The sequence below is a fragment of the Bufo gargarizans genome, chromosome 1, assembly GCF_014858855.1.
Source record: "Bufo gargarizans isolate SCDJY-AF-19 chromosome 1, ASM1485885v1, whole genome shotgun sequence".
Taxonomy (NCBI): domain Eukaryota; kingdom Metazoa; phylum Chordata; class Amphibia; order Anura; family Bufonidae; genus Bufo; species Bufo gargarizans.
In genome coordinates this window covers 467,958,112-468,102,290 of record NC_058080.1, presented here as the reverse complement: position 1 = coordinate 468,102,290, position 144,179 = coordinate 467,958,112, and the positions used below count along the sequence as shown (strand labels likewise).

The following is a 144,179-nucleotide window of genomic DNA, read 5'->3' as shown; positions in this document are numbered from 1 at the left end:
CAACATCTGGACATAGCCAGCGGCCGTTTGACGCCCCTGCACTTCATGAAGCTCCATTGTTCCACTGAAGGAAAAAACACCCCAGACCATTATGGCGCCCCCTCCACTGTGGCGCGTAGAAAACATCTCAGGTGGGATCTGCTTGTCATGCCAGTAACGTTGGAAACCATCAGGACCATCAAGGTTTCATTTTTTCTCACCAGAGAATAAAACTTTCTTCTACCTTTAAATGTCCCATGTTTGGTGCTCCAAACGAGCAGTTCTGTGGCGTTCAAGCAGACGAGGTCTTTGAAGAAGTTTTTTGTTTTTGAAGCCCTTCAGTCTCAGATGCACCAGTAAGGGCCTTAATTTGGGTCGAGGATCGTCCAGTGTCTTGACGGACAGTCAATTGGATCCTCCGGCTCAGTGCTGGTGAAATTTTTTTCAGAGTCTTCCACTTGACTTTTTTGTTCCATAACCCTCAGGATCATTTAAGAAATTACAAATGACTGTCTTACTGCGTCCCACCTCAGCAGCAATGGCGCGCTGTGAGAGACCCTGCTTATGCAGTTCAACAACCTGACCACGTTCAAAAAGGGAGAGTTTTTTTGCCTTTGCCATCACAACGTGTGACTACCTGACAGAAAATAACAGTGAATCCACATCTTTGCACAGATTTGGCCTTTCAAAGCCATGTGGTCCTAAAATTTGGATCAGCAGAAAAACAGCCTGTTTCAGTTTAATCGTTATTTTCAATTATTTGAATGCTCAAAAAATGTTTTGTCTCACTCTCATTTCTTCTTGTTGCATGTTGAAGCTCTATTTGGAACCTTGTTAAGATCCAACAATGTAAAATATGATTTTTTGCCATTTTTCAAGTGGTCTTAAACTTTTGATCAGGACTGTATTTCCATTAGAAATCTTGCATGGACCTGCAAATGTTTTTTATTATTATTATCATGGAAAAAAGTTTCCCATTACTAATTCTTTTTATGACCACACTGACTATTCCTTCCTTACCACACAAGGCTGCAATATTAAAATGTGTTGTTTGTCATAGGTAGTTCTCACTGAAATATAAGTGAGGTCTGTTATTTACTTCCATCAGAAAATATAGATGACAAATGTTATCGTAGGAAACCATCAAATTAGTATTCTAATTGAATGCACAGCGGCTCTGATATTTACTGAATGTATCACACACCTACTGTTACAATGAATTATTCATTATTCAAAAAAGAAACTGCCAAAACAATATCAAAGGAATCTGAAGAAACAATGACTAACCTTTAAGTGAGTGGTAGGAGTTTTTAATCGCTCTGAAATGTTCCCTTTAGGAAAACAAGCATTTTACCTCTGGAATTCTCTATGAACTCCGCAGAACCATTGGCATACAATGTTAAAACAGCATGAGTGCCAGTGATTTCTTGAACAATTGACATGCAGGGTACCTTTATGTCATTATATCTTTCTTTATATTTTCTGTCTAGTATAGAATGTTCTCTTACATGATGAAGACTGTGGTTGGTCATGACCAAGCTACTAAAGACCTTAAATAATAGCTTTTTATTAGTCATTTTAGCCATTTAGCCATTTTAGTAATTTTAGCCATCAGTGATAGTGACCGGGGCCATCATAATACAGTGTAAGGTCTCATGCACACGAACGTATCTTCTTTCCGTGTCCATTCCGTTATGTTTTTTTAGGACCATATGCGGAACCATTCATTTCAATGGGTCCGCAAAAAAAGGAAGTTACTCCGTGTGCATTCCGTTTCCGTATTTCCGTTCCGCAAAGAAATTATTATTTTACGGACAGGGATAGTACTGGTCTATAAATGGCCAGCTGTTCCGTTCTGCAAAATACAGAATGCACACGGATGTCATCCGTATTTTTAGCGGATACATTTTTTGCAGACCGCAAAATACATACTGTCGTGTGCTTGAGCCCTTAGACCCAGTACAAAGATTTCCTTGAGGCCTCTTGCACACTGGCTGTTGTGCTCCCGTGGCTATATTGCGGGCCGCATACGGCAGGTTCTGCAATGCACGGAGCACCGGCCGTGTGCATTCCACATCACGGATGCAGACCCATACATTTGAATGGGTAAGCAAATCCGGAGATGCGGTGCAGAGCGGAAGCATGGAACGGAACCCCACGGAAACACTACGGAGTGCTTCCGTGGGGTTCCGATCTGTGCTTCCGTTCCACAAAAAAAAAAAAAGGAACTTGTTTTATCTTTTTGCGGAACGGACGGATCACAGACCCATTCAAGTTGAATGGGTCTGGATCCATTCCGGCCGCCACACAGACGTTGCCCATGCATGGGGGACCACAATTTGCTGTCCCCAATGCACGGAACGGAACCCCAACAGCCGTGTGCAAGAGGTCCGAGTGTGCCCCCTCATGAACATTAATAATTATTTTTACTAAAGCTACAGATTCAATAAAACATTAGAAAAACTGTTCTATTGAGGGGCAATTTTTTAAGACACATTAATGAGAAAGGTTTGGATTTAGGTATTCAGGACCTTATACAGTGAGGAACAGAAGCATTTGAACACCCTGAGATTCTCCCACTTAGAAATCATGGCGGGGTCTGAAATTCACATTGTAGGTGCATTCCCACTCTGAGAGACAGAATAAAATAAAAAAAAATCAGGAAATCACATTCTATGATTGGTAAAGATTTTGTCTTGCACTGCTGAACATAAGTATTTGAACACCTGAGAAAATCTGTGTTAATATTTGGTACAGAAGCCTTTGTTTGCAATTACAGAGGTCAAACGTTTCCTATAGTTCTTGACCAGGTTTGCACACACTGCAATGGGGATTTTGGCTCACTCCCCCACACAGATCTCCCCTAAATCTGCCAGGTTTCGGGGCTGAGCAACACAGAGTTTCAGCTCCCTCCAAAGATGTTCTATTGGATTTAGGTCTGGAGACTGTCTAGGCAACTCCAGAACCTTGATATGCTTCTTACAGAGCCACTCCTTGGTTATCCTGGCTGTGTGCTTTCGGCTTTGTCATGTTGGAAGACCAAGCCACGACCCATCTTAAATGCTCTGACTAAGGGAAGGAGGTTATTGCTCAAAATCTCACAATAAATGGCCCCATTCATCATCTCCTTAATACAGTGCAGTCGTCCCGCACCCAAAGGATGATGTTACCACCCCCATGCTTCACAGTAGGGATGGTGTTCTTGGGATGCAACTGATCCTTCTTTTTCCTCCAAACACGACGAGTGAAGTTTAGACCAAAAATTTCTACTTTAGTCTCATCTGACCACATGACTTTCTCCCATGTCTCCTCTGGATCATCCAGATGGTCATTGGCAAACTTCAGACAGGCCTGGACATGTGATGACTTGATCAGGGAAACCTTCAGTGCAATGCATGATTTGAAACCATGACGGCGTAGTGTTCTATCGTCAGTGACCTTTAAAACTGTGGTCCTAGCTCTCTTCATGTCATTGACCAGCTCCTCCCTTGTAGTTCTGGGTTGATTCCTCACCTTTCTTATTATCAGTGATACCCCACAAGGTGAGATCTTGCATGGAGCCCCAGTCCAATGGAGACTAATAGTTGTCTTTAGCCTCTTCCATTTTCTAACAATTGCTCCAACACTTGATCTATTTTCACCAATCTGCTTGGCAATTGCCCCATAGCCCTTTCCAGCCTTGTGGAGGTCCACAATTTTGTCTCTGGTGTCTTTTGACAGCTCTTTGGTCTTGCCCATGGTAGTAGTTGGCGTCTGACTTTAGGGTGGACAGGTGTCTTTATAGAGCTCAGACAGGTGCTACTAAGTTAGATTAATAAGTGGAGTAGATGTGGACTTTTTAAAGGCACAGTAACAGGTCTTTGAGAGACAGAATTCATGCTGTTTCTCAGGTGTTCAAATACTTATGTTCAGCAGTGCAAGACAAATAAATTATTTAACAATCATGCAATGTGATTTCCAGATTTTATTTTATTTTTTATTGTGTGTCTCAGAGTGAAAATGCACCTAACAAGGTGAATTTCAGACCCCTCCGTGATTTCTAATTGGGAAAACTTGCAAAATTGCAGGGTGTTCAAATACTTCTGTTCCTCACTGTATACAGCTCATGCTGCCCTAGTGCCCGAGGCTGCGTAGAGGTGTATATAACTTGTACTGAGATTAATGTTTGGGTTTTGATTTTCCAGTTTTACCATGCAATATAAATTACATGTTAGCTTTATTATGAAGGTCAGTATGATGACCACAAAACAGCGATTTTTTTTTTTTTACCGCATGACAATACAAAAATGTAATTTTATTATTTATTTCAATAATAAAGAACTTAATTGGGGAAATGGGATTTTTTTGATGTGGTTTGTATTTTTCTAAAACCTTTGACTTTTTTTCTATGGTACCTTGGTTTAATGAGGCATTAAATGTATATGTCTATACATGAGAATAAATTAAGTTTACACATGAATTCCCACTCTGCTGTTAGCAGTTACACCGTGTAATTTGTTCTTCCCCGAGTAAAAATGTTTCTCATAAACTTGTACTGCAGGGTCAGACATCCACCCTAAGAGAAAAATAAATCACACTGCACTGTGCAGACAGTAGTGTTGATCGAATTATAGTATCCAAAGTGGACTTTGATCCAAATTTCAGGAAAAATTTATTCACCACAAAGCCAAATTTACTTGCGCTTTGTGGTAACGAATCAACTTTTACTAAAATGGTGGCTGACAAAAAAAAATATTATACTCACCTCATCCACTTACTCACTTACCGTCCGCTCCTGTCTTGATTGAAGAGAACCCGCCAAATGACCTGTGGCAAGCGTGATGACCTCACCACATGATGGCGCTAGGTGCTTCAGTGACGTCATCAGTCATTGTGCCTGCTCCATACAATGGAAAGCGATTTGTAAAAACTTTTCTCATCTCTAGCAGACAGTCCTGGCAAATTCGATTTTTACCAGACCAAAAATGGGCATGGCTTTTTTTTTCAGAATGCACACTCATCCTGAATCGCCTTAAAAGTAGAGGTTATTCCAATTGGATGTTAGAAAGGGCATTCAACATTGCACGGAGTAAAGACAGAGAAAATCTACAATTTCACAGGGAACATAACAACAACAGGAATAAAATCAAAAATACAAATAATAATACCAATGACCCTGAACGTGCAAGGGGAGGAACCAATGTACCTACACTGGTTCTAACCTACAGCTGTCAATTTGCAGAAATTCAACAGGTAATCAGAAGGTGTCTTCCCATTCTTTATGATGATAGCATCTTATTTGATGTACTAAAACATGGATGCCGTATAGTGTCTAGGAAATCTCTAACTATTGCAAATAGCTTGTCCCCTTCCTTTTTTAAACGCGCACTAACTAATCAGTCTAGTACTTGGCTTGGATTTGTCGGTTTTTCTAAGTGCGGGGTTCATCCCTGCAAGACTTGCGGGTTTGTAACTAAAATGAATTCTTCCCATACGGAGTCATTCGCCATAAAAAATTACATCAACTGTAATACTGTTGGTGTCATTTATATAATCAAGTGCACCACATGTGATTTAATATATGTGGGGAGCAGTGATGGCCAGTTCGCATTGTTCGCCCGCGAACATATGCGGGCTGCCATCTTTTTTCACAAGTCCGGCGAGGCACAGGTAAGCCCTTACCTGTGCCTGTACGAGAGACGGTCTGAAAGCAAGTGCGGTCAGCGGGAGCAGGCAGCTCCAAGAACAGCCACCAGGGGCCTTCATCGGGCTGTTCTCGGAACTGCCTGCTCCCGCTGACCGCACTTGTTTTCAGACCGGCTCGCGCACAGGCACAGGTAAGGGCTTACCTGTGCCTCTCCGGACTTGTAAAAAAAGATTGCAGCCCGCATATGTTCGCGGGCGAACAATGCGAACTGGCCATCACTGGTGGGGAGCACAAGCCGACAGTTTAAGACAAGATTTCGGGAACATCTCAACTATATATCTAATCCACAGGCTACCAGTGTCTCAAGTGTGGTGCAACATTTCATTAAATACATGACCGTAATACTGACAGTTTATCTACATTTGTTTTCGAAAACTGTTCGTTACTGTTCCAGTTAGAGGAGGCAATATTAAAAAGATAATATTATTAAGAGAAGCTTACTGGATCTTCTAAATGAATTCTAGAAGCCCCCACAGACTTAATCTTTAAAAAGAGCTAATGTATCTGTATTAAACCCATTAATATCATTATTCACTCCTAAACTATATTTTCGCACTATTATTATTACCATTTGTGTGGGACGTTATGTTGGAGTTTATAGAGAATGGTCTTTCTTTTCATCTTTGGAAATGTTATCTTCCATTTTTCTACTCCTCCATAGTGTTGCTTTTTTACCTCCTGCTCTGTAACTGCAATAATGTGACATGTGGGGCCCCATGCACACCATGCATTTTTCATGTGGGTTATTTTACTCCACAAATTGTTTCTGCATGGATAGATATGCATGGTATTTTGTGCAGGGGCCCTTGGTGCATGTTTTCTTTTAGGGATTTTATATTATATATGTATTTTCACCTGTGGTATTTTATGTTTATGTTTTTTGAGTAGGAGCTGCCCCAGTCTGAGTCTTTGTTTGATTCCACTCCCGGTCACCTGTGCTCCTTGCACCTGATTGGGGGTGGAGTTTTACAAATATGCTCGGACTCGGGCAGCTTTCAGATCATGACTAAGAGCCTGCCGGCTCGAAACATGTCCGTCTGAAAGGAGATGTTGGGAGTCTGTGTCCACCACACTGTATGTACCTTTTGGATATGAAATAAAGACTGTGCAAGATCACATTCAACTACGTGTTGGAAATCTTTAATCTGATGGCTTATATAAGCCCTACCATACATGTTTGTTCCTGGATGGGTTTAAAGAATGCCTGGTGGCAAGGCTTATATGCTCTGAATTTTTATTTTTTTTTATCAATCTTTATTTAGAAAGATATACACTATATAATTATAAAAACATATATAAATATTTTCCTCTTATATCATTATCCAACCACCTCACCCCCAGATAGCAGATGGAAAAAAAAAAAAAAGTGAATTGCACAATCCAAAATAACTTATAACCCATTTTAATAGTCTTATCAGCAAATATCTCCCATTTACTCAACATCCTATTATGGATATGCAATTTATTTTGCTTAGGGCTACTTTCACACTAGCATTTTAGTTTTCCAGCATTGAGATCTGTCATAGAGGCTCAATACCGGAAAAAAAAACTAGTCAGTTTTGTCCCCATTCATTGTCAATGGGGGCAAAACTAACTGCACAGAACAGAATGCTCAAAAATGTTTAGCTGCGTTCCCATACCAGAGAGCAAACTGCAACATGTTGTAGTTTGCTTTCCGTCCTGGGATGCGGAGCAAGACGGATCCGGCATGACCCCCAATGCAAGTCAATTTTTTCTGCCACAATCTGCTACAATAGAAAATGGATTTGTCCCCCATTGACTTTCAATGGAGTTCATGACAGATCCGTCTTGGCAATGTTAAAGATAATACAACCGGATCCATTCATAACGGATGCAGATGGTTGTATTATCAGTAACGGAAGCATTTTTACTGAACCCTGACGGATTCAGTAAAAACACTAGCGTAAAAGTAGCCTAATATAACCTGCTTTCTCAATAGATCTATTAAGTTAATCATATTTATCCACTCCTTCACAGTGGGCACAGCAGTTCCCAACCACTTTCTGGCAACCAATAAGGGGGCAAAACAAAGGATTTATACAACATGGACACATCTTTTGATAAGTTATAAGGAATTTCACCTAAAACACAAATAAAGATTGATAAAGTTAATTTAAGAATAAAAATATCTCTGATCATTTGAATGAGGTCCTGCCAAAATGGTTGTATCTTAGGGCAACGCCACCACATATGAATAATATCCGCATTGCTATTTTAACATCTTGGACATATATTTGGAGTATTAGTTGAGAATTTATGGGGCCATCTAGGGGTCACATATAACCAATGTAAAATCATAAATTGAGTAACTCTCTGAGAAGAACTTCTCAAAAAAATTACCTGCAAGCCAAAAACTCTTCCACTGTTCCTCATATAATGGGCCTATGTCTCTTTCCCATGCGGCTTTACTATTACACTTAACCTCTTTATTTATTATTTCTCTTAATTTTTTTTATATAAAGTTGAAACAAACCTATAATTACCTTTCCACCCTAAAATACAATTCATCATTTCATGTGAACATAGTGCCATAGATTTCTTATTCTTGACTCCTTTAAAAATTAAAAGTAATTGATTATATCTAAAAAAAAAAATCCCTATCAACTCCTACATTCCCAAATAACTCTTCACTAGATTTTAATTCCCCACCCTTAATAAACCACATTGCTTTTATAATCCAATACTTGGCTCCACCAAAAAAGGTAGATCCCCCCCCCCCCCCCCAATATTCTCAGAATTTTTTTTTTTTTATGTTTTTATTTTTATTAATTCCTTTCATAATACAAAATTAAAATGGAATTTGACAATACAAAAATATGAGTTAATCAATACAAAAATCAAATTCATCAATACACAATCTGCCAAGGCAGTCACAAATGTTATATCATAACAATACAAAAAATGATAAATAGTCTGTTCTAGTTTGGGAAATACCAAGTTCCCCACCAGATTCCACATTGCCTTTACTCAGACCTCCCATTGTCAATTCAAATTATCTTATTCCCCATCTTGAATCAACCAGCCCCCCACCCCCCCCACCTCATGATGGTTATCTCGGCGGGCACCTTGCACGGTCCCCCCCCAAAGGGTATACATTATATTCTTCTCTCTCTCCTCCCCCGCCGCCCCACCCCCGCCCAGGCAGTGGCGCCACCCGTCAGCAACCAATTGAGCTACTTATTGCGTATTCCTCAAACCTCTCAGTCTTTACAAGTAAATTTTTCCACTCAATAATATTGGGTGTTGTTTTAGAGCCCCACTCTCTTGCAATAATAACTCTTGCCACCATAAGACCTCTTATCCAGACCCTTTTTTATTTTTTTTCCCTAATAATACTGGGATGCTACCCAAGACAGCCACTTCTGGTTTTAATGGAAGGGATTTCAAAGACTCTGCACTTAGGAGGCGGAAGACCTCTCTCCAATAGGATTGCACCTTTAGACAACTCCATATCATATGCATACAATCAGCAGCCTCTTCTCCCCATTTCCAGCAGTTTGATTTTCGTTTTTTATAAATCCTACTTAGTAGTACTGGAGTCATATATATTCTATGGATAATGTTAAAATAGATTTTCCTGAAATTACTAGAGATCGTTGCCCATTTTACATTTTTATACAGACGTGGACAAAATTGTTGGTACCCTTTGGTCAATGAAAGAAAAAGTCACAATGGTCACAGAAATAACTTTAATCTGACAAAAGTAATAATAAATTAAAATTCTATAAATGTTAACCAATGAAAGTCAGACATTGTTTTTCAACCATGCTTCAACAGAATTATGTAAAAAAATAAACTCATGAAACAGGCATGGACAAAAATGATGGTACCCCTAGAAAACACAGAACATAATGTGACCAAAGGGACATGTTAATTCAAGGTGTGTCCACTAATTAGCATCACAGGTGTCTACAACCTTGTAATCAGCCATTGGGCCTATATATATGGCTCCAGGTAATCACTGTGTTGTTTGGTGATATGGTGTGTACCACACTCGACATGGACCAGAGGAAGCAAAGGAAAGAGCTGTCTCAAGAGATCAGAAAGAAAATTATAGACAAGCATGTTAAAGGTAAAGGCTATAAGACCATCTCCAAGCAACTAGATGTTCCTGTGAGTACAGTTGCACATATTATTCATAAGTTTAAGATCCATGGGACTGTAGCCAACCTCCCTGGACGTGGCCGCAGGAGGAAAATTGATGACAAATCTAAGAGACGGATAATCCGAATGGTAACAAAAGAGCCTAGAAAGACTTCTAAAGAGATTCAAGGTGAACTTCATGCTCAAGGAACATCAGTGTCAGATCGCACCATCCGTCGTTGTTTGAGCCAAAGTGGACTACATGGGAGACGACCAAGGAGGACACCATTGTTGAAAACGAATCATAAAAAAGCAAGACTGGAATATGCCAAACTACATGTTGACAAGCCACAAAGCTTCTGGGAGAATGTCCTGTGGACAGATGAGACAAAAATCGAAGTTTTTGCCAAGGCACATCAGCTGTATGTTCACAGACGAAAAAATGAAGCATATCAAGAAAAGAACACTGTCCCTACTGTGAAACATGGAGGAGGCTCTGTTATGTTCTGGGGCTGCTTTGCTGCGTCTGGCACAGGGTGTCTTGAATCTGTGCAGGGTACAATGAAATCTCAAGACTATCAAGGAATTCTAGAGAGAAATGTACTAGCCAGTGTCAGAAAGCTTGGTCTCAGTCGCAGGTCATGGGTCTTGCAACAGGACAATGACCCAAAACACACCGCTAAAAACACCCAAGAATGGCTAAGAGGAAAAAATTGGACTATTCTAAAGTGGCCTTCTATGAGCCCTGACCTCAATCCTATTGAGCATCTTTGGAAGGAGCTGAAACATGCAGTCTGGAAAAGGCACCCTTCAAACCGGACACAACTGGAGCAGTTTGCTCATGAGGAGTGGGCCAAAATACCTGCTGAGAGGTGCAGATGTCTCATTGACAGTTACAGGAAGCGTTTGATTGCAGTGATTGCCTCAAAAGGTTGCGCAACAAAATATTAAGTTAGGGGTACCATCATTTTTGTCCATGCCTGTTTCATGAGTTTATTTTTTTACATAATTCTGTTGAAGCATGGTTGAAAAACAATGTCTGACTTTCATTGGTTAACATTTATAGAATTTTAATTTATTATTACTTTTGTCAGATTAAAGTTATTTCTGTGACCATTGTGACTTTTTCTTTCATTGACCAAAGGGTACCAACAATTTTGTCCACGTCTGTATATATTCCCCCAATCTAATGTGTTTAGTCCAATATCCTTTGCCCATTTTTCCTCACTATTAAACTTTATTATTTTGCCCAACCCCTTCCTTATTAACCTATATACTTGAGCAATAGTAACCCTAGTTGTCGTGCGTTGGTGACAAAATCTATAAATTTGTGTTTTGTTATAATAAAATATTCCCTATTTTGTGTGGCTTCAAACGCGTGTTTTAATTGATGGTACCTAAACCGATTCCTTACATCTAAATTTATTCCAGGACATAATTCTTTTAGTGCTCTTATCTCCCCATTCTTAACTAATTGTTATACATAAATTATACCATAATTTTCCCAATATTTATATTCTGAAATTAATTGGAATTCTATCAGATTGCTATTACCCCACAAAGGTGATAAATTTGAAGTGTTCAAAATTCCTAATATATATATATTTTTTCTACAAGTCAAATCAACCATTCGGCATATTGGGTCCTTTTCTCTTTATTTTTGATAAATCCCGTCTCCAGAATACTAAATATATAATATTTTGGGCCATTAAAGTCCTTTTCTAGAAATTCTTTTATATTATTTCAAACTCTGATCTCTTAGATATGGTAACAAAAATTAAGTACGAAATATACACGATATCTGACCACTCTAATAGGGATGAGCGAACCCGAACTGTATAGTTCGGGTTGGTACCGAATTTTGGGGTGTCCGTGAAACGGACCCGAACCCGGACATTTTCGTAAAAGTCTGGGTTCGGGTTCGGTGTTCGTTGCTTTCTTGGCGCTTTTTGAAAGGCTGCAAAGCAGCCAATCAACAAGCGTCATACTACTTGCCCCAAGAGGCCGTCACAGCCATGCCTACTATAGGCATGGCTGTGATTGGCCAGAGCACCATGTGACCCAGCCTCTATTTAAGCTGGAGTCACGTAGCGCCGCACGTCACTCTGCTCTGATCAGCATAGGGAGAGGTTGCAGCCGCGACGTTAGGGCGAGATTAGGCAGTGATTAACTCCTCCAAAAGACTTCATTCAGAGATCGATCTGCAGCTGTGGATGATTGAACTGCTGCTATTGAATTGCTCACTGTTTTTAGGCTGCCCAGAGCGTTTTTCAGTCACTTTTTTCTGGGGTGATCGGCGGCCATTTTGTGTCTTGTGGTGCGCCAGCACAAGCTGCCACCAAGTGCATTTAACCCTCAATGATGTGGTTGTTTTTTGGCTAAAGCCTACATCAGGGTGAAGCTGTCACACCAAGTGCATTTAACCAGCAATAGTGTGGTTATTTTTTGGCCATATACTACATCAGGGGCAAGCTGAGCCTGTCACCAAGTGCATTTAACCCTCAATGGTGTGGTTGTTTTTTGGCTAAATCCTACATCAGGGTCAAGCTGTCACACCAAGTGCATTTAACCATCAATAGTCTGGTTATTTTTTGGCCATATACTACATCAGGGGCAAGCTGTCACCAAGTGCATTTAACCCTCAATGGTGTGGTTGTTTTTTGGCTAAATCCTACATCAGGGTCAAGCTGCCACACCAAGTGCATTTAACCATCAATAGTCTGGTTATTTTTTGGCCATATACTACATCAGGGGCAAGCTGAGCCTGTCACCAAGTGCATTTAACCCTCAATAGTGTGGTTGGTCAAGCTGTCACACCAAGTGCATTTAACCATCAATAGTGTGGTTATTTTTTGGCCATATCCCAGTCTAATTCTGTCAGTAAACGTATACCTGTCACCCAGCGCCTAAATAATAGGCCTCAAATTTATATCCAGCTAAATCTGTCGTTACTGCTGTGGCTGGTCAAGTTATTTATTGTCCGTCAAAGCACATTTTTTGTTCTGGGTTGAAATACAATACCCAATTTAGCAATTTCCTAATTTAGTGGTTTCTGCTGTATCAGAGCTATTTTAAATCTATCCCTAAAAGGGTATATCAGATTCAAGGTGCACATAGGGTCATTCTGAATAACTTCACACACACGCTACTGTGCATTTCCAAGTCTAATTCTGTCAGTAAACCTATACCTGTCACCCAGCGCCTAAATACTAGGCCTCAAATTTATATCCAGCTAAATCTGTCGTTACTGGTGTGGCTGGTCAAGTTATTTAGTGTCCGTCAAAGCACAGTTTTTGTTCTGGGTTGAAATACAATTCCCAATTTAGCAATTTCCTAATTTAGTGGTTTCTGCTGTATCAGGCCTACTTTAAATTTATCCCTAAAAGGGTATATCAGATTCAAGGTGCACATAGGGTCATTCTGAATAACTTCACACACACGCTACTCTGCATTTCCAAGTCTAATTCTGTCAGTAAACCTATACCTGTCACCCAGCGCCTAAATAATAGGCCTCAAATTTATAGTCAGCTAAATCTGTGGTTACTGCTGTGCATGTATTAGTGTAATACGGTACCTAAATAGATAGCCAAATAGTGTTAGTTGTCTTTAAAAAAAGGCCTGAATTTGAATTCAATACATTGGGTCAAATAATATTTTTGTTGTTGTGGTGAACGATAACAATGAGGAAAACATCTAGTAAAGGACGCGGACGCGGACATGGTCGTGGTGGTGTTAGTGGACCCTCTGGTGCTGGGAGAGGACGTGGCCGTTCTGCCACAGCCACACCTCCTAGTGTACCAACTACCTCAGGTCCCAGTAGCCGCCAGAATTTACAGCGCTATTTGGTGGGGCCCAATGCCGTTCTAAGGATGGTAAGGCCTGAGCAGGTACAGGCTTTAGTCAATTGGGTGGCCGACAGTGGATCCAGCACTTTCACATTATCTCCCACCCAGTCTTCTGCAGAAAGCGCACAGATGGCGCCTGAAAACCAAGCCCATCAGTCTGTCACATCACCCCCATGCATACCAGGGAAACTGTCTGAGCCTCAAGTTATGCAGCAGTCTCTTATGCTGTTTGAAGACTCCGCTGGCAGGGTTTCCCAAGGGCATCCACCCAGCCCTTCCCCAGCGGTGGAAGACATAAATGCACTGACGCACAACCACTTATGTTTCCTGATGATGAGGACATGGGAATACCACCTCAGCATGTCTCTGATGATGACGAAACACAGGTGCCAACTGCTGCGTCTTTCTGCAGTGTGCAGACTGAACAGGAGGTCAGGGATCAAGACTGGGTGGAAGACGATGCAGGGGACGATGAGGTCCTAGACCCCACATGGAATGAAGGTCGTGCCACTGACTTTCACAGTTCGGAGGAAGAGGCAGTGGTGAGACCGAGCCAACAGCGTAGCAAAAGAGGGAGCAGTGGGCAAAAGCAGAACACCCGCCGCCAAGAGACTCCGCCTGCTACTGACCGCCGCCATCTGGGACCGAGCACCCCAAAGGCAGCTTCAAGGAGTTCCCTGGCATGGCACTTCTTCAAACAATGTACTGACGACAAGACCCGAGTGGTTTGCACGCTATGCCATCAGAGCCTGAAGCGAGGCATTAACGTTCTGAACCTTAGCACAACCTGCATGACCAGGCACCTGCATGCAAAGCATGAACTGCAGTGGAGTAAACACCTTAAAACCAAGGAAGTCACTCAGGCTCCCCCTGCTACCTCTTCTGCTGCTGCCGCCTCGGCCTCTTCTGCTGCTGCTGCCTCGGCCTCTTCTGCTGCTGCCGCCTCGGCCTCTTCTGCTGCTGCCGCCTCGGCCTCTTCTGCTGCTGCCGCCTCGGCCTCTTCTGCTGCTGCCGCCTCGGCCTCTTCTGCTGCTGCCGCCTTGGCCTCCTCTGCTGCTGCCGCTTCGGCCTCTTCCTCTGGAGGAACGTTGGCACCTGCCGCCCAGCAAACAGGGGATGTACCACCAACACCACCACCACCTCCGTCACCAAGCATCTCAACCATGTCACACGGCAGCGTTCAGCTCTCCATCTCACAAACATTTGAGAGAAAGCGTAAATTCCCACCTAGCCACCCTCGATCCCTGGCCCTGAATGCCAGCATTTCTAAACTACTGGCCTATGAAATGCTGTCATTTAGGCTGGTGGACACAGACAGCTTCAAACAGCTCATGTCGCTTGCTGTCCCACAGTATGTTGTTCCTAGCCGGCACTACTTCTCCAAGAGAGCCGTGCCTTCCCTGCACAACCAAGTATCCGATAAAATCAAATGTGCACTGCGCAACGCCATCTGTGGCAAGGTCCACCTAACCACAGATACGTGGACCAGTAAGCATGGCCTGGGACGCTATATCTCCCTAACTGCACACTGCGTAAATGTAGTGGCAGCTGGGCCCCAGGCGGAGAGCTGTTTGGCGCACGTCCTTCCGCCGCCAAGGATCAGCAGGGCAACATTCTTTGCCTCCTGTTGCCACCTCCTCCTTCTCGGCTTCCTCCTCCTCTTCCTCCACCTGCTCATCCAGTCAGCCACACACCTTCATCACCAACTTCAGCACAGCCCGGGGTAAACGTCTGCAGGCCATTCTGAAACTCATATGTTTGGGGGACAGGCCCCACACCGCACAGGAGTTGTGGCGGGGTATAGAACAACAGACCGACGAGTGGTTGCTGCCGGTGAGCCTCAATCCCGGCCTGGTGGAGTGCGATAATGGGCGAAATCTCGTTGCAGCTCTGGGACTAGCCGGTTTGACGCACATCCCTTGCTTGGCGCATGTGCTGAATTTGGTGGTGCAGAAGTTCATTCACAACTACCCCGACATGTCAGAGCTGCTGCATAAAGTGCGGGCCGTCTGTTCGCGCTTCCGGCGTTCACATCCTGCCGCTGCTCGCCTGTCTGCGCTACAGCGTAACTTCGGCCTTCCCGCTCACCGCCTCATATGCAACGTGCCCACCAGGTGGAACTCCACCTTGCACATGCTGGACAGACTGTGCGAGCAGCAGCAGGCCATAGTAGAGTTTCAGCTGCAGCACGCACGGGTCAGTCGCACTACGGAACAGCACCACTTCACCACCAATGACTGGGCCTCCATGCGAGACCTGTGTGCCCTGTTGCGCTGTTTCGAGTACTCCACCAACATGGCCAGTGGCGATGACGCCGTTATCAGCGTTACAATACCACTTCTATGTCTCCTTGAGAAAACACTTAGGGCGATGATGGAAGAGGAGGTGGCCCAGGAGGAGGAGGAGGAGGAGGAAGTGGGGTCATTTTTAGCACTTTCAGGCCAGTCTCTTCGAAGTGACTCAGAGGGAGGTTTTTTGCAACAGCAGAGGCCAGGTACAAATGTGGCCAGCCAGGGCCCACTACTGGAGGACGAGGAGGACGAGGATGAGGAGGAGATGGAGGAGGATGAGGATGAAGCATGGTCACAGCGGGGTGGCACCCAACGCAGCTCGGGCCCATCACTGGTGCGTGGCTCGGGGAAAGGCAGGATGATGACGATACGCCTCCCACAGAGGACAGCTTGTCCTTACCTCTGGGCAGCCTGGCACACATGAGCGACTACATGCTGCAGTGCCTGCGCAATGACAGCAGAGTTGCCCACATTTTAACGTGTGCGGACTACTGGGTTGCCACCCTGCTGGATCCACGCTACAAAGACAATGTGCCCACCTTACTTCCTGCACTGGAGCGTGATAGGAAGATGCGCGAGTACAAGCGCACTTTGGTAGACGCACTTCTGAGAGCATTCCCAAATGTCACAGGGGAACAAGTGGAAGCCCAAGGCCAAGGCAGAGGAGGAGCAAGAGGTCGCCAAGGCAGCTGTGTCACGGCCAGCTCCTCTGAGGGCAGGGTTAGCATGGCAGAGATGTGGAAAAGTTTTGTCAACACGCCACAGCTAACTGCACCACCACCTGATACGCAACGTGTTAGCAGGAGGCAACATTTCACTAACATGGTGGAACAGTACGTGTGCACACCCCTCCACGTACTGACTGATGGTTTGGCCCCATTCAACTTCTGGGTGAAGCCTTTTATGCCTTGGAGGTGCTGGCCTGCCCGGCGGCCAGCGTTTTGTCTGAACGTGTATTTAGCACGGCAGGAGGCGTCATTACAGACAAACGCAGCCGCCTGTCTACAGCCAATGTGGACAAGCTGACGTTCATAAAAATGAACCAGGCATGGATCCCACAGGACCTGTCCATCCCTTGTGCAGATTAGACATTAACTACCTCCCCTTAACCATATATTATTGTACTCCAGGGCACTTCCTCATTCAATCCTCTTTTTTTTTCTTCATTTTACCATTATATTGCGGGGCAACCCAAAGTTGAATGAACATCTCCTCTGTCTGGGTGCCGGGGCCTAAATATATGCCAATGGACTGTTCCAATGTTGGCTGACGTGAATCCTGATTCTCTGCTATGACATGCAGACTGATTCTCTGCTGACATGAAGCCAGATTCTCTGTTACGGGACCTCTCTCCTCTGGCTGGGTACCTGGGCCTAAATATATGCCAATGGACTGTTGCAGTGGTGGCTGACGTGAAGCCTGATTCTCTTCTATGACATGCAGACTTATTCTCTGCTGACATGAAGCCAGATTCTCTGTTACGGGACCTCTCTCCTCTGCCTGTGTGCTGGGCCTAAATATATGCCAATGGACTGTTGCAGTGGTGGCTGACGTGAAGCCTGATTCTCTGCTATGACATGCAGACTGATTCTCTGCTGACATGAAGCCAGATTCTCTGTTACGGGACCTCTCTCCTCTGCCTGGGTGCCTGGGCCTAAATATATGCCAATGGACTGTTCCAATGTTGGGTGACGTGAAGCCTGATTCTCTGCTATGACATGCAGACTGATTCTCTGCTGACATTGAAGCCAGATTCTCTGTTACGGGACCTCTCTCCTCTGCCTGGGTGCCTGGGCCTAAATATATGACAATGGACTGTTACAGTGGTGGCTGACGTGAAGCCTGATTCTCTGCTATGACATGCAGACTGATTCTCTGCTGACATGAAGCCAGATTCTCTGTTACAGGACCTCTCTCCTCTGCCTGGGTGCCTGGGCCTAAATATATCACAATGGACTGTTGCAGTGGTGGCTGACGTGAAGCCTGATTCTCTTCTATGACATGCAGACTGATTCTCTGCTGACATGAAGCCAGATCCTCTGTTACGGGACCTCTCTCCTCTGCCTGTGTGCTGGGCCTAAATATATGCCAATGGACTGTTGCACTGGTGGCTGACGTGAAGCCTGATTCTCTGCTATGACATGCAGACTGATTCTCTGCTGACATGAAGCCAGATTCTCAGTTACGGGACCTCTCTCCTCTGGCTGGGTGCCTGGGCCTAAATATATGACAATGGACTGTTACAGTGGTGGGTGACGTGAAGCCTGATTCTCTGCTATGACATGCAGACTGATTCTCTGCTGACACGAAGCCAGATTATCTGTTACGGGACCTCTCTCCTCTGCCTGTGTGCTGGGCCTAAATATATGCCAATGGACTGTTGCACTGGTGGCTGACGTGAAGCCTGATTCTCTGCTATGACATGCAGACTGATTCTCTGCTGACATGAAGCCAGATTCTCTGTTACGGGACCTCTCTCCTCTGGCTGGGTACCTGGGCCTAAATATATGCCAATGGACTGTTGCAGTGGTGGCTGATGTGAAGCCTGATTCTCTGCTATGGGACCTCTCTCCAATTGATATTGGTTAATTTTTATTTATTTTATTTTTATTTTTATATTCATTTCCCTATCCACATTTGTTTGCAGGGGATTTGCCTACATGTTGCTGCCTTTTGCAGCCTTCTAGCTCTTTCCTGGGCTGTTTTACAGCCTTTTTAGTGCCGAAAAGTTCGGGTCCCCATTGACTTCAATGGGGTTCGGGTTCGGGACGAAGTTCGGATCGGGTTCGGATCCCGAACCCGAACATTTCCGGGAAGTTCGGCCGAACTTCTCGAACCCGAACATCCAGGTGTCCGCTCAACTCATATATTGACAATTTTTTCTGTATTTTTTGTAATAAACCTGCAAACCAAAAAAGACATCTGGTGTGCCGTGGATTACCTCTATATATATCCGCTCAACTCTAGTCATAACCATGGAAATAAGCCGTGTATAATGTGATGGAAAAATGAAACAAGCCAACCAAGGTAACAATATGGACAATCACAATACATTAGTAAGTGGCTTGTATTAACTTTATCTACTTGATAAATGCCACTTGCTGAAGTGAGACAACCCCCTTAAGACCGCCCCCGGTCAACTATCAGTGACTTAGAGCTATGTACATATGTACACACACTTAGGACTCATGCACACAAAGGTATTTTTGGTTTGCATTTTTTATGGATCAAATGCGGACCCATTCATTTCTATGTAGAGAATGTTAATACAAGCCACTTACTAATGTATTGTGATTATCCATATAGCTTCCTTTGCTGGCTTGATTCATTTTTCATCACATTATACACTGCTCATTTCCAAGGTTACAACCACCCTGCAATCCATCAGAGGTGGCTGTGCTTGCACACTATAAGAAAAAAATGCCTGTGGGAGCCCGTGTAAGCTGGTACTTTTTTCTATAGTGTACAAGCACAGCCATGCTGCTGGACTGCAGTGTGGCCGTAACCATGGAAACCTTCTCTGCATAATAAATACCAGGGGCGTTGCTAGGTTCTCAAAAGATCCGGGGCACAAGCCCCAATAAATATGCCGCCCCCCCCCCCCGCACTATGCTGTGCTTGCTATACAGCGGCACTTACCTGTCACATCCAGGGCCTCCAGGGGACGTCTCCTCTCTGTCATCATCTTCTCCACTTGGTCTGGACAACTTCTCTCAGCCGCCTCATCTCTGCAGAGTGTGACACACAGACATCTTAGCTTCCTCACATTCTATCATTATCCCCCAACTGGAGTCCCCACAGTGTTATCCTGCTGCTTGCTGTGCCAAAACCTCAACCCCCCCTCCCCCAATACCCCCCAAATACTATCCTAAAGAAACATTACTGCCCCCCATAGTAATAGTGCTCCTCATAGTCCCACCAATAGTAATTCCCTTCTAGAATGCCCTCGTTAGTAACACTGCCCCAACCGTGATAATGCTCCTCAACAATGCCCCCATTATTAGAAGAGCTCTCCCACATTAATAATACCCTCACAGAGCCCCCAGTAGAAATAAGGCCCCCTATTGTTCCCCCAGTGGTGATAAAGCTCCCTACAGACCCCTCAGTAGTAATAAGGCCCCCATAGTGCGCTTAGTAGAAATAAGGCAGATCTATAAGACCCTCCTATAGAGCCCCCAGTAGTAATAAGACCGCCTATAATGTCCCCTGGATCTGCAGTGCCCCCTGCAGTTATAATCCTCCCTCCACCATACAGTCCCATGTAAATAACATCACCTCCTCCCCAGCTGCCTCCAACGCACAATCCCATGTAAACATCACCTCCTAAGGCTACTTTCACACTTGCGTTTGTGCAGATCTGTCCTGTACTTGTACAGGACGGATCCGCACCGACATAATACAAACGAATGCATCCGTTCAGGACCGATCCGTTTTGAATTTCTAAGTTCCAATACGGATCCGTCCTGACTTACGTTAAAAGTCAATGGGGGACGGATCCGTTTACAATTGCACCATTTTGTGTCAATGCAAAGAGATCCGTCCCTATTAACTTACATTGTAAGTCAGGACGGATACGCTTGGCTCTGCAAGGACATGCGGACACAAAAATGCTGCTTGCAGCATTTTGGAGTCCGCCTCCAAAATGGAACGGGGGGCCGTACGGAGCCGAACGAATGCATTCTGAATGGATCCACATCCATTCAGAATGCATTGCGGTTAAACTGATGCATTTGGGGCTGATTGTGAGAGACCTGAAACGGATCTCACAAGCAGATCCCCAAACGCAAGTATGAACGTAGCCTAAACATTAAGTCCCATGTACATAACCATCATTCCCCCCCACCATCCACTTTCCACATACAGTCCCATGTAAATAACATCACTCCCTCCCCCAGCCACCTCAAGCACACAGTTCCATGTCAATAACATCCCTCCCTTCAGCCCTAACATACATCCCAGTTAAATAACTACAACTCCCAGCATTGCTCTGCCTCTCCCTTCACTTACCTCTCCTGTACAGACATCAGCATTAGGCTCCTTCTCCTCTTCACTTCGGTCCAGTCCTGCACTGGTCACAGGATGGTGACATCATCCAGGTCATCCTATCACAGCCTGTTTTGCTGATCACATGACCTGTGATGTCACCACAGGTCCTTCGCCTCTTCCCAGTGTAAGATTCAATTGTATTGCCGTTCTGTGTACGGCAATACAGTTGTATCTAGCAGGCAGGCAGGACATTCGGGGCGTGGGACAAAACATCCGGGGCCCAGGCCCCGAATGTTTTAACCTAGCGACGCCCCTGATAAATACTATTTGCTAAAGTGGCAAGACCCCTTTAACTACCTAACTGGGTGGACCTAACTAGTTGGATCTATAGTGGTGTTTTTTGCCCACTAACGAGTGTGAACTCTCATTTTCCACTGGTTCCATCTACAATTGCTTTTTCCCAAACTGGTAGTATTTTGTGCAGTCTTCTGCATGCCTATGATGAATGTCTCCCTTCACATAATAGCTTTCTCGTGTCTTTCTACTATTATGCGGCACCAGTGATTACTTGCATATAGTGTAGTAATCCTACAGTGTTTCCAGTAAGTCACAGCCACAAGAGGTATTAATGACTTCTCTCAGTCTATAACTGACTGTAAATGACAGTTTAATCTCATCAATGTCTGCTCGTTGTCCATCTGTAATAAAACCACTGGATATGCGGCCAAATATTAATAAATGATCTTGGGGTAAGGATAAATGATTTACTTTTATATGTTAAATGGGCACAGATGAGCCATGTAAAATGATACAGCAATTTCCTAAAGAATAACTAGAACACAAACGGACATTAAATGTCTTATGATTCATATTCCTTTTGTGCATATAGCTCAGCCTCATTAAAGGCATTCAAGGTTATAAAATGAAGGCCTTAATCCTGCATATGAAAAAAAAACCTTCCCTTATATGTGGCCATCTGTCAAACCAGATGTGATAGCAATTCTAAAGTTCCTCATGTGTCTGCATATTGCATGCTCTATAAACTGATACATCATGAGAACAGAACCTTCCACGATTACATATAGTATGGGGGTCATTTATCATTTAAGGTTGTTTTTATGTCAGTTTTAAGCCTGGCTTTGCTTTGTGTGCCTGCCATGCAAATTAACGTGAGATGAGTCCTGTCCCTGAGATGAGTCCTGTCCCTGAGATGAGTCCTGTCCCTGAGATGAGTCCTGTCCCTGAGATGAGTCCTGTCCCTGAGATGAGTCCTGTCCCTGAGATGAGTCCAGTCCCTGAGATGAGTCCAGTCCCTGAGGCTACTTTCACACTAGCGTTCGATCGGATCCGTTCTGAACGGATCCGATCATAATAATGCAGACGGAGGCTCCGTTCAGAACGGATCCGTCTGCATTATTTTAGCATATAACAGCTAAGTGTGAAAATAGCCTCGTACGGATCCGTCCAGACTTTCAATGTAAAGTCAATGGGAGACGGATCCGCCTGAAGATTGAGCCACATTGTGGCATCTTCAAACGGATCCGTCCCCATTGACTTACATTGTAAGTCTGGACGGATCCGCACGCCTCCGCACGGCCAGGCGGACACCCGAACGCTGCAAGCAGCGTTCAGCTGTCCGCCTGTCCGTGCGGAGGCGAGCGGAGCGGAGGCTGAACGCCGCCAGACTGATGCAGTCTGAGCGGATCCGCATCCATTCAGACTGCATCAGGGCTGGACGGCTGCGTTCGGGTCCGCTCATGAGCCCCTTCAAACGGAGCTCACGAGCGGACCGACGAACGCTAGTGTGAAAGTAGCCTGAGATGAGTCAGGGACAGGACTCATCTCAGGTGAATTTGCATATTTATTAAATCGTTTTTTTTTACACAATAAAAGCACACAGAGCTATGGGGACTGGGTATTGTGGATGTGCTAGCGGCCATCTAGCAACCCATGTCCTCAGCTCTATACACAAAATCCCGGTGACAGGTTCCCTTTAAACCTGGACCTCTGTGAAAAGTAGCGAGGATCACGAAATGTCGCAAAAATGTTGCAGTTGCCATAGAAATGTCACAGTTAGGTCATTGTCGGCCGTGAACTGTATTGCGGCCCGCAAACAGCGTTTCCACAATACACGGGCACCGACCGTGTGCTCACCGCATCATGGATGTGGACCCATTGACTTGAATGGGTCCGCAATCCGAAGCTGCGGTGCGGAACAGAGGCACTGAACTCCACGGAAGCACTGTGGAGTGGTTCCGTGGTGTTTCTGTCCGTGAAAATATAGTACTTTTTCGGACGGATCACTGACCTATTGAAATTGAATGGGTCTGGATCAGTTGCGGCAGCTGCATGGATAGGGCCAGTGAACGGCCGGCCAATGGCTGTGTGCAAGAGGCCTTACCATGACTCACAACTTTTTTACTCCACAAAACTGACATATCTGAGTTTATAATTGACCCCTTATATGTCTAACATATTTTTTTACAAGTTGAGTTTGGAGGCTTTCATGAGATTTCAGACGATACAGTGCTTCTTCATATGTGTCAAGATACAGATTGCTACATTGTTATATTGATGTATACAGAGTTTGAGATGAGCGATTGAAGTACAAAATATATTATGGAGAAAAGCTCTGGAGCAGTTCACAAAGAGATAGCTACCTGGCACTGTTTACAGAGCGGGGACCTCTATCTGGTAACTTTTCCTGAAATTGCTGGTTGGCATGACTCATGATAGTAATGCTGTCTAGCACTGTTTATGGAAGAGAAATGTTTGGCACCTTGTATAGGAAAATGCTGGGTGGCACTATTAGAAGCACTCGTGGTTCATTTGTAGACATATTTACATAGATATATACAGTCAGGTCCATAAGTATTGGGACATCAAGACAATTCTAACATTTTTGGCTCTATACACCACCACAATGGATGAAATGAAACAAACAAGATGTGCTTTAACTGCAGACTGTTAGCTTTTATTTGAGGTTATTGACATCGAAATCAGGTGAACGGTGTAGGAATTACAACAGTTTGCATATGTGCCTCCTACTTGTTAAGGAACCAAAAGTAATGGAACAGAGTAATAATCATAAATCAAACTTTCACTTTTTAATACTTGGTTGCAAATCCTTTGTAGAGATGTCACGAGCATAAAATTTTCGCGAACACCTGGACTGTGGCATTCAGAATGCATGGGGATATTCAGATCAGTTCTTTTCCGGTATAGAGCCCCTAGGACAGAACTATGCCGGAAAAGAAACACGCTAGTGTGAAAGTACCCTTAGATAGATAATCTACAGGGAGTGCAGAATTATTAGGCAAATGATTATTTTGACCACATCATCCTCTTTATGCATGTTGTCTTACTCCAAGCTGTATAGGCTCGAAAGCCTACTACCAATTAAGCATATTAGGTGATGTGCATCTCTGTAATGAGAAGGGGTGTGGTCTAGTGACATCAACACCCTATATCAGGTGTGCATAATTATTAGGCAACTTCCTTTCCTTTGGCAAAATGGGTCAAAAGAAGGACTTGACAGGCTCAGAAAAGTCAAAAATAGTGAGATATCTTGCAGAGGGATGCAGCACTCTTAAAATTGCAAAGCTTCTGAAGCGTGATCATCGAACAATCTAGCGTTTCATTCAAAATAGTCAACAGGGTCGCAAGAAGCGTGTGGAAAAACCAAGGCGCAAAATAACTGCCCATGAACTGAGAAAAGTCAAGCGTGCATCTACCAAGATGCCACTTGCCACCAGTTTGGCCATATTTCAGAGCTGCAACATCACTGGAGTGCCCAAAAGCACAAGGTGTGCAATACTCAGAGACATGGCCAAGGTAAGAAAGGCTGAAAGACGACCACCACTGAACAAGACACAAGCTGAAACGTCAAGACTGGGCCAAGAAATATCTCAAGACTGATTTTTCTAAGGTTTTATGGACTGATGAAATGAAAGTGAGTCTTGATGGGCCAGATGGATGGGCCCGTGGCTGGATTGGTAAAGGGCAGAGAGCTCCAGTCCGACTCAGACGCCAGCAAGGTGGAGGTGGAGTACTGGTTTGGGCTGGTATCATCAAAGATGAGCTTGTGGGGCCTTTTCGGGTTGAGGATGGAGTCAAGCTCAACTCCCAGTCCTACTGCCAGTTTCTGGAAGACACCTTCTTCAAGCAGTGGTACAGGAAGAAGTCTGCATCCTTCAAGAAAAACATGATTTTCATGCAGGACAATGCTCCATCACACGCGTCCAAGTACTCCACAGCGTGGCTGGCAAGAAAGGGTATAAAAGAAGAAAATCTAATGACATGGCCTCCTTGTTCACCTGATCTGAACCCCATTGAGAACCTGTGGTCCATCATCAAATGTGAGATTTACAAGGAGGGAAAACAGTACACCTCTCTGAACAGTGTCTGGGAGGCTGTGGTTGCTGCTGCACGCAATGTTGATGGTGAACAGATCAAAACACTGACAGAATCCATGGATGGCAGGCTTTTGAGTGTCCTTGCAAAGAAAGGTGGCTATATTGGTCACTGATTTGTTTTTGTTTTGTTTTTGAATGTCAGAAATGTATATTTGTGAATGTTGAGATGTTATATTGGTTTCACTGGTAAAAATAAATAATTGAAATGAGTATATATTAGTTTTTTGTTAAGTTGCCTAATAATTATGCACAGTAATAGTCACCTGCACACACAGATATCCCCCTAAAATAGCTAAAACTAAAAACAAACTAAAAACTACTTCCAAAAATATTCAGCTTTGATATTAATGAGTTTTTGGGTTCATTGAGAACATGGTTGTTGTTCAATAATAAAATTAATCCTCAAAAATACAACTTGCCTAATAATTCTGCACTCCCTGTATAGATAGATAGATAGAATAAACATGTTAAGCCCACTGATAGTCTTGCACTCATGACGCCCACCATTCATTTCTAACCATAGTGGATGTATCCTGCATGCTGTTAATGCGCTGTGCACTGTATGGCGTGTTCTCCCCTTTGTTATTCCAGCAGTGTCTGAGGGAAAACAAACAGCACATCCATTATGCTTGGAAACAAATTTGAATTTAATAGGGATGACTGCAGTCGGCTCATTTTTCCTGACTGCCAGTGAAAGAGATAGCTGAGACCTGAAAGGTAATCCTGGGCCAGACGCACATTATTTCTTCTTTGCTGATGATGAATCCAAGCATAAAACATGGCATGAGTCACAGACTTTCCTGCCCATAGTATTATCGCTATGGAAACCACAGTTGCCAGGTGAGGAATTTTGTCATAGTTCGTTACAATCACATCTAATTTAACTCATCAAATTGAACAATGTATATCAAATAAATATTATACATGATCTCAATACACAATGAACAGTATGGGTTTTCATTAGTGAGGAAGCATGCCAATAGGGAACAACATTACAACTAACAACATAGGGGCTCATTCCCCCTGGGCTCATTCACATAACCGTAGGCCACCTCTGCCCATGCCGCAGACTGCCAGTTGCGGTCCGCAATGCACAAGCGCCGGCTGTGTGAATCCTTATTGGGACACAGACTCGCTGACTTGAATGGGTCTGCAATCCGCAAGGTACGGCAAAAGATAGGACATGTCCTATATTTTGCAGTGCGGAGACACAGACCCAAAAGCCCCTGGAAGCGCTTTGTAGTTCTTCTGTGGGCTCCCAATCCATGCCTCCGTTCTGCACTGCGCTGTCAATGTTTGCAGTCCGCAATATAGGCATGGACGGCCTACGTAAATATGAGCCTTAGGCCTCATGCACGCGACCGATTTTTTTATTTTTTTTGCGGTCCGCAAAAATGGGTTCCGTAGTTCCGTAATCCGTGTCCGTTTTTCCTTCCGTGGGTCTTCCTTGATTTTGGAGGATCCACGGACATGAAGGAAAAAGTCGTTTTGGTGTCCGCCTGGCCGTGCGGAGCCAAACGGATCCGTCCTGACTTACAATGCAAGTCAATGGGGACGGATCCGTTTGACGTTGACACAATATGGTGCAATTGAAAACGGATCCGTCCCCCATTGACTTTCAATGTAAAGTCAGGAGTCCCTATTATACCATCGGATCAGAGTTTTCTCCAATCCGATGGTATATTTTAACTTGAAGCGTCCCCATCACCATGGGAACGCCTCTATGTTAGAATATACCATCGGATTTGAGTTACATCGTGAAAACTCATATCCGACAGTATATTCTAACACCGAGGCGTTCCCATGGCAGCACCCGATCTCTTACAGGGGGCTGTGATCCGCACAATTAACCCCTCTGTGCCCGCCGGGAGCTCCTCCTACTGGTAAGTGACAGGTCTGTGCGGCGCATTGCTTAATGATCTGTCACTTACCAGTAGGAGGAGCTCCCGGCCGGTCACAGACAGCGCAGCAGGTAAGTATGATGCTTCTAATATTGCTGCAGTAGCATCCTGGTTGCCATGGTTAACGATCGGAGCCCCAGCGATTAAACTGGGACTCCGATCGGAACTCTCCGCTGCCACCAATGATCGGGGGGGGGGGAGGCCGCACACTGGCCACCAATGATATTAATACAATAGAGGGAGGGAGGTGGGGCCGGGGGGCGGCCGCACACTGGCCACCAATGATAATACAATAGAGGGAGGGGGGGGGCCGGGGGGAGGCCGCACACTGGACATCAATGATAATACAATAAAGGGAGAGAGGGGGGGCCGGGGGGGCCGCACTGGCCACCAATGATATTAATACAATAGAGGGAGGGGGGGCCGGGGGGGGCCGCACTGGCCACCAATGAAATTAAAACTGGGGAGGGGGGTCTGCCCCCTGCTGCCTGGCAGCCCCTGATCTCTTACAGGGGGCTATGATACGCACAATTAACCCCTTCAGGTGCTAAGTAACCATGGCAACCAGGACTGCAGTAGCGTCCTGGTTGCCATGGTTACCGATCGGAGCCCCAGCGATTAAACTGGGACTCCGATCGGAACTCTCCGCTGCCACCAATGATCGGGGGGGGGGGGGGGAAGGCCGCACACTGGCCACTAATGATATTAATACAATAGAGGGAGGGAGGTTGGGCCGGGGGGCGGCCGCACACTGGCCACCAATGATAATACAATAGAGGAAGGGAGGGGGGGCCGGGGGGAGGCCGCACACTGGCCACCAATGATAATGCAATAGAGGGAGGGGGGGCCGGGGGGGCCGCACACTGGCCACCAATGATAATACAATAAAGGGAGGGAGGGGGGGCCGGGGGTGCCGCACTGGCCACCAATGATATTAATACAATAGAGGGAGGGGGGGCCGGGGGGGCCGCACTGGCCACCAATGAAATTAAAACTGGGGAGGGGGGTCTGCCCCCTGCTGCCTGGCAGCCCCTGATCTCTTACAGGGGGCTATGATACGCACAATTAACCCCTTCAGGTGCGGCACCTGAGGGGTTAATTGTGCGGATCACAGCCCCTGTAAGAGATCAGGTGCTGCCAGGCAGCAGGGGGCAGTCATGTAAACAGTTTGTAGTATATTCTAACTTGAAGCGTCCCTATCACTATGGGAACGCCTCTGTGTTAGAATATACTGTCGGATCTGAGTTTTCACAAAGTGAAAACTCAGCTCTGAAAAAGCTTTTATGCAGACGGATCTTCGATCCGTCTGTATGAAAGTAGCCTACGGACACGGATCACGGACCGGATGCCAATCTTGTGTGCATCTGTGTTTTTTCACGGACCCATTGCCTTGAATGGGTCCGTGAACCGTTGTCCGGCAAAAAAATAGGACAGGTCATACTTTTTTGACGGACAGGATACATGGATCACGGAGGCGGAAGACAAACGGTGCATTTTCCGAGTTTTCAACGGACCCATTGAAAGTCAATGGGTCCGCAGAAAATCACGGGAAACGGAACAACGGCCACGGATGCACACAACGGTCGTGTGCATGAGGCCTTAAGGTGCATATTTACCAGGTCACCTAACTTCAATGAAGGAAAAAAGCCCAGCAAAGCCAAATAGGGACAATACTCTACTAGAGCCTCTGCCATTTGCTTCTATAGATGAGTGATGATCTAATGATGTGGGTGCTAGGAGCTGGAATAGGGTTCAGGTATAATTTTATGCAATTTTACGGCCTACATTATAATAAATGTGCCTGGTCCGCTTCATTTGCTGCCCACTCCCTATGCCACCCCATGCCGTGTGGCACAAACCCCCTTAAAGGCCATCTGTCAGCAGATTTGTACCTATGAAACTGGCTGACTTGTTGCATGTTCGCTTGGCAGCTGAAGACATCGGTGTTGGTCTCATGTTCATATGTGCCCGCATTACTGAGAAAAATGATTGTTTAATATATGCAAATGAGCCTCTAGGAGTAATGGGGGTGTTACCATTACACCTAGAGGCTCTGCTCTCTCTGCAACTACTGCACCCTCTTCACTTTGATTGACAGGGCCAAACATGATCATGTTTACACTGTCTGGCTCTGTCAAAGTACAGAGGGCGCGACAGCTGCAGAGAGAGCAGAGCCTCTAGGTGTACCAGCACGCCCTCATTGCTCCTAGAGGCTCATTTGCATACATCAAAACATAATTTTTCTCAGCAATGTGGGCACATATGTACATGGGACCAACACAGATGTCTTCAGCTGCCAAGTGCACATATAACAGGTCAGCCAGTTTCATAGGTACAAATCTGCTGACAGATGCCCTTTAAGGGGGTTTGTGCCACACTTCTCACTTTTTTAAACAGGGGGTGGCATAGGGAGTGGGCAGAAAAGGGAGTGGACCAGGCACATTTATTAATTAAATAAATGTGCACCCATGACTAGAGTTATTTTACATCAGATGTAATAAAAACATTTCAGATTGATATTTATTTGCAAATGGTACAGAAGCATTAAAGTGAAATGTATTTATTTAATTTTAAAGGGAATACATCACCAGGGAATTCCCTATATAACTGTTTGCATAGATACATAGCTGTAGTTCACCTGATTAAAAAAAACTGTTCTTCTTTTGTTGATCTGAGTCTCCATTTTCAAGTTATAATTAGAGTTAAGCGAACTTGAACTGTAAAGTTCGGGTTTGTACCGAACTTTAGGATTTTTGGACCCCGGACCCGAACATTTCAGTAAAAGTTTGGATTTGGGTTCGGTGTTCGGCGCTTTTTGAAAGGCTGCAGAGCAGCCAATCAACAAGCGGTTAACTGTCTGACCTTAGAAGCCATCACAGCCATTCCTACTAATGGCATGGCTGTGGTTGGCCAGTGCAGCATGTGACCCAGCCTCTATATAAGCTTGTCACGTAGAGCTGCACATCACTCTGCTGTTACAAGTGTAGGGAGAGGATGCTGCTGGAGAATAGGAGAGAATCTAACTGAGCGATCTACAGAGAAATAGTTGTATGGGTGCAGGGCACAATCATTTTACCCTGCCCTAAGCTCATTGACCAAAAAAAAATAACTTGTATAATTCTGACCATTTTATGCAAGCTTAGTGGACCAGCACTGCATCTGAGCTTTTGGGACATTGCAAATCACCATTTTTGGGGGCAAACTACAACATCTGGATTAGTCAGTGTGCAATTTAATCTAGAAATACACTCATCATTTTCTGGGGTTTTAAAAACACTATTCTTTTTAAAAAAAAACTGTATTTTCCTGATCTGCAAGTGTTAAATTCAAGTTTAATATATACAGCTTTCATATTCTTTAACCAAAAAAACACTTTTTTGGCAATCTACAACATCTGGATTAGTCAGTGTGCAATTTTATCTAGAAATACACTCATCATTTTCTGGGGTTTGAAAAACACACTTTTTTGTCAAATAACAGTATTTTCATGATCTGCAAGCGTTAAATTCAAGTTTAATATATACAGCTTTCATATTCTGCTATCAAAAAACACTTTTTGGGCAATCTACAACATCTGGATTAGTCAGTGTGCAATTTAAGTTCGAAATACACCCATCATTTTCTGGGGTTTGAAAAACACACCTTTTTTTTCCAAAAAACAGTATTTTCCTGATCTGCAAGTGTTACATTAAAGTTTAATATATACAGCTTTCATATTCTGTTACCAAAAAAACACTTTTTTGGCAATCTACAACATCTGAATTAGTCAGTGTGCAATTTAAGCTAGAAATACACCCATCATTTTCAGCGGTTTTAAAAACACACTTTTTTGACAAAAAACACTATTTCCAGGCCTTGCAGCATCAGCACGTGTGAAATTACAGGCTTACATACTGCTGTCAAATTCAGTTGTTAAACAAACACTAGTTTGGGCACAAAAAAATTAGTTGGCAGCCGTTGATGCAGATGTCATTGTGAGATACACCCTTAATACATTTGGGTTAGATTCAGAGATTTTAAATACCGCCATTTGGTGCACCAATATTAAATTCAGGCCTACACTGGTTCAGGCCCTGTGAGATACATCCTCTACATACAGGGGTTTGATTCAGGCATTTGAAATACAGCCATTGGAAATACAGCCATTTGGGGCAAATAAATATTTAATTTAGGCCTACACTGGTTCAGGCCCGGTGAGATACACCCTCTACATACAGGGGTTTGATTCAGGCATTTGAAATAATTTATGGGCCTTTCTTTGTTTAATCCGCTGCATCATGAACTTTGATGCTCTATCACCGTGGGCATAATATTTAGTAGGTAGTATTTGGCTGAGATAGAATTTAGAATCTTTTTTAAGGCTTCCCTTGCAGCTGTTAATTCAGTAAGGTGAGACTCTAGTAATGACTGTTTATGGAGGGTTTCCAGTTTTTGGATTCTATTAAGTAAGGAGTCTACTCGGGCTTGTCTGTCTTTTTTGGCTCTTGCTCCCATTGAAATGAAATGACCTCTTATGAATGCCTTATGGGCATCCCATAAAACCTGGCAGGAACTAACTGAGTTATTGTTCAGAGTAAAGCATTCCTTTACCGCTACTTGTGTCTGGGATAAAGGGTCACCTGGGGCAATTAATTGCTCGTTAAGTCGCCATCTGAATGGGCGAGGTTCCATATTAGGGGCGGACAGTGTCAAAAAGATAAGGGCGTGATCGGATAAATGCATAGTGCCAATGCTGGCCTGGCTGCAGAACTGAAGATGTTCCTTGGATATGAACAAGTAATCTAATCTATGATAAGATCCATGCACGTGGGAAAAGAAAGAGTAATCTCTTTCATTGGGATTAAAAAGCCTCCAAGCATCACAAAGAGACCAATTGTGTAAGGTTTTCTTGAGACGTCTAAGCACTTTGGTAGCTAACGGAAGTTTTTTAGAAGTGGAATCAATGTGGGGTTCAAGTGTTAGATTAAGGTCCCCCAAAAAAACTACCACTCCCTCCTTAAATGGCTCTAATAAGGATAGTACCTCTATAAGCCATGCAGCCTGGCCAACATTGGGGGCATATATATTGATGAAAGTGTAAATCTGGTTAGCTATGGATCCCTTGAGTAGCAGGTATCTACCTTCCTGGTCTTGGGTATGATACAAATAAGTAAATGGAGTATTTTTCCTAAACCCTATGCTTACACCCCTGGAGGCCGATGACCCTGAGCTGCAATGGTACCAGTCCGTAAATATGGAATTCTTAAAGGGACACTGACAGGGCCAATAAGCATATTGAGGTATATATATGGCACTACAGGTCTTATAATGGGTATTACAATCATATAAGTATCCCCCCTGTCCACATTATACATACAGTAAACTTTAAGTTTTATAACCTGCTCCAACGGTCTTCAATCTGCCCAAGGGGCGGCGTTTCACCTCTCTTGCGCCCAGCCAGCCTCCCCCAACTGCCACTTTGAAGCGCCGCCCAGCTCATGAATATTCAGTTTGCTGGGCGGCTTCTGCGGTCCCCGCTCTGAAGCGCTGCACTGAACAGTGCCCTGCGCATGCGCCGGATCTTGTGAAGTCGGGGACAGTAAGCGCCGCCCAGCGAAGTGAATATTGATGAGCTGGGCGGCGCTTACTGTACCAGACTTCACAAGATCCGGCGCATGCGCAGGGCACTGTTAAGCAAAGCGCTTCAGAGCGGGGACCGCAGAAGCCGCCCAGCAAACTGAATATTCATGAGCTGGGCGGCGCTTCAAAGCGGCAGTTGGGGAGGCTGGCTGGGCGCAAGAGAGGTGAAACTGCCACCCCTTGGGCAGATTGAAGACCGTTGGAGCAGGTTATAAAACTTAAAGTTTACTGTATGTATAATGTGGACAGGGGGGATACTTATATGATTGTAATACCCATTATAAGACTTGTAGTGCCATATATATATACCTCAATATGCTTATTGGCCCTGTCAGTGTCCCTTTAAGGTTCGGGTATTTGTCGAATTTGAAGTGGGTCTCTTGAAGAAATAAGATTGAACTTTTTTCTTTTTTTTAAGTATGAGAAGACTTGGCTTCGTTTAGAGGGGGAGTTGAATCCCTTCACGTTGAAGGATGCAATATGAAGGTCATCCATGCTTCAAAGTGAAGGGATGTACGGCAAACATGCTTAATGTGGGAAGCATGAAACATGACAGTGTTAGAAAGGGGGAGCACTCAACCTCCAGGAGCGTAGCATCAGTTTGTCCCAAGAATCTTGGAAAAAGGCATGTGTCCTGTACACAAAGAAAGGTACCTGATTGAAAAGCAAAAACAACAAAGGAAAGAAAAGTTAGATGGCAAACAACTGTAAAGAGAACACAATAAAGTGTATTGAACATATTATGGTAGAGTAATAAAACTCTTATCATCTAGGGGGGAGAGAGAAATATTCATCTCGCTATATCCTTCCCTAGAGCGAAATAATACCAGACCTAGGTTTGCATGTGGAGAGGCAACTATGTATGATCGCAATGTAAAAGCAAGTAGCGCAATTCCCAAGTATCGGGGCTTACGATTTAAGCCTAATCTGCAGGGGAATATCCAAGCGAACAAATGCAACATTCAATTAGAAAATTCGGATGTGAGCATACGCATATTGTATTGTACGTTAATATTACGATACTATTACAGCATGCGAATTGAACTAAGGCTGTAAGGGTATAACTGAGCAGTTAACTGGAATGACGTCAGAAAACAATCGGAAGCTAACACCCGTAATTTGAGTTGTTCACTTATGGGCGAACTCTGTAGTAGATCTGCAATTATATACTTATCAAAAATGTCTTGAAGCACTAATAACGCAATTCCCAAGTTTCCAGTCTTGGGATGTGAGCCTAAGTTGCGAGGGAATATCTAAGCGATCAGCTGAAATAACATAATAGAAAATTCGGATGTGAGCATTCGCATACTGAAACGATCGCTGGCAAAAAGATTCTCATGCAGTCCTGAGAATTTATACTTATTGAGAGTGTCTTTCTCAGCGCATCAAACATAGTGAACCTGAACGAGGTGGACACAGTCATTCCTCTATCTCAAAGCGCCGTTCGTGGCGAATGACTCCTTTCCATCTCTTGGGGCATGCGATTTCAACTTAAGCCGGAAGGGATTAACATAGCAGCTATCTAAAAAGTCGTAGAAAATAATCGGGTGATAGCACCCGCATATTATGGTGTTCACTTGAAGTTATTTCTACAACAGTCCTCCAAATGTATACCTATCAGGAAAAACTGGATTCAGTCGTCGATCAGAGGTCTTCTCGGAGTGGCAGCAGACATTCTTCTACCTCTCTGCGGTTTTGGAGTACGTGGAGGTTCCCAAGGGATGAGAGGCGGTAGGTCCGGCAGAGAGTTTGTGTTTTGGAGCACTTCCCAGTTTTCAATTGGCAACGGCTGAATTTGAAGCTGCGAGTAGATCTTTTCCAGGTCCTTAGGTGAAGAGACGAACAGGCGACGACCGTCATGGGAGAATGAAAGACCGAAAGGGAAGGACCATCGGTACAATATCTTCTGTGAGCGCAGCCAGTCCGTAAGTGGTTTCAGCGCTCTGCTTTTGCGAAGAGTAGTTTGAGCTAGGTCTTGAAAAATCGCGATTTTATTGCTTTCCCACATTAGCTCCGGGTTATTTCTAGCGCTAGAAAGGATCGCTTCTTTGACTGGAAAATATAGGAATCTACATATAATATCTCGTGGAGATTCATTCGGAAGCAGCTTGGGTCTTAAAGCCCTGTGAGCTCTTTCGATTATGACCTCATGCGCTGTATCAGGGCCTAATAACTAGAGGCAGATTTGCATCACTGCTTCTGAAATATCGCCCGAGCCCACAGATTCAGGGATACCCCTAAACCGAAGATTGTTCCTTCGTCCCCTGTTTTCCTGATCCTCCAGCGCCGTGTAGAGCGAATTTATGTGGGCTTGATGTTCAGCCAGGTTAGCAGACACCTCTTTCTGATGCGCCACCATCTTATGCTGAATTTCCTCCAGGGTCTCTACTCTGGATCCAATGTGGCGAATGTCACCCCTTATAGCCGCAAGTTCAGAGCTGAGAGGTTCAAGGGCTTCAGCAAGAGAGTCTTTGAGAAAGCTCCTGGAGATTGGAAGGGCGTCTGGGCTAAGGGAAGACTCCCTGCCTCCTTCAGCACCTAGCGGAGCTTGTTGTTTGCAGCCAGCAGCTTTCGGTGTTCCAGGCGCCATCTTAGCTTCTCTTGCCACATATGAAGCGGCAGCCTTCTTAATGAATTTATCCATTTCTCCGGGCTGAGTCGCCGTTTTGGTAGGACCGGAGTGTTCTGTGTTCTTTTGTCCACTGATTTTGACCATTTTCGGTCTGGTTAGCTAATGATAATAGGCTTTGAAGGATATCTAAGTAGCGGAGCGAAGCTTCACACAGCCATCCACTCTCGATGTCGGCTCCGCCCCCCGATCCCAATTTTTAAAATAAATTTATCTCCCTTAAATTTGGTCTCTTTTTCTCACACTACCTCTCCGGCGTGGAACCCTGATTCGCCGATAACCGTGATCAACATGGTAGGCTCAGAAAAGAACATTGAAAGTTGATAGAGAAGATATCCAAATGGATGGTGGATGTCACTGGGGCACTACTACATAGGTGACAGGAACATAAATAAAAAAAAATAATCGTAAATTACATTGTCAGGTGACATTTTTCTAATTTTGCCGGATAGAAACCCCTGCTCTGCATAGTTGACAGGGAATACAATTTTATAAATTCGTCATTAATTGATGCGCGCTACATCCTTTCTTTCAGTGCTTAAACTTTAAAAAGTTGTCCCACTTTTACGCTTTATTAATTTGTCCCATAAGTCCGCTCTATAATTTTCAATTTGAAAAAATGAATCCTCCCTTGGATGTGGTCTCTCTTTCTCACGCTCCCTCTCCGGCGTGGAACCCTGATCACCATGGTAGGCACACAAATGAACATCGAAAGTTGATAGAGCAGATAAGTGATGGACAAACATCTGCCGGGGCGGTTCGTGAACGCGATCAAATGTTCGCAAACCGCAAGTTTGTGGCAGGTCTCATTCATTTTAATGGCAGGCGAACCCGAAAAGCCTTCAGCTCATATTTGCAGCCAATAAATAATTATAGAAGTGCACAAATAGTCCCACAACATGGACAGTGACATACCAGATGTATTATTTGAATTTGAATCTCCATTCATTTTTGTTTTCAATGCAAAATATCGGCAATCTAATTTTCGCGTACGCGTATGCGCAAATGCACTATACAGTACCCAAATGCACTATAAAGAAAGTATATTGTATATAACACCCCGCCTCAATCTGTTTTTTGGGGGGACGACTGGTATATCACACCAGTAGAAATTATTTGCTCCAATAACGCTTGTCCTTCTATATACCTGCAGTATCGCAGCAGAACTGCACACAACTGCCGCACAATACAAATGCACTATAATATACTTTCTAACATAGAAAGTATATTATAACATTGTACAAGGAAGGCAATCTATTAGAATATACATGAAGATAAAACATAACCTTTAATAATTTTACTATGAGGGTCGAATCGCGAACACGCAAAGTTCGCAGCGAAACAACCGCCGGGCCAACCACAAGGCCATCTCTAGAGCAGATATCAAATTGGATCGTGAACATTACGGGGACGTGCAACATGGTGGGGCAGTAAGTATGCACACGCCTACACGAACTGACTGACAGGGGTCAGCCCCTGCAGCTTCTGAGTCTCCAAATTGGGCACATGGCCTGAGCTTGCCCTTTTCCCCTTGGAGGTGCTGGCCAGCCCTGCAGCCAGTGTATTGTCTGAACGTGTGTTTAGCACGACTGTAGGGGGTTATCACAGGTTATATTTCCCAATGTTTTGGGGTGTACCCTTATTTATAAAAATACATTTAAAACTAAAAGGCAGTGTAGGCTACTTCCTCCTCCACCGCCGCTTCCACCTACACCGCCACATCCACCGCCTCCTCAACCTCCTACTCCATATGGACCTCGTTCTCCTAGATCAAGATTATTATAATTCTTTTTACGTATTTTATGTTATTTAAAGTAATTTCCCTATCCACATTTGTTTGCAGAGCACTTGCCATGCTCTTAACCACATTTCAATGCCATTTGCAGCCCTCTAGCCCTTTCCATGACATTTTTACAGCTATTTTAGTGGTCAAAAATTTGGGTCCCCATTGACTTCAATGAGGCTCGGGTTCAAGTTCTGGTCAAGTTCGGGTCCCGAACTCAAACTTTTTTCTGAAGTTCGGCCGAACCCGTCGAACCCGAACATCCAGGTGTCCGCTCAACTCTACAGGTAACATCTCCCACTTTCCCTGCTTCTTCTACAGTATATTCCTGTGTTCCTCAACTTATAATCTTGCTGCCTGTGCATTATATCACTATCCGCTGGAATTTAGGCAATAATTGTTTGATTAGTGGGGGCCCAGTGCTCTCGCCGATCTTCACACTGAAGGGAGCATGGTGCTCCTGTGAGTTCTGCATCCCCTTTATCCATGTACGTACAAGGCTGTATCTGTGCTTTTTCACTTAAACAGGACAGGATACAGTGTTTGGCATGATCAGTATTGATCGCCTACAACAGGGATCAGCAACCTCTGTCACTCCAGCTATTCTACTCATTCAAGTATTTTTGTGGGGTTTTAGTATATATTTTTTTCATCAACAAATAATACAAACTCATAATAGACATATAATAAGAGTGAACACATACATATTCCTGTGTCCATAAGTACCAAACCATGCAACAAGCATGGATGAGGGCGAATAATCAAATATAAAACATACCTGATTGAGTAACTAAAAAGAAAAAAGAAAGGAAAGGAAACAAAAAGACAGTAGGAGAGGGGGAGAGGTGAAGGGAAAGGGGGGAAGGGGGGTAGGAGGTTGAACGTGTTTGGCTCACAGCTGTAGGTTCCAGAATGTCTCTGAAGAACGGAATGTGTCCCACAGACTCCAGATTTTCAGAAATCACAAGGAGTCTGAGGGGGTTAGGATAATTAGGTCCTCTATCCACGGATACAAAGCGACCTCCTTGAACCATTCCTCTGGTGCGGGTGGGGAGGGGCATTTCCAGTGCCGTGGAATGACTGCTTTTGCTGCCTGAATCATGTACTTAAGAAGTGAGTTCTTATAGGCAGGGATGTTAAGGTCAAGCACAAATAATAGGAGAGATTCAAGGGAGTTTGGTACAGGGATGTCCGTCACCTCTTGGATTGTCTTGTGTATAGAGTCCCAAAAGGGGCTTAGGACAGCACAGTGCCAACAGATATAAATCATCGTACTTTCCTCTGTGTGACATCTCCAACAGCGGTCCGACACTGTGGAGAAGTGCAGGCACCCTATACAATCGGGAGACAATCTTATAACTCGTTTACTGGGCCTTAGTGGAGATCAGCGCTTTATGAGACAGAAGGAAACTCCTGTTCCACTGAGAGGGAGTGAGGTGTATACCCAAGTCACGTTCCCAGACCTGACAGAAGGGAGGGAAGAGTGAAGAGCGCTGATGTAGCAGTAGCTTGTAAATAACTGATATATTTCTAAATATCTCTGACGGGGCCATGCATAACTGTTCGAATATTGAGAGGTTTCGGGTTAGTGTGTGGGTCATGCGTATAGAGGAGTAGAAATGCTAAAGTTGTAGGTATTCAAAAGAGTTTCGTGCCGATGGGTTGAGAGTCTCCAACAGTAGAGATAAATATATCAGGGAGGATCCCGAGAGGACATGACAGAACCTGAGTGGGCAAATTTTTGTGCTTTGGAGAAAAGAAGAGGGGGAGTGCCCTGGGGGGAAACGTGGATGATCAGTAATCGGGACGTGGGGGTCTTTAGGGTCAATGAGAGGGGTGTGACGGCTAATGGATGCTAATATTGCAAAAGTATGGTGGGCCATGAAGGACAACGTGGGAGAGTAAGAGCATGGAGTACCTACCTACCAGGGGTACTGTCAGAGAACAAGAGGAAGAGTCTCGTGCTATGTGTGCCCAGGACTTGTAGATAGCAGTGTGCATCATATCTAAAAGTCTAGCATAGGCAATAGAATGATAGTATAGGCAACAGTCCGGAAGACCAACCACTCCCGCCTCCTTAGGACGGGTCATTATTTCCCACTTGAGTCGTGGTTATTGTTGATCAAGCCCCAAAGTGCTTGGGTGCTCAAGTAGAACACCTACCTACAGAGCACCAGAGAACACTGGAAGTCAATGGGAGAACCCGAGCATTAAACCAGGCAACCTCTGCTCTGAAGAGGGGAGGGTGTCTGGTTCACATGAAAAGGTCAGAAATTGATAGAAACACCACTGAAATGGTTCGTGAACAGCATGGATGCATCTTGGACTCCCAGGTCGATGCTGGGAACAATGTTGTCCGAGTAGTACGGCACTTTTACAGACTGACAATAATACGCACCAAACCGAAGATAAAATCGATTTTAGAGGAAAAAATGTTAGGAAACATTCTTTCCTGTATATTTACTTGTATGAAAAGTGCAACTGCTGCCAAAAATTACAAGGAAGAAGCACTCGAATACAACCTGTATATCACATAAAGGAGGGCCTCATTCACATTGTGGTACAATTGTTCAGGTAGTGGGACTCCTACACTCATAAAGCCTATGCACTAAGTGAAAGGGCTGCCAAAAATTACAAGGAACTGGAACTCCAATCCACCCTTTATTACACATAAAGGAGGGCATCATACACACCCTTGAAAAATTATGATTTATGGCCTGATGGTAACCCTCAAAAACATTAGGAGCAAGGGCCTGCTGGGGACCCTCAAAAACATTAGGAGTGAGGGTCTGCTGCTGATCTGACCATCTAAAAAAATTAGGGGTGAGGGTCTGCTGCTGAGCTGACCATCTAAAAAGTTAGAGGTGAGGGTCTGCTGCTGATCTGACCTTCTAAAACATTAGGGGTGACGGTCTACTGCTGAGCTGACTCTTTAAGGCTACTTTCACACTAGCGTTCGATCGGATCCGTTCTGAACGGATCCGCTCATATTAATGCAGACGGTGGCTCCGTTCAGAACGGATCCGTTTGCATTACCATGAACAAAAAATTTTTTTTTTTTTTGTTCATGATAGTGCAAACGGATCCGTTTTGACTTTACATTGAAAGTCAATGGGGGACGGATCCGTTTGAAAATTGAGCCATACTTTGTCAACATTAAACGGATCCGTCCCCATTGACTTACATTGTAAGTCTGGACGGATCCGTTTGCCTCCGCACAGCCAGGCGGACACCCGAACGCTGCAAGCAGCGTTCAGGTGTCCGCCTGCTGAGCGGAGCGGAGGACAAACGGTGCCAGACTGATGCATTCTGAGGCTACTTTCACACTTGCGCTTGATCGGATCCGTTCTGAACGGATCCGATCATATTAATGCAGACGGAGGCTCCGTTCAGTACGGATCCGTCTGCATTAATAACTTTAAAAAATTTTGCAAGTGCGCAAGTAGCCTGCGCGGATCCGTTCAGACTTTCAATGTAAAGTCAATGGGGGACGGATCCGCTTAAGATTGAGCCATATGGTGACATCTTCAAGCGGATCCGTTCCCATTGACCTTACATTGTAAGTCTGAACGGATCCGCACGCCTCCGCACGGCCAGGCGGACACCCGAACGCTGCAAGCAGCGTTCAGCTGTCCGCCTGTCCGTACGGAGGCGAGCGGAGGCTGAACGCCGCCAGACTGATGCAGTCTGAGCGGATCCGCATCCATTCAGACTGCATCAGGGCTGGACGGAGGCGTTCGGGTCCGCTCGTGAGCTCCTTCAAACGGAGCTCACGAGCGGACCGACGAACGCTAGTGTGAAAGTAGCCTGAGCGGATCCGTATCCACTCAGAATGCATTAGGGCTGGACGGATCCGTTCGGGGACGCTTGTGAGAGCCTTCAAACGGAACTCACAAGCGGAGCCCCGAACGCAAGTGTGAAAGTAGCCTAAGACAATAGGGTCGAGTGCCTGCTGATGATCTGACCATGGACAAAAATTATAGGCAAGGGCCTGCTGCTGAGCTGACCATAGAAAAAATAATGTTTGATGGTCTGCTGCTGAGCTTACGCTCTAAAACATTAGGGACGAGGGCAGCCTAATAAGCATGTTGATATGATGGAGGAGGAGGATGAGAAAAGGAAGATTGAACCATATACCCTTTTTTGTGGTGGAAGGGGTGCATGGGAATACAGTGTATTCATAAAAGCCACATTTAAAGTGTCTTTATGTTCAGCCGCTTTCCTCTGGTGGAATAGAGAAGTCAGAGGAAATCCAGGCCTTGTTCATTTTGATGAGTCCACCGGTCAGCATTTTCAGTTGACAGGCTGATGCGCTTATCAGTTATTATGCCCCCAGCTGGCAATTGCAAGCTCTTCTGCAGTGCTGTCATATCGGCGGCAGCTGTAGATGACTTTCGGAAATGGGCACACACACGGCGCACCTTCACCAGTAGCTCAGGCAATTTGGGACAGGTTTTCAGAAACCGCTGAACCATCAAGTTTAACACGTGGGGTAGACATGATATGTGTGCGAGCCTGCTGAGCTCCAAAGCCGCCACCAAGTTACGGCCATTATCAGAAACAACCATGCTTGGTTGTAGGTTGAGTGTCGAGAGCCACAGTTCAGTCTGGTCCCTTATACCCTGCCACAGCTCTGTGGTGGTGTGCTGTTTGTCACCTAAGAAAATAAATTTCGGCCCATTGCTGCCTACCTACTGCACTGCTACACTGCGTCTAGCTATTAACTGATGGCTGACTGGTGTTGCAAGATGGCAATTCAGAGGTGGAAGTGGAGGAGGAGGTGGAGGAGAAGGGGGGGGGGTTGCAGCCACTAATGTAGGTGGTGGAGGAAATCCTGATGGAAGTAGGGCCCACAATCCTTGGCGTCAGTAGCACCTGTGCCATCACAGGGTACGACTCTCTCCCGGCCTCCACAACGTTCACCCATTGTGCCATCAGAGAAATGTAGCGTCCCTGGCCAAAAGCACTTGTCCATGTGTCGTTACGTGGACCACACCGGGAAAAATAGTGATGGCTGGGGACTGAGTAACGAGGGACCGCCGCTGCCATCAGGCTGCGGAAAATGATGATTACACTTACCGGTAATCTGACTTTCCTGACCCCACGACAGCACCTTAGAGAGATGGCTCCGCCCCAGGACAGCAAACCTGCAGCATCAAAAGGTGGAGCCGCTCTCCCACCTCAGTGAGTTTCCAGAGCATGAGAGGGACTCCCCTTACGTTAGTTTAGTTTTAACATACTTTTTTTTTTTTTTTGCAACACCCGTGAGCACACAGACTTACTGTAACAATACAGCCTGGACCGCAGCGGCTCCCTGTGACGATACGCTGGCTTGCGCTCCAGCGTGGAACGCACCGGCCGTCTGCGATGATACGCTGGCTTGCGTTCCAGCGTGGAATGCAGCGACCGCCTGTGTTGTTACGCTGGCTTGCGCTCCAGCGTGGAACGCAGTGGCCGCCGGGCCTTCTGTGACTCCGCCCACTTACCATTCAGCCCTTAAATTGAAGACAGGTGCTAAGCAGGGTGTTCCACTAATGGAGTGCGCACCCTGCTAGCTCCATGGTATCTGAAGACTCTGTCCACAGATCCAAACCTGGATGCCTAACTACATCGTGAAGGACTGTCTACCTTCTTGCCACTGGCTTTCTAGCCAGGACCAACTAACCGCAAGTATATGCCTGTTACCTGCTCTGATAAATGTCCTGGAACTCAGAGTGAACCTACTGCATAGTGTATACTAAACTGTGGACATGCTATACAAACTCTGAAACTACTGCATAGTATATATCAAACTGTGGACATGCTATACTAATTCTGAACCTACTGCATAGTATATACCAAACTGTGGACATGCTATACAAACTCTGAACCTACTGCATAGTATATACCAAACTGTGGACATGCTATACTAACTCTGAACCTACTGCATAGTGTATACTAAACTATGGACATGCTATATTAACTCTGAACCTATGGCATACTATATACTAAACTGAGGACATGCTATATACTAACCTTGAACCTATGGCATACTATATACTAAACTGAGGACATGCTATATACTAACTCTGAAGCTATTGCATACTAGATGAACGTTGCACAAGCTTATACTAACTCGTGACTCCTGTAATTCTGAGAGTCCCTCCTTACCATCAGTAAAACTAATTAGATGGATAGCGGTAAATGATTTTGTTACCCCAAACTCTCCGCCTAAGACTAAGAGTGACGCCTGGGGTACATACTGAGTAACCGCGAATCCCACAGCCAAACACAAGGGTGGTGGGATAATAGTGGATGTCCATTGCTTCCGCAGTTGAGATCCTAACTGATCAACTAGGTGCGTTACATATTAGTGGAACCAAGATGGATCCAGCGGAGGTTGCAGGTCACCTCGTCACCCTCACTAAGAGGGTGGAGACCCTCAATGTGACTGTACAACATCTCCAGCTAGAAAACCAGGCACTACGGCAACTTGTCACTCAGGGGCCAGGACACCACCGTGATGGACCTGAACCCAAAGTAAGCCCACCTGAGTTATTCTCGGGTGACCGAAGACAGTTCAGGGATTTCCTGAACGCATGCAAATTAATGTTTGAGATGCAGCCCCGGACATACCCAACTGACAGATCAAAAGTACTTACCATGATCTCATACCTCAGGGGGGAGCCCAGAGCATGGGCCAATACTTATTTAGAAAAAGAAGACCCAGTCCTGGAATCCTTTCCTCTGTTCCTTGAAAAAATGGCCCTTCTCTACGAGGACCATAGTAAACAGCTGACCGCTGAGACCGCTATACGCAGCCTTAAACAAGGGAAACGACCTGTAGAAGACTTTATTGCGGAATACACTCGCTGGGCCCGGGAGACTGAATGGAATGATATCACTCTCAGGAATCAGTTCCGTCTAGGTCTTTCTGAGGCCCTGAAGGACGAATTAGCCCGAGGAGAATTACCACTTACACTTAATGCCTTGATGCAGAAGGCCACCACCATTGACAGACGGCTGAGGGAACGCAGAGCCGAGAGAGTCTCAGGCTTCACACCCAACCCAAGACCGTTCTGCAAGGGTCCTGCTGTAGATATGATGGAGATTGGGGCGATCCGAGGACCTCTGACCGAGAGAGAGAAAGCCCGGAGACGTAACCTCAAGCTCTGTCTATACTGTGCGTCTGCTGACCATACCGTTGACGGATGTCCCGCGATACGTAAGAAGTGCGAAGGTAAGAGCGGCACGTCTTGTACCATAGGCAGTACAAAAAATAGTACTGGTGGTTACATTTACACGTCTCTCACCTTACAGTGGGACCAAAACCGGATTACCGTTGAAGCCATGGTGGACACGGGAGCTTCGGGGAATTTTATCGACACGCATCTGGTCGAGCGAAATAAAATTCCCCACATGAGAAAAAACGTTCCGATATCCGTGAGTTTCATTGACGGTACCACTTCTAGTTCTATCCACAGTCAGACTCAACCCCTCATGGTGACATGTGAAAATAACCACACAGAATTCTTATCCCTTGATATCATACACTCTCCATTGTTTCCCGTGATTCTTGGGTTGCCATGGTTGCAAATACACCAGCCAACCCTCCTATGGAAACAGGGGAGAGTTCAGTTCACGTCACCTTACTGTATGGAGACCTGTTTTCCCCTTAAATCTCTCATGCACGTGGGAGTGAACCAGGTCCCCAGCCAATACGCAGACTTTGCTGAGGTGTTCAGCGCAAAGAAGGCGGAGTCTCTTCCGCCCCATAGATCTTACGATTGCCCCATAGACTTGCTGCCGGGTAGTGAGATACCCACGGGTAGAATTTATCCATTGGCACAACCAGAACTTGTTCACCTCAAACAGTACCTAGAAGAGAACTTACGAAAAGGTTTTATTCAGCCTTCAACCTCCCCGGCAGCAGCAGGGATGTTCTTCATGAGAAACAAAGATTCAAGCTTAAGGCCCATTATAGATTACAGAGCCTTGAACAAAGTAACAATCAAAAATCGCTACCCCTTGCCGCTAATATCCGAACTCATAGAAAGATTACAAACAGCAACAATCTACACCAAGCTGGATTTGAGAGGCGCATACAACTTAATTAGGATCAGAAAAGGGGATGAATGGAAGACAGCTTTCCGCACTCGGTATGGACTCTTCGAGTATACAGTGATGCCCCTCGGGTTGTGCAATGCCCCTGCCACATTCCAAAATTTTATTAACGACATCTTTAGGGATCTACTGGACGTATGTGTAATCATCTATCTTGATGATATACTAGTGTATTCTGATAACTTACACGATCACAGGAAACATGTCCGTTGGGTTCTCGCACGGTTAAGTGTTCATCGTTTATACATCAAACAGGAAAAATGTGTATTCGAGACTACCTCTCTTCCCTTTCTCGGATACATAATTTCACCCAAAGGTATCCAGATGGATCCCTCAAAAATCACTTGCATCCAAAATTGGCCGATTCCGGATTCCAGGAAAGCTCTTCAACGGTTCCTGGGGTTCTCAAACTTCTATAGGAAATGTATTAAGGATTTCTCCGCTACCACTAAGCCACTAACCCGTTTAACTAGTGTCAACACGAAGTTTGTTTGGTCCAAGGACGCCCAATCAGCGTTTGAGTTATTAAAGAACAGGTTCACTATGGCACCGATACTGACTCTCCCAAATCCGAATCATCACTACGTGCTGGAAGTATACGCATCCCAGGCAGCCATAGGAGCTGTTCTGTCCCAGCGAAGCTCTTTTTCAACTCCGTTACATCCTATCGGCTTCTACTCCCGGACGCTAAATACCGCCGAATTCAATTACCCCATAGGCAAAAAGGAACTCCTCGCCATAAAATGCTCCCTGGAAAATTGGAGGCATTTACTAGAAGGATCAATACACCCCATCACAATTTATACGGATCACCGTAATCTACAATACCTGAAAACCAATAAAACATTATCAGGCCGTCAAGTACAGTGGAGTTTTTTTTTTTGACAGGTTTAACTTCCAAATTACATACCGACCAGGCTCAAAAAATGGGAAGGCCGACGCCTTGTCACGACTGGCTGAAATTCGCACCTCAGACACGGCCCCCACATGGATCATTCCACCGAAGAAACTTGTCCTTGCCACCATAACGTTGGAAACCCAGCTCAAGGATGCTCTAATTAATGACCATGCTAATACCCCCCCTGGTCTTTCGCAGAATCAACAGGGTCTCCTTTACAAGGACAGCCAACTGTATATACCACCCTCCCTCACCAATCAGGTGATCAAACTTTGCCATGATTTACCCCTCGCGGGACATCCCGGCATTGCTAAAACCACGACCCTGATACGCAGGAACTTCTGGTGGCCAAAGATGACCAAACAAATTGAGGAATACGTTTCCACGTGCGAGACCTGTGCCTCATGTAAAACTGACAGGAACCGACCTTATGGTCTCCTAATGAGTCTTCCCATCGCAAACAGACCCTGGGAATGGGTCTCGATGGATTTCATAGTTGAACTTCCCCTTTCTAGAGGAAACAACACCATCATGGTGGTAGTGGATTTGCTGACTAAAATGGCACACTTCGTGCCCCTCAAGAAGTTACCCTCCTCCAAGGACACGGCCGTGGTATTCCTGTCTAATATTATTAAGTTACATGGAATTCCTAGCCAGGTCATATCAGACAGGGGTTCGCAATTCGTATCCAAATTCTGGAGAGCACTTTGTTCCAGACTTCAAATCGACCACAGAATGTCTACCGCCTATCACCCCCAAACTAATGGGCAGACTGAAAGGGTGAATCAGTGTCTGGAACAGTTTCTCAGATGTCACTGCTCATTTCTCCAGGATGACTGGGAGGGCCTACTTCCTCTCGCTGAATTCGCCTATAATAATTCTACGAATTCCTCCACATTACATACTCCATTCTTTGCTAATTACGGATTTCACCCTAGGTCTCTTCCTCAAACCAGCCTTCCCACAAACGTTCCAGCCACAGACGATTATCTGACCACTTTGCAAACTACCCTTAAGACGCTAAAAGACAACCTTCAATGGGCAAAAGAAAGACAGAAGCGTTACTATGACCGTCATAGGAGAGAAAGTCCTCCCTACCAGGTCGGGGACTCGGTTTGGTTATCAACAAAAAACCTTCGGTTGGGGGTACCTTCCAAGAAATTGGGAAGACAATTCCTGGGTCCTTTTCCTGATAGAAAGGATTATTAACCCCAACACGGTGAGACTCACCCTTCCTCCTCGATTACAGGTACATCCCACATTTCACGTGTCACTACTGAAGCCGTTTAGACCTTCTGCCCCTGCGATCCGGGATCTCGACACCGGTATCTTGCCCCCGACGCCTGTGGGGAATGATCGGACAGGTACCATGCGACGCCGCTGACCCTCCGGCATCTACCGGGACTTCCAGGTCAGGACGACAACTGCAGGCTCCCGTACCAGGACAGGAAACCTCACTGAGGTGGGAGAGCGTCTCCACCTTTTTATGCTGCAGGTTTCCTATCCTGGGGCGGAGCCATCTCTCTAAGGTGCTGTCGTGGGGGAGGGGAAAAGTCTCATTGTCCACAAGCATAAATGGCAACAATTCCAGGGCCAGCAATTTGAAAAGGTGCACATTTAGTGCTATAGCCTGTGAGTGGGTGGCTGGGTATTTGCGTTTTTTTATTCAAAGTCCTGGGGTATGGACATCTGTATGCTGCGCTGAGACACAGAAGTGGATGTGCTAGCGGATGGTGCTTGCGAAGGTCCAGGTGCAGGGCAGGAGGCATCCGGGCCTGCGTCTTGGACAGGGGATTGGCAAGTACGTAACACAGCGGAAGAGGAGTCAGTAGTGTGACCTGCAGACACTGATTGTGGACCCAGGCATTCGGCCCACCTTTTAGGGTGCTTTAAAGCCATGTGGCAGATCATGCTGGTGGTGGTGAGCTTGCTAGTGTTCACGCCCCTGCTCATTTTGGTACAGCACAGGTTGCAAATGACAATTCTTTTATTGTCCGTACTTTCTTTTATTGTCACGCCAGACCGCGGAACACCTACCACTTGGCAAGGGATATTTCTGCAAGGGAGTGCTTCGGGGAACAGTTGCAGGCCTGTTTTGTGTGGCCCGCCTTCTCCCTTTTGCCACCCCACTGCCTCTTCCAGGCTGTTGCGGTGCTGAGGATCCCTCCACCTCTGTACTGCTGTCCTTGCTCGGCTTGCGACCTTCCCAGGTTTGGTCAGTGATTTGTCGTCCACCACCTCCTCTTCCACTTCCTCACTCTGGTCATCCTCCTGACTTGTTAACCTAACAACAACCTGACTTACTGACAACTGTGTATCATCCTCATCATCAACCTCTTGAGACACTAATTGCGGTTGACTTATTGGTAACTGTGTCTCATCATCATCATCCACCTCGTGAAACGCTAATTGCTGTTTCCCATCGCCATCTTCATCTGACTGTGGATGCTTAAGAGTTTGGAAATCAGGGCCAAAGATCTCCTCATGTCCCTCTTCAAGCATGCTTAGCCAGAGGCCCAAATTAAGGAATGGGATTGTGGGATCACTTGTTTGCAAAGACTCTCAATGGTGTGAGGAAGGAGGATCAGGGCAAGGATTCTGTTAACCAGACTCTTGGCTACTGAGACTGGACTTTGTGGAAGATGGGGTGGTGCTTAACCGACTGGAAGCATTATCTGCTTAAATCCAACCGACCACCTGGTCGCACTGGTGTGACGTTGAGAGTGGTGTCCTGCTTCGCCCTGCAAACTGGGACATGAAGCTAGGTTTCGCGGATGAGTGTGTTTCTTGTGCTCTGGTAGCAGGCACAGTTCACCGCACACAGGACCACGGCCTCTGCGTGCACCATCAGCAGCATGGCCACTTCCCTGTCCCTTACTGCTTGTCTTCCGCATGTTCAATGGTATACTGTATATGCTTGAAAGTATGTCACACGTACAGTAGCGCAAGTTTTGTAAGTGTATGCGCAAGTAAATTAGATTGAATGTCACTGATATTTAGGATGGGCAAACGTTATACAGGAGATGCAGCATAGGTAATGGAAGTGTGCACATAGGCGTATGCCAAAGTCACCACCATGGTGACATTGAGCATAGGAGGGTATTTCTTTTTATATGGTGTGTTTCCCCCCACCCCCTTGTTGCTTTCTTCCTGTCTTTTCCCTCCTTTTTTCCTTGTAACACAGGTAATTCATGCTTTACCTGAGGTAAAGCGAAAGAAAACTGCTGATTGGTCCCTGGTTACTTACCTGTTGCCGGGTACCTGCCCAGTTCTGCCCAGTGCTGATTGGACGAGCAAGGCCAGGAGGCGGGAATTTAGACTATTTAAACAGGTGTCCGCAGGTCCAGCGCTTGTCTGCTCTGGAACAGCTGAAGAAGAGAAGACATTGTGGAAGCCCCAGAGTATCGCGGGCACAGCTGCAAAAGAGCTTATTTTTTGAGCCAGCATCTCTGGGCAGAAGCTAAGCAGCGGCGGTAGCGCTGAAGCGGTGCTAAAGTTTATCGGCATTGGCGAAAGAGAAGAAGGATTAGCGGAGGAAGGAAAGGGCGGAAGAGCCGAAGCTGAAGCCGGCGTCCTTACCTGAGGATCCGAAGTGGGAAGAAGAAGTGTTCCGGGCTGAAGCCGCGGCATGGAGGAGCTTCTGAAACAGCTCATTCTGCGAGCCGAGTCAAGCGGTGGAGAGGAGTGGCTCTGGTGCTGCCTGGCTGACAGTGTCCCGACGCAGAGGGAAGAGGTGGGGCCAGCTGACGTCACACTTTGGAGTAACATCGCGGGAGGTTTAGCAGCCTATACCAGCAGAGGGCGCTGCAGGGAATCCAGAGGAGCACGTCAGGGCATCCAGGAGAGCAAAGAGGCCAAGGAGAGCCTTCTCCCCGGCTGAAGATGGAATGAGAAAAAGTGGCAGCAGGCGCTTCTCCCCCGAACGGGCTGTACCGCAGTCTTGGGTACAGAGTAGAGCACCGCAACCAGCTTCCGCCGCGGCCGCATCGATTCCAGTGCAGGGAGCAGGTGAGAGGCCAGGGACATGCACAGACATTTTTAAGGGCAGGAGCTTAAGTAAAAAAAAAAAGGCCACTTGTCATAATTTCAAAAAATGTTTGTACCACGAAGCTTACGTTTCTACTCAATTAATTTTTTTATACTGCAATTGTAAACACGACAGAATCCACAAATATTTTTTGGTTTCACCGTATATATTATGGTAAAATTATGTCATTACAAGACTCTACAGACTCAAAGAGACAAAGCACTACAACCCCCAGTATCCAAAGGGACAACACACTACAACCACAAGTATGCAAAGGGACAAAGCACTACAAATATTGTTCCTTTGCATACTTGTTTTGTTCCTGGACTTTAAATTATATACAATATACAGTCCTGATCAAAAGTTTAAGACCACTTGAAAAATGGCAAAAAATTATATTTAGCATGGCTGGATCTTAACAAGGTTCCAAGTAGAGCTTCAACATGCAACAAGAAGAAATGGGAGTTAGACAAAACATTTTTTGAGCATTTAATTTAATGAAGACAACGAATAAACTGAAACAGGCAGTTTTTTAGCTGATCAAAAGTTTAGGACCACACCTCAAAAAAAAATCTAAACCCCCCCCCAAAACAGAAGTCCAACCTACAAACATGAACTCAGTAATGAGTAGCTCCGCCATTATTTTTATCAGTTCAAAAATTTGTTTCGGCATGCTTGATGCAAGCGTTTCCATGAGGTGAGTGGGAACATTTCTCCAAGTGGTGAAGACGGCCGCACGAAGGCCATCTACTGTCTGGAACTGTTGTCCATTTTTGTAAACTTCCCTTTCCATCCATCCCCAAATGTTGTCAATTGGATTTAGATCAGGGGAACACGCAGGATGGGCCAAAAGAGTGATGTTATTCTCCTGGAAGAAGTCCCTTGTCCTGCGGGCATTGTGTACTGTAGCGTTGTACTGTAGCCGTTTGACGCCCCTGCACTTCCTAATGCTCCATTGTTCCACTGAGGGAAAAAGCACCCCAGACCAGGATCGTCCAGTGTCTTGACAGACAGCCAATTGGATCCTCCGGCTCAGTGCTGATGAAATTTTTTGGGGTCTTCCACTTGACTTTTTTTTCCATAACCCTCAGGATCATTTAAGAAATTACAAATGACTGTCTTACTGCGTCCCACCTCAGCAGCGATGGCGCGCTATGAGAGACCCTGCTTATGCAGTTCAACAAGCCGACCACGTTCAAAAAGGGAGAGTTTTTTTGCCTTTGCCATCACAACGTGTGACTACCTGACAGAAAATTACAATGAATCCACATCTTTGAAACGATTTGGCCTTTTAAAGGCATGTGGTCCTAAACTTTTGATCAGCTGAAAAACAGCCTGTTTCAGTTTATTCGTTGTTTTCATTAAATTGAATGCTCAAAAAATGTTTTGTCTCACCCCCATTTCTTCTTGTTGCATGTTGAAGCTCTACTTGGAACCAGCCATGCTAAATATGAATTGCCATTTTTCAAGTGGTCTTAAACTTTTGATCAGGACAGTATTACCAGGGCAGGCACTGAGAGTAGACAGGCACTAAAGGAACTAAGGCAGCAGATGGCATCACACAGGCCAGCGCTTGCTCCCCTGCATTAATCCCACTGTGGGGGTCACGTGACGTAGCAGACGCTACCCAGGCAGCCCCTGCGCTAGCCTTAAAGGACCCTGTCATCTTGACCCAGCACTAGTGAGTGGGCAGACTGGTGAATAAATTGTATCGGTGAATAAATTGCGCTGCCGCCGGCAGGATGGAGGGCGGGGGGGGGGCATGCAGACTTGCGGAGCAGGGCCATATTTAATATTGATTGGACCCTGGGTGATCATTTACTTGGGCCCCCTGGATCCCGCCTTCCCACACCCTAGCATGCAATCACACCCTTTACCACAACACACACACACAAAAAAATCCACACACCTCGTAGAAGAGTACAGTGAATTACTGTAAATACTTCCAGCTCTGTAGACTCCAGCAGGCTCAGGATCAGTGCTCTGGGCACAGTATGCAGTATAGCACCCTATTGTATACATCACCCCACAGTATGCAATACATAGTATAACACCCCACAGTATTCAGTATAGCATCCTATAGCATACAGTACAGCACCCCACAGTATACAGTATAGCAGTAAAGCACTCCACAATATGCAGTATAGCACCCAGTATATCGCACCCCACAGTATACAGTAGAGCAGTATAGCACCCAGTATACAGCACTCCACAATATACAGCACCACACAGTATACAGTAGAGCAGTATAGCACCCCAGTATACAGCACCCCACAATATACAGCACCCTACAGTATACAGTAGAGCAGAATAGCACCCAGTATACAGCACCCCACAGTATACAGTAGAGCAGTATAGCACCCAGTATACAGCACCCCACAATAAACAGCAACCTACAGTATACAGTAGAGCAGTTTAGCACCCAGTATATAGCACCCCACAGTATACAGTAGAGCAGTATAGCACCCAGTATAAAGCACCCCACAGTATACAGCACCTCACAGTATATAATTTCATATAGCAGCCCCCAGTATATAATCTCATACAGCAGCCCCCCAGTATATAATCCCACAGAGCAGCCCCCCCAGCAGTGGCGTAGGGATCGCCATAGCAACCATAGCAGTGGCTATGGGGCCCTACGCCACTGGGGGCCCGTCCGGACCACATTCTTTTTTTTATTTTTTTATTAACACACAGTAAAAAACACACAGGCAGCCAGGCCAGACCGCCCGTCCAGTGTATTGGGCGGGGCGCGGGCGGTCTGCGGCTCGGGCCTGGCTGGGGGGAAGGCAAGGAGGAGTAGTCAGGTCAGGACTGGAGGCTGAAGCAGGCGGGCCCGGGGCGCACTGCCGCACGAGCAGAAGAAGAGGTAGGCGGTGGAGGGGGCCGGAACGGGGGTGTACCTGAGGGACGGAGGCGGAGCCAGGCACCAGAGCTGCAGCGTAGGAAAGATTTCCTCCTAGTAACTAGAGGGAGGACGAGGCGGACTCAGGCAGTGGAGGGGGCAGGACCAGGCCGTGGCGGGGCCGGGCCGTGGAGGGGGCGGGGTGGGGCCGGGCCGTGGAGGGGGCGGTTACCTGTTGTGAAGGGACTAGGGAGGGAGAGGGAGTGCGGCCGCACTTGCGCCAGTCAGATTCGCGCTATCGCTATCTGAGTCTGACTGCCCAAAACCAGTCGGAGGCTGAGCAGAGCAGAGCAGGCGCAGCTCAGACTCAGAGTGAGAGAGAGGAATCTTACCTCACAGACACAGTCACTAGTCCTACTCACTCCAGTCCAGACCAGTCCTCAGTCAGTTGTCTCCAAAGTCCAGACTCTAGTCTCCGTCCAGTCCAGTCCAGTGACAGTCCTGCCGTGCCAGTGCCACTCTAGTTTGTGCCTGCTGTCTGTGTGACTACAGTGACAGTGACTGTAAAAGTAAGTGATGTGATTCACTTGAATTTAAGGAAGTGAGATTATTGAGAACTTATGATGTCTGAGATAATCTAAATTCTTAAGTTAAAAAGAGCTGCCTGCAGACTCAGAGTGGGGCCCCGAAGTCCTTAGTATTCTCTTGGGGCCCAAGAGAAGCAAGGGGCGCCCTCCTTATCATTGCAGGTCTGCAGGCAGCTCTTTTTAACTTCAGAATTCAGATCATCAGACTCTCACTAATTATTAATTACAGCACACACCCTGCGCCCTGGCCTGTAGTGTCCACCATCAGACAGGGGAGGGAAGAAACCCCAGAACTAGAGTGTGGCCCCCAACACATTGGGGGGCACACTGACACTCTATTTCTGGGGTTTCTTTTCTTCCCTCCCCTGTCTGATGGTGGACACTACAGGGGTGTGTGCTGTAATTAGCTAGTGAGAGTCTGATGATCTGATGTTAAAAAGAGATGCCAGCAGTGATAAGGAGGGCGCCACTTCCTTCTTTTGGGGGGCACACTCTTATATGACAGACATAAAGGTACTTTTACACTTGCGGCAGGACGGATCCGTCAGGGTGTTCACCCTGTCGGATCCGTCCTGCTGCTATTTCGCTGGACCGCTGCTCCGTCCCCATTGACTATAATGGGGATGGGGGCGGAGCTCCGGCGCAGCACGGCACTGCCCAGTGAGAGGCCACCGGATGAAAAAGTCAGAATGGCAGTACTTTTCGGCCGCCAGCCTTTCACCGCACACTGCCGCGCTGCACTGAAGCTCTGTCCCCGTTCCCATTATAGTTAATGGGGATGGAGTGGCAGCAAGGCGAAATAGCGGCAGGACGGATCCAACAGGCTGAACAGCCTGTCGGATCCGTCCTGCCGAAAGTGAAACTGCTCATGGCGGTGGGAGATCTAGGATGGGTGTTTGGGTGGGAGCTCTGGAAGCAGTGGTGGGAGGTCTGATAGATATGTGGGGGCTGCGGGGGGCCTATAATTTTTTTTTTTGCTATGGGGCCCATGCATTTCTAGCTACGCCCCTGCCCCCCAGTATATAATCCCATACAGCAGCCCCCCAGTACCTAATCTCATACTGCAGCCCCCCAGTATATAATTCAACACATTAGCCCCCCAGTATATAATCCCACACAGCAGCCCCCCAGTATATAATCCTACACAGCAGCCCCCCAGTATATAATCCGACACAGCAGCCCCCCTGGCCCAAATATATAATCTCATACAGCAGGCCCCCGCCAGTATATAATCCCACACAGCAGCCCCCCAGTATATGATCCGACACAGCAGTCCCCCCAGTATATTATCCCACACAGCAGCCCCCCAGTATATAATCCCACACAGCAGCCCCCCAGTATATAATCCCACACAGCAGCCCCCCTGGTGTCACGGCTGAGGATGGGGAAAACCCTCAGCCGTGCGGTATCAGAAGGCGGATGGTCAATGCCAGGCCAGGACAGGAATCAGGGAGCAGGTCACCTCCTACACATCCCTAATTCTGACCCTGTCTCCTATCCGTATGAGCCAACCCTGAAGGCAGGAGGGCTCATACTCCGGAACCTGATATTCCTGCTAGCCCTCAGGGTGGCCCTGGACTAGGAGCAGGGTAAGACGACCTGTTCCTCCTAGAAACAGACGAACAGGAGTCTCACTGGCCAAGCTACATAGAAAGGGGAACATGAACAGACATATGGCAATGACAGGTAAGTGAGACTAGTACCACATTTACCTGCCACAGACACACAACCTGGAACCCACGTGCAAGTGCTGCTGTCCACAACAAGCACAAAGGACACAGCACACAACAGACATCACACGGGAACCCAGGAAACCATATGCTGCAATAACAAATAGACCAAACAAACATCTTCTAAACACCATACATGAAATTATGACCACAAGGGTGGCCCCCACTGGCAGATTGAATTACACAGGAGGCTGCTCCAGCTAACCATGGCTAAAGTACCCCTCAGACTGGTGATATACACTGAGGTTTTATAGGCCCAAGTAGCCACACCCACACACCCAGTGTTCACACACACAGAAGGGATTTAACCCTTCCAACACCAGGCAAGGGAAAATGGCCACTTAAAGGGGAAGTACACACATAAACAGACACACTTCACCTGTTGCCGCGGGCAACGGCATGTGTGGCAATCATGTCCTGGGGATCAGCCATAGGGCTGAGACACTCCCATCACATGCACACAACACCACACGTTGCCACGGGCAACCAAGTGAAGGAAAGTGTCACAAAACACACCATAGGCCGTGACACCTGGCCCCAGTATATAGTCTCATACAGCAGCCCCCCAGTATATAATCCCACACAGCAGCCCCCCAGTATATAATCCCACACAGCCTCCCCCAGCATACAATCCTCAGACCCTCCCCAGTAGTTACATCCACCTCTCCAGTGCTGACAGACTCTCTCCCCTCTACAGACGCTGCTGAGCAGCCATCCCTGATCTTCCTACTCTGCAGACAGTCGGCCAGTGCTTGTGATAGCAGAGCACTGCCGACCCACGTGGCCTAACCTTCTCCTGCAGGTTGCAGCAACACTGAGTCCTGGAAGAAAGAAGGGACCTTTGATTACCTCATAGCCATGTGACCAGTAATATCGCTATGATACTGGTCACATGGTGATAATGTCATGTAAGGTCCTTTCTCCCACAGCTCTCACTCTCTCACAGTTCGCTCTGGAGTGTCGGTGTTCTGTCAGAATACTATACCTTACTGGCACGCAGCCAGGCATTGCAGCACCCCCCTGTAGCTGACAGCCTGACACCTGGGGCAGACGGCCCCCTCCCCCGTGGCACTTGATGTAATTGAATTTTTTTTAAAAAAAAAGGGCATTAAAGGGGCAGGGGCAGAAGGGGCCCTTTGAGCTCTATGTGTGCACATCCCTGTGAGAGGCCATGTTGACTCAGCAATGCTGTACCCACCAATGTGAATTGCAATTATAATAATTTTCTTAATAGCTTAGCTAAATTGTTTGCTGATTGGGCTGGAGTTCCAATGCCCAGTCAGGTTGAGGAGCCTGCGGCAGCATGGAGTGATGTTCTGACTGCTGCAGCTGCTTATATTTCAAATACTAATAGTGTATTGAATGTTGGTTCTGGGGTATCTGAAACCTGCTTCAAGGAGGCCTCTCCTTTGGGGTTTCACCTATCCCAAGTAATGAAAGAAAAAATTTGGAGGAGGGAGAATATAGATATTTTGTCTTTCCTTCCGTCCTCCAAAGAACCGTTTAAATTTGATAAGAAAGGTGATGAAAATGAGGAGGATAGTAAAAGGTCTGCACCACGGTCTTTTCATAATTGGTTGCAGGCCTTTTGCATATACTCCTCAGTTTTATGTGCTAAAAACTCGCATCTTGCCATTGGCTTGTTTCAACATATGGACTGTATTCTAGAGGCTTACACATGGCGGCCTCGCATGGTTTGCATATGATGAAGCATTTCATTCAAAAATTGGCGGTTTATGGCAACATTTATTAAGGAGCAAAGGATGTTGGACTTTGGCTTAGTTTGCTAAGCTAGGCCAAATATTTCACTGGCGTCTAGTGCTACTTTGAAAAAAGGCATATGCTTTGCATACAATGAATCGGCATGCAAATGGTTAGCTAATTGCAGGTACCGCCACGAATGTTCATTTTGTGCTAGTGCTCATCCCAGTTTTCGCTGCTTTAAGAAGTCGAATCAATCATCCTTGCAAGGACACAATAGTAGAGAATTTCCAAAAAGGTCAGATGCCGGTAACATTGGAAGAAATGCGACTTTGGCTAGAATTGTTTCCAGACCGGCTGAAGGCGGAGATAATTCATAGTGGTTTTTCGTTTGGTTTTTATGTCCCAAACTTTTTAGGTAAAGGTTGTGTTTGGTTTGATAATTTGCCATCAGTTAAGCGGAACTTGTATATATTTAAACAGAAAATTGATAAAGAAATTAAAGAAGGTAGAGTTGAAGGCCCTTTTTGTTTTTCCCCCTTTTTCGGATTTTAGGATGACACAGTTTCCTTATTAAATTCTGTTGGTGAAGGTTGTTTTTTAGCTAAGGCAGATATTAAGTCAGCTTTCTGTTTGCTGCCAGTTCATCCATAAGGCTTTAATTCTTTGGGGTTTAATTTTAATTTTAATGGTGAGTTTTTCTTTGACAATGGTCTTCCTATGGGTTTGTCTTGGTCTTGTTTTTATTTTGAGACGTTTTCTTCTTTTTTACACTGGGTGACCGTGGGTTTGTCAAGTATGTTACATTATTTAGATGATTTTCAGTTTGTAGGTTCATTTAGTGAGTGTTCAAGTTTGTTGTTTGGTTTTATGCAGATTTTCAAGCAGTTTGGTGTCCCGTTAGCTCAAGAGAAGACGGTTTGGCCTTGTAAAGAAACTGAGTTCTTAGGTATCATTGAAAGGGGTCAGGAGGGAGTTAGTTTGTTCAGATGTTAGAAGACCAATTTCATTCGAATTATTGAAAAGGATTGTGTCAGTTTTCGGGTTTTGTACATATTCGGTTTATGAGGCATCACTATTCAAACTTTTATTTTGGCCTTTTTTGGGGCAACCCGGGTAGCTGAGCTAGTGGCAACAAACAAATATTCTCTAGCTCCATTGAGGGTGGTTGATGTGAGGGTTAAGGACAATTTACTAATTGTCTTTATTAGAAGGTCCAAAACAGATCAACTAGCAAGAGGTGCATCGATTAGGCTAGCATCGTTACCCAGATCCTTTTTATGTCCAGTTCAGTTCAGAGATTAGACCCAGGAAGGAGGGTTCCTTTTTAATTCATGAAAATGAGTTGGCAATGTCTGTTTATCAATTCAATGCAATGTTAAAAAAGTGTTTGCGGTCATTAAATTTAAGTACTGACCATTACTCGTCTCATTCATTTCGCACTGGCGCGGCGACTGAGGCGGTAATTAAAAGAATTGCTTGGTGGGAGTCTAATAGATGCAAATCTTATATCCGGCCTAATTTGTTGTTATGATGTGAATTAATCTCTTTCAGGTTCTAACCAGTTAACCATGTGGATTCTAGGCCATTCTTTTGTCTTTTAGGCTGAAAGAAGGGCTGCGGAGCACAATTACTCGCAGAATTTTTGGTTAGGGTTTAGAGGTTTGAAATGGAGTCAGATTATTCCGATTTTAGGATGTGAGTAGTAGTCTTTACCTCAGCCTGATGTTCTGATTATTCGCTCTGGGGGGAATGATCTGGGGAAAATCAGAAGGATTGAATTAGTAAATCAGATGAAAGCAGATTTGAGTTATATAAGTGCTTTACTGCCTAATGTTACTTAGATTTTTTCTGAAGTTATTCCAAGATTAGTATGGAAAAGTGAGCAATCCATTTTCATTAATAAAATTTGGAAAAGGGTTAATAGAGCTTTGGAAAAATACCTTCCAAGTTTAAATGGTTGGAGTTTTCAAACATTCTGAGCTAGAAGGTTTTGTGTTAGGACTATATCGGGACGACTTGGTTCACTTGTCAGATATATGCCTGGATATTTTTAATATTGGTTTGCAAGAAATAATAGAGAAGGTCGCAGTTTTTAGGGGGGGGACATGCGGGTTAATACACGCATGTCTGGTGGGTTAGTCACCCAGCTTTGCTGGGGGGACAGTAATGGTTTACGGGTTTTTAATAGTTATTTATTGATTGAATGTTTAATTAGTTATTGAATATATATTGGTATGTAGATTTACCCTTAATAAAGGACCGCGGCCATTATTTCACCAAATAAAATTTGTTGTGTGTTTATTTAATTTTTTGGTTTAATGTTTTAAGTGTAAAAGTTATTGGTCATATGGCACCATGGAAGTGGGCACGTAGGCATATGCCGAAATCACCACCATGGTGACATTGAGCATAGGAGGGTATTTCTTTTCTATATGGTGTGTTTCCCCCCAGCCCCCTTGTTGCTTTCTCCCTGTCTTTTCCCTCCTTTTTTCCTTGTAACACAGGTAATTCATGCTCAACCTGAGGTAAAGCGAAAAAAAACTGCTGATTGGTCCCTGGTTACTTACCTGTTGCTGGGTACCTGAGTTCTGCCTAGTACTTATTGCACATGCAAGGCCAGCACGCGGGAATTTGGACTATTTAAACAGGTGTCCGCAGGTCTGGCGCTTGTCTGCCCCGGAACAACTGAATAAGAGTAGATGTTGTCCCACCCACTCGCCCCAAGAAATATATTAGTCGTGGTCCTGAGTTAGAGGGGGGTTAGTCACCCAGCTTTGCTGGGGGGACAGTAATGGTTTACGGGTTTTTAATGGTTATTTATTGATTGAATTTTTGATTATTTTTTAAATATTTATTGGTATGTAGATTAACCCTTAATAAAGGACCGCGGCCATTATTTCACCACATAAAATGTGTTGTGTTTTTATTAAATTTCTTGGTTTAATGTTATAAGTGTAAAAGTTATTGCTCATATGGCACCATGTCACTGCCACCAGCAGTGAAAAAATTACACTGAATGTCACTGATATTTAGGATGGGCAAACGTTATACAAGAGATGTAGCGCAGGTAATGTCGCTGTCACCACAACCTAATAAAAAATTGCACTGAATGAATGTCACTGATATTTAGGATGGGCAAACGTTATACAGGAGATATAGCGCAGGTAATGTCGCTGTCACCAGCAGCGAAAAAACTTACACTTAATTTCACTGATATTTAGGATGGGCAAACGTTATACAGGAGATATAGCACAGGTAATCCCACTAGCAGCAAAAAAATTACGCTGAATGTCACTGATGTTTCAGATGCACGCAATTTAGAGAAGGTTGTGCTAAAAATATATATTGCTGCCATATACAACAATAGTCCTTAAAAGGACTTTTGGGTCTCTACAATAGCACGCAATTTAGCGCAGGTTGCGCTAAAAATATATATTGCTGCAGACACAACAATAATCCTTAAAAGGACTTTGGGTCTCTAACACCAACCCTGCCTAACAAAAAAATAAAATTCAATTCCCTATCCCTACACTATCTGTCCCTTCTACAGCACAGTTCTCCATGACTAAGATTGGCCGAACCACGTGTCATCGGGTGCTTTATAGCACCCAATGACGCGTCCCGGCCAGCCAATCTCTGTAATGCCAGTAACCAACATGGCTACAGCATTACAATGAGTGACAGTATTTACCTGCACATTTATTGGTTGCGTAGCAGCCAACAAACGTGCGGGGAGGAGACTCAAGCTTCGCGTCCGGGCACAAGCGGTATTCGGCCGAACACCGCGATGTGCTGAGCATCGCGATGCTCGAGCCGAACTGGTCAACACTAGTCGTGGTTAACCAGGAGACCATGCACATTTTGTGAATCAGCTACGTATCTGGGACCAGAATATTGATGGTATACGGAGGGGGATGGTCGGCAGGAAATAGAGTAATTTCGGCAGCAGATTCATCTTTAAAATGCTGATTCTGCCAAAGAGAAGTCCCGTCGATGCCAGGACTCTAGGTCTTTCTGGAATTGTTGAAGAAGAGGGGTGAAGTTAAGTCTAAAGAGTTGTGATCGGTCAGCAGTAATTTTGATACCTAAAAGAGGCTTTGAGAGAGGAGACCAGGGATCCACGTAAGGAAAAAATTAAGGCTTTAGACTTAGTCATGTTGATCTTAAAATTGGTCCATTCAGCAAAGCATGAGATCTCACTGAGTAAATATGGTGGAGAAATGTGGGGGTTAGTTATATAGAGCAGGAGATCATCCGCGAAAGCCACGCATTTATACTCATGGCCTCCAATTTTTACTCCTGAGATGTCTGGGTTACTGCGGATGGAGGATATAAGATGTTCCATAACTCCCCAAAAAAGCAGAGGAGACAATGGGCAGCCCTGTCGTGTACCATTATGAATAGGGAAGGAGGGGGAGGGAGTGCAGTTGACTTTGACCTGTGCTGAGGGTTGTTGATATAAGCTAAGAATCTTTGATAGAAATACCAAACCTACGCCTATGAGAGGACGGTGTGGAGAGAATACCAGGAAATACGGTCAAAGGCCTTTTCAGTGTCTAGGGACAGGATCATGAGAGGGGTATTTGTCACGCCGCCGGATAGTAAGGGAGTTGGTGCACCCACTGTCTGCCACCCATGCCTCTGTCCCTACCTACTTGCACTTGCCCGTCCTAGGTAATGGAGCGCAACTGGGCGGCGGTCCCTGACCTTAATAAGTGCGGAGAGACAGAGAGGACAGAGATGGAATAGCGGGCAGAGCAGTGACACAGTAATAGATCAAGCTAGGACAAAAGGGCGGCTGGCAAGCTGGGGTTCCAACACAGCGGTCGAGTCTACACGGAGGAACAGCAAGACGAGTCCGTATGCAAACCAAAGGGTCAAAAACCGTGAGTCAGTACACAGTACAGAATAGACAAGAACAGGTCAGGTCAAAAGCCGAGGGTCAAGCCAAGAGATCACGTCAAGAACTAAGAGCAGGCAGTAGCGGGTAAAAAAACAGGCACGGGTCAATATCCAGATTAGCGCAGGGAACACAATAGCAATAGCCTTAAGACACTTAATCACAGGCAACCTGTAGTCAGCAGGTTGCCTGTTTATATACTGAATGGCAGGGGTCATGTGACGTGGCAAGCGCCACATGGCCTCCCACCATGACTGCAGCCCCCTGACCATCACCATGGGAACAGGGAACGCCGGCCGCACAGAGAGGAAGCATGCGGTCGGGCGCGCTCCGCCCCCTGTTACCCCAGCAACCAAGACGCCGAGTGGCTCCCACAGCAGAACGCGGAGTGCGTACCCGCCTCCATGTCACACCAGGACGCCGGCGGTGCAGGAGAGGCGAAGCTGGTCAGGGTGGATGATCGAGGACAGAAAGACTTTCAGTCTGTTAGCCAGTAATTTGGCATATATTTTAAGGTCTACATTTAGTAGGGAAATAGGACGATAGCTGGCACATGTGTGCAGGTCCTTACCAGGCTTGGGAATAACTTTGATATGAATAATAAATTAGGCTGGCTCACAGTATATTTGCATACACATTTTATTACCCCAATAAATGTATTAATAAAATATTAGAATATTAAAACATGACCTTATTCCATAATAGCATATTCATATATAGATAAATATAATGCGGAGCTCACGCATGTATCTATAAAACTGGAGTACTCCAATATATGTGACCTCTTTGCTTTCAGATGTTATCGATTTTCTCCCATATGCAGAGTAATTCAACAACTGTTAAATCGATACTGTAACAATCGTATAACTAATGTGTGATTTAACCGGTAGTTGGAACCTTTCTGGTTCGAAGGATTATGTCCTTGTTAAGATTTTTCGAAATGGTGGATCATTTGCGGTCAAACAGATAGTGAATCCCTCGCTCTCAGCTAGTGCTTCTCCACTGCCGCCTCATTCCCAATGTTCACTCGTGTCAGTCTACATGGCATCCCACGTGATGGACCAGGGAAAGGATTAGATGACCCAGATAGGTGCAATGAATTACGCGACTCACTGATGTCTGACGTAGCCGGTATAGTGAAGTCCGATTGGCGTGACCGATATAGCAGGGGCCGATGTAGCAGAGTTCGATTTGGTGTAAAATTTGATTCAATGTAGCAGATTCAAAACGGTACATAGAAATTACCAGCACAGTCAGATCGGCTAAGGTGGTATTTTAGACAACCTGTTATCATTTGGTGACGGGGTGAGAGGGGTTGACTTTGTGGCCAAAATGTCCAGACATGAATCAAAGAAGATTTTTGAGTTTGGATCTCTGATGCCTCTGGGACTAAACTGAGAAATGGAAATATTCGGTTTTCTATAGAGAGAGGTGGGATGGATTGCACAGGGAGTCGATGCCAGGCTGTGTATCAGCGCATTGACTCCCTCTGCATCTTCCCCCCCTCCCTTAGACATCTGGAGTTTCTGAGTTTCTGAATTTTTTAATGTTTGTATTTTTGTATTTATATGTTTTATAATATGTAATTTTATTTTATATTCTTTATTTATTATTTTATATTTAAATTAAATGACTGTGTGTGCAATTCGCAATTAGTTTATCATTGTGCGATTTGGAATCCAGTCCATGTATTGCAATATGCCCAAATGGGGTATTTATAGGCATGACCAGAGGTCCCCATTTTAGCATTTTATATCTCACTACTGAGGAAGGAACTTGTGTTCCGAAACGCATCTAGTGTGAATTGACCCAGCTTTCTGTGCGTTTCTCCCAATATTGTTAAAGGACTTTGCGAGTATTTTTATTCTATCGAATTCACACACATCGAGTGTGGCGAGTCCAATACCGTCACCAAGTAATACCAGGTTGGCTAAAATACCACCTTAGCCGATCCGACTGTGCCGGTATTTTCTATGTACTGTTTTGATACTGCTACATCGAATAGAATTTTACACCAAATCGAACTCCGTTACATCAGCCTCTGCTATATCGGTCACGCCAATCGGACTCTGCTATACCGGCTACGTCAGACATCAGTGAGTCGCGTAATTTATTGCACCTATCTGGGTTAGCGAATCCTTTCCCTTTTCCATCACGTGGGACGCCACGTAGACTGATACGAGTGAACATTGGAAACGTGGCGGCAGCGGAGAAGCACTGACTGGGTGCTGTTTGAGCGCGAATTATCCACCTTTCGAAAAATCTTAACAAGGACATAATCCTTCGAATCAGAAAGGTTCCAACTACCAGTAAAATCACACATTAGTTATACGATTGTTACAGTATCGATTTAACAGTTGTTGAATTACTCTGCATACGGGAGAAAATCGATACTATCTGAAAGCAAAGAGGTCACATACATTGGAGTACTCCAGTTTTATAGATACATGCGTGAGCTCCGCATTATATTTATCTATATATGAATATGCTAATATGGAATAAGGTCATGTTTTATTATTTTAATATTTTATTAATACATTTATTGGGGTAATAAAATGTGTATGCAAATATAATGTGAGCCAGCCTAATTTATTATAGATTTATTTTCCATTTTGGTCAGCTGGTAACTGATAGGCTGGGCTCCAGTAGTCTGCTGGTGCAGCTTCTCTAGAATTGTATTCATTTATTTTGTAACTGCGATATGAGCCTCTGTGGCCTGTCCTGGGAAGGGCAGCTCAGGATACTCTGCATTAAAGACCCGGAGCAAGAAGGGGGAAAGAGTGGTTGAGAAAGTTTTATAGAACCTAACTGGTAACCCGTCAGAACCTGGGCTTTTGCCCCCCCCGGTAAAGATTTAAGGACCGTTTGGACTTCATGAATGTAGTTTCTAAACTAGCAGACTCCAGTTCAGATAATCTAAAGGACTGAGGGGGGAGTTCTGGTCCATGTTCTGATAGACCCGAAGCAGAGCGGGGTAGATTGTAAAGTTCAGAAGAGAAGGAGTGAAAGGAGGAGGCAATATCTGCGGAGGTATGGCCCACACAACCCGCAGGATTCTTGATGGCGGGGATGTGACAGGGTAGCCAATTTTCCCCTGAGAGCCCTTGCCAGCAAATGCCCACTCTTGTTGCCGTATTCGTAGAATTTACTGCGGCAGAGTTGGATCATGCGATTATACGACGATTCCAGCAGTCATTTAGCGTCTAGGCGTGCGTTCTGGGGATGCAGTGAGTCGATAGAGAGTGCTCGTTTGTGGGAAAGCTCGAGAGAGGCATCCTTCCGTAGTGCAAGTTTGAGAAAATGTGCCTTATCCTTCTTGAGATAAGAGCCATGTTTAATGAGAACCCTGCGTAGAACACACTTCAGAGATTCCCATTGTGTTCAAAGAGAGGAGGGATCTGTGCGGTTGATGGTGGGGAAATTTTCTACGGTGCTAGTAAGGTCAGCAGCGCATACAGAGTCAAGGAGGAGAGATTCATTCAAACGCCATGTTCACTCCCGTTTGGTAAGGAAAGGAAGGTTTAGAGAGCAGTATTCCGGGACATGGTCCCATCACAAGATATCGCCTATGTGTGTGGAATCCAGCCACGAGATAGCCAGTTGTTGGAGCAGAATGAGGTATATTCGGCTATAAGAAGAGTGTGGGGCGGAGTAAAAAGTGTAATATATGTCTGCAGGGTGTTGAATACGCCACAAGTCATATAATTGTAATTGGAGTAGTGCTTTCCTAACCTTTTTTAATGGCCGAATAGGAAAGGGAAGCGCGCTCCGTAGAGTTGTCAAGCGTGGGGTCTAGGGTGAGGTTAAGGCCACCACAGGGGACAACCGTACCACAGACTAGGGTCAGCGCCATATTGACAAGGTCTAAGAGAAAGGGAACCTGGTTTTGGTTGGGGACGTAAGCATTAAGAAAGGTGAATTCTCGTCCGCCAATCAATAGCGAGAGAATTAAATACCTGGCTTCAGCATCGACAGTGCAGCCCAGCACTTGATGAGGCAAAGATTTGTGGATGGCTATGGCGACCACCTTTGTCTTATTCGCTGGGATGTTTGCAAAGTGCCAGGACGTGTAGTGATGATGCCGAATGCTAGGGGCACTACCCTCTTTGAAATGTATTATCTGAAAACAGATAAGGCTACTTTCACACTGGTGTTTCTAGGTCCGCTTGTGAGATCCGTTTCAGGGCTCTCACCAGTGGCCCAAAACGGATCAGTTCAGCCCCAATGCATTCTGAATGGATAAGGATCCGTTCAGAATGCATAAATTTGGCTGCGTTTGATCTCCGTTGAGTTTTTTAGACGGTCACTAAAACGCAGCTTGCAGTGTTTTGGTGACCGTCTGACTATGCAGAGCTAAACAGATCCATCCTGACTTACAATGTAAGTCAATGGGGACGGATCCGTTTTTCACTGACACAATATGGCACAATAGAAAACGGATCCGTCCCCCATTGACTTTTAATGTGCGTCAAGACGGATCTGTTTTTTTTAATGAATAATGCAAACGGATCCGTTATGAACGGATACAAGTGTTTGCATTATTGGTGCGGATCCGTCTGTGCAGATACAAGATGGATCCGCACCAAATGCGAGTGTGAAAGTAGCCTAACGTACTTTCTGGTGATGAAAATGGTGAAGTACTTGGGCCCTTTTTTCAGGAGTGTTAAGAAATTTTGCGTTTAAGGAGGCTATCTTGAACTACGTCATAACTGCGAGGAAGGGAAGAACAAGAGGAACAAGGGGAGGGGGCAGAAGGGGTAAAAAAAAAAAGAGAAACACATGAGGTTACCAAGCAGAGAAGGAAAAAAAAAGCAAAGCAACAAAAGAGAAAAAGAAAGAAAGAGATAACTATTTAGTGTGACCAAAAGATTTAAGGAGATAATCACCAGAACCCCAACAGCCCCAAGTGAGTGTCTCAAACTATTGGGGGTAAGTAGCAACCAGAAAGGAGCAGACATGCCACATTCCCTGTCCAAATAAACTGTCAAAAAGATATCGCCTACTACTGAGGGAGGGCAAGTCAAACAGAGAAATGCAAAAGGTAAAGGGGAGATGAGCCGTTATGGCAACAGGTCAATAGTCCCAGTCAGGAACAGCAGACAGTCCTTCAAGTGACAGAGCTAGGTGGAGATCCACGTCGGGGACTGGCAGATCGCTGGTGTCGCCATCCACTGGGGAGCAAGCGTGGCCGGTCCAGAAGTCTCGGTACTGGCAGGCTGAGAGGGAGGAGGTCGTCCTAGCAATGCACGTGCAGGTGGATGAATAGAGGGCCAAGGACCCAGGTTGACCAGCGGCAGATCCAGCTGTTGAAGGAAGTGCGGAAGGTCCATGGGGTTACGGAGAACAACAACACGTCCCTTGGGGCCCAAAAGCAAGGCAAATGGGTAGCCCCAGCAATAAGGGATTCCACGGTCCCTGAGGAGGTCCAGTAGAAGACATAAGGCAGCCTGCTGTGACAGAGTATGAAGAGAAAGGTCTTGCCACAGCGTAATGGGGGTCCCTTCATGAGACAAGGGAGAGGATTGTTGAGCTTTGTTCAGGATTTGCTCTTTGATTACGTAGAAATGTATTCTGCAAATGACATCTCTAGGTCTAGCGCCATCTGGATTAGGAGGCCTGAGGGCATGAAGGGCCCTGTTAATCTCTATGAGAGTACCTGGAATATTCCCACAATAGTAGGCAGTAAGTCAGCCATTGCTACTGACTCTGGGAGACCTCTGATGCGTATATTATTGCGGCAACGGTGGTTCTCTATATCATCCAGCTGTTGTTGTAGAGTTGGGCATCATAAGTTTGGCTCTTTTCTTGTAGGGCTTTGACAGCAGCAGACTTGGCGGTATGGTCTTGTGTGACAGAGTTCACTCTTGTGTCAATTGCTACCAGCTCAGAGTGGATCTGGGAGAATTCCTGTTTACATTCTTGTAAGATGTTGGTAGCAAAACTGGACAGGACAGCCTTAGAGGGTAAAGAGCAGATGAGGGTACGTATGTCTGCCATGGTTGGCGGTCTAGAGTGAGTCCTCCTCAAATAAATCTGTGGAGCAGGAAAGTTCCAAAGAGGAGTACAAAGGAGACCCCTGGGAGGGTATGGCTGAAAGATCGGTTGTGTTCTTGGAGCCATGGGGTGCCGTTTCAGGTGCCTGTGGATGGGAGCCGTCCCATGAAGATCCGGTGGACCAGTGCAGGGATGTTGTCAGGGAGGGTCCAGGGGAGTGAAAGGATGAGAGAAGGGGGTTTTCTGCAGTAGGAGAAGAGGGGATATGGTGCACAGACAAGTTGGGGGACCATTGATGGTGGTCCAGAGGCTGTGTCTGACGGGGAGGACCAGAGCCTAGCAGTGGCTGGTCACAAGAAGGTCCATGGTGGGTATCTGGGGCATTAAGCACCGTAGGTGGGGGCCTTCTGGGCCAGTAAGGGTGAGCTGAGGGCCTTAAAGCAAAGTCCACATGGCTGACAGAGCTAGCAGCCGCTTCTGTTGAAAATAGTAAAGGGGGGGTGAGACCACTGGACTGACCTGTGGTGCTGTGGGTTGCGGTTGCATTACAGAGCCCAGCAAAGGCTCCGGCAGGTGCAAGGAGGTGAGGCTGGAGTGCACACATGGTGAGTGCGATTGTGATGGCTTCGGGGGATCCGGTCGGGCCCTAGGAGCTGCTCATGGTGCTCAGCAGGAGAGTGCAAGGAGGGCACTGATGCTTAGCGGCGTCCTTGGAACTGTAAAGAAGGGCTCCCGCGATTCAGCAGGCCTCAGGGTATGAGCGCGAGCCCCATCTTGGGAGCGCATGGCGTGGTCATTCAAGGCCAGGCCCGTGGAAATGTATTGTCGGGCAAAGAAGTGAGGAAGATTACCTTGAGAGGATGTCACAGGAGCCGATAGTCGGGCTCTACCCTTTTTGATCGTTTTGCCCATCAGGAGTGGTGAGTATGAGGGGAAAATCGCCAGGGATGCAGCGGAGCTCCTACAGAGCGCATCCTCACTCCATAGCTGGCCACGCCCCCCCCCACTCCAGCTATTTTGAAACTACAACTACCAGAATCCTCCTTTTATTTCTGTGGAAGTTACGAGAACACCCAACTAAGTGTGTATGCTGAGAATTATAGTTTCACAGTAGCTGGAGTGCCGAAGGCTATTGATCCCTAGCCTACAATATTGATATATGGCAGTGCACAATACAGTCCTGTTTAGTGCAATGTCAAAGTCTGTTAGGCTGGGGCTGCATGGCAGTCTTGGTGCGACCAAGGATTGTAGTGCAGCCATAGGTTGCTGCAACCGCAACCCCAGAGTCACACTCTAAATCAGTTTTTATTTCCATAGCCACTTTAGGTTCCCAGTCCTCCCCTGTCCACTTTTGAAGACTAAGCACTATCATACATTTGTCATAACCTATAATAATATTCTATGTATAATAAATAATAATAATAATGTATCTATAACTCTCATTTAATAAACTGAACCTCTTTCAATAAGTTTAAATAAAGGAATGAATGTCAGAAGATCTGAAGAGGAAGCTCAAGCATATTACATGTCATACATTTGTCATGTTTATACCACCATATGTTTAAAATATGTTCAATATAAAAGTGGACTGGGGAAATCTGCAAAGATTGCACATACAGTAAATCTACAGTACATGTCATAGACATGCAGTTTAACAGTATTATTGACATGCAGAGTAGAATCGGCGCAGGGTAAATACCTTTTCAGGAGCATTGAGAACCCTCGTAAAATACCAATAAGCAGGATGGTGTCACGGTCCCTCGGGTGACTGATGTCAGGAAATCAAGGAGATTGGCTGAGCGTGGAGGAATCTAACAACCTCCTTGATTTCTCTTGATTCAGGGTTGATAGGGTTAATGACCACATCCCTTTTCTCAGCTGTTGCTCAGTGGTCATCACTTCTACCCTTTATAGTCTCACCCAACCCTTCTGACTATGCGGTTGATAGCTTCATTTGAGTTTGGTTGAGCTGGTGTAAGATCCTCTCTGGTGATCCTGTTCTTCCATCTCTACAGGAGTTAAGTGTCGCCTTTGTTTGTATTTGTTATATTCCCTGTTGTATCTGGGCCTGAGACAGAGACTTCCATTCGTCATCTGTGTAGAAATGGGTTGTCTCTGGTCCTATACTTATTCAAGGGCCTTATAGGGAAATAAGGGCTTAGGTATCCTGCTTATGAATATTCCTAACTTTAAAGGGAACCTGTCACCGGGATTTTGTGTATAGAGCCGAGGACATGGGTTGCTAGATGGCCGCTAGCACATCCACAATACCCAGTCCCCAAAGTTTTTGCTTTTATTGTGTATTGTGTAAAAAAACCTGATTTGATACATATGCAAATTAACCTGAGATGAGTCCTGTCCCTGACTCATCTCACGTACAGGACTCATCTCTGGTTAATTTGCATATCATTTTTGTTTACACAATAAAAGCACACAGAGCTATGGGGACTGGGTATTGCGGATGTGCTAGCCGCCATCCAGCAACCCATGTCCTCAGCTTTATACACAAAATCCTGGTGACAGATTCCCTTTAAGGTCTATTCATATTGATAGGTAGTCAGGGCCCGAATTAGGGTTGTCTAGGAGGTGACCTGTTGCTTCTCTAGTTTCCAGGCCCATTTCCTGTTCCCCTTCCCTCCTGTGTTCAGTGTGGAGTCCCCCCCCCCCCACACACACACACTGATCGTGACAGATGGATCATGCAGCCATATTTAAAAATTAGTTAAAGGAAAGACAATTACCTACCCAGGTCCGTTGGTGAGATGTATCCTAGAAACACACTATATACTGTAGGATTTTCTTTCATTGACATCCATCATAAAAATGATGCCAAAATTAAAGAGGAGACACAATACCCTCTTTGAAGAGTAATTAATGCACTAAGATGTTGAGTTAGTGTGGTAAGATTAGAAGTAACTTTCCGATTTTAATCATGGTAGTAAGGAAACATTAAAAGAGTATTCTGGTTACGTTAAGTGTTCCCCTGTCCACAAGATAGGGGATAGCTTTTAATTGGAGTCCTACCATTGGGACCCCCATCAATAATGAGAGCGGAGGGCCAGTACCCCCTGCAGCACCTGACATTAACTGAGCGGCCAGTCGGGCTTATGCGTGGCCACTCCATTCATTTTATGGGAATTCCAGACACAGGCGGGTATAAGCGCCCAAAGAAATTAATGGAGAGGCTCCACGCATGCTCGCCCAGCCGGTCCATTCATTTCAGAGGGCTGGTATGGGGTTCCCGTATGGGGATCTCAGTGGTAGGACCCCCCACCAATCTAATAGTTATCCTCTTTCCTGTGGATGGGAGATAACTTAATGTAACCGGAATATTCCTGTAACCGGAATATTCATTCATAACTGCTAGCAGTTATGAATGAATTTCTAGCAGTCTGCAATGAAGCTCCAGATGGGTATTAACACTTTGGGGTATGTTCCTGCACAGTCTGACACTGGCAGCACTGATTGGATTACATGAGGAATGCAAGTATTTGCTGTCAGGAAAGATTACAGGGCCTCTTGTAGAACATATCTGTCATGGAATGCTGTGGATCTGTAGGATATGAGATTCATTAAGGAGGCATGTGACAGTATTACAACCCCAATTCAAAAAAAAAAGTTCAGATGCTGTGTAAAATGTAAATAAATGCTATTTTTATGTGACATGGTAGCAAATTGTTCCTCCATCTTTTTTTTATTTATTACCACTTAATATTTCAGCCTTTTTGTTGTCCTGTCCCAACATTTTTGACATGTGTTACTGCCAGCAAGCTCTAAGGCTCCATTAAGATGTCCGTAACGTGTTTTGCAGATCCACGGATCCGCAAAACACGGACAGCGGCAATGTGCGTTCCGCATTTTGCGGACTGCACATTGCCGGCACTAATAGAATATGCCTATTCTTGTCCGGACAAAGATAGGACATGTTTTTTTTTTTTCGGGAATGGAATTGCGGACCCGGAAGTGCGGGTCCGCAATTCTGTATCCGGGCAGCACATCGTGCTGCCCCATAAAATGAATGGGTCCGCATTCCGTTCTGCAAAATGCGGAACGAAATTGCAGACGTGTGAATGGACCCTAAATGAGTTAATATTTTTTTTTCATGAAATGGTATAATGTTTCACTTTCCACATCTGATATGTGTTCTATGATTTATAGTGAATAAAATATGGGTCTATGAGATTTGGAAATCATTGCATTCTGATTGATTTACCTTTTACAGAGTGTCCGAACTTTTTTGGAATAGGGGTTGTATTTTAATTCCAATCTTTTGAACTGTAAATAATAGAAGATTAAAATGCACAGTGACACGGAAAAGTGGATTCAATTAATAGCCTGCCTTTTACTTTTATAATATATACTAAACTATTTGGAATGACCATTAATCCTCCACATCATTTGTGATTGATTATTCATTTTTGGCCTCTGTTTGACCTGCTTACTATCAGTGTAAGTTTTTCACAGGACACAACAGCGTGGTAGACTATGCTAATGTACCCTCTAAAAATACATACTTAGTATTGCTCAAACAGTCCAAGGTTTAACCTTTAGGTCTTTGACTCATTAAAGGGAAATGGAATTGCAGAGGAATATGTTTGACTACTGTTTCCATGTACAATATTTAAATGTATCCGCACAGCAGAATACTCCACAGAGAGCTAAAACATGATGAATGGCCACTAACGGAGAGAGTAATCCGGAGGCTCATGATTATGAACAGTTGCATGTTTCAGTAACAGGATGCCTTGTTGGTTCTCTGAGTTCCTGCTTATTGCTATTGATTTATATCCTGTGTATTCGTTACTGACATTGCCTGTCTTGACCTTATTTCTGCCATCTAACTGCCTCGAAGGCTCTTCATCTACACATGTGTGACCAATATAGGCAGACTAGCCATGGACTCTACAGGGAAATTTCCCAGTGGGCCGATGCCCAGAGGGCCACCAAAACCTTCCTTTTGCCCACCATCCAGGTACATAAAGATCTGATGCTCTCAACATTAATTAATTAATTTAGGCAGCATTTTGTGCTGCACTGTGGTATTGCTGGCCCTGCCTATTTGTGTTGCCCCGACTTCTGGGGAAGGTGGGGTTCTAGGGCCACTTAAGTTCCCAGCCCACCCCTGGTGACCAAATTCATCCTGCACATAGATCCTACTCACAAAACTACAATTTTGCCTGCATAATGATGTGTTTCAGCTTTTGACATAGGAGACTATCAATAGAACTACAACTTGGGGGTTCACTCTGGAAAAGTCCACAATTCCATGATTTGATAAATTGATAGAGGTAAATGGATAATCTCTGTGACACCCAAGCCAAATCCAGTAGTAACACAGTGGGACCACATCCGAATTTATTACATGTACACACACACATCACTTGCATTTCATGTAAAAAATGTTGGGGAAAGTGCATTCCAAAAATATTTTTTCCATGTCTTGCATTAAAGAGGTTTTCCACATGTCTGATATTGATGACCTGTTCTCAAATGGATAAGCCATCAATATCAGGAGTATAAAAAAAAACCTTTAAGACATTTGGTCATCAACTTTTCCCAATGCTAGATTAAATAGATCGATAGATATGGCGTTTTTAAAATGAAATCTTTTCCTTTTAGTAGGGAAAGCACCAGTGATTAGGTTATTTATTGTATTTGAATGTACATATGTATAACTAACAATTTAAAAAATATTCTCCAAACACTACTTCATACTTCAAATTTTATTTCTGCAAGATTCTTTATATTCATAACAGCACTGGAAACATTGAACCATGGAGGCACAGATGATATCTGTATCTGTATAGTGAGTAAAATAGATGACAGTTCCACAATAAACACAGCCTGAATGCTACACTGTCATATAATATCATGCGTGTGTTAAAATTAGCCATTCATGTTACATTTTCAATATATCCAATGGTTTATGTACATCTCAAAGAATTTGTGTCATTTGCATACATTCAAAAAAATATTAAAGCTGTATATTATTTTATTTATTCTACACTTTATTGTTTTTACTACCAAAATAAGCATTTTGTACCAATTTTATAGCATAACAATCATTGTCACCAGCATTCTCTATGCAAAAATGACTGAAAAACTACAATAAATATAAGGGTAAAAAATTGGAAAGGAATTCATTGTTGAAATCTAATATTGCTTAATGGCCTTGGCTAAATCTATGCAAGGCGCTTACATATATCATGGCTTTACTGTTTTTTTATCCATTGTATAATAGAGAAAAAATCTAAAAAGAAACTTAACAGTTACTCTAAAGGGTATTAAAATGACAAAACAATAAATAAAATGTATAAAAATATAGAACATCAAAACAAGGAAACATTTTTTTTTATGCTTTAATACTTTGATAATTTTTTGCTTTTGAAGTTCTACTCCTCAGCCATTTCATCCTTTTATTTACATATTCAGTGCTTCAGATCATTAGGACTATGCTGCTAATACATACAGTAGATCATGTGAACACGGCTTTTGCTATAATACTACCAGTGAACGGACAGCAAGTGCTAATAGCTTTCCATCAAAACACAAAAATATCACAATAAATAGAAAATATATCTTCATGCCAGTCTATAATTGAATAACGTCAAGATAAATATAGTGTAACCGTTGTGTAATCTGTGACAGTTATATGTTCAGAGTACAATGCTTTCAAATAACGTAAAAAGAGAAGCGGCACCAAGTATTTACAGATCCAGTTCCAGGATTCCACCACACACATGGCTTCTTACCAACGAAGAGTACCATCCTTATATATAGATGAAGTGATTTTTGTATGCTACGGCTGTCCAACTGGTGGCATACAAAGCTATCTGCATCCTTAGAGACCTCAAAGACTAAACTGTTAAGGCCAGTTTTCCATCTCTGTTTGGTAAATCTGGTAGTCTTCTCCAGCAGAGTTACAGACAGGTTACCGTATCTGGCATAGCTGCAAACCGCCAAGTGCCACTGGATTTCTATTCACTATAATGAGATCTGGCAGGTCTTCTGCCAGAACAGACTAGTGGATTTACAAAACAGAGATGTGAACAAAGCCTTACAATAATATTTAAGCCTCAAGAACATATAGTCCTAAGCATTCAACTTGATACTCCAATGTATTTTACTAGTGATGCAACTGTAAATGTAGTAGCCAAGTGGCAAATTTTATTAACACCCTAAAATGATACATAATGCAGTGTATATGCTCAGACCTCAAAGCCAGATCTTGTGCTTTAAAATACATATGTCGTATTTAGTCTCTAGAGTTTTAAGCTGCGTGTTAAGCTGCACTACGAGTGATTACTGTTTAAACGATATAGAATGCAGCAAATGTTTTTTTTGGCATGGTTGTACCAAATATCTCAATTGTGCTTAGTTATATCAGTATATGTATATGTTATATTAGTTTGTATATTGTGCCTATAGTAACACCATTACCACCATGGTCATGTTCAGGGGCAAAGCTTGGATTTCTTTCATCCGAGGTAGAAAATTACATTTGACCCTTCTAGACAAAGTAATACACACAAAGGTCTACAGACAACTACTATTGCTGGGTGCCAACCCTTTTCTCCTGCACCATGCCAAGTCAGTCTGCTGCAAAAATATATGTATGCCTATTATTAAAACCAGTGCTAACCAGAGTTCCCTCTAAGCTGTGCACTTTGGAAAGTAAAGAGCTAAAACAACACAATAATTAGGAATGACAGGCCCTATAACACTGCTGTCTACAGGATATGGAATTTTTTACCTCTACAGTTTTTATAGAGCACAACATAGAGGGAGTAGTGGTGCCATCCTTACCCAGTACCTAGTGCATATGCCCCTCCAGAACCTCTCCCTACTTACAGCCTGTGGTTAAGTTCATAATTGAAAAGCAAATATTTGGACTGAAGTACCATAGTGCTAATAACTAGAACAAATAATCAGTGCCTTATTGTAGTTTGGACTAGAAGGTATTCAGTAAGTATAAAAAGCAATCATTCATTATTATAAAGATACAGTCATTAAAAACTAAAGGTCAACTGTAAATAATTCCAGATGAATCTGAATGCATTAAATGAATGTTATGCACGCAAAGGAGAGTTTAGATAAAAAAATTGAAGAAAGGGAAGTTCTTGCATCTCTACAACTCTGTTTGCATCTTTGTTCTAATTTCTGGTATTCTGTTCTCTCATAGAAGAAGAAAATGATGCTGTTTTGGATCCCATGACCTATACAAATGGCGCCTAATGGAACCCACTTACTTACAATGCGGGCCTTTAGGTTCCCTCATAATGTATTTTTTATTTTACAGAACAAAATAGTCCTGCATACAGTGCTATTTTTCTGGCAAATGTTGAGGAATCTCCAATGGAGGATTGTGCCAAAGGCTTCCCAAAATGCCTTTGACACAGATGAAAATAGAGCCTAACCAGTAGATAAGAGTAACTGTTGTATCCATTTTTGTTTCAGTTAAGGTTTCTTTCACAGTAGTATTATAATATCCGGCAGACTGTTCCGGCAGAGGACCAGCCTGCCGAAGTTCACCGTCTCCAGCATACCTAGATAATACTGGGAACTGCCAGATCCCAATTGACTACAATGGAATACGACAGGAATCCAGTCACTTTCCGGCATAAATGCCAGCTTTTAGCTTAATAAATACTGCTGGTCCTACAGCCAGCATTTATGCCGGAACAGGCTGCTGGATTTTTTAACCCCAATGTGAAGTGTAAACTACATAAAAAAATAAAAAATAAAGTTCATTTTATTAGATACACAGCCACAGGCTTCTATAGAAAAAAAGATGATCCCAAAAGTGCATCAGTTTTGTCAACTTTGCTTTACTGGATGGAAAAACGCAGAAGTCTGTGCTTTTCCATCCTGCAAAAAAAAACTATAGGCTATAATAAGATCCCGACACTTTCCTGTTTACGTTTATCGCATATTTGAAATGAGCCTAAATCTAACATCTCTTATATTCCTGTACACACAGCTTGTGTTTTCAAACCCAGTTGAAATGCAGTGATAAACATGCCATAACTGTGGTTGATACCCTTTGTCTAAAACAATCACGCTTGATAGGTAGATGCCACCTTGGTCTAATTTGTTTTTATCTGGGATATTAATTAAACTTGTAATGCTACTTTACAAGGTGGAAAACCAATTCTTGTTGGTATTGCTAGCTATTTAGAATCATATAATAAATAATGACGCCCTTCACGACATTGTCATACCCACTTTTTATATGAAATTAGATTTGAGAAATTTGATTTAAAAAAAATGTAGGTTTACTGGATTGACTGACACATTTTGTGGAAAAGAAACACTAGAGATGTTGATCACTGTACTTGGCAACTAGACAAAGCAATGTAACAAACCTCATGGGTAGTAGCAATGGCCCATTTACCTATTGTGTGCCCAAAGCTTTCCGTTATAATATGCTTAGGGTGGAAAATAACAGAATTGCTATAAAGATCAACAGAATATAAAAAGGCAAAGCAGCATTCCATCCGCTTTCCATTATTTTGGACAAATTAAAAAAGTCCCGCAGACAGGACTTTTTTTTTAAGCTTAAAATAACGGAATGCTACAACGGAAAGATCAATGCGAGTATGAACTCCCCCTAACTTATAAAAATGATTAGATTTTTCAAGAATTACAAGCTCACAGTTTGAATTTGGAGAGCATTTCAATATGGCATATGGCAGTATATGGTGACCATAGCTTTTTAACTGGAGGACATTACAGTGGTTTAGGGACAACATCCTATTATAGGCCACTATATGGCAAAGTTTTAAAATTTGCAAGAGTATTGTATACAATGAAACTATGAATGTATTACTATGAACTCGGCAGTGTGGTGGACATGTGTGGTAGAAATGGATAATTGGACATTTAGCATGGGTTTATAATGTTGGATGTAGGGCTTTTATCAAGCTTGTAGAAATTGTCCAAAATGCTGTCAAATAAATTATAAGCTGCTTCATTTGGAGTACAAATGCTAAAGACGGCCTTTCTCAAAATACATATATAGTTTGAGAAAAAGTCTGTGTGCTAAAACATTGCTTATACTTCAATTAGTGGCGCCCAGACTCTTTTGCAAGCTGGATTTTAGTTGAACCCACCCCCAAGACAGCACGTCACAGATGAATCTGGTGCAGATATTTGGGTTTTTATCAAAGATGATATAGTATAAATCTGAACAATCCACATATACTAATTAATTGAATATCTATAGAAGCTGGGCAGCACTGCAAATCTATAAAATGTTAGTAGGAATTCACTGTTCTATGAGTCAGCAGTATACATAAATACATTTAATATATACATTGCAGGGAACAGATGAGGTACAGGATGGGGCTGCTGTGCACCTGTACTTTTTGTGAGGAAATGCTCTCCTTTGTGCAAAATTGGCGATTCCTCTTCTAGGACAGTTAAAGAGCACCCCTCCTGACATGTCTCAGTAACTAGCTGCATTCTACATGCACTAGCAATTCTGAAGCATCTATTCATATATACTGTAATTCTACACTATTCCGTTTCTCACTTATTGCTAGTAGATACAGTACTTTACTTATAAATCTTCTGGATGTTACAAGTAGGGGATTGTACCTTCAAATTTTTAGACTATCAGCACTGATTGAACAAGGTCAGACTGAGCAGGGACACCCCACCACCACCACCACTCATGACATCCAGTTTCATTATTACCCCTCTTGTAACATAACTGAGGCAGTGACAACACAGAGGTACGTAAAAAGATGCTTCAGAATAGTAATTGCATGGGAAATCAAAGAAGTTACTAAAACAGACATCTCAGGGGAGGTAACAGTTCCTCTTTAAGGCTCTTCTACTTTTACATGGCCTAAGAAATGGGACAATATTGGAGAAGATCATTCTTGAAAACACTCCATCCCAATAATAGCTTTGTTTAAATGTCCCACTGATCATCTGATGACCAAGCAAACTCATTCATTAGATGATCCATGTGTAAACAGGGATGTACCGGTGGCATACAATGAATTTGTATTGGGACTAAACAGCAATCACAGTAGCCATAGGTTTTCCACATAGAGAGAAGATGATTGCAGCAATCACCTCCGCTCACGATCAGGGAATTATTGGCTCATTCCCGACAATTTCCTTGGCATCAGCCCAAATTTACTTTCTGAATTTACTTTATGAATGATATTTCCAAGATACAATATGTACTTCTACAACAGCACTTTGACCCCACCTCTCCACATATACAGTCAAGAAGGGTCATATATTAGACAGTTATATCATGTCCCAATGCAACTTATGGAACACCTCTTTAAGAACGTGCATGGCTGACTTATTGTTTCCTACTGATAACCACAAATAGCACATTATTATACCATGAGAAGCTGTGCCAAATAATAAACTGCTCTACTGCCTGTGTAGTATGCAAGGTATACATGTTTTAGAGACAGTTTCTGCACTGAATATATGGTCCGATGAGCTGACATTGACCTTACCTCTTCCCCCATGGATGAGGTAATATTGGTAATCCAGGGAGACGTTCACATATCACTCATCCCCTGTAAGAGGGTGAGCAAACCGTGTGCCCTCCTGTGCCAAGCAGGAGAGTTGTGTGAATCAGCAAAAAGGAGTGAACCCCATGTTAATTTTGCTATAGACCTCTCTTCTTTATCTCAGTTGTCACTAGATATATGCCGCTTGTATCTTTTTTGTTGTTGTGTTTTTTGTTGTTGTGTTTTTAGTGCATGTTTCTCCTGTCAGAAATGCATGGCATATAAAAGATTTTCAAGTATCAACATTCTGGATTCATTGATTGTGGAAACTGAATGTGCTTTTCCATAAACTACTGTTTCTTGTATTCCCATGATCATTGTAGCTTAAAATATTAAAAGTATGGAAAGTCCAGGATGAGAGCAGAATAACCTTTCACTGTTTATGGTACCTGCAATTGCTGATCATCTTTTCCACATTGTGCACTCTTATTGTACAATAAACCTGTATTCACATGGAAATATATAACTTTCATTTAATGTCTTGGATCATTAAGATAGATCTTTCGTTATGATGGCTTTTCTTCCTGCAATATTGCAAGTGTAATAGGAGATGTTCTGATATTGCGGAATTTGCGAGAGTTTAATGTCTGATACTATATAGTCATCTTACTGTTGGAAGATGACTGCTAATGGCCTTTATGTGCAGTAGTTATTCTGGAAAGAAGCCATCTTCTTAGCTGATATGTCTAAATTGGCAACATCTAGTATCTCTTCATACTCTTCATTTCTTGAGCTGCCTAACTAGATGCTAAGATTAATATTCCCAGTATAGAATTGTTGGCGGGTTAAAGTTGCTCATGTGCCTATAAAATGGATGTGTTCACCAACTAAATGCATCCATCACATGCCACTGAAAGTTCAATAAGGGCTTATTCACATGTCAGTGATTCACATCCATGTATTGTTCATTCTCTCCACGGACAACACGGGGAGCCATTAAATTGTATATGTGTATTAAAATGTCCATGTTTTTCAGCAAACCTTTGGTCCGCAGGAAGTACACAGGAGCATGTACTACTTTAGTCCTTGCAGATGCAAAATTTGGAGGCAAATTGGTCTGAGTTTTTGCGTCTGCAAACTGAACAGAGACATGTGAATAAGGCCTTAAACTGCTTTAGTTGATATTTTAAGTCACCTTTGAAAACCATTTTACAGTTTACATTTAGATATGATCTACATGTAATGTTAAATAAACTTGGAACTGCTTTGCTTCACTTATCTTGTACTGATCTTGATCTGATCTTGTACTGATCACAGATGTTTTCTCGATTATGATGGCTTCTTCTAGTTTTGACTTAGTTCTGGCTCATTATACACAAAGTTGCTGTGCTGAATTTCATTCTGGGATGGTCAGCCTTACATAATACAAGGTGGGGGGAGGGGGGGGATTAGTTCCATATTAAGTGATGTCAGACACCACCAAACTCCTTACCATTGGTCTTGGTGTCTAGCAGCACTTAAATGGACCTAGACACTGTTACCATACTCCTTACCACTGGTGCAGGGTCAGACTGGGCTTCATTGGTCCCACCAGAGGAAATTATTTTTGAGGCCCAACCCCCACATCATCAATAAAGTCTAGTAGCTTTTGATTTGAAGAAACAGAGTAGACCCTAGTGGCAATTTATTGTCTCCAAAGGCAGCAGCACCAAATGTTTTTTTTCTGGACCTTCGGGACCCACTATGGTATCAAAGCCTGGACCCACTGGAGGATCCTCTGGTACTCTGGTGGGCCAGTCCAACATTGCACCAGTGTCAGGAGGTCCTGGTGTCTTATTTTATGGCTCAAATTTTCCTTGTTTGCAACCATTTTAGCATCCCTGCATTCAATTCTTGCCACATTTTTAAATGAGGATGAGAACAATCCCAAAGCAGCCGCATGTTCGATAGAAGAAAAAACTGTTCCAGCTGAACAATTTAGCTCAGTCAGCAAATTTGTGGCAACTAGAAGAACCATTCATTAAGATAAAGATCATTACAAAATAAGCAAAGTAAAATGATGCTCTTATGTATGCAGTGAAAACAGTAACATGATCTTCAGAGGTGACAATACAGTTTGTAGAACATTCATGTGCAATGCATGAATGTGTGTATACTGGCTACACATCAGCACATAGTCTCATCCCTGTAAAAAGTATTTGGATAGAGAAACTTTTTGTTAAGGCAATAAACATTAAGAAAAAACAAATACACAATTAAAACATGTCTGGCTATGTGTATATAATTTTTATAAAATATGCTCTAAAATGAATACAGCTGTAATATGGACATGACCTATCATGCATGAAAGGTACATAGTTATTTGCACTTAATATTTCCTTAGGTAATAAACCCCAAATGTGCGAGATGTGAAATCCGGAGTCCCGCGCTACCATAATATGCAGGATAGTTTAATATCATATTTATCTTATTATTATTTGTACTGTATATGCATGGCTATCACATGCAATTTCAAATTTTCAGTCTCTATATATAAATAAATAAAAAAATTCTAAATTTTCCACACTAGCATTTCTAGCAAGTTGCATGCTGGAAATGACAATTAAGTCCTATTAAATGACATTGAACAAGATGAAATTGACACTAAATAATTTTCAAGTCTAGTCATTTCTACCTCAAACATTTCTTGAGGTAAAACAGTTAAATTATGTGCCATTTATTTCCGGATGATAAAATAGTGCATTGCCAAGTGTTGTGCATGCAGTTTCCCTATCATCTCCAGCGCTGCAAGGTTAGAATAAATAGACTTTTACATGACAACACATTTGCCTTTCAGTTTTTCTTTCCTTTTTTGCTGCTTGCTTTTCTTGCCATCTATCTGAAGGCTCACAGTCCTGCGTTTCTCAAGGTTCAGAAGCTCTTGAAACAACTCCTTCACATTGTGGTTCATCTTGGCAGATGTCTCCATGAAGGCACATTTCCATTTTTTTGCTATTGCTTCTCCATCCGAGCTGTCCACTTCTCTGTTTTGGCTTTCATCACTTTTATTTCCAACTAACATGATAGGGATGCTCTCAACATCCCCTTTAATCTGGCAAACCTGTTCATAAATTGGCTTTAATTCTTCCAGGGACTGCCTGCTGGTGACGGAGTAAACCAAAATGAAGGCATGCCCCTTTGATATAGATAGGCGCTGCATAGCTGGAAACTGGTGGCTTCCAGTGGTGTCAGTAATTTGCAAAGTACATATACTTTTGTCGCAGCTGATCACTTGCCTGTAGGTGTCTTCAATAGTTGGTATATAGCTTTCTCGAAATGTACCTTTTACAAAGCGCAGAACCAGGGAGCTTTTACCCACACCTCCAGCTCCAAAAACTACTACTCTGTAATCGTTACTTTGCTCAGGCATTTTCACAAGTAGATCAGATGGTTTTCTTGGTTAAACACCTAAAAAAATACAGAATGTTTTAAGTGGTTAATTATTCATTATTATTATCATCATCATTTTGTTTGATTCAACTAAATATATATGCAAAAAAGATCAAAACAGATTTTTTTTTTAGTAATGTCAAAAAATTACACATTTGGATCAATTCATCAGTCACAAACATCAAATAGACTCCAAGTGTAGCTTTTTAATAACAAGGACTTTAATCTTTTTGTGTAGTACCTAACACAAAAATAATACTCACTTGCTCCTCGCCGCTCCATTCGGTTATTTAACCGCCAGGCTAGGGGCAGGATCTTGTGCGACGCTGCCAGGGGCATATTTTCAATTTTTATGTATGGGGCCCCATGGACACACTAAGCTCCACCCCATTGCACTATTCACTTCTCCTTCATCACTTTTGCTAAGCTCCACTCCAACTGCCTGCTAAGCTCCTTTCTCAGCTTTGCAGTTCAATCTAAGCACTTCTGCTACTTATGTACAGCCAGGAAGAGCTCACCTTACCCCCTAGGCCCCTGTGCAGATGAACTGGCTGCACAGGCAGTATAGCTGCCTCCTCAGTCTTTTTTTAGCCATCCACTTGTGGCTAGCAGTGGGCTCCCTGATGTCTAGGGCCATGCAGTGAAAGGAGCACCTTTACTTCCCTTGGGGCATACCCTGATGCTGTGGCTCCTGCCTGATGGTACATGGGTGCCTTTGATGTAAGGTGTTTGGATTGATGCAAGGCAGGGCATTTATAGTGCAATGGCCAGCACATGGTGTAGGAGTCAGGAAACCAGGCGAGAGAAAGAAGAATAAATGTATTTCTTTACTGTTGTGTATTAATGGAGTATTAGTACATCCAATTATAGCTAAACACTGTTCCAATTGTGCACAGTGCAATTCTCTCCTCTTTCCTCTTTATCTTGCTAAAGACTCTCTTAATACAGGCATGCTCAACCTGCGGCTGTAAAACTACAATTCCCACAATGCCCTGCTGTAGGCTGTTCAGGCATGCTGGGAGTTGTAGTTTTGCAACAGCTTGAGCATGCCTGTCTTAATAGAATCTATGGCAGGGCATTGTGGCTGTAGTGTTTACTACAGGATACAAAGTCTTGAGGGCACATCTGAACCATCCCTTGTAACAGGATGGACCCCTCCCCTTTAGTATAATTTAGAACGAACAGTATATTGGTATTCTGAATCACACCATTTCATAGAAGTCTGGGTTTGTATTTTGGACAACCAGCTACAACAGCACTCTGACTATACATTTTGAGCTGATCCTTTATTCTTACAACAACAGTCTAGATAGTCCTCTTAACATCAGTTTGATTGTGTAGTGTAAACTAGTGTTGAGCGATTATGCTTGGCCAAACATCACGATGCTCAGCACATAGCAGTGTTTGGCCGAATACCTCGTGTACATTTAAATACAATTTAGCCTCTATTTCTGAAAAGTTTCTGCCAGGATTTGAACTCACAACCTTTTACATTTAAGGCAAGGACTTTAACCACTCAGCTATAAAGCCGAATGATAAACTGTGACAGAAAAACCTCATAGTAGTTTGTTATGTAGTAAGTATTCTGATACAGTAGAAGTATCATTTCATATTTCACTGCCAGTTAACATGTATCTGTATAGCGTAGTGGTTAAGATTCTTGGCTTTAATGTAGAAGGTCGTGAGTTCAAATCCTGTCAGAAAGAGCGGCTAAATTTAAATAAAAAATATATATAGAGTTGTTGCGGATATAGATACTTTTGTCCCGGTATCGATACAATACCGGGATTTGACATTTATCGATACTAGGCTGCGCTACTGCGCAACCTAGCATCAGAGAACATGGAGCGTGCTGCTCTCAGTGTGCACTGTGATCTTCTCAGCAGCACAGGGGAGAAGGAGTCACTCTCTCCCTCCCCCTGTATTGCTACTGCCAATAAGAAGAGTGGGGGCTGAGGAGGGGCGGGCACACTGTGCCACCAATGAAAGTTAACGTTTAATAAAAATACAGGTGCCGGCAGCAGAATCACATAACCGCGATCAGCAGCAGTTAATCCTTCAGGTGCAGCATCTAAGGGGTTAACTGCTGCTGATCACAGCTGCCAGCTATGTGATTCTGTTGCTGGCACCCGCCTCCTGCTTTAAAGGTTAATTATCATTGTGGCGCAGTGTGCCCGCCCCCCCTCCCCAGTAATAAAAACATTGGTAATGCAGTGCGCCCTCCCCTCCACCCCTCAGTATTAAAATCATTGGTGGCAGTGGCCACAGGGTCCCCTCCCCTCCTCCTTATTGGTGGCAGTAGCAGCTTCTGATCAGAGCCCCAGCAGTGTAATCCGGGAGCTCTGATTGGTTACCATGGCAGCCAGGACACTACTGAAGCCCTGGCTGCCATGGTAAGCTCCCTTCTGCTGTGTGTACTATGCACAGGGCATCAGGGAGAGTGTGAGGTCCTATTCACCCTAATAGAGGGTGAATAGTACAAGGGATGAAAAGATCCCAGGCTCTAGCCCCTAAGGGGGCTAATAGTTATTAAATATAAAGTTAAAAAAAAACACCTAATTATTAAGTATAAATCACCCCCTTTCCAAATTTTACATATAAAATATATAAACAATAAATAAATAAAAAATATCACATATCACCACGTCCGAAAAGTCCAAACTATTAAAATAAAAAAAAATCTCCTATGCGGTGAACGTGGGAACAGGAAAAAAAAAAATCAAAACTGTGCGGTTCGCCATTTTTTTAAAATGCAGAATGCACACGGCTTTTTGGTGTTTTATTAATTTTTTACGTGGTATCGAATGGTATCGAGTATCGCAATACTTTATTATGGTATCGAAATCAAATAAAAATGTTGGTATCGCAACAACAATATATATATACGTTTTTAGCCATAATATATTTACATATATTATAATATATTTAGAATATATAATATACTAGCAGAGGGACCCAGCTTCACACAGGAATATTTCATCTATTTCATTTTCCGTGTGTCGTAAAAAGATAGTTTCTCCCATAACAGTGACCTCTACAGTACCCGCCCCTTTAACAATGACCTCCACAGTGCCCGACCCTTTTAACATTGACCTCCACAAAGGCCGCCCCTTTAACATTGACCTCCACAGTTCCCGCCCCTTTAACAGTGACCACCCCTTTAACAGTGACCTTCATAGTTGCCACCCCTTTAACAGTGACCTTCACAGTTCCTGCCTCTTTAACAGTGACTTCCACAGTGCCCGCCCCTTTAACAGAGACCTCCACAGTGCCCGCCCCTTTAACAGTGACTTTCACAATGGCCACCCCTTTAACAGTGACTTTCACAGGGACCTCTCCTTTAACAGTGACTTTCACAGTGACCATCCCTTTAACAGTGACTTTCACAGTGACTGCCCCTTTAACAGTGACTTTCACAGTGACCGCCCCTTTAACAATGACTTTCACACTGACAGCCCCTTTAACAGTGACTTTAACAGTGACCACCCATTTAACTGTGACCGCCCTTTAAACAGTGACTGCCCCTTTGACAGTGATTTTCACAGTAACTGCCCCTTTAACAGTGACTTTCACAGTGACTGCCCCTTTAACAGTGACTTTCACAGTGATCACCCCTTTAACAGTGACTTTCACAGTGACCGCCCCTTTAACAGTGACTTTTACAGTGACCGCCCCTTTAACAGTGACTTTCACAGTGATCGCCTCTTTAACAGTGACTTTCACAGTGACCTCCCCTTTCACAGTGACCGTCCCTTTAACAGTGACTTTCACAGTGGCTGACCCTTTAACAGTGACTGCCCCTTTAACAGTGACTTTAACAGTGACCGCCCCTTTAGCAGTGACTTTCACAATGACCGCCCCATTAACAGTGGATGCCCATTTAACAGTGACCGCCCTTTAAACAGTGACTTTCACAGTGACCACCCCTTTAACAGTGACTTTCACAGTGACCACCGCTTTAACAGTGGCTGCCCCTTTAACAGTGACTTTCACAGTGACCACCCCTTTAACAGTGACTTTCACAGTGACCACCGCTTTAACAGTGGCTGCCCATTTAACAGTGACTTTCACAGTGACCGCCCCTTTAACAGTGACTTTCACAATGACCGCCCTATTAACAGTGACTTTCACAGTGATCGCTCCTTTAACAGTCACTTTCACAGTGCCCGCCCCTTTAACAGTGACCTTCATAGCGCCCGCCTCTTTAATAACAGTAACCTCCACAATGCCCGCTCATTTAATAACAGTGGCCTCCACTGTGCCCATCCCTTTAAAATCAGTGACCTCCTCAGTGCCTGCCCCTTTTAGCAGTAAAGAAAAATGGCTGGGTTGTTATGGAAACCTGGAGTTAAACTGTGTTTATGGCAGTTGGGATTTGAAGAGAAAGACTTGCATGCTTGTATTGGCTAATGTGGGTCATTTAATGTGGGTCAGTGGCTGCCCATTTAACAGTGACCGTCCTTTAAACAGTGACCGCCCCTTTAAAAGTGACTTTAACAGTGACCGCCCCATTAACAGTGGCCACCCATTTAACAGTGACCGCCCTTTAAACAGTGACTTTCACAGTGACCACCCCTTTAACAGTGGCTGCCCATTTAACAGTGACTTTCACAGTGACCGCCCCTTTAACAGTGATTTTCACAGTGACCGCCCATTTAACAATGACTTTCACAGTGACCGCCCTATTAACAGTGATTTTCACAGTGACCGCACATTTAACAATGACTTTCACAGTGACCGCCCTATTAACAGTGACTTTCACTGTGACCGCCCCTTTAACAGTGACCACCCCTTTAACAGTGACTTTCACAGTGACCGCCCCTTTAAACAGTGACTTTCACAGTTACCGCCCCTTTAACAGTGACTTTCACAGTGACCGCCCCTTTAACAGTGATTTTCACAGTGACCGCCCATTTAACAATGACTTTCACAGTGACCGCCCTATTAACAGTGACTTTCACTGTGACCGCCCCTTTAACAGTGACCACCCCTTTAACAGTGACTTTCACAGTGACCGCCCCTTTAAACAGTGACTTTCACAGTTACCGCCCCTTTAACAGTGACTTTCACAGTGACCGCCCCTTTAACAGTGATTTTCACAGTGACCGCCCATTTAACAATGACTTTCACAGTGACCGCCCTATTAACAGTGACTTTCACTGTGACCGCCCCTTTAACAGCGACCACCCCTTTAACAGTGACTTTCACAGTGATCGCCCCTTTAACAGTGACTTTCACAGTGATCGCCCCTTTAACAGTGACCTTCATAGCGCCCGCCCATTTAATAACAGTGGCCTCCACTGTGCCCGCCCCTTTAAAATAAGTGACCTTCACAGTGCCTGCCCCTTTTAGCAGTAAAGAAAAATGGCTGGGTTGTTATGGAAACCTGGAGTAAAACTGTGTTTATGGCAGTTGGGATTTGAAGAGAAAGCCTTGCAAGCTTGTATTGGCTAATGTGAGTAATTTTTTGGGAATATCTCACAAACGGTATGTCCTAGAGAGCCAAGACCCGGTCTAAAACCTTCCCGGACACCTGATGTAACTGTGTGCCAAATTTGGTGAAGATCGGTCCAGTCATTGGTCATAAAGAACGTCCAGACAGACGTCTAGACAGACAGACAGACAGAACAGACCAAAAGTTTAAACACACCTTTTCATTCAAAGAGTTTTCTTTATTTTCATGACTATGAAAATTGTTGATTCACACGGAAGGCATCAAAACTATGAATTAACACATGTGGAATTATATACATAACAAAAAAGTGTGAATCAACTGAAAATATGTCATCTTCTAGGTTTTTCAAAGTAGCCACCTTTTGCTTTGATTACTGCTTTGCACACTCTTTGCATTCTCTTGATGAGCTTCAAGAGGTAGTCACCTGAAATGGTCTTCCAACAGTCTTGAAGGAGTTCCCAGAGATGCTTAGCACTTGTTGGCCCTTTTGCCTTCACTTTGCGGTCCAGCTCACCCCAAACCATCTCGATTGGGTTCAGGTCCGGTGACTGTGGAGGCCAGGTCATCTGGCGCAGCACCCCATCACTCTCCTTCATGGTCAAATAGCCCTTACAACAGCCTGGAGGTGTGTTTGGGGTCATTGTCCTGTTCAAAAATAAATGATGGTCCAACTAAACGCAAACCGGATGGAATAGCATGCCGCTGCAAGATGCTGTGGTAGCCATGCTGGTTCAGTATGCCTTCAATTTTGAATAAATCCCCAACAGTGTCACCAGCAAAGCACCCCCACACCATCACACCTTCTCCCCCATGCTTCACGGTGGGAACCAGGCATGTAGAGTCCATCCGTTCACCTTTTCTGCGTCGCACAAAGACATGGTGGTTGGAACCAAAGATCTCAAATTTGGACTCATCAGACCAAAGCACAGATTTCCACTGGTCTAATGTCCATTCCTTGTGTTCTTTAGCCCAAACAAGTCTCTTCTGCTTGTTGCCTGTCCTTAGCAGTGGTTTCCTAGCAGATATTCTACCATGAAGGCCTGATTCATACAGTCTCCTCTTAACAGTTGTTGTAGAGATGTGTCTGCTGCTAGAACTCTGTGTGGCATTGACCTGGTCTCTAATCTGAGCTGCTGTTAACCTGCGATTTCTGAGGCTGGTAACTCGGATGAACTTATCCTCCGCAGCAGAGGTGACTCTTGGTCTTCCTTTCATGGGGCGGTCCGCATGTGAGCCAGTCTCTTTGTACCGCTTGATGGTTTTTGTGACTGCACTTGGGGACACTTTCAAAGTTTCCCAATTTTTCGGACTGACTGACCTTCATTTCTTAAAGTAATGATGGCCACTAGTTTTTCTTTACTTAGCTGCTTTTTTCTTGCCATAATACAAATTCTAACAGTCTATTCAGTAGGACTATCAGCTGTGTATCCACCTGACCTCTCCACAACGGAACTGATAGTCCCAACCTTATTTATAAGGCAAGAAATACCACTTATTAAACCTGACAGGGCACACCTGTGAAGTGAAAAACCATTTCAGGTGACTACATCTTGAAGCTCATCAAGAGAATGCCAAGAGTGTGCAAAGCAGTAATCAAAGCAAAAGGTGGCTACTTTGAAGAACCTAGAATATGACATATTTTCAGTTGTTTCCCACTTTTTTGTTATGTATATAATTCCACATGTGTTAATTCATAGTTTTGATGCATTCAGTGTGAATCTACAATTTTTATAGTCATGAAAATAAAGAAAACTCTTTGAATGAGTAGGTGTGTCCAAACTTTTGGTCTGTACTGTATATATATAAGAGATTATAATATATGTAAATATATTATGGCTAAAAACATCAGTAGTAGTTTCCCACATATTATGCATTCATATAAATCAGAAGTATGATTTTATCTATCTGTGTGTATATATATATATATATATATATATATATATATATATAAAATATACACATATTTATTTATTTATTTTGTATATACAAATGTATTTTATGCCATACATTTTTTACAATTACTAACAAAAGTATAAAATATATAAGTTTAATTCAACCTCTATTTCTGAAACAGTTTTGCTGGGATTTGAACTCACAGCCTTCTACATTAGAGCTAAGAACTTTAACCACTACACTATATAGCTACATGTTAACCTGTACTAAAATATTAAATGATACTTCTGCTGTATAGAAATACTTTCTAGATGACAAACTTCTATGAGGTTTTTCTTTTTTATCAAATATCTGTTTATTGTTTTTTGGTTTTTTTTTCCCGCAAATAAGAAACATATGCACATTATGCAGTCATCTATGAGGTTTTTCTAACAGAGTTTATAATTCAGCTTTATAGCTGAGTAGTTAAAGTTCTTGCCTCTAATGTAAAAGGTTTTGAGTTCAAATCCTGGCAGAAATTTTTCAGAAATGGAGGCTAAATTAGATTTAAATACACTGGGGTGTCCCCAAGCACTGACTCTATATATGGAGTCAGAGCAGGGAGTCCTAAGCCATGGAGTCACACTGGGGGATTCCCTCACTGTACAGCAATCTTCTCTATAGACCTCAGTGGGACCCGGCACCCTCCCCTCTTCAGAGCAGTGGGTGCCTGGTTTAATGCTCGGTTTCGCCTATTGACTTCCATTGTGCTCAGGTGCTCTGTAGAGCACCCGAGCACTTTGGTGCTCGATCAACACTAGGGTAGACCATTGTTTCTCAACTTCAGTCCAAAAGTACTGCCAAAGGGTCATTATTATTTTTACATATCTAGAGTTATATTGGTGGTCCTTGCCCACTGCACTGATCTCCTGGATGGGCAGAGATTCTGCTAAGTTCACTGTCTTGCTTTTCTGGATCTTTCTCCAGTGGCCCAAACCTGCCATTCTTTCTGTTTCCTTGGGGCTGTCCAAGCCTCCGGAGTCGTCTGTCTTATCCCCCTGACAGACCGAAACCTGATCTTGCTTGCAAGGCCTCTCTCTGCTGCTCATAGGGAGCACATGTGCACTCCCTCTGACTCTTAAAGGGCCATCATGTGCACATCATAATTTACCCCAGTCTATTGCTGGCTATCTTTGAGTAATTAAGGTGCCTTCTCCTATGGAAAGGTGCCTGAGCAATAGGTTGTCTAGGTAGCCCAAGTGGGTCCACACCCACTGCTGTAACATCCAGTAGATGAAACAATGACAAATTCTCAGGCTGGGTTCATATGTTGTGGATGTACAGTGACCGAGATGCACCTGCAATTTGACTGAAACCATGCCAACATGTACATCAATTTTGTTTTCAAATTACCTCCAGCTAAAAGTGCTGTCACTGTTAATGGTAAGTTATGTGGCTAAACTGCAGATTCACAATAAATCTGCTTTTTACTGCACTCAATTTTAAAACTGTCGGCACTGTTTTGGTACTGTGATGTGTAAAGCCAGCCTTATGCACTGAAAATAATTATATGACTTGTGTTACAAAAGAAGTTCTAAAAGCATAGCCTATTGAGGGTACTTCATGACTGCAATTGAGAAACACTTACGTAGCCCTCCCCCTATAACAGCAGTCTGGCTCTGTATCTTGGACAGACCTACTGTATAAAACAGCGCCCACATGAAATAAAGTGTATGCATATACTGACAGCATCATTATGGGTAAGCTGCAATTATAGTATATAACCATATACTTTATTTCATGTGGGCGCTATTATAAAACCTTGATTGGTCCCTACTACTACAAACCTTTGATGGGCTCCTGCTTTTGTAGGCTGTATACTTGCTGCACTTGGCACTTTATAAACTGTGTAATATAACAGACACTTGCAGGCTCTCGTTATATACGCTTACTTTACATTTATTGGCTTATGTATACACACATTTTGTGTGTGTGTCTTGTTATCTCGATGCTTTTATATTTATGTACTAAATAATATTCATTCTTATTTTTGTATATATTGCCGTTTAGAGACTCTTTTGTTTCGCTGTAGGTCAATCTGTTTCCAGTGAGTTGGCATTTTGTAGGAGGTCAGTATAGGTTGCTTTACACTGAGTTTGTGCTATTGTATAGCAATGCTGTAACCTAAATATTTCTCTCCCTTATAAAATCAGTCTGGCTGTGCGTCCTAGAACGGCCCTACAGTATATAACAACAACCAGGACGTGTAGTCTGAAGACCCCCTTATAACAGCAGTCTGGCTGTGCATCCTGGAACGGCACTACAGTATATAACAACAACCAGGACGTGTAGTCTGAAGACCCCCTTATAACAGCAGTCTGGCTGTGCGTCCTGGAACGGCACTACAGTATATAACAACAACCAGGACGTGTAGTCTGAAGACCCCCTTATAACAGCAGTCTGGCTGTGCGTCCTAGAACGGCCCTACAGTATATAACAACAACCAGGACGTGTAGTCTGAAGACCCCCTTATAACAGCAGTCTGGCTGTGCGTCCTAGAACGGCCCTACAGTATATAACAACAACCAGGACGTGTAGTCTGAAGACCCCCTTATAACAGCAGTCTGGCTGTGCTTCCTGGAACGGCCCTACAGTATATAACAACAACCAGGACGTGTAGTCTGAAGACCCCCTTATAACATAAGTCTGGCTGTGCGTCCTAGAACGGCCCTACAGTATATAACAACAACCAGGACGTGTAGTCTGAAGACCCCCTTATAACAGCAGTCTGGCTGTGCATCCTAGAACGGCCCTACAGTATATAACAACAACCAGGATGTTTAGTCTGAAGACCCCCTTATAACAGCAGTCTGGCTGTGCGTCCTAGAACGGCCCTACAGTATATAACAACAACCAGGACGTGTAGTCTGAAGACCCCCTTATAACAGCAGTCTGGCTGTGCGTCCTAGAACGGCCCTACAGTATATAACAACAACCAGGACGTGTAGTCTGAAGACCCCCTTATAACAGCAGTCTGGCTGTGCATCCTAGAACGGCCCTACAGTATATAACAACAACCAGGATGTGTAGTCTGAAGACCCCCTTATAACAGCAGTCTGGCTGTGCATCCTGGACTGACCCTACAGTATATAACAACAACCAGGACGTGTAGTCTGAAGACCCCCTTATAACAGCAGTCTGGCTGTGCGTCCTAGAACGGCCCTACAGTATATAACAACAACCAGGACGTGTAGTCTGAAGACCCCCTTATAACAGCAGTCTGGCTGTGCGTCCTAGAACGGCCCTACAGTATATAACAACAACCAGGACGTGTAGTCTGAAGACCCCCTTATAACAGCAGTCTGGCTGTGCATCCTGGAACGGCCCTACAGTATATAACAACAACCAGGACGTGTAGTCTGAAGACCCCCTTATAACATAAGTCTGGCTGTGCGTCCTAGAACGGCCCTACAGTATATAACAACAACCAGGACGTGTAGTCTGAAGACCCCCTTATAACAGCAGTCTGGCTGTGCATCCTAGAACGGCCCTACAGTATATAACAACAACCAGGATGTTTAGTCTGAAGACCCCCTTATAACAGCAGTCTGGCTGTGCGTCCTAGAACGGCCCTACAGTATATAACAACAACCAGGACGTGTAGTCTGAAGACCCCCTTATAACAGCAGTCTGGCTGTGCGTCCTAGAACGGCCCTACAGTATATAACAACAACCAGGACGTGTAGTCTGAAGACCCCCTTATAACAGCAGTCTGGCTGTGTATCCTGGACTGACTCTACAGTATATAACAACAACCAGAACGTGTAGTCTGAAGACCCCCTTATAACAGCAGTCTGGCTGTGCATCCTGGAACGGCCCTACAGTATATAACAACAACCAGGACGTGTAGTCTGAAGACCCCCTTATAACAGCAGTCTGGCTGTGCATCCTAGAACGGCCCTACAGTATATAACAACAACCAGGATGTGTAGTCTGAAGACCCCCTTATAACAACAGTCTGGCTGTGCATCCTGGACTGACCCTACAGTATATAACAACAACCAGGACGTGTAGTCTGAAGACCCCCTTATAACAGCAGTCTGGCTGTGCGTCCCGGAACGGCCCTACAGTATATAACAACAACCAGGACGTGTAGTCTGAAGACCCCCTTATAACAGCAGTCTGGCTGTGCGTCCTAGAACGGCCCTACAGTATATAACAACAACCAGGACGTGTAGTCTGAAGACCCCCTTTATAACAGCAGTCTGGCTGTGCATCCTAGAACGGCCCTACAGTATATAACAACAACCAGGACGTGTAGTCTGAAGACCCCCTTATAACAGCAGTCTGGCTGTGTATCCTGGACTGACTCTACAGTATATAACAACAACCAGGACGTGTAGTCTGAAGACCCCCTTATAACACGTCCTGGTTGTTGTTATATACTGTAGGGCCGTTCCAGGATGCACAGCCAGACTGCTGTTATAAGGGGGTCTTCAGACTACACGTCCTGGTTGTTGTTATATACTGTAGGGCCGTTCCAGGATACACAGCCAGACTGCTGTTATAAGGGGGTCTTCAGACTACACGTCCTGGTTGTTGTTATATACTGTAGTGCCGTTCCAGGATGCACAGCCAGACTGCTGTTATAAGGGGGTCTTCAGACTACACGTCCTGGTTGTTGTTATATACTGTAGGGCCGTTCCAGGATGCACAGCCAGACTGCTGTTATAAGGGGGTCTTCAGACTACACGTCCTGGTTGTTGTTATATACTGTAGGGTCAGTCCAGGATGCACAGCCAGACTGCTGTTATAAGGGGGTCTTCAGACTACACGTCCTGGTTGTTGTTACATACTGTAGGGCCGTTCCAGGATGCACAGCCAGACTGCTGTTATAAGGGGGTCTTCAGACTACACGTCCTGGTTGTTGTTATATACTGTAGGGCCGTTCCAGGATGCACAGCCAGACTGCTGTTATAAGGGGGTCTTCAGACTACACGTCCTGGTTGTTGTTATATACTGTAGGGCCGTTCCAGGATGCACAGCCAGACTGCTGTTATAAGGGGGTCTTCAGACTACACGTCCTGGTTGTTGTTATATACTGTAGGGCCGTTCCAGGATGCACAGCCAGACTGCTGTTATAAGGGGGTCTTCAGACTACACGTCCTGGTTGTTGTTATATACTGTAGGGCCGTTCCAGGATGCACAGCCAGACTGCTGTTATAAGGGGGTCTTCAGACTACACGTCCTGGTTGTTGTTATATACTGTAGGGTCAGTCCAGGATGCACAGCCAGAATGCTGTTATAAGAGGGTCTTCAGACTACACGTCCTGGTTGTTGTTATATACTGTAGGGTCAGTCCAGGATGCACAGCCAGACTGCTGTTATAAGGGGGTCTTCAGACTACACGTCCTGGTTGTTGTTATATATTGTAGTCTGGCTGTGCATCCTGGAACGGCCCTACAGTATATAACAACAACCAGGACGTGTAGTCTGAAGACCCCCTTATAACAGCAGTCTGGCTGTGCGTCCCGGAACGGCCCTACAGTATATAACAACAACCAGGACGTGTAGTCTGAAGACCCCCTTATAACATAAGTCTGGCTGTGCATCCTGGACTGACCCTACAGTATATAACAACAACCAGGACGTGTAGTCTGAAGACCCCCTTATAACAGCAGGCCAGCTTTGTATCCTGGACTGACCCATGTAATAATAGTCAGGCTCTGTAGTCTGAAGACTCCCCTATAACAGCAGGCTAGCTGTCTATCCCGGACCGACCCATGTAATAATAGCCAGGCTCTGTAGTCTGAATACCCCCTTATAACAGCAGGCTAGCTGTCTATCCCGGACCCACCCATGTAATAATAGGCTATGTACTCTGGCCTTTTCATTAGAATTTTTCTACAATGGGAAATATTAGTCAGACGCCTAGGTTTATATAAATCCAGGATGCATTAAATGCTGTCACTTTCAATTACATCTCACACTCTCATACAGGATTTATTGTAATTCTCAGTAGTCAAAGTGAAAAGAAACTGCTGTGACTGAAATGTCACTTAAAGTTTGTTAAAGGAAATATAATGTCTGTGTTACAGCAAAACTACAGTCAATGATAAAGTGTGAAAGATAGGGGACATTTAAGAATCAAAAATCCACTTTGAATATGTGAGAAAAGCAAAGAATAAATATTAATGCAACACTACAGGTAACATACAGTCCTGATCAAAAGTTTAAGACCACTTGAAAGATGGCAAAAAATCATATTTTACATTGTTGGATTTTAACATGTTTCCAAGTAGAGCTTCAACATGCAACAAGAAGAAATGAGAGTGAGACAAAACATTTTTTGAGCATTCAATTAGGCTACTTTCACATCTGCGTTTAGGTGCGGATCCGTCTGGTATCTGCACAGACGGATCCGCACCTATAATGCAAACACTTAGATCCGTTCAGAACGGATCTAAGTGTTTGCATTATAGGTGCGGATCCGTCTGTGCAGATACCAGACGGATCCGCACCTAAACGCAGGTGTGAAAGTAGCCTTAATTGAAAATAACGATTAAACTGAAACAGGCTTTTTTTCAGCTGATCCAAAGTTTAGGACTACATGCCTTTAAAAGGCCAAATCTGTACAAAGATGTGGATTCATTGTCATTTTCTGTCAGGTAGTCACACGTTGTGATGACAAAGGCAAAAAAAACTCTCCCTTTTTGAACGTGGTCGGGTTGTTGAACTGCATAAGCAGGGTCTCTCACAGCGCGCCATCGCTGCTGAGGTGGGACGCAGTAAGACAGTCATTTGGAATTTCTTAAATGATCCTGAGGGTTATGGAAAAAAAAGTCAAGTGGAAGACCCCAAAAAATTTCATCAGCACTGAGCCGGAGGATCCAATTGGCTGTCCGTCAAGACACTGGACGATCCTCGACCCAAATTAAGGCCCTTACTGGTGCTGACTGCAGCCCCATAACCATCAGACGGCATCTGAGACTGAAGGGCTTCAAAAACAAAAAACGTCTTCAAAGACCTCGTCTCCTTGAACGCCACAGAACTGCTCGTTTGGACTTTGCAAGAGAGCACCAAACATGGGACATTCAAAGGTGGAAGAAAGTTTTATTCTCTGATGAGAAAAAAATTGTACCTTGATGGTCCTGATGGTTTCCAACGTTACTGGCATGAGAAGCAGATCCCACCTGAGATGTTTTCTACGCGCCACAATGAAGGGGGAGCCATAATGGTCTGGGGTGCTTTTTCCTTCAGTGGAACAATGGAGCTTCAGGAAGTGCAGGGGCGTCAAACGGCCGCTGGCTATGTCCAGATGTTGCTGAGAGCATTCCTCATGACTGAGGGCCCTCGTCTGTGTGGTAACGACTGGGTTTTTCAACAGGACAATGCTACAGTACACAATGCCCGCAGGACAAGGGACTTCTTCCAGGAGAATAACATCACTCTTTTGGCCCATCCTGCATGTTCCCCTGATCTAAATCCAAATAAGAACCTTTGGGGATGGATGGCAAGGGAAGTTTACAAAATGGACAACGGTTCCAGACAGTAGATGGCCTTCGTGCGGCCGTCTTCACCACTTGGAGAAATGTTCCCACTCACCTCATGGAAACGCTTGCATCAAGCATGCCAAAACAAATTTTTGAAGTGATAAACAATAACAGCGGAACTACTCATTGCTGAGTTCATGTTTGGAAGTTGGATTTCTGTTTTGGGGGGGGTTGTTTTTTTTTGGAGGTGTGGTCCTAAACTTTTGATCAGCTGAAAAACAGCCTGTTTCAGTTTATTTGTTGTTTTTATTAAATTGAATGCTCAAAAAATGTTTTGTCTCACTCCCATTTCTTCTTGTTGCATGTTGAAGCTCTACTTGGAACCTTGTTAAGATCCAGTCATACTAAATACCATTTTTCAAGTGGTCTTAAACTTTTGATCAGGACTGTATATAGCTGGTATAGGCCTTTAATGATGAGGAAAACATACAGGGGGACATTTTTCAACCCCTTTATATCAAAAAACTTACGTCAAAAAGTTTAAAAGTTTGGTACACATCCCACTTTCGTAAAATTTTGCAACTTTTTGGAGTTTTTGGTCCTGTTTGTTACCTTTCCATAAAGTGGGCAAAGTGGGGTGGGAAGTACGTGGTCTTAGTGTGGGCATAGCTGGCATGGCACATTTATTATAATCAGGAAACTGCCATACATTATTCCTAAAATCTACACACTGGTGCACAGACCTGCACAGGCACCAGCAGAGGATAGATGACCCTGGGTTCACACCTGAGCGTTCCGAAAGGAGCGCTCTGTATGCGCGATTGTACGGGCGTTTGCAATCGCGCATACAGAGACAAGCGAATGCCCATTTTCGCGCGTTCCTGAAAGTCTATGTACGGGAACGCGCGACAAAACGCCCCAAAGAAGCTCAAGAACTTTTTGGAGCGTCGCGCTGTAAAACGCCCAGGTGAGAACCATTCCCATAGGGAAGCATTGGTTTTCCTTGTTGAGCGTTTTACAGCGCGTAGGAACACGCTGTAAAACGCTCAGGTGTGAACTTAGGGTTAAGATTGACGTTTCAAATGCCAGTCTTAAAGTAGTCGTCCAGTTTTCTATATTAATGACCCATCCTCAAGATAGGTCATCAATATTAGATCGGCAGGAGTCTGACTCCTGTGAGCTCTGCATTCTCTTCACTGTTTACCTTCTCGCTGTCAGCATCTCCGCAGCGAGCAGATGTAATTACAGCTCCTCCATCCCATTTACTTGAAAAGGACAGAGTATAACTACAACCTTTCAAGTGAATGGGATGGAGGAGCTGTAATTACACCTGCTCACCACTGCAATGTCAATGGCAAGCAAGTAAACAGTGAAGAGAAGGTGGCACTCGCAGAATCTCATATTATCTTCTAAGTAACAATGAACATTACTGGTCAGTCAACAAGAAGAGACAGGTCCAAAAAATTTTGACTTGTTTGGCTAATTTTTTATTTTATTTATATCACAATGGGTCATTACAAAGAGATCCCCGGGGATTGCATCAGCTTGACAACAGTATTTGTAGTGAGACAAGGTTGAACATTGACTTATAGGATGGCTACTTTACATCTGGGGGCATTAGAGACAGAGCTTGCTAAGATCTCAGTTGTTTATCCTCTTCCCAAAATTCCATAGGAGCGTTGACTGGTCTAAAAGGCTCCTCATGCCGTTTAGGCGCTCACTATAAGGAGATATAGTATCCCCTAAACCCTTTTAACTAAACATTGTTGCTACCATAAAGAAATGGTGTTGGAGCTATCTTCATCCAAAACCAAAACCTGGTTTAAGCCAAATTTGGTAGATCCATAGAAGGCCTTGTTGCATTTAGCAGTACAGATCAGTTCCAGTATTTACCTCTCTTGTTCTTGACTAGAAATTATTGTGCAGCACAAGAGTCCAAGGGTCAAAACCACATGACACCAGAATAAGGACCATATCACTTTTATTTGTCTCGATGGTCAAGATCATATAACAAGCATTGGACACTAGGGTCAGCACTGGTAAAACTAGACTTGGGGGGAAAAAAACAGAGGGGCTAAGGGATACTGAGATAACTAGGCAGGAGCTTATAAGAATTATTCTTCATTTTAATCAAATGATATTATTTCATGTTTTTAAGGCTGAGTTCACAACAGATGCCTCTACCTTGATGCCAAGTCACTGCCTCTCTGTTATCACAGTCACGGGTAGCTTTTTATAGCTATATACATGCTTTTGTGTGAGGAAGTGAGCTGTAAATACTGTCGTCACAAAGTGCAACATATGTTCAACATTTTATAGCCAAGAGCTCATTTGCACTGTAACTAAGCAGCAAGACTGTAATTGACCACAACTGCGTGTCATGTACCGTGCGTGGGTACATGGCATTTTTGAATATGGAGCTTCTTTAATTATATGTGGTTCACAGAAAGTATAACAGTTGAAGGGGAAACAAAGCCTGTATGCTATCAAATGTCATAACCCTAACAACTTCTTATTCTACTCTCGTTAGCACTTGGCTGATGAGAGTACCAGGGTTGCACACAGATATCATAGGGCCACATAGGAAAACTTAGTAATGACCCCCATCCCCGTGTGATTTCTGCCAAGTAGATGTTTTTAAATGGATTGCAGGCATTTTTTTAATTAAAACAAAAAATCCCACTCATTCTACCTACTTTATCTCACTTCTATGTTAGCAAATGTGGGATCGGTGCTTTATAAATATGGACACCATATTACACAATGTATTTACAGACAACTGACATAAATACATTTATAAATATCTACTATACAGCTCTAAGTCCTCTGCTTCCCCTCACATAGCATATTATTATACTGGCAACCTGCAGGGGAAGCGGGGCTCATTGCATAACAATTTAGATAGTTACCACTGAACTTAATGAGGTTGTCCGGGTTCAGACATACCCTTATTTTCACCCAGGCAGCCCCCTGGAGCCTAGCATTGGAGCATCTCATGCTCCGATGCGCTCCCTTGCCCTGTGCTAAATCACGCAGGGTAAGGTCTCTTTTGTTTTCAATAAAACACTGCCGGGTGGAAACTTCCACCTGGCAGCGTGTTCGGTGACGTCACTGGCTCTGATGGGCAGGCTTTAGCTCTTCCCTAGCCATTTTACTGGCTAGGGCAGCGCTAAATCCCGCTCATCAGTGCCAGCAACGTCACCGGGCTTTCTGGCAGCCCCATGGAGAGCCCCGGTACGTCACCGGATCTCCAAAAAATGCCTTTGCCCTGCGCGATTTAGCGCAGGGCAAAGGAGAGCATCGAAACATGAACTGCTCCGATGCTCAAGGGGGGCTGCCGGGGTGAAAATTGAGGTATGTCTGGGTTCAGCTCTGAACCCAGGCAACTCCTTAAATCGAAACTGCAGAAATCTTTATGCAATGTTACATGTCAGTAAGAGATGGAGTTCATTGCTGCGCACACACACCCTTCCTCACCGCGAGCCCCATAGCAGTCATGTGGCCCATCTCCATGGCAAGTAGTAGACTGGGACATCTGGAAATACTAGGCAAGGATGTGAATCCGCCCTAGCCTTACTAATTCCCAGTTGCAAGATAATATCCTTTTCCCCTATACTAAACATACAGTACAATATGTGATTTTGCTGTGAAATGATCCAACTGTGTTATTAAAGAGAAATTATGTTTTTATAGATGTCCTTAGAATATGTCAATATTTCTGTATGGTAATTTTTCTAGCTATTTGAATACCTTTGCAATTGCATGTAATTAAAAATGTAATATATCTACTGAGTTAGGGTACTTTCACACTAGCGTTTTTCTTTTTCGGTATTGAGTTCCGTCCTAGGGGCTCAATATCGGGAAAAAAATGATCAGTTTTATCCCCATGCATTCTGAATAGAGAGCAATCCGGATGTCTTCAGTTCAGTCACTGCACGGTTTTTGGACGGAGAAAATGCTGCAGCATGCTGCGGTATTTTCTTTTTCCAAAATTACGGAACCCTTGAAATGCATTAATGCCCCTAAGTGTTCTGGAAAAACGGATCCGGTTTTGCGGTCTGCACATGTGCAGACCTCTAAAAATGTGAGAAAGATAAATACCGGATCTGTTTTTCCGGATGACAACCGGAGAGACGGATCCGGTATTGCAATACATTTGTGAGACGGATCCGGATCCGTCTACAAATGGTATCCGTTTGCATACAGATTGCGACAGAACTGTCTGCCGGAATCCTGCGACGCTAGTGTGAAAGTGTCACGGACGGTGTACAGGAAACAAGACAAAGCAACATGCATATATGACTCACTGGATCCAAAGCCAAGGAACCAAAAGGGAGACCCCTGCACAAGACCTGAGACTTTCCCTGGCTGCTCAGCCTATGCAAAGATCCCAGAGGTGGATGGTTGCATATCCACGTACCTCGACTATATTACCCCTGAACACCCTACAATAGTGAGGGGACACGACCACCGGCTCCCTACACCAGACACGGAGGGAGTCAGGGTCAACTGGGATCCAGCAAACAGAAAATAACAGATAAATGTACAGCACTTAACTTTGTAGCAGACTGGAAAACAAGATCAGCATGCACACACACTCCAGGAAGTAGTATAAGCCGCCCAGTAATGCATTATGAGGCGGAATTTAAAGGGATGCAATCAGTCCAACTACATGACAGCTGAGAGAGGCTAACGAGATGAGGAACTGAACATCACAACAAAGAAACTCAAGGAGGAGGTTCTGAAAGGCTTCTGTCAGAGCTTCTCAGCTGTCTGGTTGTGACAGAAAGTACCCTTATTCAATACAATTTATTTGTATAGGGCCACCTGCAGTTTGTTTTTTTATTCTTATTTCTTTGACCTGCTCACTGAGAAGGCCGCACATGCTCAGTTTTATCCTTTTATCCTTCACCTGCCTCTTGAGCTGTGATAGGGAGAGAGCTGCAGCAGAAAGGACACTCCCTCCCACCCCCACCCCCTGAGCGAAGACACTCTCCTTGAGCTGTCAGCTTGATCTAGGTTAGAAATTAATGTGGAGATCTCTGGATTCATGTGAGGTCCAGGGCTGGTTCTATTTTTGTTAGAAAGAGTTTGTCATGTACTGTATGAAATCTGATTTTCATTTTTATACATTAGTTATGGGATGTTCAATGTATAAACTTTATTCCAGCAGCTTTAAAAACGAAGCGGAACACACAAGGCTTGTTACGCGTTTCAGACCACTGTCAATATAGGTCCTTCATCATGACATTCATTGTCATGATGAAGGAGCTATATTGACAATGGTCTGAAACACATAACAAGCCTTGTGTGTTCCGCTTAGTTTTTAAAGCCGCTGGAATAAAGTTTATACCTTGAACATTTGAGCTGGACCTATGAGCTTTTTCTGAGGTTTACCCATAGTGCAAACCAGGCACTACGTCTGTGCTTGTGGCAAGAAGACATAGGTGAGAGCTGCCTTTTTCGTCTTTATTAGTTATGGGATAACCCCTTTAAGCAAGGACTGTTTGTCAGTGTGCTCATTTTCTGCATGTCCCTGACACAAACAGTATTCAAAAAATCCTGCAGAGAACACAGGAATAAGTTGACTGCTGATTTGTTGCATTATTAATGTGGAGATATCTAATGGGGTGGGATGTAGCCAATGGGAGGGTCTAACAATCTTTGCAGAGATGGCAGATGATAGAGGCTCCTGCTCCAACCAGCTGTCTTACAGCCATAAATTTCACCATTGAGTTGAAGAGGGGGGAAAACCTGAGTTCCAGGGACATAGAGAGATTTCTTTCATGAATTTCTTGGTTATAACTGGGATATGCTTTGCTTTGTATTGTTTAGAGTGCATTTAAAAGCACGTAAAACAAGTTATCTAGTTAAGCAATTCTAACAGCCATTATGCCAAGCCACTCTTATGTACCTTGATGATTAAGGGCAGTCATGCTGAACCTGCAGTCCGGCTGTTGGAAAACTACAACTTCCAGCATTCCCAGCTATCAGCCTACAGCAGGGCATGGTGGGAGTTGTAGTTTTCCAACAGCTGGAGGTCTGCAGGTTGAGCATGCCTGATTAAGGGGATCCAACTGCCCACGGGTGTCCCGTCTATTAGGAGAAACTTAAGGAATCATAATCCTGCAGTATTGTAATGCTAATAAATGACGCTAATAAATGCCCCTATTTCCTATAACTACACTTCTATGGAAGTTCTGATAACAGCTAAGCAAACTTAGGTCTGGGCTTCTTAGTGATTTATAGTATAGGCAGCACCACTACACTATCCAAATATCCAAAACTCCAGATTTGAGCTGTTTCTCTAACACTTCTTTTAAATAAACCACACTGAATTTGTAAAAGTCTTCACCCCCTTTCATTTTTTGTTCATATGAGAAAATGGAACAGAATTTAAAAAATGGGGAAAAATAAAATTTTGCATTGGCATAAGCATTCAGACCCTTTCCTATGAAATTAGAAAATTACATTTGAGGGCTTCCCATGTCTCCTGATCATCTATGAGATTTCAGAACATTGACTGTAGTCTACCTGTGGTAAATTCAGTTGATTGAACAGACACACCTCTGTCCATATATGGTCTCTTGGCTCACATTGCATATCAGAGCAAAAACAAAGCTACGAGGCGGAAAGAACTGCCTGTAGAGCCCAGAGACAGGAATTGTGTGGATGTACCGATCTGGAAAATGGTATAAAACAATTTCTGCTGCACTGAATGGTCCCTAGAGCCTCCATATTTCTTAAATAGAAGCAATTTGAAACAACCAGGGCTCTTCCTAGAGCTGGCCACTCCACCAACCTAAGTAGCCAGGGGAGAAGGGCCTTGGTAAGAGAGGTGACCAAGAACCCAATGGTCACTCTGTCTAGGCTCCAAAGATCCAGTGTGCAGATTGGAGAAACTTTCAGAAGATCAACCACCACTGCACTGCAACTACCAATCTGGGCTTTATGGCAGAGTGGCCATAAAGAAGCCTCTCCTTAATAAAAAGACACATGAAAGCTCATCTAGAATTTGTAAAAAAGCACTCAAAGGACACTTAAACTTAAAGAAATAATAATCTCTAGTCTGATAAAACCAAGATAGAACTTTTTGGCCTTAATTCTAAGCATCTTGTGAGGAGGAAACCAGGCACTGCTCATCACTTACCCAATACTATCCCTACTTTGAATCATGGTGATAACAGCATCATGCTATGGGGATGTTTTTTTAGTGTCTGGGACAGGGAGTCTGGTCAGAGTTGAGATAAATCTTATTGGAACACAGTACAGAGATATTCCTAGTGAAAATCTGATCCAGATTGTTCTCGGCCTTAGTCTGCAGTGAAGGTTCAACTTCCAACAAGACTAGGACTCTGAGCACACAGCCAAGAAAACACAGGAGTGCCTTAGAGAGAATTCTATGAATGTCCTTCTAGCCCAGCCAGAGCCCTGATTTGAACCAAAGCGCTTTAGAGGACCTGCAGAGATGATAAGAATGGCAGAACATACCCAAACCTATATGTGCAAACGAAGAAGACTGGAGGGTGTCATTTCTGCAAAAAGTACAGAGTAAAGAGTGTGAATACTTAAGTCAATGCAATGCAAATTTTGAAAATTCTTTTTTCACACAGCTCTTTGGATCTCATCTTGAGAGTTGACAGCAACAGATTCCAAATGCAAATAGCACACTTGAAATGAACTCTGGACCTTTTATCTGCTCATTGTAATTGGGATAATGAGGGAATAACACACACCTGGCCATGGAACAGCTGAGAAGCCGATTGTCCCATTACTTTTGGTCCCTTAACAAGTGGGAGGCACATATACAAACTGTTGTAATTCCTGCACCGTTCACCTGATTTGGATGTGAATACCCTCAAACTAAAGCTGACAGTCTGCAGTTAAAGCACATCTTGTTCGTTTTATTTTAAATCCATTGTGATAGTGTATAGAGCCAAAAATGTTAGAATTGTGTCGCTGTCCCAATATTTATGGACCTGACTGTATCTATATATATATATATATATATATAGTATAAAAAACTACCGGCAGCACCACCTATGAAACAAAAAGACGGGTGCAAAGTCCAAGTACGGTAACTGGAGCTTACCTACTAGTAGACAATGAAAAAAATCGGACAGCACTCCAGACGGTTTCTTCGGTAAATCAAGTAGTATTTAATCACCCATATGGTGGCAGCAAAAAAGCAACGTTTCGGCTCTACATGAGCCTTTCTCAAGCAATGACAAAAAGTGCAAAGCAAACATATATCAGTGAGCCAATTAAGTCAATTGTACAACTATATGATTGATACTTAATAAACAACAGTATAAAAAGATATACATACAATTACAAAATGGTCATCATAGTGATCATTGTTAAAGTGGCGGGTGCTAACAGTGCATAAAATGCATAATAAGACTGACAGTCTTATGCTATAACCTAAAATCCATAAAGATTGTCAGCTGTTCATAATCCATCCATGATTATTCATAATACATTGAGGGTGCACATGTGTGACGGGGGTATGATGATGAAGAAATACCTGAGAAAGTGATGCAGCCCACACATACTATCACGCTGTTCAGCGCGTCTCTGTGGTGTAAGTGCGCATGTCCCAGTCGCATATATTACATCAGACAGCGTCCGAGCGGCACCACGTTTGTTAGAGATGTCGCTCCTAAGTGACGTCACAGGCGCATAACAATTACTTCAGCCGCGTCATATGTATTGCCGCTAGAGGGGGGAAACGCATGCGCAATTCCAACATTGATGCCTATAACCACCATGGTACTGAAGGGAATCCAGCCAGTATATATTTTGTTTACTGTATTTCCTGCTGTACGTCTACTGAGTTCCGTAACCGGTCACAGTGGATAGATTCCACTTAATCGCAGCCAAGAGGAGGGTCCCCACTTTTCCAAGATGGGAAACCACACTCGATGTGTGACCCCGATGCTGCCAGCACGTTAATGCCATCAGCACCGTCGGTCACATTCTTGCTGCAGCTCGTGACCTAGAGGGTTCTCCTCAATAATATATCAGAACAAGAAAATTAATATGTAGGCAATCAGCACTCTACTTGCGTTTTCCAAATTACCCCTTTTAGTATGCCAACGGGACAATAACACCACTCCACAGAGAAAAAAATTAAAATTTGCAAAAAACAAATAAATACTTAGTGGGCTCCTCGTACACCATCTAGGTTCATCATTATTCTTTCGTGTCTTACCCCAGGATTCCAGTGAGTCTGAAATGATACACAGTATTAGTGATGCAAGTGACACCCAAAAATTATAATAACCTTGTTTTACACGTTTCTATTATATTTTTGTTATTGTTTTTTATAAAGTTTATATTTTTTATATATAAAATATTTTTGTCAGTGAACATGTCCTCAGCAGGAGGAAATACCTAACACATCAGAAGCAGCATGTCAAAGGGCACCCTTCCCCCCTCACACTCCCCCTCCATACCTGTAATCAATATTCAGGCCATTGGGTTGTAGGCTATTTAGAGTCCGAATCCAAAATGATTCTCTCTTTTTAAGTAACAATACACGGTCCCCACCCCTGCGAGGCATTGGTATCTGGTCAATGATCCAGCATCTCAAGTCCTTTTCGTTATGTTTTTTAAGTGAGAAATGTCTTGGCACCGGAAGATCTGTACGACCCTTCCTGATGGTAAACCTATGGTTATTGAGTCTAGTTTTTAAATCAGTGGAGGTTTCCCCTACATACAATGCCTGGCAGGGGCAGGAGAGAACATACACTACAAAAGTAGAGTCACATGAAAGATGGAATTTAATAGGGTACACAATGCCTGTATTGGGATGTGTAAAAGCCCTGGATCTGCAAATGAATCGACAATTGACACAATGCAGGCACGGGACGCTACGGTACGAGAGCTGTCATCCTCGTAGTATGGTAAAACATTTGCCATACTCGCAGTTCTTGAGGGCGAAAAGGATAGTTACTGACAGGAGTACTTTAGACAAAACCATCGAAGAGATGACCTCTAAATTCAAGCAACGGGGGTACCCTAGTAGACTACTAGAGATGCAGAAAGACAGAGTATTAGCTCTAGACAGAGACTCCCTGCTACAGACTAGCGGTAAAAACAAGAAGATAGACAAGAGGGTTACATTTGTATCCACTTACTCTGAGTATAGTAATGACATCAATAAAATACTGAAACGACATTAGTCGGTATTAAGTGGATGCAAAAAAGTTGTGCCCGAGTTTAAGATACCACCCCTGTGTGCATACTGGAGATGCAAAAATATCAGAGACCAATTAGTGAGGGCAGATGTTGGACCCAAAAATTTTACCAGACAAACTACATTGGCACCATCAGGCACTGGTTGTTTCCCGTGCCTGCATTGTGTCAATTGTCGATTAATTTGCAGATCCAGGGCTTTTACACATCCCAATACAGACATTGTGTACCCTATTAAATTCCATCTTTCATGTGACTCTACTTTTGTAGTGTATGTTCTCTCCTGCCCCTGCCAGGCATTGTATGTAGGGGAAACCTCCACTGATTTAAAAACTAGACTCAATAACCATAGGTTTACCATCAGGAAGGGTCGTACAGATCTTCCGGTGCCAAGACATTTCTCACTTAAAAAACATAACGAAAAGGACTTGAGATGCTGGATCATTGACCAGATACCAATGCCTCGCAGGGGTGGGGACCGTGTATTGTTACTTAAAAAGAGAGAATCATTTTGGATTCGGACTCTAAACAGCTTACAACCCAATGGCCTGAATATTGATTACAGGTATGGAGGGGGAGTGTGAGGGGGGAAGGGTGCCCTTTGACATGCTGCTTCTGATGTGTTAGGTATTTCCTCCTACTGAGGACATGTTCACTGACAAAAATATTTTATATATAAAAAATATAAACTTTATAAAAAACAATAACCAAAATATAATAGAAACGTGTAAAACAAGGTTATTATAATTTTTGGGTGTCACTTGCATCACTAATACTGTGTATCATTTCAGACTCACTGGAATCCCGGGGTAAGACACGAAAGAATAATGATGAACCTAGATGGTGGATGAGGAGCCCACTAAGTATTTATTTGTTTTTTGACCGGTTACGGAACTCAGTAGACGTACAGCAGGAAATACAGTAAACAAAATATATACTGGCTGGATTCCCTTCAGTACGATGGTGGTTATAGGCATCAATGTTGGAATTGCGCATGCGTTTCCCCCCTCTAGCGGCAATACATATGACGTGGCTGAAGTAATTGTTATGCGCCTGTGACGTCACTTAGGAGCGACATCTCTAACAAACGTGGTGCCGCTCGGACGCTGTCTGATGTAATATATGCGACTGGGACATGCGCACTTACACCACAGAGACGCGCTGAACAGCGCGATAGTATGTGTGGGCTGCATCACTTTCTCAGGTATTTCTTCATCATCATACCCCCGTCACACATGTGCACGCTCAATGTATTATGAATAATCATGGATGGATTATGAACAGCTGACAATCTTTATGGATTTTAGGTTATAGCATAAGACTGTCAGTCTTATTATGCATTGTATGCACTGTTAGCACCCGCCACTTTAACAATGATCACTATGATGACCATTTTGTAATTGTATGTATATCTTTTTATACTGTTGTTTATTAAGTATCAATCATATAGTTGTACAATTGACTTAATTGGCTCACTGATATATGTTTGCTTTGCACTTTTTGTCATTGCTTGAGAAAGGCTCATGTAGAGCCGAAACGTTGCTTTTTTGCTGCCACCATATGGGTGATTAAATACTACTTGATTTACTGAAGAAACCGTCTGGAGTGCTGTCCGATTTTTTTCATTATATATATATATATATATATATATATATATATATATTTAAAATCAATTCAAATCCTGGCAGGACACTCTTATGTGGGGTTGAGACGGATGCCAGTGTAAACGCCATTGATGCTGCGTACATCAATATAGAAGAAAAAATTCAATGGCACTACTGAGGATAAAGTGAAAAAACATATATAATATACATACAGATGTACATACTAAGTTTTGCTTTGTTTTCTTATTGAAGACAAGAGGCACGAAAAAATTCATTAATGAAACTGGTGTAAAGTAGAACTGGCTTAGTTCCCCATAGCAACCATTCAGATTCATCCTTTCATTTTACAAAGGAGATGTCATTAAAGGGCTTCTGTCACCCCACTAAACCGTTTTTTTTTTTTGCTTACTTATAATCCCTATGCTGCGATTTATGCCTACATAATCTAATTAATCATTTTGGTCCAGTAGATTTTGTTTAAAACGTGCTTTTAAAATATGCAAATTACCTTGCTACCAGCAAGTAGGGTGGCTACTTGCTGGTACCAGCCGCATTCTCCGTTCCTAAAGACGCCCCCTCCGCATGTTGATTGACAGGGCCAGTGAACGGGATCGTCCTCTGCTGGCCCTGTCTGCTATCAAGAACTCGCGCCTGCGCCGTAACGGTATTCAGTCGGTGCAGGCGCACTGAGAGGCGGCCGCTCGCTCGGCCGCTCCATCCTCAATGCGCCTGCGCTGATGACGTCACATGTACACCCGGCGCAGGCGCATTGAGGATGGAGCGGCCGAGCGAGCGGCCGCCTCTCAGTGCGCCTGCGCCGATTGAAGACAGGTACGGCGCAGGCGCAAGATTTTGAATGCAAACAGGGCCAGCAGAGAACGATCCCGTTCCCTGGCGCTGTCAATCAACATACGGAGGGGGCGTCTTTAGGATCGGAGGATGCGGCTGCTACCAGCAAGTAGCCGCCCTACTTGCTGGTAGCAAGGTAATTAGCATATTTGCAAAAGCACGTTTTAAACATAATTTACTGGACCAAAATGATTAATTCGATTATGTAGCCATAAATCGCAGTGTAGGGATTATAAGTAAACAAAAAAAAAAAACGGTTTAGTGGGGTGACAGAAGCCCTTTAATTACCCCCTTAGTGTGCTTTACCCAGAGCTGTAACAATACAATAAAGCAATGTGTAAATATTATAAATATTCCGACACTTTGATACAATATCACAAAGTTAAACAGGCCATTGATTGCAATGTGGATTCAAGCAGAAACCTCTTTCGAGGCAGTTCAAGCTTACGATTCAGTACTGCTATAATTTTGCATTGCCTGTTTGCAATGTATGTTATATGCCTTCAAGGGAACAGAGTTGGTTATTGCTACTCTTCATCTATTTCCCTGTTGGTCAAGAGATAAAGGAGAAAGCACACTCCACTATTATATGAGAGTATATTTTTATACAGTCGTGCAACTTGATACCAGTCTTTATCTGGAACATCACCTAGTGACTGTTTTCCATTGCAGCATGTGAAATATGTTGGCGCCGAAGCTTATAATTTCCTTCCCCCCACAAATCCAGGACATAGACTAATCTGTTTTTTGCTTTTAAGTAGGCAAAGTCTAATTGTGTTAGAGACACCAGCTGCTATTTTGTCTTGTGTGCAAATCAGATTCATTACCTGGTGGTTGCTGCTATTCTGCATACCTGACAACATTCAGTATGCTGTTACTTGCAACCACTGTGAATGTGAACTAACCTACAGATAGCAAGAATTACTCTATAACACACGAGATCTTCAAAAGGTAACACACCGAAGGATGCAATAATGTTCTGACTATTAATACCTTGACTTTATCTGCAGTGCCTTCAGCGAAAGCAGCCTACAGATATGATTGACATAACGAATAATAGAATGGCACATGTTATGCATCTGAGAAACATAAAGGTCAACCTACTATTGGAAAGGCCACCTGAGTAGCAATGTGTTTGCCCTCACTGCTGTGTAGAATGAGGATCAATATTGACCACCAGTAGGCTAGCGAATAGATATGTATATGTAATAGTTACAAATAGTTTTACATATATACCATATATATATATATATATATATATATATATTATCTGATGACCTCGGGTATTTATTTATTTATTGCAATTTTATATTAAATAACAGTGACTTTCACAATGGCCGCCCCTTTAACGGTGACCGAACCTTTAACAGTGACTTTCACAGAGGCCGTCCCTTTAACAGTAACCGCCCCTTTAACAGTGACTTCGGTGACTGCCCCTTTAACAGTGACTTTCACAGTGGCCGCCCCCTTAAGTTTGACTGCCCCTTTAATAGTGACTTTAACGGTAGATGCCCTTTTAACAGTGACTTTCACAGTGGTCGCCCCTTTAACGGTGACCGCCTCTTTAACAGTGACTTTCACAGTGACCACCCCTTTAACAGTGACTTTCATGGTGGCTGTCCCTTTAACAGTGACCACCCCTTTAACAGTGACTTTCACAGTGGCCGCCCCTTTAACGGTGACTTTCACGGTGGCCGTCCCTTTAACAGTGACCGCCCCTTTAACAGTGACTTTCACAGTGGCCGCCCCTGTAACGGTGACTGCCCCTTTAACAGTGACTTTCACAGTGGCCGCCCCTTTAACGGTGACTGCCCGTTCAACAGTGACTTTCATAGTGGCCGCCCCTTTAACGGTGACCGCCCCTTTAACAGTTACTTTCACGGTGGCTGCTCTTTTAACAGTGACTTTCACGGTAGCTGCCCTTTTAACAGTGACTTTCACAGTGACCGCACCTTTAACAGTGACTTTCACAGAGACTGCCCCTTTAACGGTCACTGCCCCTTTAACATTGACTTTCACAGGTGGCTGCCTCTTGAACAGTGGCTTCCATCGTGACCGCCCCTTTAACAGTGACTTTCACAGGTGACCACCCCTTTAACAGTGACTTTCATGGTGGTCATCCCTCTAACAGTGACCGCTCCTTTAACGGTGACTTTTACAGTGGCCACCCCTTTAATACGGCATCCGTTTTTTTCAGAGGATCCATTTTTTTACACAGATACCTTGTAATAAATGCCTATCCTTGTCCGCAAATGTGAAAAAAGTAGGACATGCAGTATTTTTTTTGCTGAAGGGAAACACGGAAAACGAACGCGGAACTATCAGCATTTTTTTGCTGACCCATTGAAATTAATGGGTCCCCATCCTATCCGCAAAAAAAATGGAACGGAGGCCGAGAAAAACAACTGTCGTGTGCATGAGGCCTAAAGCTGATCCGGGACTGCTCTTACTGGGAGTAGCCAAAGTGCTGGGTGGGTGGCTATTCCCCACGTTCCAGACCAGGTCTTAGCAGCCTGCCAGTGAAATTTTCTGTGGCTGAGCATTCAGCCAGGTGTGAACTGACACCTAGGATTCCAGGTGAACATTGTCTTGTTTTTGCTGTGTGTGAACAAGCACCAAGACTATTATGTTTTGCTGAGTGTGAATAAAACACTGAAGTTTGATTTATAACCTGGTTCCTTACCTCTATACTGCGTCCGCTAACCTGTCTACCAGAGCAAATCCCTGCATTATATATATATATATATATATATATATATAAAAAGATTTAAAATATAAAGAATAAAATATGGACCTTGAGACCCTTAATGTAGATCTCCCATGGAGAATATTGGGGGTCATTTAATAATTTATGATTGTAATTACGCCACTTTTTGGTGTATTTTTGTCGCAGATTTGGTAACAAAGGGGATTTGCAGCCAAATCTGCGACTCTTCCTCACTCACGAGGTGATGGAAAAAGGGTGCGTGAAATGGGCGGGGAAGAGGACGGGCCAGCCAGTCCATCTCATTTACCATTTTCTACGTCAGTTTATGGCATGGAAAATGGTCTTAAACTACTCCAGCAAGGGAGCTGGCATAGTTTAATCGGGTTATCCATAATGCCCCCCAAAATGTCCAGGCCCCTCACACAGGTTATACTTCCATAAAAAATCCGGCAATGGGGAGGGGGCATTGAGCCAATAGCAGGCCGCGATGGGAACGAGCCACCCTAGGGTCATCAGCGATGCAAATAAGGATATAATCTGAAATTGCAGAAATTGTATTGGGCGACTATTTATTCATTGTTATGTATTTAGCAGATATTCACTTTGATGTACTCAGTATTGATTTATTATTTTGATGTACTCAGCCTTCATTATTTTGTGTATTTAGAGTAGGTCATTGATTAGACCTGTTCTATGACACCTTATCTTGGTATGCCTCTATGATCCCTCATCAGGGCCATCCAAGGGCTATTAGGAGGTTCCTGAATACAGGATTGCCCCTATCGGGAGGCTATTCCACTCTATAGGCAGGGCTTTATAGTATAGGGTGAGAATCAGGGAAAGATTCCCATTTGACTACCAGTAGTCTATTTGGATTTATACCACTTCAGCATATTGACCCTCTGACGGGTTACTGTCTTAGCTGTGACTCTAAAATCATTAGTCACCAACACATCCCTCATCTAATCAGAAATCTGCAGTCTAAATGCTCTATCGGCAAACAAGCAATGATAGCAACAACGAGCAAACAGTGAAAAATATTTAGAGATTATTATTTCATGTAACTAAATATGTTTTGAACATTGCCTGCCATTTACTTAGACCAGAGAGGGAAGGCATATGAGAGACTCAGTTAGAGAATCACACATTACACTGATTACTGCAATGATCATTATCTAGGCATATCAAGAGAACAAAAAACCTTCATTTTGTTATCCAAACTCTACAATTTACTATTATACCAGAAGATAAACTCTTCATTTCACAGCGGCCATAAACTAAATAATGGATTGTCTGTCTATATACTAGCTTTATCTCTGTGTACTGACAGCTACAGAAGAATAATATTTAGCATTTAATTTTCTGTGGTAATGCACTGCCAAAATGGAAAAGAAAAGTAGCTGAAAATTATAAAACAAATGTTTTCTAATTATGACTATTGAGTAAAAAGAAATACACCCTTTTGACTGGTGGCCCTTTGATCTAAAACATTAAATGAAGAATCTGTTGAAAACTTGATCTAATACATAATTCAGATCTCCAAATGTTGGTGATGTAAATATTACAATTCACCCCATTTTAATAAAAAATGCATTTTTGCAGGGCGCTTCCACTAGGAAACTCCATCTTTGCTTATCATAGTTCTTGAATAGTGTCGATCGAGCATGCCCGGCCAAACACCAGTTCGGCTCGAGCATCTCGATGCTCGGCACATGGCGGCATTCAGCCGAATACCGCATGTGCTCGAGCACAATGCTCGAGTCTTCTTCCCGCATGTTTGTTGGCTGCTACGCAGCCAATAAACGTGCAGGTAAGTACTTCCCTTCACTGTAATGCCGTGGCCATGTTAGTTACTGGCCTTTCAGTAATAGGCTGGCTGGAACGCATCATTGGGTGCTATGTAGCACCCGATGACACGTGTTTAGCTCAGTGTTAGTCAGGGAGAGCTGTGCTGAAGAAGGGAAAGACAGTGTAGGGAGTGAATTATATATTTTTTTTAAGTTGAAAAACTTGTCAGAGACCCAAAAATAGCTAAATTGCTAAAACTTTACAGACCCAAAAGTCCTTTTAAGGACTATAGTTGTGTGTGGCAGCAGCAATATATATTTTTAGCGCAACCTGCGTTAAATTGCTAAAACTTTACAGAACCAAAAGTCCTTTTAATTGTGTGTGCCTGCAATATCTATTTTTAGCACATCCTTCGCTAAACAGCGTGAAATAGTTAGGCCACGGCAGACAGCAACATTATCTGCGCTACATCTCCTGTGTAACGTGTGCACATCCCAAAAATATCAATGACATCCAGTGTACTTTTTCCATAGACGGTGTCCGCTGCGGACTGTGACATTACCTGGGGGACATCTCCTGTGTAACGTTTCTACATCTAAAATACCTGTGATATTTTCTGTATTTTATATTAGCTGCTGGTGAAATCAGCTACATTATCTGCGGTATTTGTCCAAATCCCAAATACCTGTGACATTACCTGCAATATTTTATTAGCCGCTGGTGACATCAGCGACATTATCTGCAGTATTTCTCCTGTGTAACGTTTCCACATCCTAAATACCTGTGACATTCCCAGTAATTTTATATTAGCCACTGCTGACATCAGCGACATTATCTGCGGTAGTTATCCTGTGTAACGTTTCCACATCCAAAATACCTGTGACATTCGCTGTAATTTTATATTAGCCGCTTCTGACATCAGAGTCATTATCTGCGGTATATCTCCTGTGTGACGTTTCCACATCCAAAATACCTGTGATATTCCCTTTAATTTTTTATTAGCCGCTGGTGACAGCATTGACATTATCTGCGGTATTTCTCCTGTGTAGCGTTTCCACATCCAAAATACCTGTGATATTCCCTGTAACTTTTTCTTAGCCGCTGGTGACATCAGTGACATTATCTGCGGTATTTCTCCTGTATAATGTTTCGACATCCCAAATACCTGTGAGATTCCCTGTAATTTTTTATTAGCCACTGCTGACATCAGCGACATTATCTGTGGTATATCTCCTGTGTGACGTTTGCACATACAATTACAAATCCTACGCTACTGTACGTGTGACATACTTGCAAGCATATATAACATTTAATATAAAGAAGGCGAGCAGTAAGAGACAGGGAAGTGGCCGTGATGCTGATGGTGCATTCAGAGGCTGTGGCTCTGGGTGCGTTGAAACTGTTTTTCTTGTGCTCTGGCAGCAGGCACAATCATCCACAATACCTAGCGTCATGTCCCAGATTGCAGAGCGGCGCAGGACAATGCTCTAGAAGTCAGACCAGTGCGACCAAGTGGTCGGTTGGATTGCAGCAGATAATGCTTCCAGTCAATTAACCAACACCCTGTCTTCCACCAAGTCCAGTCTGAGTAGCAAAGAGTCTAGTCAACACAATCCTCACCCTGATCCTCCTTCCTCCCACCATGGAGAGTCTTGCCAAACAAGTGATCCCACACTTGGATATTCCGAGGAGCTCTTTTCAGCACCATTCCTTCATTTGTGCCTCTCGACAAGCCATTTTGAAGAGGGACATGAGATCTTGTGCCCTGATTCCCAAACTCTTTAGCATTCACAGTCACAAAAAGAGGACGGTGGGGAACGGCAATTAGTGTTTCACGAGGTGGATGATGATGATAATGATGATGAGACACAGTTGCCAATAAGTCAATGGCAATTAGTGGGCGGTCACTGTTAAATGGGCGGCCACCGTGAAAGTCACTGTTAAAGGGGCGGTCACAGTTAAAGGGGTGGCCATTGTGAAAGTCACTTATTTAATATAAAATTGCAATAAATAAATACACAAGCAATGCTGGGTCATCAGCTAGTACTATATAAAAGATATGCACAGTTCATTGTTCTGTAATAGGCAAATTCCCATTTTAGACATTTATGGAATATCCACAGGACACACTATAAACGTTTGATGCAAACCCCACCTCTAGGACTCGTACCTATCTCTATAATGAAGGTCTGCTACCCTGTCTGTTCATGTGTGTGGCTCTCTCCATTCGCTCCTATGAGCGTCACGGCTCTGCTGCAGGGTACCCATGTGCTATGCCACAGCGCTGCTGCTGCCCATTCATTAATTTCACACTCTGTACTCCGATGAGTTGTCAGCGGTGTACAGAGAACTGAGTTATAAGCGCACAGTGAATGGTGCACTTTAGGTAGGAAAAAGAGTGAGAAAAACACAAAATTGATTAATGTAATGTGAATGTCCATATTGCTTCCTTTACTGGCTGGATTCATTTTTCTATCGCATTACATGCTTCTCTTTTCCAGGAGTTACGATGGTGGTCGTGATTGCAAACTATAGGAAAAGGCACTGGCCTCTCTGGTAGCCAGGACAGTGGGAGCACACATAGGCCAGCACTTTTTCCTATAGTTTGAAAGCATGACCACTGCTGCTGGATTGCAGCATGGTCTGTAACCATGGAAATGAGCAGTGTATAATGTGATGGAGAAATGAATCCAGTCAGCAAAGGAAGCAATATGGACAATCACAATACATTAGTAAGGGCCTTGTATTAACTTAAATGCCATTTGCTGAAGTGAGGCAACCCCTTTAAGTTTTCTAAATATGTACAACATTGCAACTGCAATCAACTGTCCATTAAAATAACTTTTCAACCTTTGGGCGTATCATTGTCCAAATAACAAAGGTTTGCCCTGTGTCTCATCAGTTTGGAATTGTCATAGAGACTATCACTGGATCCAAATCAGCAAACACATCAATGTTCTAATGCTAGCTAATGGAGCCATGTTGAAATTACCGTATATTTCTGGGAGTTCCTCATTAAGCTGCCTGGATACAAGGCTTTACATTTGCTAGCTAAACACTTCAGAAGGGGTTGAAGAATAAACCCATGACATGCTTTTATGTCCCCTGTTAGGAGGTCCCCTGTCTGTCCGTCTGTTGCCCATGTAAACATCACAGTGCAGCGGCTGCTTTGTCCATGAGGAACAAAATGGCAGTGGTCATGTGCTTTGCTCATGCACAGAAAAGTATGCAGCAGCTTTGAACAGCAGAGTAAGCAGTCATGGGAGTTAACGCACATGACCACCACTATTTTGCTCACCATGGATGTGGCGGATGCAGCACTGCAATGCTTGCACAGGCAACAGACAGACAGCCGGAGGCACTTCTTAACAGGAGTTCAGGTGATGTTGCAGGTTTATTCTGCGACAGCATGGACAGTATCAGAAATATTCTACTTTAAGGGTACACTTCCATCACATACAGGTGAAACTCGAAAAAATAGAATATTGTGCAAAGTTCATTTATTTCAGTAATGCAACTTAAAAGGTGAAACTAACATATGAGAGAGACTCATTACATGCAAAGCGAGATATTTCAAGCCTTTATTCGTTATAATCTGGATGATTATGGCTTATAGTTTATGAAAACCCCAAAGTCACAATCTTAGGTACTCTTTGCTCAAGGGGTATGGACTAATTAGCTGACTAGAGTGTGACACTTTGAGCCTAGAATATTGAACCTTTTCACTAAATTCTAATTTTAGGCTGCATTAATGCAATTCCTTTTAATTTGCATTACAGAAATAAATGGACTTTTGCACGATATTCCAATTTTTCAAGTTTCACCTGTAAGTGATATTTAAAAAAAAATAGATAAAGATGTCCACAGAAGACCTTTGCACTTATCAGTGAAGTGTGTGGTGCTCTAATTGAGTCACTACAGGGGGCTCTCTCTGGCTGCATTGATTGCCTGACCATTAAGGCTACTTTCACATTAGCGTTCGGGGCTCCGCTTGTGAGTTCCGTTTGAAGGCTCTCACAAGCGGCCCCGAACGGATCCGTCCAGCCCTAATGCATTCTGAGTGGACGCGGATCCGCTCAGAATGCATCAGTCTGGCAGCGTTTGGCCTCCGCTCTGCTCAGCAGGCGGACACCTGAACGCTGCTTGCAGCGGTCGGGTGTCCGCCTGGCCGTGCGGAGGCAAACGGATCCGTCAAGACTTACAATGTAAGTCAATGGGGACGGATCCGTTTGAATATGACACACTATGGCTCAATTTTCAAACGGATCCGTCCCCCATTGACTTTCAATGTAAAGTCTGGACGGATCCGTCTGAAGCTACTTTCACTTTTTCTACTATATAATGCAGACGGATCCGTTCTAAACGGATCCCATCGTCTGCATTATATGAGCGGATCCATCTGGGCAGACCCCAGACGGAGCCGCTCTGAACGCAAGTGTGAAAGTAGCCTTAGGGAGACTATTCGGTGTGCTAAAAGTGCATTAAAGTAGAATACATGGAACGACTTCAAAATTTTTATCTAAAATCTTTCACTAACCTTTTATGGAAAAAAATATAGATATAGAATGTTAATACGTATTTTGATGGAAGTGTCCCTTAAATTGGTGGTTGATATGGGCTGGTCATTTCTCCTATGCTGCCTTATCTAAGAGGACTGCTAACCTTAATGACAGATTATTTCATAGATATTCCTGCTGTATTTTAACATAAACCTGGCCTGAGTGAGTGTGGGGTTCTGGCTCATACAGACTGACACTTCTACAGGGATTGGTGGCAATCACTTTGTGGACCTGGACAAGACAGACTCTCCGCCTGAATTACCTCTGATTTCTAAAATAAAATACTGCAGCAAACCTGCAGCTCTGTCTTACGAGGCCTTCAGAACGGGCAGCATAGGACAAGTGACAGGGTCACTTCAATCATACTTTCAGATTCAGTAGCCTATACCATGGCAATTAAAGAAAGGGTTAACGCAGGGCTCCTTCTGCATTATGTACGGTACAGTACTGCATAGCTATGTAGGACAGGGGCGTAGCTATAGGGGGTGCAGAGATAGCAATCGCTACCAGGCCCAGGATCCTGAGGGGGTCCAAAGACCCTTGTGGTGTATAAGAAGACACACAAAGCACTGAGGGAAGGGGGGCCCAAGCCTAACTCTTGCACCAGGGCCCATAAGCCTTTAGCCCCTGATGTAGGAAGAAAAATATATATCCATCCAGGTCAAACTGTCATTGCTAAGAATGAAATATTCTGTAGGTAAAGAAAAAAAATATAAAGACCCTGGCCCATATTTATTAATAATAGTGTATATTATGCCAATGAACGTGGAGAGGGTAGGAGGCGAGAATCACATCTAATTTAATAACTGCTCTATACTTCTTAAAATCTGCTTGTTGAAATGTCTTTTTCTCCGTACATTTGCACCACTAACTTGCACCTTTTTTAACTTTTGCCCTGGATAAATGAGGCTTAAAAGACATTTAGGGTGCAGCCATATGATCAGGGTTCTGATACAGTTTTGGAAGGCAAAATCAGGAGTGGATTCAAAAAAGAGGAGAAAGTATAAAGGACAGATATGACGTCTTCTCCTTAATTTTGAATTCATTTCTGGTTTTGGCTTCCAAAACTGCATCAGGAAACCTGACCACGTGGCTGTGCCCTTACTACTGAACCATGCCCGCTTCTCTCACAGATTTTGCTAATCATTTCACAGCTATCGGCACATTCTTAGATGCAACTTTTTAACTATGCAATTTCTGCAGAAACCAAGTGTACCTGCAATAATGAATGTGGGCCGCTAAAATGTTATACAGGATATTACTACTTTGTACACCTCTGCAACCGAGTTCAAACTGAGAATGGACATGGAATATTTAAAGGGGTTGTGTCACTTCAGCAGATGGCATTTATCATGTAGAGAAAGTTAATACAAGGCACTTACTAATGTATTGTGATTGTCCATATTGCTTCCTTTGCTGGTTAGACTAATTTTTCCATCACATTATACACTGCTCGTTTCCATGGTTATGACCACCCTTCAATCCAGCAGCAGTGGTCGTGCTTGTACACTATAAGAAAAGGCGCCAGCCTCTTTGGTGGCTGGGAACATAGGAGTGCACATTGGCTGGTGCTTTTTCCTATAGTGTGCAAGCACGACCACCGATGCTGGATTGCAGGGTGGTCGTACCCATGGAAAAGAGCAGTGTATAGTGTGATGGAAAAATGAATCCAGCCAGCAAAGGGAGCAATATGGATAATCACAATACATTAGTAAGTGGCTTGAATGAACTTTCTCTACATGACAAATGCCATTTGCTGAAGTGAGACAATCCCTTTAAAGATACCTCTTGCTTTTATGTTTTCTCGGTTTGACTTCATTATTGATTTACAAAGAGTATGCCAACTGCCAAAGTTTGGAATGAAATGCCATACTATTCAACACTGCAGCACTTGCATCTGTAGGAAGAGCCAAATCAGCAGACACGTTAGGTGCAGTCGAAATATAACACAGTAAAAGCTCCTAAAGGGGTTTATATTCTTTGCCTCCTCTTAGGATAGGTCATCAATATCAGATAGGTGGTAGTCAGACTCCACCGATCAACTGTTCTGCAGTAGCTACATGACGGGTTACTGTGGTGCTGCTCCCATTGAAGTGAATGGGAGAAGAGCTGCAAGACCCAGCAGTGTAAAAAGATCAGTAAAAAACGAATGCTTCAAGTGAGGTGTGAACGTAGCCTAAGTATGGCAGAAACAGATTGCCCATAGCATACTTTACCTGTACATAACACAAACCAGTTTTTACCATGTGGAAATGGAATTTGCTATTCTCCGTTTATAGCCATGCAATCGTGTTAGCTTGTCTACGGACTAATTTCTGACTTCTTATTAACAGACATTTCCTCTTTTAACTATGGAACATCAACCTAATCTCAAGTGATATAGTGACAAACATATGCTGCCTATTAATCTATAGAAACACCACTGAGCTGGGGGATTCTGATGATCTGAAGATTCAGTAAATAACGACTTCACTACCTACCAATCGCTTTACCAGGGATCTCAGAACTACAGCATATAGAGCAAGTCAGTGAGTTTTCCTATTAAGCCAGCTGCTTATCAGAGACATTTATACTGTATTTATGCTGTTTTTGTTCAATGTCTTTTGAGTTTAACTATGGACTGCCTCCTGCTTTTTCTTGAGTACTTTGTCATTTCAAATTAAAAACTATACATTCAAATATTCATCAAAGAGGGGGTGGGGGGCCTCCAATATCCATTACGAGTCCCCCAAAGGGAATGTGGAATAGCCGCGCATAAGGCCACTCTTCATTCACCACTATGGGAGTTCCAAAAATAGCCAAGCAGCAGCTGTCCCATAGCAGTGAATGAAGCGGTGGTCGCGCTTGTGCGTTTGCTCTGCATTCACCCATAACTATTAATGGAGAGCACACCTTGCACATTCTCCTTCACTTTGGAGCCTCCGTTCTGGAGATAGGGGCAGGTCCCAGAGATAGGACCCGCACCTATCCAATGTTGATGGCATATCCTAACAATCTCATCCCATCAATGTATGAGATGAACCAACCCCTTTAATGTACGTGTAGTCCATTCAATGTTCTCCTAGATCAATGGTTGACTCAACTTGTGGAACCTGTGGAAATGCCCCGACTCTGTTACATGGGAAGACCCCATTTATGTGTAACCTAGAAATTTGGGCCAAATACAGACAAATCGATCTGATGATCTGAACCTGAAATGTGGAATAAATAATTTAATAGTGTCATATAACATGAAACTATATGAAGTATAGTTTAATATATGAAACTATACCATTTGACTCAGACTAAAGAACCCACCATTCTAGCTATGTGGGGATCTCGGCTTCTGAACCATTTCCAATAAGATGTGTAAAGGTGAACCACCGGCACTTAAACTGAATTTGTCACAATGAAATGCAGTGCAATCTGTAGGCACCTTGTTATAGAGCAGGAGTAGCCCAGCTGATTGATATATAGTTTTGAGGGAAAAGATTCAGCAAAACTTGTAACTTATGCATTCAAATCTCTGCTGTGAGTTCTGTTGTACACAGGGGCCACCACACTTATACAGGAAAAGCAATCAATCACTGATAACTCCTCCCTTATGTAAAATAAAGTCAGAAGTAGCAATAATATTGCAAATCAGTGATTTTTATCATTTGCAGAATTAAATCTTAGCATTGCAGTCAGTAATTATCTTCACCAAACATCAACTTTTGCAATTAATATAGCGAAAATTAGACTGGAAGATATGATAATCTAATATATATATATATATATATATATTCAGCATTGCTGTACAGGGAATGTATTCACTCACATCAGCCCCTGTCTATCCATTGTCATTTCTTTTTCTCTGGCATGCCCCCACCAAGACAAATTTCATAGCAAGTTGGAACCATAACCAATGAGTTCATTTTTTACATGGTACAGCAACTGAATGCCTACATGGTGTGCAGTAATTACTGTACATAATTGTACAGAGTGAATGAAATTGAATTACAGATTAGAATTTATAGGTTACTGCTAATCTGCACTCAGTCAACCTTTACTGCATCACAGTAGTTGGTGTTAATGGTGATCTAGTTAACTATCTATGAAACAGAAGTTGAATGGTCTGTGCAGTATACATATAGGATGGCTGCAGTGACGCATGAGACCCCTGTCAACCTCTGGCAATGCCAGAAGTTTACATGCAGGGACCAAAAAGCAGCAAAAAGAGCAATGGACTGAAGAAACAGTTGACCGAAGGAGCCAGCAAGGGTTAACAGCAAAACAAACCTCAATATTTATTACTCTGATTCTGCAGTCTACAGAAACACCCCATATGTGGTCATAAACTGCTGTATGGACACATAGCAGGATTCAGAAGGGGAGGAGCGCCATATGGCTTTTGAAGGGTAGATTTTGCCGAAATGGTATTCGGGCAACATGTGGCATTTAAAGATGTACCCTGAGGTACCCTTACAGCGGAATCCACCAAAAAGAGACTCTATTTGGGAATCTACACCCCTCAAGCAATTTTTCAATGTTATACTTGTGGGGGCTGTAATAAATTTGTAACAACAAAAGGGAGAAAAAAAAAAAAGGAGTATTTCGTAAAGTAAAAAAAAAAGCCTGTTCTGAAAACTGTGCACAGATACAGTACAATCAATAAAACGTTAAAATATACATTACTGATCACACTCATTGGTTCCAGGGCACATGCAAGCAAATAGAGAGATTGCATCTTTGCTCAGTTTTCCCTTGTTTTTTTCTTTGTGTGTAAAATAAAAAAGAAATCACAGTTATTGTTTTGGTCAGTGATTTCCATCAGTGATTTTTAGCCCAAACCGGATGCGGCTCAGATATTTCCCTTATATCTTATGTGTGTGGAGGCTTTTGGTGCTGATGCAACATTGGTAGCAGAGGTGCAATTACCATCTGTCTGCTTTAGAGCCCCATACACAGTAGGAATCGCTGAACTGTTGTTTTACACACACATCTGGTGGCCGCTGGTTCATTTTGGCAGTGTCCTGCTCTATTGTAGCGTTTTGGTCCGCGCTTGCTCACCTTTGTAGCTGACGTTCACTTTTCATATCAATAGCATGCGGTGCTCTGCAGTTTCCACGTCACTTATTCACAATGTTGCCATTTGTCCACTCAACAATACACTTTCACCACAGCAGCACATGAACCGTTCACAAACTGCCCAGTTCCAGAAACACTGCCACCCTTGGCCCAAAAGCAAATACCATCCATTTTTGGAACTCTGATAATTCGCCCCATTTACCCATGACAGCAACAAGGGACATGTGTGCAGACAGCCTGTCGCACATCTTATATATCCACCAAGCCAGCTCATGACACATGACTTCCTTCATGAGCTTCCTGCACAGAAAACTGCATGCAGATACAGTAATGGATGGTACTGATCGGTGCTTAGTGGGTGCAAGGCACACGCAAGCAGATGTTTATAGTATAAAATGTACTACAGTAAAATCAAAAAAAAAAAAAATCTAGCTAAAAATGTATATATATATATATATATATATATATATATAAAACCCTAACCTTTATTTCTTTTTTTTTAACAAACACGCCATGCCAAAACATGAGCAAAGATGAGAAAACCAAATACATGCGCCAAAAACTGAGCTCAGGTGCTGATCAGTGACGTACAGACTGATCAGCTCTTGGCGGTCACAGCTTGTAAACAGGAAAACTGCAGCAGGGCTGTAAAAAAATAAAAACTGTGACAAAAAGTGTTCATGGGTGGCTTGGCATCCAACTAAAATGAAGGGGGGGTCCTTTTTCAGTACTACTCACCCTCCCATTGGAGCCCACCTTCAGCTTCCTCATTGGCTTTAACAGTAAGGAAGCTGTGATTAGTTGGTCAACACTACGATTGGGGCTGCAGAGGGGAGTTACAACCTCCATGGACCCTTATCTAAGATGGCTGGCTGTCGGGGACAGCTGCCATCTTAGCCCAGTCACCGTGTCATTAGACGAGGTGACTGGGATTAGATATGAGAAAAGTTATGAAAAATTTGATTCAGCTGATTTGCACAATTTCACAAAGAAATTCACTTTGTGACAAATTACTTTGCATGTAGCAGGAGCAATGATGGGGAACATCAATGGTGCTGCCCCCGTCATTGAACCCCTCAGATGCCATGTTCATCGCTGATCCCAGCATCTGAGATTAACATTAAGGTCTTTCAGGGTTAATCCACTAAAAAAAAGAATAAAAAAATACCTTATCCATTTGATCGTGTAGAGGCCACTGCAGCCATCTTGATTGAAGACACCGTGCAAAATCTTGTGCGGTGACGTGATGACGTCATATGTCACCACGCGCGAGATTTCACATAATATCTTCACTCAAGATGACTCTTTGCGCGCAAATGGATGAGTTGAGTCTGTATTTTTTTATTTTTACCGCCATTTCAGGTAAAATTGATTCGTTACCACAGAGCGTGATGAATTCAGCTTTGCGGCAAATCAAATTTTTCCTGAAATTCTGATTGAAGTCCACTTCGGATACTTTGATTAGCTCAACACTAATTGGGATGCACATGTATCTTGCTGGTCTGTAAATCCCTACTGGCCGCGCCATTCATGTAAGGCGACAGTTCTAAAGGGGTTAAATCTGTGCTCTCTATCTCCCTGTCTATGCTTAGAAGTCATGTGGGCAACCCTATCAGTGATTGACAGCTATCTCGCTATGCATAGTCATACAGGAAGTCTCTCAATCTTTTCCCCATAAAAAGAGATATCAATCTGCTCAGTTCCTTCTCTATATCATGCTGCTTGCAGATTTTCATGGTAACAGGTTCACTTTAAGTCACTGGGTTGTCCTCTTGCGTAACGTCTATTTTGATGATTGTGACTTATCTTGGTCCTGCAGATGCTAGGTGACAAGCATTAATACCAGCCAATACAGCGTCCATAGGAGCTCTCATACAGTTTTTGGGAAACCTTGAAAAGCAGTATTACACTCCATAACTTGTGTTAGAGTATGGAAATATGGGTAGCAATACCTATGGCAATGTAATAGTAGGGAACCTCAGAACTGTTCCATATATTTATTATACTTTTTTCTTTTATGCAAAATAAGATGTACCCAAACTAATCAGACCTATGGCAATGTAATAATAGGGAACCTCAGAACTGTTCCATATATATTTTTTATACTTTTTTCTTTTATGCAAAATAAGCTGCACTCTAACTAATCGGACATGGAATATATTTTAGGCTAAGCAATATACATACAATGTATTCATTTTTTAAATACATATTTGCTTTCTACACTATGCACAGCAGATAATCAGATATCTAGCTTTTCCTTCTTCATATTGTACAATTATTTCATTACTAACATACTCCTAACCTTGTGTTGTATAATCTGATGCTAGCAGTCCATTATAGTATATACGCATCTAAAATGATCTGATTATCTAAATATAGATGGCAGCCAAAGCAACGCCAAAAGGGAATGTACTACAAATCACTAGTTTTAAAAAAAAAGGTGCCAGAGGATAGAGGATCATTCTACAGATCTACTTTCAATGGTGTGGGTTTCCTGAAGTCCTATGCAAAACCTTAATTACCGCATTTGGTTACCTCAACATGCCATGTAACAAACTCAACTTTTCTACATTTGTAGACACAGCTTTTCAATAGCTCTGTAGAGAATACTCACCCCATTCTTTCTTTATTGATATTTTACATTGTGGTATTCTGTATGTAAGAATCATTTTTGCACCTTGTTATCTAATAAGGGAGCATTTAACTGATAGAAAGTTATAATTTAATAACAATGATTATGTTCAGAAATAGATAAATAATGTGTTACAATGTCTTGACAGTTTTATCTAATAATATTTTTATATTTGCTGCTGCTTTAGTAGAATAAAAAAAACAATTAAAATATGTAATAAAACATGAAACGATGTGTCATGTGTTATATAAATCGTAGGCTGCCCCTGCTAAAGCCTACATTTAATCTGTGTTTTCTCCATTCGCCGCCTTTTGCTGAGATTGAGGAAGCTAAGCTGATTTAAAGGCTGTGGTATCCCAGTATCTCTTTTCTGATACATTGGGGGTAAGAAAATCAATGGTAATGTTTAACAGGAGTCTCATCATCAAAGGCCAGATTTCCTCCCCTGAACATCCCACAGCAGCTATGCTTTAAAGTTGAGAAAACAGAACAGAGATGTCTAATTGCTTCCCTTGCGCAAAGTATTGATTCTAAATCAGGATTACAGGACATTAACCGAAAATATCCTCCACACAACCAAGATGGATTTGCCTTTTAATGTTGCTGCCCTGCTGAGCACATGCATAGTATCAGCAGAGTCAGAGTTCCAAAGCACTGGACAATCTACATTATCTCATCCTATGTAGGGGCGTCAGGGGAACAATGTCTGGGTATAATCAGGAGAAAGACAAATGATCTAGTCTGGACCTTAAGAAGGTAAATATGAGCCATGCAATCAGCTATTCTCATATTATACTCTAGATAGACTGTGCAGACTCACAACAGTGAATTGCTCAGGTGAAGTAGATGCTGCTGACCTGGATTCTAGCACCCAGCAATGCACAACGTAGCAGCAGCAGCCTGGTAGAATCCTTAGACATTTTCTATAGGTAAATAGCAAGATAAATACCTGATAATGAAGAAATCCACAAGAAAGATCTTCAGAGTTTTGCTGTCATACTACAAAGAGACCTGGTAGGAAAGAAGGAGCTGTCCTTTCTGGAAGTGCTCAGTCTGCTGCACTGTGATTGTTGCCTTCTGCTGCTTGGATTTGCTGCCTGCTCCTTGATGTACTCCCTGGCTGAGTCTCCCTCCCCCTTTGTCTCTTTCTGCTTTGGCCTGGGCTGTTTCTTTTTCCTCAGTACCTTGGCTACAGTGCCTTGTGCTCAGGGATGGACTGGCTCCAGCCTCTGCTCCTACTCCTGTTTGTCTAATGGCGACTGCAAATTCAAAGAAGCCTTTTAAGTGCCACCTACTGAATGTTCATGTGAACACTCCTTTTTTTCTTATACACTGCATATTTCTAGTTTCCAGGTTTGTACAAATATGACTGTTATTAAGAAATTTGCTGAGTGCATAATGGATGTAATGGAATGGGTAGTACATCATTTAGAAGAGTCATAACTATTATAACAGAAACAAAAACAAAAAAATAGAAGTTAGTTACTACACTTAACAACACATTGCAATTCGGGATATATCAACCCAGCAAAGACAAAGGGTGCTAAAACATCATAATATATGATACTTAGTATATGCATCATGTATGTCTATGCATCTAATAACCAACAGCCATTGTCTACACAGAAGTAGGCTAGCTTGTCTCTGTTTTGCAGCAGATTTATAAATGTTGCAGTTTTTTCAGCATTTTATAGTGAAAATCAGTTTAGAGGATCTCCAGAAAAAAAAAAAAAAGATTTTCCTTTTTAATTCATTTAGGAGTCCTCCAGAGGGAGAGATCAAGGTTGGTTAAGGCCCCTGGTGGGAACCTTCTTCCCAGTAACTGTTAAGTTGATCATACACATTAGATACTCTTTGGTAGATCCCAATGACTTGAGGTGCCCACAAACATTCAATACAGTGCCTTGAAAAAGTATTCATTCCCCTTGAACTTTTTCACATTATTTCACATTACACCCACAAACCTAAATATATTTTATTGGGATTTTATGTGATAGACCAACACAAAGTAGCACGTATGCCTGAAGTGAAATGAAAATGATATGTTGTCACTTCCAAATAATGTTAATAATAAATAAAGATCTTGAAAATGTGGGTTAGGGTTTGGGTTAAAATTTGTATTCAGCCTCCCCCCCCCCCCCTGTCAATATGATACTTTTTAGGACCACCTTTTGCTGCATTTATAGCTGCAAGTCTTTTGAGGTATGTTTCTACCACCTTTGCTAATCTAGAGGCTTACAATTAGCAATTTTCCAGTCTTGCCATAGATTCTCAATGGGATTTAGGTCTGGACTTTGACTGGGCCATTGTAACACATGAATATGCTTTGATCTAAACCATTCCATTGTAGCTCTGGCTGTATGTTTAGGGTCGTTGTCTTGATGGAAGGTGAAACCCTTCTTTTCAATCAGAATTTTTTTGCAGCCTCTTTCAGTTTTTTTTCAAGAATTGCCCTGTGTTTATCTCTATCCATCTTCCCACAAACTCTGACCGGCTTCCCTGTCCCTACGGAAGAAAAGCATCCCCATAGCATCATGATGCCACCACCATGTTCTACACATAATGTTTTCAATTTAGACTTAAAAGTTATCTGAACAGAGACCCTTCTTTGCTGTGTCCCCTACATAGCTTGTGTCAAACTGTAAATGGGATTTGATATGGCTTGCTTTAAAAAATGGTTTTCTTCTTGCCACTCTTCCATAAAGGCCAGATTTGTGGAGTACACGACTATTAGTTGTCCTGTAAACAGACTCCCACTTGAGCAGAGTGAACATTAGCATCTTGGCTGCTTCTCTAAATAGTGCTCTCCTTGTCTGGGCTGTCAGTTTAGGTGGACAGTAGACTTGAGCAGACACCTGGGACCCGAACTTGACCCCGAACCCAAACCCCATTGAAGTCAATGGGGACCTGAACTTTTGAGCACTAAAATGGCTGTAAAAAAGTCATGGGAAGGGCTAGAGGGCTGCAAATGGCAGCAAAATGTGGTTAAGAGCACGGCAAGTGTGGATAGGGAAATGACTTCAAAAACATAAAATACGTAAAAATAAAAAATAATAATCTTGATCTTGGAGGACGAGGTCCATATGGAGTAGGAGGTTGAGGAGGCGGTGGGTATGGCGGTGTAGGTGGAAGCGGCTGTGGAAGATGAGGAGGAAGTAGCCTACACTGCTTTTTGGTTTTATTTTTTATTTTTTTTTGTTTAAATTGGGGTACACCCTAAAATATTGGGTAATATAACCTGTTATAACCCCCTCCAGCCGTACTAAACAAATGTTCAGACAATACACTGGCTGCAGGGCAGGCCAGCACCTCCAAGGCGTAAAGGGCAAGCTCAGGCCATATGCCCAATTTGTAGCCCCAGAAGTTGCAGGGGGCAGACCCATCAGTCTGTACATGTAGGCGTGTGCACACATACTGCTCCACCATGTCGCATGTCCCTGTGATGTCCAGGATCCAATTGGATATCTGCTATATCAACTTTCAATGTTCTTTTCTGCGCCTACCATGTTGATAACGGTTAGCGGCGAATCAGGGTTCCACGCCGGAGAGAAAGCGTGAGAAAGGGATACCACATCCAAGGGAGGTCAATGTATGAAATGAAATATGATCGAGCGGAAATGTGGGAGAAGTAATCAAAGCGGAACGATCGAATGAAGGGAGGGGGCGCATGGCAATTGTCCACTCCCGACTCGGGGAGGTAGTGACGATAAATAACAATATAGGACTCTTAAGATGTCCTGTTATTGGAATGAATAATAATTAAATTATTATAGGGAAATTATAGGGAATGTCACTGGGGTATTTTGGATTTGGAAACGTTAGACAAGAGAGGCCCTGCTGCCGCTTTGTTAACTCTAGATAACTTCTGCCTGATCGCACGTCCCCGTGACGTCCACGATCCAATTGGATATCTTCTCTATCGACTTTCAATGTTCTTTTCTGAGCCTAACATGTTGATCATTGTTAGCGGCGAATCAGGGTTCCACGCCGGAGAGGAAGCGTGAGAAAGAGAGACCACACCCAAGGGAGGTCAATGGCTGCAATGTGATCGAGCGGAAATGTGGGACAAGTTATTAAAGCAGAAGAAGGATCGAATAAAAGGGCCAATTAAAGCCCAATTTTTTAAATTTAAGTCCCTGTCACTTATGCTGAGTAGGGTGTGGCAATGTAAACATTGAGGTGTTGTTTCCCCAGGTTCCAGTCCGGGACTTAGGGCATGCTCATGTCCAGGGATTCTAGTTAATCCTGGTACTGGATCTTGGGTGTGTCTCACTCTGGAGAGTCCGTGTGCAGCAGAGGCCTGGGAAGGCTCTGTACAAGTGGGCTCAGCCGAGCTGGCTGAGGGGCCACGGGGCTACGTGTTAGCCTGAACTTTGGGGGACTCCGTGAGGTCTTGTAATCGACGGTCGCTAGGCCAGAGTCAGGAGGACTTCTGGGCCACAATCCCCCAAAAGGTACCGAACTTTGTTACAGCCTGGAAGTGCTGGATTGTTAGGCTGGGAAAAGCCGCATGTTCTTCCCGTGTGTGAACGGGGCTTTCAGTGAGTCCTCATGTTTAGACCTCATGCACACGACCGGTGTGCATCCGTGGCCGTTGTGCCGTTTTCCATATTTTTTCGCGGACCCATTGACTTTCAATAAGTCAGTGGAAAAATCGGAAAATGCACCGTTTTGCAGCCGAGGCCGTGATACGTGTATCCTGTCCGTCAAAAAAATATGACCTGTCCTATTTTTGGACGGACAACGGTTCACGGACCCATTCAAGTCAATGGGTCTGTGAAAGAACACGGATGCACACAAGATTGGCATCCGTGTCCGTGATCCATGGCCGTAGGTTGCTTTCATACAGACGGATCCGAAGATCCGTCTGCATAAAAGCTTTTTCAGATCTAAGTTTTCACTTCGTGAAAACTCATATCCGACAGTATATTCTAACACAGAGGCGTTCCCATGGTGATGGGGACGCTTCTAGTTAGAATACACTACAAACTGTGTACAAGACTGCCCCCTGCTGCCTGGCAGCACCCAGTACTATCATATCCCCCTGTAAGAGATCAGGGCTGCCAGGCAGCAGGGGGCAGACCCCCCCCTCCCCAATTTGAATATCATTGGTGGCCAGTGCGGCCCCCCCTCCCTCCCTCAATTGTAATAATAGCTTAGAGGCCAGTGTGCGGCCCCCATCGCCCCCCCTTCCTCCCTCTATTGTAATAAATCGTTGGTGGCACAGTGTGTGCCCCTCCATAGGGCCCCCCCTTCCTCCCTCTATTGTAATAAATCGTTGGTGGCACAGTGTGCGCCCCCCATCGGGCCCCCCCCTCCTCCCTCTCGTGTCCGGCCGGGAGCTCCACCTACTGGTAAGTGACAGGTCTGTGCGGCGCATTGCTAAATGAACTGTCACTTACCAGTAGGAGGAGCTCCCGGCCGGTCACAGACATCGCAGCAGCCAGCAGGTAAGTATGAATCTTCTACTATTGTACTATTGCTAAGTAACCATGGCAACCAGGGCTGCAGTAGCTTCCTGGTTGCCATGGTTACCGATCGGAGCCCCAGCGATTAAACTGGGACTCCGATCGGAACTACGCTGCCACCAATGTTCGGGGGGGGGGGGAGAGATGGGAGGCTGCACACTGGCCACCAATGTTGTTACTGCTATAGAGGGAGGGGGGCCGATGGGGGGCGCACACTGTGCCACCAACAATTTATTACAATAGAGGGAGGAAGGGGGGGCGATGGGGGGCGCACACTGTTCCACCAACGATTTATTACAATAGAGGGAGGGGGCCGATGGGGGGCGCACACTGTGCCACCAACGATTTATTACAATAGAGGGAGGGAGGGGGGGGCCGATGGGGGGTGCACACTGTGCCACCAACGATTTATTACAATAGAGGGAGGGAGGGGGGGGCGCACTGGCCACCAATGATATTCAAACTGGGGAGGGAGGGGGAGTCTGCCCCCTGCTGCCCTGATCTCTTACAGGGGGATATGATAGTACAATTAACCCCTTCAGGTGCGGCACCTGAGTAGTTAATTGTGCTGATCACGGCCCCCTGTAAGAGATTGGGTGCTGCCAGGCAGCAGGGGGCAGTCATGTACACAGTTTGTAGTATATTCTAACTAGAAGCGTCCCCATCACCATGGGAACGCCTCTGTGTTAGAATATACTGTCGGAAATGAGTTTTCACGATGTAACTCATATCCGACAGTATATTCTAACATAGAGGCGTTCCCATGGTGATGGGGGCGCTTCAAGTTAAAATATACCATCGGATTGGAGAAAACTCCGATCCGATGGTATAAAAGGGACTCCAGACTTTACATTGAAAGTCAATGGGGACGGATCCGTTTGAAATGGCACCATATTGTGTCAACATCAAACGGATCCGTCCCCATTAACTTGCATTGTAATTCAGGACGGATCCGTTTGGCTCCGCACGGCCAGGCGGACACCAAAACAACTTTTTTTTCATGTCCGTGGATCCTCCAAAAATCAAGGAAGACCCACGGACGAAAAAACGGTCACGGATCACGGACCTACGGATCTAGTTTTTGCGGACCGTGAAAAAATACTGTCGTGTGCATGAGGCCTAAGTTAGAGCCCAGCCGGGCAGGTGTTTTATTTGTATTGTTTGTTTTGGTTTTGCTGAGGTGCCAAATAAAAGCAATGTTTGACCCCTAACCCTGTGGTCGATGAAGATCATTGTGAGAATGACCCCCGAATAAGAGGAGATCCCTTACAAGGGGTTTTTCATCGCCAGAAATGGGTTAATGTCACCCACCAATGGAACAGATGATTTTTAAAAATTTCGGTCCCTGTCACCTATGCAGAGCAGGAGTTTATTCACGGCACAAATGGTAAAATGTCACCCAAGAATGTACCAGAAAAATTTGTGAAATTTATTAACCTGTCTACTAGGTAGAGCAGGGGTATTTCACAGCCACAAATTGGTGAATATCCCCAGAAAATGTAACAGACAAATCAGTGAAATGACATAAAATAAAAATAAAATACGTACAAATAAAAAAAAAAAAACTATCTTGATGTACAAACCGGATTCCAAAAAAGTTGGGACACTTAACAAATTGTGAATAAAAACTGAATGCAATGATGTGGAGATGGCAAATGTCAATATTTTATTTGTAATAGAACGTAGGTGACAGATCAAACGTTTAATCCTAGTAAATGTATCATTTTAAAGGAAAAATACGTTGATTCAAATTTTCACAGTGTCAACAAATCCCCAAAAAGTTGGGACAAGTAGCAATGAGAGGCTGGAAAAAGTAAATTTGAGCATAACGAAGAGCTGGAAGACCAATTAACACTAATTAGGTCAATTGGCAACATGATTGGGTATAAAAAGAGCTTCTCAGAGTGGCAGTGTCTCTCAGAAGCCAAGATGGGTAGAGGATCACCAATTCCCACAATGTTGCGCAGAAAGATAGTGGAGCAATATCAGAAAGGTGTTACCCAGCGAAAAATTGCAAAGACTTTGCATCTATCATCATCAACTGTGCATAAAATCATCCGAAGATTCAGAGAATCTGGAACAATCTCTGTGCGTAAGGGTCAAGGCCGTAAAACCATACTGGATGCCCGTGATCTCCGGGCCCTTAAACGACACTGCACCACAAACAGGAATGCTACTGTAAAGGAAATCACAGAATGGGCTCAGGAATACTTCCAGAAACCATTGTCAGTGAACACAATCCACCGTGCCATCCGCCGTTGCCAGCTGAAACTCTACAGTGCAAAGAAGAAGCCATTTCTAAGCAAGATCCACAAGCTCAGGCGTTTTCACTGGGCCAGGGATCATTTAAAATGGAGTGTGGCAAAATGGAAGACTGTTCTGTCACGATTCGAAGTTCTTTTTGGAAATCTGGGACGCCATGTCATCCGTACCAAAGAGGACAAGGACAACCCAAGTTGTTATCAACGCTCAGTTCAGAAGCCTGCATCTCTGATGGTATGGGGTTGCATGAGTGCGTGTGGCATGGGCAGCTTGCATGTCTGGAAAGGCACCATCAATGCAGAAAAATATATTCAGGTTCTAGAACAACATATGCTCCCATCCAGACGTCATCTCTTTCAGGGAAGACCCTGCATTTTTCAACAAGATAATGCCAGACCACATTCTGCATCAATCACAACATCATGGCTGCGTAGGAGAAGGATCCGGGTACTGAAATGGCCAGTCTGCAGTCCAGATCTTTCACCTATAGAGAACATTTGGTGCATCATAAAGAGGAAGGTGCAACAAAGAAGGCCCAAGACGATTGAACAGTTAGAGGCCTGTATTAGACAAGAATGGGAGAGCATTCCTATTTCTAAACTTGAGAAACTGGTCTCCTCGGTCCCCAGACGTCTGTTGAGTGTTGTAAGAAGAAGGGGAGATCAAAACATCAAAAATACAACAATGAGCAATTGTGCTGTATACGGCATACATATTAGGACATCGTCAGACATCATCCACAACTCCATCCTCCGTCAGGCAAAACTCCATCAGCCCTCAGACATCAGACAAAACTCTGTCCTCCGTCAGGCAAAACTCCATCAGACATCAGACAAAACTCCGTCCTCCGTCAGACAAAACTCCATCAGCCCTCAGACATCAGACAAAACTCCGTCCTCCGTCACCCAAAACTCCATCAGACCTCAGACATCAGACAAAACTCCGTCCTCCATCAGGCAAAACTCCATCAGACCTCAGACATCAGACAAAACTCCGTCCTCCGTCACCCAAAACTCCATCAGACCTCAGACATCAGACAAAACGCCGTCCTCCCTCAGACATCAGACAAAACTCTGTCCTCCGTCAGGCAAAACTCCATCAGACATCAGACAAAACTCCGTCCTCCGTCAGACAAAACTCCATCAGCCCTCAGACATCAGACAAAACTCCGTCCTCTGTCACCCAAAACTCCATCAGACCTCAGACATCAGACAAAACTCCGTCCTCCATCAGGCAAAACTCCATCAAACCTCAGACATCAGACAAAACTCCGTCCTCCGTCACCCAAAACTCCATCAGACCTCAGACATCAGACAAAACTCCGTCCTCCCTCACCCAAAACTCCATCAGACATCAGACAAAACTCCGTCCTCCGTCAGGCAAAACTCCATCAGACCTCAGACATCAGCTAAAACTCTGTCCTCCCTAACTCAAAATACGCCCTACTACACACACTCTTCACCTGACGGAGCTGCTAGCTGCTGGATTAGCAAAGGACCTGTGATGACGTCATGACCATGTGACGAGTCACGTGTGTGGGAGGGGTCAGACGTGCACAGCAGCTGGTAGAGTGTACAGAACAGTTGCCATCAAATAGAGCTCTGTACTAGAGATGTATGTGTAACCTGCATGTAGCAGAGCTGTGTACTGTGTTACAGAGATGTATGTGTAACCTGCAGGTAGCAGATCTGTATGTGTAACCTGCAGGTAGCAGAGCTGTGTACTGTGTTACAGAGATGTACGTGTAACCTGCAGGTAGCAGAGCTGTGTACTGTGTAGCAGAGCTGTGTACTGTGTAGCAGAGCTGTATGTGTAACCTGCATGTAGCAGAGCTGTGAACTGTGTAGCAGAGCTGTATGTGTAACCTGCATGTAGCAGAGCTGTGAACTGTGTAGCAGAGCTGTATGTGTAACCTGCATGTAGCAGAGCTGTGTACTGTGTTACAGGGATGTATGTGCAACCTGCAGGTAGCAGAGCTGTGTACTGTGTTACAGAGATGTGTGTGTAACCTGGGAACTATAAAAAAAAGTGTAAAAAAACCCCATAAATATTCAGATCACCCCCCTTTTCCCAAAATTAAAATAAAAGACACATCATGGGTTTCGCAATGTGTAAAAACTCCCATTGTATAAAAATATATTCCCCATACGGCAAACAGCAAAACAGAAAAAAAAAAAAGAGTCCGAATGTCCGATTCGCCGTTTTTGGTCGCTTCATTTGCTACAAAAATGTAAATAAAAAGTGATCAAAAAGTCTTAAACACCCCAGAATGGTATCAGTAAAAAGTTTAGATTGCCCCGCAAAAAATGAGCCCCCACCCAGCTCCGTACACATAATTACAAAAAAGTTATGGGGCTCAAAATATGGCGACAAAAATAAAAACTGGATATTTTAAATTTTTTATCACTATTAAAACGCAAGAAAAACTATACATATAAGGTATTGCCGGATTCGATCTGACCTGTAGAATAAAAGTAACCAGTCAGTTTTATCGCACATCGAATGTCGTAAATAAAAATCACGTAAAACTGTGGTGGAATTGTTTTTTTTTTTTCAACAGGAAGAATGGGCAGTTTTACCATCTGAGAAAATAAAGAGCCTCATCCACAACTACCACAAAAGACTTCAAGCTGTCATTGATGTTAAAGGGGGCAATACATGGTATTAATAACTGGGGTGTGTAAGCTTCTGATCAGGGTCATTTGGGGAGTTTGTGTTGTGATTATGATTTATAAAGAGTAAACACCGTTGTTTGACATAAATGGCTTCAGCCGACCACTAACCATGAGCGAGAGAAAAGTGTCCGTGGTATCAATCATATTCTCTGCACAATGGGTAAAGGGGTATTCTCATCTTAATGATCACTGTTACATCTGTTAATGATTTGACAGTGATAATTTTTCTAAATACATTTTATTACCTAATTCCCATCCTTTTTTAGAAAATAAGTCCCCTCTTACCTGATGTTGTCTTTGGTCTCCCCTGGTCACAGCCACCTCTCCTGTCGAATCCAGCCGGGCCACGCTTGCGCAGAAGACGGAAAATTCTCTCCCGGCTGGGCCGCGCAATGTCCTGAACGCGCATGCAGCCGCGCATGCGCCATGATGACTTCTTCCTGGCCAGTATAGTACAGAGCCGCGAATGCGCACGCCGACTCTGTACTATACAGGGACAGGTTCAGGACATTGCGCGGCCCGGCCGGGAGAGAATCTTCAGTCTTCTGCGCAAGCGCGGCCCGGCCGGGAGAAGAATACAGGAAGTGAACGTCACGCTCAAGGAAGGTAAGTATGACAAAGGGAAGATGAGAATACCCCTTTAAGGAATCATAAATTCTGCAAGGGTATGTAAACTTATCAGCACAACTGTAAGTAGCTGTGTGATATAAATCTGTGGAATATGGGAAGCACAAGAGGATGTGCACCATAAATCCCATCTTTGTAAGGCCTCTTGCACATGGTCGCTGTGTGCCTGTGGTCGTATTGTAGACCACATACTGCGGTTCCGCAATACACAGGGCACCAGCCGTGTGCATCCCGCATCCGTGATGTCGACCCATTCACTTGAACGGAACAGAAACACGGATCGGATCCCCACAGAAGCACTACAGAGTGCTTCCGTGGTGTTTCTGGCCATGCCTCCGCACAGCAAAAAAGTAGAACATATTCACGGACCTATTCAAGTTGAATGGGTCTGGATCTGTCCCGGCCGCTGCACGCACGTTGCCCGTGAATTGGGGACTGCAAATTGCTGTCCCCAATGCACGGAATGGACCAACAACGTTCATGTGCAAGAGGCCTAACACTTGTGATCTGTGTGAAGCGGCATATATGCATTCATGTTGCATGTATTTATTAATTAGGGCTACCAATTCTGAGTAACTCGGAGTGACAGGAGATTTACAGAATCCGATTTTTTTATTTGTCGTCATATTTTGAGCTCTATAACTTTTTGGGAATTATGTGTACAAAGCTGGATGGGGGCTCATTTTTTGCGGGGCAATCTGAACTTTTCACTGATACCATTCTGGGGTGTTTAAGACTTTTTGATCACTTTTTATTTACATTTTTGTAGCAAATGAAGCAACCAAAAACGGCGAATCGGACATTTGGACTCTTTTTTTTCTTCTGTTTTGCCGTTTGCCGTATGGGGAATATATTTTTATACAATGGGTGTTTTTACACATTGCGACACCCATGATGTGTATTTTTTGTTCTTTTATTTTCATTTTGGGAAAAGGGGGGTGATCTGAATTTTTATGTTTTATTTTACACTTTTTTATAGTTCCCAGGTTACACACACATCTCTGTTACACAGTAAAAAGCTCTGCTACATGCGGTTACACACACATCTCTGTAACACAGTACACAGCACTGCTACATGCAAGTTGCACATACATCCCTGTAACACAGTACACAGCCTGCTACATGCAGGTTACACATACAGCTCCGCTACACAGCACACAGCTCTGATACATGCAGATTACACATACAGCTCTGCTACACAGTACACAGCTCTGCTACATTCAGGTTACAAATACAGCTCTGCTACACAGTACACAGCACTGCTACATGCAGGTTACACATACAGCTCTGCTACACAGTACACAGCTCTGCTACATGCAGGTTACACATACAGCTCTGCTACACAGTACACAGCTCTGCTACATGCAGGTTACACATACAGCACTGCTACACAGTACACAGCTCTGCTACATGCAGGTTACACATACAGCTCTGCTACATGCAGGTTACACATACAGATCTGCTACACAGTACACAGCTCTGCTACCTGCAGGTTACACATACATCTCTGTAACACAGTACACAGCTCTGCTACATGCAGGTTACACATACAGCTCTGCTACACAGTACACAGCACTGCTACATGCAGGTTACACATACAGCTCTGCTACACAGTACACAGCACTGCTACATGCAGGTTACACATACAGCACTGCTACACAGTACACAGCTCTGCTTCCTGCAGGTTACACATACATCTCTGTAACACAGTACACAGCTCTGCTACCTGCAGGTTACACATACAGATCTGCTACACAGTACACAGCTCTGCTACCTGCAGGTTACACATACAGATCTGCTACCTGCAGGTTACACATACATCTCTGTAACACAGTACACAGCTCTGCCACCTGCAGGTTACACATACATCTCTGTAACACAGTACACAGCTCTGCTACATGCAGGTTACACATACATCTCTGTAACACAGTACACAGCTCTGCTACATGCAGGTTACACACACATCTCTAGCACAGAGCTCTATTTGATGGCTACTGTTCTGTACACTCTACCAGCTGCTGTGCACATCTGACCCCTCCCACACACGTGACTCGTCACATGGTCATGACGTCATCACAGGTCCTTTGCTAATCCAGCAGCTAGCAGCTCCGTCAGGTGAAGAGTGTGTGTAGTAGGGCGTATTTTGAGTTAGGGAGGACGGAGTTTTGGCTGATGTCTGAGGGAGGACAGAGTTTTAGCTGATGTCTGAGGTCTGATGGAGTTTTGCCTGACGGAGGACGGAGTTTTGTCTGATGTCTGAGGTCTGATGGAGTTTTGGGTGACGGAGGACGGAGTTTTGTCTGATGTCTGAGGTCTGATGGAGTTTTGGGTGACGGAGGATGGAGTTTTGTCTGATGTCTGATGTCTGAGGTCTGATGGAGTTTTGGGTGACGGTGGACGGAGTTTTGTCTGATGTCTGAGGTCTGATGGAGTTTTGCCTGATGGAGGACAGAGTTTTGTCTGATGTCTGAGGTCTGATGGAGTTTTGCCTGATGGAGGACGGAGTTTTGTGTGATGTCTGAGGTCTGATGGAGTTTTGGGTGACGGAGGACGGAGTTTTGTCTTATGTCTGATGGAGTTTTGCCTGACGGAGGACGGAGTTTTGTCTGATGTCTGAGGGCTGATTGAGTTTTGCCTGACGGAGGATGGAGTTGTGGATGATGTCTGACGATGTCCTAATATGTATGCCGTAGCTGTAGTATAACAATGGCTGGGTAAGGCCGGTATAAATGTCTATTCTGCACAAGGTATGGACAAGTCCTGTGGGATACATGCCTGGTTCATTTTAATGCACGTGAGCTTGTCCACATTGGCTGTGGACAGGCGGCTGCGCTTGTCTGTGATAACGCCCCCTGCCGTGCTAAACACAAGTTCAGATAATACACTGGCTGCAGGACAGGCCAGCACCTCCAAGGCATTAAGGGCAAGCTCAGGCCATGTGCCCAATTTGGAGACCCAGAAGTTGAAGGGGGCAGACCCGTCATTCAGTACGTGTAGGCTTGTGTACACATACTGCTCCACCATATTGGTGAAATGCTGCCTCCTGCTAAGGCATTCCATATCAGCTGGTGGTGATGGTTGTTGTGGCATGCTGACAAAGCTTTTCTACATTTCAGCCATGCTAACCCTGCCTTCTGAGGTGCTGGTGGTGCCCCAGCTGCGTTGGCGACCTCTTCCTTCATCTTGTGCTTCCACTGTGACCCCGCTGTCAGGTGGGAATGCCACCAGCAGCACATCTACCAGCAGTGCGCTTGTACTCTCACATCTTACAATCACAGTCCAGTGACTGAATTAAGGACAGTACGTTGTCCTTGTAATGAGGATCCAGCAGCGTGACCACCCAGTTATCAGCACAAGTTAGAATGTGGGCAACTCGGCGGTCATTGCGGAGACACTGCAGTATGTAATCGCTCATGTGTGCCAGGCTGCCCAGAGGCAACGAAAAGCTGTCCTGTGTGGGAGGTGTATCGTCTGTGTCATCTGTATTACCCCAGCCATACACCAGTGATGGCCATGAGCTGGTTTGGGTGCCACCCTGCTGTGAACACGGTTCCTTCTCCTCCATCTCCTCCTCCTCCTCCTCCTGAACTGTGCCCTGGCCGGACAATTGTGTCCCTAGCGTTTGTGGGTGCGGGAATCCACCCTCGGTGCCACTTGTTAATGACTGTCCAGAAACCCTATGAAATGGTCCCTCTTCTGTGCCACATCCTCTTCCATCATCGCCAGAAGCGTTTTTTCAAGGAGGCATAGAAGTGGGATAGTATCACTGAAAACTGCGTTATTGGCACTGGCCATGTTGGTGGAGTACTCGAAACAGCGCAACAAGAAACACAGGTCTCGCATGGAGGCCCAGTCATTGGTGGGGAAGTGGTGCTGTTCCGCAGAGCGACTCACCCGTGTGTGCTGCAGCTGAAACTCCACTATCGCCTGCTGCTGCTCGCATAGTCTGGCCAGCATGTGCAAGGTGGAGTTCCACCTTGTGGGCACGTCGCATATGAGGTGGCGAGCGGGAAGGCCAAAGTTCTGCTGCAGCGCTGACAGGTGAGCAGCAGCAGGGTGAGAACGCCGAAAGGGAGCACAGACGCCCGCACTTTCTGCAGCAGCTCTGACATATCGGGGTAAATTTTTAAGGAACCTCTGCACCACCAAATTCAGTCCATGTACCAGGCAAGGATTGTGCGTCAAACTGGCTAGTCCCAGAGCTGCTACGAGATTTCACCCATTATTGCACACCACCAGACCGGGTTTGAGGCTCACTGGCACCAACCACTCATTGGTCTGCTGTTCAAGGCCCATCCACAGCTCCTGCGCGGTGTGGGGTTTGTCCCCCAAACAGGTAAGTTTTAAAACTGCCTGCTGTTGTTTACCCCTGGCTGTGCTGAAGTTAGTGGTGATGGCTGACCGGATGGGGAGGCGGTAGAGGATGAGGAAGCGGAGTAGAAGGTGGAACAACAGGAGGCTTAGAGAAGTGCCCTGTAATCCTCGGTGGTGAAAGGACATGCGACAAACTGCTATCCGCCTCAGGCCCAGCCACCACTGCATTTACCTAGTGTGCTGTTAGGGGGATATAACGTCCCTGACAGTGCTTACTGGTCCACGTATCCGTAGTAAGGTGGACCTTGCCACAGATGGCGTTGCGCAGTGCACACCTGATTTTGTCCCCCACTTGGTTGTGCAGGGAAGGGATAGCTCGCCTGGAAAAGTAGTGGTGGCTGGGCACGACATACTGTGGGACAGCCACCGCCATAAGGCTTTTAAAACTCTCAGTCTCCACAAGACGGAATGAGAGCATTTCAAAAGCTAGTAATTGCATTCAGGGCCATGGATCGCGGGTGGGTAGGGGTGTACTTCCTCTTCCGCTCCAGTGTTTGGGAGATGGAGAGCTGAACGCTTCCCTGGGACATTGTGGAGATGCTTGGTGACCCAGGTGGTGGTGTTGCTGGCAGATCCTCTGTTTGCGGGGTGCCAGGTGCCACTGTCACTCCAGAGGTGGATGAAGAGGCCGAGACTGCAGCAGAAGAGGAATCAGGAAGAGCCAGTGACCTTTCTTTGTTTTTGAGGTGTCTACTTCACTGCAGCTCATGCTTTGCTTTTAGATGCCTGGTCATGGTGGTGCTCAGGTTGAGAACGTTTATGCCTCGCTTCAGGCTCTGATTGCACAGCGTGCAAACCACTTGTGTCTTGTCGTCAGCACATTGAAGAGCTGCCACGCCAGGTAACTCATTGGAGCTGGCTTTGGTGTGCTCGGTCCCTTGCTGCGGTGGACAGTAGCAGGCGTACTGTCTAGGGGACGGCCGCTCCACTTTTGCACCCTGTTCCCTCTTCTGCTGTGTTGGTGGCTCTGTGTGACCACCGCCTCTTCCTCTGAACTACACAGGTCACTCGCAGAACCTTGATTTCACATGGGGTAGAAGAACTCATCGTCCTTCATATCATCTTCCACCCAGTCTTCACCCCTGCCCTCCTTGTCAGTCTGCACACTTTCGAAAGCCCCAGCAGTTGGCACCCGTGTTTCATCATCATCCGAGACATGCTGTGGTGGTCCTCCCATGTACTCATCTTGAAACATAAGTGGTTGGGCATCGGTGCGCTCGATCTCTTCCACTTTTGGAGCCGGGCTATGTGGATGGCCCTGGGAAACCCTGCTTGCAGAGTCATCAAAAAGCAGAAGAGACTGCTGCATGACTTGGGGCTCAGACTGCTTGGCTGATTTGCAAGGGGGTGAGGTGAAAGACTGATGGACATCGGCTGCAGGTGCTAACTCTGATCTTTCAGCAGGAGACTGGGTGGGAGACAATGTGAAGCAACTGGAGGCACTCTCAGCAACCCAATCTACTATCGCCTGTACTTGTTCTGGCCTCACCATTCATAGAGCCGACCAAATAACACTGAAGGTTCTGTCGCCTACTCGCACCTGAGGAAGGTGTTTTACTTATGCTTGTAGCTGGCACAGATCGACCACGTCCTCACCCTGCAACAGGAGCTCCACCAGCAGCACCAC

The 144,179-nt window shown here is 44.0% G+C and overlaps 1 protein-coding gene across 1 annotated transcript; it reads right to left on the bottom strand.

Annotated features, from left to right (window-relative positions):
* Window positions 1-73,734: 73,734 nt before the first annotated feature.
* DIRAS2 (DIRAS family GTPase 2) lies at window positions 73,735-128,250 on the bottom strand. The gene is made up of 2 exons (XM_044273366.1): window positions 128,096-128,250; window positions 73,735-82,956 (listed from the first exon to the last, which is right to left on the bottom strand). Exon 2 carries the CDS (start codon window positions 82,916-82,918, stop codon window positions 82,319-82,321), a length of 600 nt encoding a protein of 199 aa, XP_044129301.1. The 5' UTR covers window positions 82,919-82,956; window positions 128,096-128,250; the 3' UTR covers window positions 73,735-82,318.
* Between the last annotated feature and the right edge of the window lie 15,929 nt (window positions 128,251-144,179).

Excerpts from the sequence above, each read along its gene's own strand:
- DIRAS2 (XM_044273366.1), bottom strand. The coding sequence starts at position 82,918 with ATGCCTGAGCAAAGTAACGATTACAGAGTAGTAGTTTTTGGAGCTGGA.